This window comes from Python bivittatus, unplaced genomic scaffold, assembly GCF_059951505.1.
Source record: "Python bivittatus isolate LINGU-HERP-01145 unplaced genomic scaffold, Pbiv_v1 ctg000410_np1212, whole genome shotgun sequence".
Classification (NCBI taxonomy): domain Eukaryota; kingdom Metazoa; phylum Chordata; class Lepidosauria; order Squamata; family Pythonidae; genus Python; species Python bivittatus.
In genome coordinates, this window is record NW_028277067.1 from 977,667 (window position 1) to 1,099,562 (window position 121,896).

General features: G+C 41.3%; 3 protein-coding genes and 1 non-coding gene across 8 annotated transcripts; 2 read left to right on the forward strand and 2 right to left on the reverse strand.

The window, feature by feature from the left end:
* Positions 1-21,233: 21,233 nt before the first annotated feature.
* Positions 21,234-67,504, reverse strand: PCGF2 (polycomb group ring finger 2). Of its 4 annotated transcripts, XM_088143328.1 has the most exons (11): positions 67,256-67,504; positions 61,807-62,020; positions 44,466-44,601; positions 42,901-42,997; positions 36,873-36,928; positions 36,522-36,572; positions 36,315-36,423; positions 32,274-32,322; positions 31,199-31,297; positions 28,428-28,508; positions 21,234-25,966 (listed from the first exon to the last, which is right to left on the reverse strand). In XM_088143328.1, the coding sequence occupies exons 3-11, from the start codon at positions 44,575-44,577 to the stop codon at positions 25,607-25,609; spliced, it is 1,014 nt and encodes a 337-aa protein (XP_087999454.1). In that variant the 5' UTR covers positions 44,578-44,601; positions 61,807-62,020; positions 67,256-67,504; the 3' UTR covers positions 21,234-25,606. The 4 variants fall into 4 exon arrangements, with proteins under 4 accessions (XP_087999454.1, XP_007429907.1, XP_087999455.1 ...); XM_007429845.4 differs by lacking the exon at positions 61,807-62,020 and having other exon boundaries at positions 67,256-67,502; XM_088143329.1 differs by lacking the exon at positions 61,807-62,020 and having other exon boundaries at positions 67,385-67,442.
* A 7,998-nt stretch (positions 67,505-75,502) lies between these two features.
* TRNAN-GUU (transfer RNA asparagine (anticodon GUU)) lies at positions 75,503-75,576 on the forward strand. Its single transcript has one exon. It is a non-coding gene; the product is annotated as a tRNA-Asn (tRNA).
* A 4,331-nt stretch (positions 75,577-79,907) lies between these two features.
* Positions 79,908-86,140, forward strand: PSMB3 (proteasome 20S subunit beta 3). The gene is made up of 6 exons (XM_007429844.4): positions 79,908-80,057; positions 82,248-82,432; positions 83,510-83,617; positions 84,509-84,686; positions 85,605-85,699; positions 86,002-86,140. The coding sequence occupies exons 1-6, from the start codon at positions 80,055-80,057 to the stop codon at positions 86,048-86,050; spliced, it is 618 nt and encodes a 205-aa protein (XP_007429906.1). The 5' UTR covers positions 79,908-80,054; the 3' UTR covers positions 86,051-86,140.
* Positions 86,141-88,262: 2,122 nt separating this feature from the next.
* Positions 88,263-121,117, reverse strand: PIP4K2B (phosphatidylinositol-5-phosphate 4-kinase type 2 beta). Of its 2 annotated transcripts, XR_003084887.2 has the most exons (11): positions 120,046-121,117; positions 113,554-113,651; positions 107,099-107,195; positions 103,575-103,727; positions 102,402-102,548; positions 101,052-101,090; positions 98,235-98,348; positions 96,993-97,251; positions 96,097-96,200; positions 93,344-94,108; positions 88,263-89,836 (listed from the first exon to the last, which is right to left on the reverse strand). XR_003084887.2 is itself a non-coding variant. In XM_025167704.2 (10 exons), the coding sequence occupies exons 1-10, from the start codon at positions 120,220-120,222 to the stop codon at positions 94,028-94,030; spliced, it is 1,269 nt and encodes a 422-aa protein (XP_025023472.1). In that variant the 5' UTR covers positions 120,223-121,117; the 3' UTR covers positions 88,263-94,027. The 2 variants fall into 2 exon arrangements, 1 of the variants encoding a protein (XP_025023472.1); XM_025167704.2 differs by having other exon boundaries at positions 88,263-94,108.
* Between the last annotated feature and the right edge of the window lie 779 nt (positions 121,118-121,896).

Sequence of the window (121,896 nt, forward strand, 5' to 3'; positions counted from 1 at the left end):
AATTAGCCTTTAAACCACACATATAGTGAGCTCCAATGGAACTGCTGGCCCCTTTTGTCCTTAGCAAATCCTGCAACTTTGCATTCCTTGCCAACATTGACAGTGATTGATGGTTAGCTTTGTTTGCTGAATACATTGCTGAATAGTTTACGGTTTGCTGAATAAAATGCTGAATTGTTTATGATGAGTCTCAGTTTTGGTGTTTAATCTGTGCCTTGCATCCTCCTCGCCCTGGCAGAATAAGATGCTGTGAAAACTGTGTAAATAAGACATTTGGTCCAGGCTGAAAATACTATGAGGTTAGTTTGATGAGCCCAAGATGGCTCCCAAACGGTGGTCCCTTGTTTTTTCCTGCCCTTCAAGCAGTTTGAAACTATCAGCTCATGCTCAGATCAAGCCTTTTCCTGAATAGTTTCCATATAGCACTTTTGTGCACAGTCAGAATAGTAGTCTGTGAATATAGTCTGAATTTTTGTATATACAAATTTATAGGACAATATCTTAACACGGCTGCTATGGCTGACCTTGAAAAAACTTAATACTGTAGGGTCAGAGGTAGTTAGTACTTGAATGGGAGACTCCCTGGAAATCCTAGGGCCTTAGACTAGATGAGAAAGTTTTTAAAAAGTATCCTAGAAGATAGTAGCCCCCTTCTGTATTTTTTTCAAGAGAAGTATGTACAGTAAGTGTATCCTGGAAGTTGCAGGAGTTGAGCTCAGTTTGAGGAAATCTATCACTTCTATTAGGAAAAATCAGCTCCAGGAAGCTATGATCTGTGTCCAGTCAATTGTGCAATGAGAGGGGAACCAATGCCATGGCACCCAAGGAGTGTGTGGTGGATGTGGATCCAGCCGTTACACTTCATCAAAAAGGGTAGGAGAAACAACCAGTGGGCAGTTTATTAGGTTAGGCAAAATAAGATATGAGGAAGGAAAATATACAAAATAACAGCTGAGGGTACAAAATCTTTTAGATTTGTCTTTGGTGTGTGAAGCATAGATTATGCTCTGTGAGGACAGAAGGTTGGCTTGCTTTCTCCTTGACATTTTTTTCCTGATTCTGATTCTTTCTATTTTTTCTAATTCCCAGCCTTTCATTCACCTCCAAATCTCCTCCATCTCTCTCATCTGAATCTCCACTGCTAGTCACTCCTATGGCAGATCTCAGGGCAGTTATCAACTGTGAGTCCACATGTGCTATGCTGAGTAGCATTGCGATCTCTTATAACCAGCAAGCTGGAGCTATGAGCTGTCATTATATGGCATGAGGTACATAAAATAATCCAAGTTGTAAATAAATGTTTAATGTTGGATTGGGGTTTTTGTTTTTATTTTTTTTTTTGGTTGAAAGCCTAGTTTTAGAAGTTCTTTTAAAATGGAAGGGATGGGAAAGCATACCCAAATTCAACTATAATCATTATCTTATTTGCTGGAAAATGTGAGTTTCCTAGCTCTTAAGGAGAGGAATGTAGAAAGGGAATGTAGAAAGGGCAGTCTGCATTTTCAGAACAATAATTTAGAGGTCCATGATAGCAGAATGAGAAGCACCCTTTTAGGGAACTGTTCCTTTTGGGAGGAGAGAATGTACATATGATCAAGCCCAATGATTTAAAAATCTTTGATTTTGTTCTCTACTGATGTTTGTAGCCAACTCTCATTTCTGCTCTTGGAAACATTTTTTAAAAGCTTCTCACCATGAATCAGGAACTGAGATTCTAACTATCATTGTCTAAATGTTTCTCTTCCTCCTTATCCTGTCATTTCATTCCATTACCCTACAGAGTCGTCCCCCAGCTAGAGTTCAACATTAGGTGACATCAGTTAGTATTAAGGTAATTTGGGGAGGAAGGAGGCTAGGGCTTTTTTTTTTTTTAAGTAAGATTTGTTTTGTATCAGGGCAAGTTGTTGAGATTACCCAAGTCCTGATCTTGCACAAACATGGAGAAGTTGAATGGATATTAAAAGGGATGATAACACATCATTGGGGTGCTTGGGAACTTGATGCTCCAAAGTAGAGCTCTCCTATTCAAAGCAAACACACTCATCTCTAATTGCCAAATGCCTGGGTCTGACAATATTCCCCTCTTGCTCTGCCTGTTTCATCCTTGGCATCCAATGTTAAAAGGACCATCGAAATCAAAAGGCTCCGTAGGTACTGACAATAGTTTTAACACCACAGTGCCAATAGCAGTTTGTGATATTCTGGTGGGGCTGCTATATTGAGGGTAGAGACAGAAAGAGACATAAAGAAATCTGGCCTGATGGGAAAGTGTGTTTAAAACCACTTCCTAACTAGGGAGTCACCAAGACACAAATGTATTGGGGAGGAGGCTCAGCTCATAACAACGGATGTATGCAGCTGCCTCAGGAAATGACAGGGCTCTGTTACCTTCCCCACACCTCCCAAATGACTGGGTTTGCCATAAGACATTGCTGTGATCTCACACCCTGAATTACAATCCTGGAGCATGCCTTGAGATAAATCCTTTCTAATTAGCCACCCAATCATGCTGGAGTCAGAGGGCAAAAGACATGCCAAACTGGCCTTCCCTGGAATGGTGTGATAGTGAGGCAAGGGGTGGGGTGGGGGAGAGCCCATCCGCTTCCAGGACACATGAAAAATGCGGAAAATAATTACATATGAAAAGAATTTGGAGAGGGAGAAAAACCAGTTTCTAGCACCTTCTCCTACTTTAATCCAGATGTTACATTCTTCTCTAAGCACAGCATTTTTGGTAGTGGTGGCTGCATTAAGTTTACTGTTTGAAAAATACAAACTAACCCCCCAAAATATTATTTTGTGTGTGCGCCTGACATTTGATTTTCATTTCAGTGGGCACTACAGAGGGAGTGAGGGTGCAAATAATAAGTTGAAGGACTTCTTTTATTTGTAATCATTTAGAAATGGCTTTATAATTAAAGAGTAAGCTAATCCCTCAAAAAGACAGACAGTTTTTTTGGCAAGGAAAGATGTGTGCTAAGAACAACAGCAACAGCAAGAAGTACTAGAAGACAATGTTTCCAGCATCCAGGGCCAAGTGTTCTGTCTTCTTCTGCCTTCTTCGTCTAAACATTGTGAGAAAGAGTCAAAATAAATCTAGGCATTTTAGAGCTAAGATTTTTCTGTAAATGATTATAATGAATTCAGTCACATGTATGAAAAGCCATTTTATGTATTTCCAAGGGACTGTACAGCAGTCACTTCACTACCAGTTAGTTAGACAGGTGCCACAGAGGCAGGCCCAACCCACTGTGGCTACATGGACACAAATTCACCATCTCACCCTGTCCCTGGTGATAGTCTATCTTTCTTCCACACCCTGGTCATCTGAGATTCTGGGACGCAGTCAGTGGAGGAAGAGCATGGCTGGTGTGAAAAGAGCAGCCCAGCCCCAGTGTAGGGGCTGTGGAAAGGAAATGGTTTGAAGAGGCTCCATCTTAACTGGCTTACTGTAAGTCTACCTGGGAATTTACCCTGACAGTTTCCAAGACTGTGTTTTTACCCACGACTAGCATAAAAGATGCCTTATTGAAATCCATGTGGTTCTTGTTTCCTGGATGTGCCAGCTACCAGGTTGCTTACTGGCCATTTCAAGCTGATGTGGGCTTGCTGTTCACCTCTGGTTCCTAGGACTCTCCCTCTGCCACTTTTCTGTTTTTCCCCTGAAAGGGCCGGCAGTGGCAAAACAAGGAATGGAAGACACAGACTGCTTTTCCTTCTCTCTTATCCTCCAGGCCTGTATTTTTACACTTTGGAAGGTGCAGAAATGGCAGCAGATTCTGTTTTTCCATAGAAACATTTATTGCTTGTGAAAGACTGGTGCAGGGCAGCCCTTGTGGCAGCAGAGTTGTGCAAGAGCAGTAAAGGTAGACTCTCCTGCCTTACCGCACTCTCAACCCTGGAACTAGCATTTGGTGTTCTTTGTATTTTCATGCATTTATGTATATCTATGTACAGTTCAGCTCCTTTCATGATACTGTTTACTTCCCAGCGCTTAGTCTTGAATATTGAAATCAATACAGAAATATTAATATTGATAAATAGAAACAAGCACAGGGACTCACTATCCTCTGACCTCACCCCACTCCCATATCACTTCATGATTATTTCTCCAGCACATTGTCCATCTATCCGATTTTGAGCTGAGAAAACAAAATATTTACTGCTTTCACTTCTTCATCATCGACTGTAAATGTACTGAGCATGCCAGATGACATTATCTTTGTCTTTCTATTGTTTGAGGTTAACCCAGCTTTTTCATTTTCCATTTTTTCTCTTTCATAATTTCTTCAAAGTCATCTTTACTTTCCCAAAGCAGTATCATCTATATATTTCAAATGTTCTGACATTCCTATTTTGAATCTGTTTTTTCTTCCAATCCTGTCATTTTTATAATATATTCACTGTATAAACTAAGCAGTATGAAGATATACATATGCATCCTTGTCTCACTTTTTTCCTCTTTGACCCACACTCTTTCTCTAAATTCAGTTCTAACTGTTATTGAGCCTTCGTACTGCATCAAAGTGATATCATTAATGGCCCAAGCCAGGCTCCTTTAACTTGGTGCCTTGCATATGTGTTCAGGTTGCAGTTTCCAAAGTTCCCAGCTGGAATGGCAGGGAATTAGGGACCTGCAAGTCCAATATATCTGGCTGGGGAAATAGTGATATATCTCTTTTGACACACACACACACCACGTTTTTTTACCAGCTTGTCTAACTAAGACTTCTAGAGTGCTTGAAAATTGGCTCATCATTTTGTGACTTTTTTGGGCATAATAAAGATGTTGAACCATTGTGGCTTTTAGATTTTTTTTTTTTTTTTAGGGAACCATTGTCATCAGGATTAAGCTGAGAGTAATAAGAGAAATTTTTTTGGATTAACCCACCATGTATTTATAATGCATTTCTCGATTTACTGTTGTTGTTTTGCTCTAAATAAAAAGGAGCTTAACCTTAGCTGTAGGACAATATAAAAATGATTTAGATGGACGGATCTACAGTAATGGTGTTTAACTGCCTCACTCACAGAACAAAGAGCATATGCTCCAACCTGTCCTCCTGGTACAATTTTCCCTCAAAAACCACTATTTTTTTTTCTCCTGAAAGATTCCATGATGTTTTTCAGGCAGCTATAGCTTCTGTGGATTACTGAGTCAAATGCATTTCAAAGTTGCTGTTTAATCACTTCACCCACATTTTCTCTAACAAAAGTGTACGCTCTTGGTATAAGCAGGGAAAATAAAGTTGGGGAGTTTTCTACATGCACTGTGAAACTCACAACAAATACTAGGTTGGTTTTACCTGGGTTTGTGGAATTGATAGAGAGCAAATAGATGGATCAAACAGATGAATCAAGAAGAGAAGAGGGGACACCCTAATCTTTGTTACTCCCAAATTTAATAGGGATTTGTAGGCAGAAACCCCTATTAAAAATTATAGGCCTTTCTCCACTTAGATACTGCTGAGTTAAAGTGTTATCCACTCATACTGGAGTTAACACAAAACAGTGCTGGCAAAAAAATTGCTATCCCATTTTAATCCCGGTCCTGCCTCCATTGCATCTATTCTAAAAAATGGCCAGTGGCTCTGTTCTGATCAGTTATAACACTCATTACTGCATAGGGAAACTAACTGGTTTTCCCCTTTTGCAGGCCACCAAGAAGGGCACTGCAGCAGGAGTGGGTGGGTCTGACTTCAGGCCCCTGCCTGAGCTTCTCTCAGATGATTTGGCTGCCCTTCCTCCCACGCCCATTTAGGCATCTCCCAAGTTAATGTGAAATAAAGATATATTTTTGGAAAAATTACAGCAAGTTAGCCTCAGAATGGAGGGAGACAGACCCTGCCATAACATTGCAAGTCCATAAAGTAGGAGAATTCAAACAATCGTTTTCCTACTGTCTGCCTACCCATGGCAGTCTTGGCCAGGAAACAAGGCTTCAGGAGATAAGAGTGAGTCCTATCTATGTTTGATATGCTTAACAAGACAGATGCAAAAATAAACCACACATGTCATTTTATTAAAACTATATTGATTAATGGTGTAAAAAAACTTATACTTACACTCTGTGCAGAAAGATACATTTCTTGGTTAAAAATAGTTACTGTAAAAAACATGTAGGTAATGCACACTGAGGATGACTCCTCCAATCAGAACCAGGGGAGACAAGCCTTGATGGAGTCACAAAGAGGGGCTTACATATCCAACAATAGTCAATAGCCAACCCAACATTTATTTATTTGTTTATTCTGTGGACTATACAATATTTACAATGGGGCAAAAAAGTATTTAGTCAGCCACCAATTGTGCAAGTTCTCCCACTTAAAAAGATGAGAGAGGCCTGTAATTTTCATCATAGGTATACCTCAACTATGAGAGACAAAATGGGGGAAAAAATCCAGAAAATCACATTGTCTGATTTTTAAAGAATTTATTTGCAAATCATGGTGGAAAATAAGTATTTGGTCAATATCAAAAGTTCATCTCAATACTTTGTTATATATCCTTTGTCGGCAATGACAGAGGTCAAACGTTTTCTGTAAGTCTTCACAAGGTTTTCACACACTGTTGCTGGTATTTTGGCCCATTCCTCCATGCAGATCTCCTCTAGAGCAGTGATGTTTTGGGGCTGTCGCTGGGCAACATAGACTTTCAACTCCCTCCAAAGGTTTTCCATGGGGTTGAGATCTGGAGACTGGCTAGGCCAGGCCAGGACCTTGAAATGCTTCTTACGAAGCCACTCCTTCGTTGCCCGGGCGGTGTGTTTGGGATCATTGTCATGCTGAAAGACCCAGCTACGTTTCATCTTCAATGCCCTTGCTGATGGAAGGAGATGTTGACTCAAAATCTCACGATACATGGCCCCATTCATTCTTTCCTTTACACGGATCAGTCGTCCTGGTCCCTTTGCAGAAAAACAGCCCCAAAGCATGATGTTTCCACCCCCATGTTTCACAGTAGGTATGGTGTTCTTTGGATGCAACTCAGCATTCTCTCTCCTCCAAACACAACGAGTTGAGTTTAGACCAAAACATTCTACTTTGGTTTCATCTGACATTCTCCCAATCCTCTTCTGGATCATCCAAATGCTCTCTAGCAAACTTCAGACGGGCCCGGACATGTACTGGCTTAAGCAGGGGGACACGTCTGGCACTGCAGGATTTGAGTCCCTGGCGGCGTAGTGTGTTACTGATGGTAGCCTTTGTTACTTTGGTCCCAGCTCTCTGCAGGTCATTCACTAGGTCCCCCCGTGTGGTTCTGGGATTTTTGCTCACCGTTCTTGTGATCATTTTGACCCCACAGGGTGAGATCTTGCGTGGAGCCCCAGATCGAGGGAGATTATCAGTGGCCTTGTATGTCTTCCATTTTCTAATTATTGCTCCCACAGTTGATTTCTTCACACCAAGCTGCTTGCCTATTGCAGATTCAGTCTTCCCAGCCTGGTGCAGGTCTACAATTTTGTCTCTGGTGTCCTTCGACAGCTCTTTGGTCTTGGCCATAGTGGAGTTTGGAGTGTGACTGTTTGAGGTTGTGGACAGGTGTCTTTTATACTGATAACAAGGGCAAACAGGTGCCATTACTACAGGTAACGAGTGGAGGACAGAGGAGCCTCTTAAAGAAGTAGTTACAGGTCTGTGAGAGCCAGACATCTTGCTTGTTTGTAGGTGACCAAATACTTATTTTCCACCATGATTTGCAAATAAATTCTTTAAAAGTCAGACAATGTGATTTTCTGGATTTTTTTCCCCATTTTGTCTCTCATAGTTGAGGTATACCTATGATGAAAATTACAGGCCTCTCTCATCTTTTTAAGTGGGAGAACTTGCACAATTGGTGGCTGACTAAATACTTTTTTGCCCCACTGTATAATCCACTCCAAGCCAAAAGGATTCTGGGTGACTAACAAAAAGACATAATTAACCATATATATATAACAAAAAGCAAAAAATCAACAATACAATAAGCAATGCCTATGATCTTCCATGGTCAGCCAGGACTGAAGGCACATTGGAATATTAGTGATTGCACTAGTTTTTGAAAAGCAAGCAGGTAGAGCCGCATCAACCTTTTGTGGCCTGGTCCAAGCCTATGAGCCTAGATAAACTGACTGGATGGGCAGATTCAATTCTGGAAAGGTGTTGCCTAAATATCCTGGCATTATGCTGTGCAGGACATCAAAGATCAGTACTTTGAATTGGTCCAAGAAGCCTACCGGTAATCAGTGCATCAACTTTAAGATCAAAGTTACTTTATACTGGCCAGGTTGCCCCACCAACAAATTAGCTATCATATTTTGTACTAGCTGCAGCTTTCAGGTCATCTCCAAAAGCAGCCCCATATAAAATACATTATATTAGTCCCCAGCAGTACATGTCTATATAAAAGTGTACTGATCAGGGCATATTGAATTATAGCCCCCCCAACCTTCGGTTACATATGATTATGAAGTGACAATGTACAAGATAGGTCATGGTTAATAATGATTATTATTAGCCTGATACAAACATAGGAAAATCAGTTCCTCTTTGCATATAAACAGGACTCATTGACCCAAACCTTTTCCTACCTAGGAAACTACCAGTAGGTTGGAAGAAAAAAGGAAACACAGAAGTTCAGGTATATTTTTAGGTTCAAGTTACTATAAATACTACCAAAGCATGTATTAAAGTAAAATGAGAAATAAAATTTTGCTGGGTAAAATGTAGGTTAATGCGCATTATGATAAAATCTATATAAAGCTAGAAGCCTAATTTCATTCTAACCTAAAGTGGAGCATAGAAAGCGACTGGAAGGAATGAAGTGATGCACCTGGTTCCCACGGACAGCTGGAATGTGCTCAGGATGTGAGCCATTACCACAAGGCCACATAGGCATTGGTCACGAAGCTTGTGAGCTTTCCCTCTTAGGCCTTTAGATTGTCAACAGCAAGAACAATGGAAAGCAAAACTTTTACAGATCTCTAAATTCCAATCAAAATAGCCCAAAGGGAACAAAAATGGATGTATGCCAGATCTCAAAGAACAAAAGTTATGATCACACAGGAGCCAGAGGTGGGGAATCAAGAATCAACAGCATGGAGCGCATAGAAGAAGCAAAAATTAACAGCTTTAAGGTGAACTGGAAAACCAAACACAAAGCAAGGACACGCAGCTATTACCAAACAGACCAGGAGCAGGGTGACTTCAAGACTGTGTCTTGTCTCATAAGGAGAGGCCAAAGCTGACGCAAATAAGCACACAGTCATGTTCATCAGAAGGTGGATCCTAACTGACTTTTCTGAAGCCCAGGAGTTTTGAACTTTCGCCGCCAGGAAGCTACTGCTCTTGCTTCAGATAGAGGGTGGAAGAAAGCAATTGTAACTGACAAATCCAGGGAAAGTGACAAATAAGCAAAACACACCTCCTCTCTTTCCCTCATGAAATAATGGAGATCTGCTCTCCTCCCCTCTATCACAGTGGAAGGCTGGAGGGAAGCCGGTGTTAAAAATGCACTGGGTTGGGGAGGTGGAAGCTAGAAAAGGAACTTCGGAAACAAAATCTGGGGGATAAATGGGGCAGGTGGCTAGTGCCAAGAGGGGAGGAAGGGTGTGCACGACCGCCTTTTGCACAACTTCCTTGCCTCCATTTTTCCCTCCTTTGTGCTAGGTTAAAATCTATCAAATTAGAGAAATCATAAGAATTACCAGTGCTTTTGATTTGGAGAATAACCCTGACATGGGTATCGAGATTTAAAGGGTCATTGCTGTTTTAATCAATGATAAAAATCCACGCTGTCTCAACTTTATTAGGCAGCTTTGTATATGTTGTAATAAAGGTTTAATCAAATGTTGCAAGGATAATTTCCTTTGCAATTTGTTCACATGAGTGATATTGTAATGCAAAAATACATACTACAACCCATAAACAGTTTGAACTTTTGTAAAGGTCTAGAATCTTCACTGTTTATTTTAAATCAATAAAACATTTCTATCTGCAAATGTTTGGGCATAAAATCTACCTATTTACATTTGTAAAATGGTAAAAAGCTAAAACTACCTCTACTATCGGCCATCTTATCTTTTATATCTAGCACATTTTGTCACTTTGGGGGAGATTCATCCTAACTTACTTATTCTTTCTTCACCCTTCTGAGGCTGATCTGATATGTGGCAGCTTGGAGCCACAGTTGAAGGACACAGAGTGGGCAGAACTGAGTTGGCCATGTGACCTGCCTTTCTGTCCCAAGAGGGCTGCTCTCTCACATCAGGAGGCAGCAACTTTTTCAGACCAAGGGCCACATTTGGCCTTTGAGTAGCACCTTGAAGGTAATACCTTCCAAAGCATGCAGGGCCAGAACTAATCTTTACATTAATTTAGGTGCATTAAATTAAATTACATGAATTCAATATGGTTAATAGGATTCCTTTCAGTGTATATGTCATACTTCAAAGTTGCAATTTGCCAGGAAGTTTGGGGTAATTCTAGGGTGCATCCAAGACTTTAGAGGGGATGCAGTTTGAACATCTCTACAGCATATAGTATTTGTGTAAAATTCACTTAGCAGCCAAGTTGCCTTTTGTAGTGGGGGGAATTCTATCTTGTCTTTCATTCAAGTAGCAAAATAATTGGGCTCAGCTCTGCATCCTTCAGAGATACGATCCAGAAAGAAAAAAAAAAGTGACAAATGTTTATTTCTCTAAAATACTTTCAGGATTTGCTTGCTTTTTTTCACATTGAGCTCTGGCACTTGTTTTAGAGCCATCTTTAGAAGAATTAGATAAATGAATCTAATTCATTCACTAGATTCTATTACATAACTGCATAGGCTGAGTCTTTTTAACAGAGCTGGGGGATAAGCAGGAAGGATCAAAATAAATCTGCCTTACTTTCTGTGCAGGCAACAACTTTATGGCCTCACTGCAGAGGTGTGGTCAAAGGACTGTTATCAGGGCAGTGCTTTAGAAAGCAGCATACTTTCCTCCTGCCTTTTTTTAAAAAAAACATATTTTTACTGAACTATGATGAACAAACATTATCAAGTAAGAGTAACATAAATCTGTGGTGCACAGAGAGTGAAAAAAATCCACCGAACAGTAAGTAGAGAGACAGATAACATACATATTGATATTTACCATATATCAAAATTATTGCTGATAGTAGGTCTGTTGCAATTCAGATAAAATATAAAGTCCACCCAAGTTGAACAGAATTGGGATTGCCTCTGATGTTTCATTATTTTAACCTTATCTGTAATTGTTCCTAACATTTATTTATCTATATTTCAAATGTCGAATGAAGAGGCCTTGTTAATCCACATCTCAACTGTTAAATTGTCTAAGGTTTTCCAGTGTTGAACAATCATTTTAGCTGCTAAGATTAAATAGATAATAAGTTCCTTGTTTTAAGCTTAAGAACTGATCCCATAAATAAATGTAGTAACCCCAACTCTGGGTAGCATTCCAGTCTTTATTTAGTAATACTGTAACACTTATTGCTCCAAAATTTTATGCCAAAAGGATACAGGTAGTCCTCGGGTTACGATGGCAATTGGGACTGAAATTGCCGTCGCTAAGTGATGCAGTTGTAAAATGAGATGTCACATGACCACATCACTTAGCGATGACAACCCCAGCAGTCCTGGTTGCTGTTGTAACCCCAAGATAGGCAGGTCATTAAGCAGGAAGTGGTGGGAGTCCCAAATAAGGAGCATGGGGCTGCTGCGTGGGGCGTGGGAGAGGCCAGGTGAGGCCCTGGGAGGCCCAGTGCAGACCACACACGAATTGGGGGGCCCAGGGAATGGGGTGCTGCGGCACCACACAAGTGCAAGAAGGCCATGGAGTGAAGTGCGTGGAGGAAAGCCAGTGGGACTTACCGGAACAACTTGCAACCTTCCCTGCCAGCTTCCCCATTGACTTTGCTTGTGGGAAGCAGCCCAGATAAGACCTGACCATTGCTATCCTTCTTGTAAATAGGGAGAGTTTTCAGTACAGGTAGTCCCCAGTTTAAGAATGAGTTCCGTTCCTGAGATTTGTTCTTAAGTTGAATTTGCATGTAAGCCGGAATGATATTATTGTATAAAACTGTATAAGTAGTATTGTGTAATGAACTTGAACCATTGTGTATTTAGCTCAAAGCATTGTGTATTTATCTCAAATTTTGCTACAATAGGCTCCGTTCTTAACTATAGGTTGTCTGTTAAACCAGGGACCACCTGTACCAACTGTTTGTTGAGTTAGGGCTTGGGGTGGGTCTTAAGTCACACAATAATAGTGATATTGTGAGAAAGATTTATTTATTTGCCATCTCAGTCACCAAAGTAACTTCAGGCAGCTTACATACTTGGATTAAAACAAAGCAGTAGAAATTACAAAACAAATAATAATACATAGCCATGCATTAGGGAGGATAACCAACTCAAAAGGATTAAACCATCAGAATAAGCTACCACGAAGTAAATCATTACATCTAAAAGTCAGGTTTTCATAGCATTATAAAAGCTGACTAGGATTGGGGCCATTCACACTCAGAGGGGATGGTGGTCCACTTGGCAAGTGCAGCTACAAAGAAGGTGAGCCCCCACAAAGTGACCGTACTTTACAGATGGGACCTGGAGTGCATTAACTCTACCAGATCTTACTAGTTGGGAACAAACAGCAGGAGAATGACCATCCCGAAGGTAATCAGGATCTAAACCATGTTGGGCTATATACTGTAGGTGATAACCAGCACCTTGAACTGTACCCAGAATCTCACTGGTAATCAGTGCAGCTCATAGAGCAGAGATGTTATGGAGGCAAAGCAAAGAACACCCATAACTGCTCAGATGGCCACATTTTGGACCAATTGTAGCTTCTAAGTGGTTTTTAAGGGTTGCCCATATAGAGCATATTGCTGTAGTCCAAGCAAGAGGTGACCAGGGCATGAGTGACTGTGAGAAGAGTTTCCAATCCAAGAAACGATGTAATTGCCACACAAGATGGATTTATGCAAAGGCCCTCTTGGCCATGGTTGCCACCTGCACATTGAACAGGAATCAAGAGTCCATGAAGAGCCTCAAATTATGTATATGTTCTACCTTGGGAAGTGTGCCCCTCTTGTAAATCCTTGAAAGGAAGATCCTAGTAAGTCAATGGTGCAATTATTAGTATATCTATTTTTTTTTCCCGTGCACAGGAAAATGCATCAGCTAATCAACGATCCCCCAGCTTCCAATAGCTGAGGAGCCTTACAGCCTGCCCGCAGGGCCTGACCTTCCTCCCCGGGGATTGGATTATGGATGAGCACAAATCTCTTCATTCCTTCCTCCACACAAAAAATCTCAAAAATATCTTCCTAATATTTCTCTCTCCACAGTCCATGTTTTTCTATATACATTTATCTATCTTTGTGACTTGATTTGCAATAATAATTGCTTCTGAAAGGTCGACTCTCTGAAACTGGCAACAGGTAAACCAACATTCAAGAACTTTGCTGAGAGTGACTGTGATCGTGATGACATGACAGTAAACCTGCATTCAAAAGCCTTTCAGAATATAGTGGCGGCAGCAGAAAATCTGTTTAGAAATGCATAAATAAACTGAAGAACACTGCAGTTCACTTCCTTTCTGGGATGCTAAATCTCAGGGGACAGGGAGAGAGAGAGACAGATCAAAGAGATTGAAGATGCAGTTGTTGTTGTTTAGTCGTTAAGTCGTGTCCGACTCTTCGTGACCCCATGAACCATATTGCGCCAGGCCTTCCTGTCCTTCACTGCCTCCCTGAGTTTGCTCAGCCTCATGCTCATTGCTTCAGTGATGCTATCTAACCATCTCATCCTCTGCCGTCCTCTTCTCCTTTTGCCTTCAATCTTTCCCAGCATCAGGGTCTTCTCCAAAGAGATCTCTCTTCGCATTAGGTGACCAAAATATCTGAGCTTGAGCTTCATTATCGATCCTTCCAATGAGCAATCAGGGTTGATCTCCCTTAAGATTGACTGGTTTGACCTCCTAGCAGTCCAGGGGACTCTCAAGAGTCTTCTCCAGCACCACAGTTCAAAGGCATCAATTTTTCGGCGCTCGGCCTTTTTATGGTCCAGCTCTCACAGCCATACATTACTACTGGAAAAACCATAGCTTTGACTATGCGGATCTTTGTCGGCAAGGTGACGTCTCTGCTTTTTAATATGCTATCTAGGCTTGCCATAGCTTTCCTCCCAAGGAGCAAGCGTCTTTTAATTTCATGGCTGCAGTCTCCGTCTGCGGTGATCTTGGAGCCCAAATAAATGAAGTCTGTTACTGCTTCCATTTCTACCCCTTCTATTTGCCAGGAATTGATGGGTCCAGATGCCATGATCTTAGTTTTTATGTTGAGTTTCAAGCCAGCTTTCGCACTCTCCTCTTTCACCCTCATCAAGAGGCTCTTTAGTTCTTCTTCACTTTCTGCCATTAGGGTGGTATCGTCTGCATATCTGAGGTTGTTGATGATTCTCCCTGCAATCTTGATTCCGGCTTGTGATTCTTCCAGCCTGGCATTTCTCATGATGTACTCTGCATATAGGTTAAATAAGCAGGGTGACAGTATACAGCCTTGTCGTACACCTTTCCCTATTTTGAACCAATCGGTTGTTCCATGACCGGTTCTAACTGTTGCTTCTTGGCCCGCATACAGATTTCTCAGGAGACAGGTAAGGTGGTCTGGTACTCCCATCTCTTTAAGAATTTGCCACAGTTTGTTGTGATCCACACAATCAAAGGCTTTTGCATAGTCAATGAAGCAGAAGTAGATATTTTTCTGGAACTCTCGTGCTTTCTCCATGATCCAGCGAATGTTGGCGATTTGATCTCTAGTTCCTCTGCCTCTTCGAAACCCAGCTTGTACATCCGGTAGTTCTCGGTTCATGTATTGCTGAAGCCTAGCTTGTAGGATTTTGAGCATAACCTTGCTAGCATGTGAAATGAGTGCAATTGTGCGATAGTTTGAGCATTCTTTGGCGTTGCCCTTCTTTGGGATTGGAACGTAAACTGACCTTTTCCAATCCCGTGGCCACTGTTGCGTTTTCCAAACTTGCTGGCATATTGAGTGCAGCACTTTAACACCATCATCTTTTAGTATTTTAAATAACTCAGCTGGAATACTGTCATCTCCACTAGCTTTGTTGTTAGCAATGCTTCCTAAGGCCCACTTGACTTCACTCTCTAGGATGTCTGGCTCAAGGTCAGTGATCACACCAGCGTGGACATCAGGGACATTAAGATCTTTCTTGTATAGTTCTTCTGTGTATTCTTGCCACCTCTTCTTAATCTCTTCTGCTTCTGTTAGGTCCCTGCCTTTTTTGTCCTTTATCATGCCCATCTTTGCACTAAACGTTCCTTTCATATCTCCAATTTTCTTGTAGAGATCTCTAGTCTTCCCCATTCTATTGTTTTCCTCAATTTCTTTGCATTGTTCATTTAAGAAAGCCTTCTTATCTCTCCTTGCTATTCTCTGGAAATCTGCATTCAGTTGCTTATATCTTTCCCTTTCACCCTTGCTTTTCGCATTCCTTCTTTCCACAGCTATTTGTAAAGCCTCATCAGACAGCCATTTTGCTTTCTTGCATTTCTTTTTCTTTGGGATGGTTTTAGTTGCTGCCTCCTGTACAATGTTACGGACCTCCGTCCATAGTTCTTCAGGCACTCTGTCTACTAAATCTAATCCTCTAAATCTATTCATCACCTTCACTGTGTACTCACAAGGAATATGATCTAAGTCATACCTGAGTGGTCTAGTGGTTTTCCCTACATTCTTCAATTTAAGCCTAAATTTTGCAGTAAGAAGCTCATGATCTGAGCCACAGTCAGCTCCTGGTCTTGTTTTTGCTGTCTGTATAGAGCTTCTCCATCTTTGGCTGCAAAGTATATAATCAATCTGGTTTCGGTATTGACCATCTGGTGATGTCCATGTGTAGAGTCGTCTCTTGTGTTGTTGGAAAAGAGTGTTTGCTATGACTAGCTTGTTCTCTTGACAGAACTCTATTAGCCTTTGCCCTGCTTCATTTTGTACTCCAAGGCCAAACTTGCCTGATATTCCGATTACTCCTTGACTTCCTACTTTAGCATTCCAATCCCCTATGATGAAAAGGACATCTTTTTGGTGCTAGTTCTAGAAGGTGTTGTAGGTCTTCATAGAAGCGGTCAACTTCAGCTTCTTCAGCATCAGTGGTTGGGGCATAGACTTGGATGACTGTGATATTGAATGGTTTGCCTTGGATACGCACTGAGATCATTCTGTCGTTTTTGAGGTTGTACCCCATTACTGCCTTTCCCACTCTCTTATTGACTATGAGTGCAACTCCATTTCTTCTAAGGGTTTCTTGCCCACAGTAGTAGATATAATGGTCACCCGAATTAAATTCACCCATTCCCGTCCATTTCAGTTCGCTGATTCCCAAGATGTCGACGTTCAATCTTGTCATCTCATGTTTGACCACATCCAGCTTGCCTTGGTTCATAGATCTTACATTCCAGGTACCTATACAATATTGTTCTTTACAGCATCGGACCTTCTTTTCGCTTCCAGATACATCCACAGCTGAACGTCCTTTCGGCTTTGGCCCAGCCGCTTCACTCTTTCTGGAGCTACTTGGAAATGCCCTCCGCTCTTCCCCAGTAGCATATTGGACACCTTCCGACCTGAGGGGCTCATCTTCCGGCATCATATCTTTTAGCCTTTTAACATTGTCCATGGGGTTTTCTTGGCAAGGATACTGGAGTGGGTTGCCATTTCCTTCTCCAGTGGACCACATTTTGTCAGAACTCTCTGTCATGACCTGTCCGTCTTGGGTGGCCCTGCACGGTATAGCTCATGGCTTCACTGAGTTACGCAAGCCCCTTCGCCACGACAAGGCAGTGATCCATGAAGGGGGAAGATGCAGTATCTTCCCTGATTTCAGACAGAAACACTGTGCAGTGCTAATGTTGTGTGCATGGTTTGGAAGGCAGAGGGTAGTAGTGGTGGGAAATCCTTGCCCAGGAAAATGGTCCCCTTCGTGGGCTGCAGAAGTAGCAAGTAGAAGAATGGCAGCAGTGTGTATTTCAAAGGAAAAAAACAGCTAATCTCTGGTAGGCAGTCCAACAAGGGAAGGCTAAAGAGGTTAGAAACAGGATAATTTTGAAACAGTTAAATCAGCCAGTAAGCAGAGGATTTCAGCTAGTGCATTGCAAAAGATGCTGGGATGAGAGCTTTCCTTTTGGATTCTGGAGAAGACAGCCTTGGGAGGCAGGAAATATTAGCATGTGGATTATAGCTGTAAGCACTTGATCAAATCAAATAATATTTTTGGATGGTCCACTTGGGGAAAAGTATGTGTGAAATATATTGGAAACTATTGTATTGAACCAATATTTATTTCTGCCAGTATAGTCCTTATTTTGAATGACAGGGAGATGGAGGATGAAAAGCTAGTTTTGCTAGCTTTGCTATCCAAGATTTAATGGGGGAAAGGGGAGCAGAATTTTAATTGTGGCTCAGTTTTATTACCCTTTTTATTAAAAGGGAGCAATGTTGACAGATTTGGCAACTACTTAAAAAAAAGTATAAAAAGACTTTGTGATGCACACCCAGTCCCTACATCCATCTCATTGCTTACATCAGTGTCTGAAACTCCTGTACTAGCGGGAATGTCTGGATCTGCAGATGTTGCATAGCTGGAGGTTACCAGGACATGGAACCTGGTTTATTACCCTCAGTGTGCAGAACCACTGAGATGGCTTGAAGCCCTGAGGTTTAGATGTTCCTATGCAATCATTTCAAGCATATCTGAAAAGCAGAGGGCAGTATTCAGTTTAATTGACATCTGGAACTAAGAACAAACAAAAAAACTCTTCAAGAGTGGGTCCCTTGCCTAAATTAAGCCCTGCTGCTCCCAAGAAAAGACATTTACAATAGGTATGGGGACTGTGTGACCCTTCAGATGTGTCTGGAGGCCAGTTCCCAGCATCTCTGACCCTTCTTCAGGCTGGCTAGGATCGCTGGAACCTTTATATTAGCAACATCTGGAAGGATCAGGTTCTCCACCTCCTGTTGTTTCAAACCTCAGGAATGCTTTGAAGCATGGGGGTTTGTTGCCATCATGTGGCCACAACCTGATATAAACGATTGCAGCTCTTTGTACTGATATTCCAAAAGCCTACTGTACATAGGCTTGGTCAGCTTTCTGTGTTGAAATTCTTTTGAAAATGGCCTAAACCTAAATCCTAAAATTTAGAATGCAGACAGTATGTTTCTCATTGCCATGATCTTCTGAAAGCAGTTAGTGTGATAGTCAATTTAGCCTTGATAAGGCTACAATATATCAAATCAGAAGGCTTGTTTATATCCAATTTATGTTTAAGAAAAATGTATTATTCAGTCCCTGACAGAAACCAAAAGGTCATCCCCGTTCACTGCATAATTTCATGAGGCTACTGATCACCAACCCTTTAACATGGCAAGCAACTGAAACTTAAGTAAGATGAATGGTTTAGTGAGCAGGAAGTAGAGAAAGCAAATGGCATTGCATGTAGAAAAGGGGTGGAACTCTGATCACGCAGTCACAACTGTCATCTTGACTCCCTCCCTCCATCCGCAGACACCGCTACTTTTGTGGGGTCCTTTATCTTTTTTCCATGGCTTAGCAGATATAATGATCTGGCAGGGCGGGTGCTTGGTGAAGCAGAGTCACTGGTGGGACCTCAGAAGCTTGCCTTCTCTGTCATGGTGCCTGTCTTATGGAACAGCCTCCCCCCAGAGATATGGATGTCCCTGACCCTGTTGGCCTTCAGAAATCAGTGAAGACTTGGCTTTTCCCCAGGCACTGGGGCCCAGGTGTTGATAGAGCTGGCACAGGTTGTTGGTGGGTGGATGTGAATTTTATTTAGGTCCCAACATTGCTTATTGTTTTAAATAGTCATTTTAATGTACTGTGTTTTTATTTTGTTAGCTGCCCAAACTTCCTTCTGGTAGATGGGTGGCTATATAAATTTGTTTAATAAATAAATAAACAAATCCTACATCTTTCTGCATTTTAATACTTTTGCTACAATAACTCTCTTAACTATCTTCTCTTCAGGGTTAGGCAAGAGCAGTCTTGCTACACTCGTTAGGAAATCCTGCTCCCAGAATGTGTCACGTTGATCCATTGCTGTTTTCCTTGCCATCTAGCCCCATAGTAAACTCAGTTCAGTCCCACACACTCAACAGGACAGATGTTGGATCTGGCTTTCCAGGTTGACTGGGATAAACAGGGAAGAACTTGCTATATCCCTCTGTCTGCTGGGATTTAGACTTACTGGAGAAGGAACAAGGGCTGATAAATATGTTTTTCCCAAGAGAGTGATGGATCTGAATGTTTTCTCACAGTTGTTGGTGGGTCTTCTATAATCTTGACAGGTGGTTTTGTCTGAGCTGACTTTTGGAATGAAGAAGTATCCTAAATAGGTAATATGACTGATGCAGAGCACCTTCTCTTCCAGTATTGTGACAAATTAGCTCCCTGCTCTTCCCAAAAGCTGCTGGCAAGAAACGATCTGGACAGTAATTAGAGCAACATTGGTGGAAAACTTGAAACAGACCTTGACTAAAGCCTGTGCTATGTCAGCAATGGTGAAAAAGAAATTACATTATGCAATCACTGTGTTGCCACAATCATCCAATGGAGCTTTTTGGTCACAAGAAAATATAGACCACTTGAAATTGGCATTGTGTCACCAGTTTTCATGTTACAATATTTTGCAGAGATAATTGCTTATATCAGTACTAACCTGCATCTCCTGGTGGATACAACGTTGACCTTTGCTTACAGTATCATAATGGCTGTTTTTCTATCTGTACAACCTGAGGATGCAGACAGAACCTTGGACAAATGAGACAGGCCTCATATGTGCTTGACCCTTGTCTTTCTGAAGGAAAGGAGTGAGCAGCCGCTTAGTGGCTAAAGGAGGGGAATGTTTCTTGAGGCCAAAGTGTGAATCTCTTATGCCTCAGAGAGAGAACAGTGAGAACTTGCTTAAAGAACCCTTTCCTGAATTCCTCATTTTGGGATGATTTCTAGCTGATCTCCCATTATCCCATTCCTGGGTAAGGTGCTGGAGCAGGTGGCAACATCTCAGTTCCAGGTTATCCAGCTCTCCTGGTCATGAGGATGGCCTTTAAATTATATGGACAGTGCTGACTGAAATTTCAGAAGCCAAAACCAGCAAAGCTGCTGAATTTGACACCTCCACCACTCACACATTAAGTTTTGCAAAAGGAGAAATTCTATCAGCTTGCAGATGTTCAACTGTCCTTGACAGAGGATTTCAATTTTGTTAGAAGTACTAGTTACAGACAGCCTTACATTCTCATTAATCAAGGGCTATAACTGAAAAAGTTCCTAGGGTAAACAGGGCTTGGAAAGTATACCCAAGACCACAGTAGACCTTTAGGTAGGAGGCTGTTATATTTTTACAGTCACCTTTTAAAAAATACATATAGCAGATACTAGAGGATATGACCGATGTTTTAATCTGCATCCCTTTAGTTAGGAAGCAGGGGATTTAAAGCTGCCTTCTGTGCTTGGAGGAAGAACCCTGGTGCTGCCACATGTGTGTGTTCCTATTCAAAGGGTTGGGCTTCCCACCCCTGCCTGCCTGCAATCCTGAGAGGGTCCACCATCCTCCATAGCAGCCACATGCATTATTTTTAAAATGTGCATCTGATTATTAGGAAGGAGTGCGAACGTTAAACAGAGGATATCGGAACATGGCAATGCTAAGTAGCCAAATCACGGTATAAATTGCTGCTTTCTACATCACCTTCCCCAACCTAGTGCCCTTCAGACTCAATGGGATTGGAACTTCTGTGCTGGCAAGGAATTCTGGGAATTGCAGCTTCACCACAACAGAAGAGCACCAAATTGGAGGGCCGTGCATGATACATGGTGAGTATTTAGATTCTACCACCACTCCTGGAATAATACCATCCATCACCATATTGGCTTTAATGAGCTAACAGGGTCCTTTTCTCTCTCTCTCTCTCTCTCTCTCTCTCTCTCTGTGCAGCAATTTATGTTCCTTTTGCACAATTTGGAATCGGGGGAAGGCAGACACAAGCCCATCAGAATATTCCAAGCAACAGACTGAAGGACAAAATTGTAGCATTTATTACCATTTACAAACTGCATTATTGATACAAATGTTTTAACCAATAACAATATATGAATATCAGAATATATTACAGCACATTAAAACATCATACAGGTTTGCAAACATACAGAGCAATTTGGTTTGTACCATATTAAAAAAAAATATACAAAAAAGGGGGAGGGGTAAAGGAGAAGAAAAACATTAGGCTCCTTAGTTGCCTTGGTCAGGTTATTCAGTATATACAAAGATAATGAACAGACAGAAAGACTTTCCTAATTTCCAAGTCCAGCAATTTTTTAGCATGGCCTAATGCCATTGGCAGGATCAAACTCAGTCTCAGCCAACAGGATAAGAAGAAAAGATCACTAGAATGAGCACAATGTTGGCTGGGGACAGTGGGTGATATAATCCAATTCACTGGGTTCAGGAAAACTGCTGTAGTATCATCTTACCCCTTCTAGGTCTTTGGTACCCTTCTAGATCTTCAGTACCTCTGTGTGACAAAACACTAATGAATGTATAGGACAGCAACTGGAGGCCCCAGGGCCAAATCCAGCCCAATGAGAGACACTGCCTTTTCCAGCTTACCAACTCAGAGGCAAGAGATGCAAACACAATTTGCCAGCAAGTTGTGTTAGGGTAATAGAATGTGGTTCTCTTCTTTTTTTAAAAAAGGACTGGACTGGCGAGCAGAATCATATTAGAATAGTGCAGGCAGTCCTGCACTAAAATCACTTCCCTAAATACCACATGGGAATTGCAACTTCCACAGTAACAGAGTACTTATGCCTGGCGTTTTATCAGGTTTCCCTCTGCATACACTTACACCCTTGACATTATGGCACTACCACAAATGATGCTGAAAGCACAAAACTTCAAGCCCCCCCCCTTTCTTTAGACATAAGATTGTTTTTAAAAAAAATCAGGGAGATTAATTCAGGAACAGCTACTGCTCAGCCTTACTTGGAAGACAGAACAAGCAACAAGGAGAACAATTAAGAGGAGCAGGTTTGGAAAGAGTCTTTTTAAATTTTACAGCCGTTCAGCAGAGAAACAGTCTACCTTTGGGAGGGCAGGGTTTTCTGGAACGGCTGCTCTAAATGTAGTCTGTGGAAGGGTGTAGTAGCTTTGGTAGCCGAACTATTCAAAGGCAGCATCTCTCCGGATACTGATGCTGCAGACGACAGAGTTAGCCCTCCAAAGAAGCATGGACTAGTTTTCACGTGGTTTTCCTACAGAAGCCTTCCATGCAGGATGGCCAAGTGCTTTTGAATCCAAGGGGAAAACTCCAAAGTCATTAGTGAATAGGAAGACGGGAATAGAGGTGCTGGCTGTTTAGAACAAAAATAGCCCAAAGTCCCATTCCTCTAGTGTAAGGAGCTCTTTGGATCTCAGTCAAAGTGCTAGGTGAGGCAGCTTGACTTTGGCCTGATCCAGCAAGGCAATCCTATGGTCTTACCTCTGGAAGGGTCGGGCGTAAAAGAGAGAATTTGGGAGGATCTTCTCAGGGCAGTGATTCTTTCTCCTCATTCTGTGAGCACACATAAGAAGGTAGACGCAAGGGAAAGAATACACTATTCTTCAAACATCACGTTGTGTGAGGTCCACCAGACCCCAAGAATAGACAGCAGCTGGAGAACAGGAGCAGGCTTAATACTCCTCTTATTGTGCTGGCAGTTGATCTGGCTCACAAGTGTAGGGTGGGTGAGGGAAGGTCTGACAGGAGAGCACCGCAGGTTGCTAACACACACTTTCTCCCCCTACCCATTGCACCTCTTTGCCCCCATGTCCAGCTGGTTACTGCGGACATCTGAGTCAATTGTGAAAATTTATTTCCAAGCATGGATTGCACTTGTGAGAACGACTGCCTTCCAGAGAATCAGCCAGAGGAAAAACAAACAAAATCCCTGGGATTTGATTTCCAGGAATCCAAAATGTGCTTGTGTCTAGTTAGCCCTTCCTACCCTACAGAAAGCGGGGGGGGGGGACTGGGAGGAGTTATTCTAGATACCATTTTCTTCTCTAAGGGGAAAGGATTGAAAGTGATGGAAAAAAACTCTTCCCTTTGGAAGTTGTGCATTTCCATCTGGCAGTCTTGAAGCACAAATTAGCAAAAGAAAAGATCTCCCCACCCCCAGCAATTTAAATCACAAACCCCTGCTCACCACCTCCGCACATTAATAAAGTTTCCTTTGCAAAGGCACTGTATTTATTTTTCTAAACCAAATTTACAAGAAGATTAAACAAACAAGGTCTTTTTTTAAAAAATGCAGAATAGGGTTTTATAAAGGCTACAAAAATATTTCTCATTCCAAGGACTTGGGATAAGGTGACTCTGGCTTTTCCCAAACACATCTGCTTGCTGAATCAAGGGTTCTGAAACTGTGACCCCCAAGGGGTTCATAAGTGAATTAGAAGGGGGGGTCACACATTTTTGGGTAGCCAGAAAGGTGGAAAAGTCGGAGGGTTGGGAATCCAGAGACTGCAGAGCTCCAATCCTAGGGAAAGCAGGAGGGAAGGAACCACACCATGCCCAGCGTGTGGCTGATGAGGAGACATGCAGGCCCAGGGCCCCTCTTCAAGCCCAGAAGAGAGTGCAGCACTAAGCTTACCATTTTAGGTAGCTGCTTATAGAAATGACATACTTCTTCAGCTGCTTCCACCGCCATCAATATTATTGTGGGGCAGGGGAAATCACATGAATTAATTTATTATTTTAGGCAGTCACAGCACCACGGATTTTGAGAACCCTGGTGGAAATCCCTATACTATGAATCGAATGCCTGAGAATCGCAGTTTAAATTCCATGAATTCAAGATGGTGGAAATTACGACTGTGGTTCTTCTTGTTAGAATCACTCTCAAAAGCACAAATCTACACTACAGATTTAAACCACTATCAAGCATCAGAGCAAGAATTGTAAGAAATATAAAGCTGCTTTTCTAATAACGGTCAAAGATTTGTATAGGTGAATCATCTGCCTCTGATAAGTCAGCCAAGGGTGCTTGGGAAGGTCACATGCAGGTGGTTGCCTTTCTCTAGTTGTCCCCAGCCTATTTCTGGCCAGGTCTTGGGAACTGTTATGTCTGCAAACAGCCAAGAAATCTCTGAGAAAGAATTGTTAGTATGCAAACTATTCCCACATCCATTGGTAGGGAAACATATGGCTGAAGTTATTTAAAACCAGAGCAAAGATGTGCTCTGAAGACAGACATCATGTATAAGAAAGGAAATGCTGTATAAATAAAAGGGGAAGCTTCAAGACATATTATTCCAACAACTAAGTGCTTAGTACAAGGCGCCAAGGCCACCATACTGTGGTTAATGGTGTAAACTGCTCCACCCATAGGGCTGGTGACGTTATGCCAGTGAAAGGCACTGTCATTCACCTTCCAGCTGCAGCTCTGCATTTTCTGAACAGAGAAATAAGTGGAACATAAGAATTAATTAATTACTAGCCCAAGGCCTTTTGAGACATTGATAGGATCCCCTCTTGCCACTTATTGTGTCTTCCAGCATCATCCCACCATTGCTGTGGAGATGTAAAACTTGTCCTCAATACTGTTATTTCGGCACAGGATCAGTGGGTGATTCTAGAAGACATTGTTTTAAATCATTAGTGGGGAACCTGCCGCCACCAAAGAGGCAGTTTTAGAATCTATTTCTAGGCTCTCATACAGGAAAATAACAATTACTATCATTACAGGAACAAGACTTAAGGCAGATCCACGTCCTCATCCACATCCCAACTAACCTCTGGCCTTATGAGCCTCTGTTTCCTGCCTTGACTCCTTTCTCTGCTGCTTATAGTAGCTGTTAACCCTCTTCTCCAGGGGCCATGTTATTCTTCTGGCACTGTGCGTATCTACAGTGGCTAGCAACCTTCACATCACGGAGAATAAGCACATTGTCACCCCTTTCCATGCACAAAAATGTCTACTCCTCCCTTCTGACCCTTTAACAGCAGCTTGGCTTGACAAGTGGTTGGACCCAAGGTCCTTCAGGGAGAGAGAGGTACAAATATAGGACTAAAAGCTGCACAAATGGAATGGGGTTGTATAAAAGGGACTGGGGTGGGGGGGCAGGGGAGGAAGTGAGCTACAGTCATTTGACAAAAAGGACCCAGGAAAGCCATATGTGCTTCTACGAAAGCCTGGTTGATTTGGGGCTGTGCGTTTTTTTCTCTCCAAGACTGTGCATCAAATCTCACTACAAATCAAGGACACAAATAATAATAAAAAAGAATCATCATCATCGAGAAAGGGCTGCAGTTTTTACACAGATGCCACCATGCAGTTACATGAGCACATTTTTGCTTTTCAAAAATTAAAAAAGTGACACATTGGATTTTTTTTTTTTACTTTTTGCATTTTTCTTAAATTAAATCAGGTCAGTTGATAGAAAATAAGTATGTATAATTTCCCCACCCCATCCACCACCATTGCCCTTATCTACACATAATATACTTATTTATAAAACTCAGATCGAACAAAAACAGTGCTCCTTTTAAGTCAAGGCTGACATGGCTGGGCTACCATTGACCATTGTCTTGCGCCCCCTACTGGCCAAGGGCTGCATCTGGTGGCAGTTCGAGGTGCCATTGAGCATGGCACCAGATACGGAGTTGGCTGGAATGCTTACAGTGGTGGTGTTGGAACTTGGGGAGCCATGGGAAGGTGTGGCAGGACTCGGCAATGAGGAGGAGGTGGTGGCTGGCAAGGTGGCTGGGCTATGAGCTTTGTCACTGACAGATTCACACTCTGAAGCCCCACTGGTGTTGGTGCACTCTGAGTTGGGAGGCTGAGAGGAGAGTTTTAACCTCTTGCAGGCTGGTTGGACACGATACTTCAATGGGAGAGGGCCATTCTATGGAAGGAAAGAAAGAGGATGAATTAATAACTTGCATATTGCTCTTCCTTCGAAAGAAAACAACAGCAAAGAATCACAGTAAAACATCAGACATAATTTAAAAACTATAAAAACAAATAGGCCATACAAGTGCAGCTGTAACCATTTGTCAATATTGAAACCATTGTCAATATTGAAAACCATTTGTCAATATTGAAACTGACCTAATAGTATGGTCCTCAGGCAGTTATTATCCTGTAAATAAGCACATATCAGGGACCACCTTACTAAATATGATTCTGCTTGCCTGTCCAGACATAGAGAGGGCCTATTTAAGATCCCACCCCATGGGAGATAACAGATCCAAAAGGCAGGCTTTCTCTGTAGTGGTCCCTCACGTAATGTACTGTCCGCAAAAGGTACACCTGGACCCTTCTCTGTTGACTTCTGGAAGACACTGAAAACAATTTTGTGTCAAGCGGGCCTTTGGCCCCCTAGGAGGAATTGTAAGTGAACATCTAGCTTTATGTTTACATTTTTGAGGTGTTTTTAATAAAATATCATGATTTTATACACTGCCCAGTGCATAGACTGGATTGGGGCAGTACATATATGAATGTTGGTTAGTTGGTTGTTTGGTTGACAGACAAATAGACAGATAGATAAACATCTTAAGCTTTTGTTTAAAGCCAGGCAGTCTTTGTCCTGGGAGACAGTCCCATAATTAGGTCATCACCACTAAGAAGACACATCTCCAAGGAGGTTATTTAGCCAGTTCGGTCCAATACATGCAACCAGGTTGTAATTTTTTTTTCTAAGAAGCAAGGTGAAGAATACTAAGCAATCTAGCATCTTTCACAACCCACAAGCAGGCTCCCCACAAAGGACAGGATGCCTTTGGCAAGACATGGCAGGCAGTACACCTTATAGGGCAAAGGGGCAGCAGTACAGCTCCACAAAAGATGCCTGGCAATGCCAGCCAAGAAGCGGCTGGGACTAAGTATGTGGCATTTGCCTCCCCTTCATTCCCCAGAAAGCCAAGCAGAGAACAGGTCACCCCAGTGAGAATCTGTCTCTGAGTCTATGGGTCCCACCTCGTGCTATGTGGCTTGCTCTACCTCTTACCTGTTCAGGAAGCAGTTGTTGCCTAATTTGAATGATGCTCCCACATCTACTCAGAGTCACCACATACTAGGCCAACCTTACTAATGTGGTCATACACAGGCCTTCCCCAGCTAATCTTAGTATATGGTTCGAGAGGATTATAACTATGTCAAGGTAGGGGGTGTTGTTGTTGTTGTTGTTGTTATTCAGGAGGCTAGAAACTGGGAGACTGAGTTTGACTCCTGCCTGAGGCACGAACCTGGTGAATTTGGCCCAGTCCCCCTCACTCAGCCCTAGGAAGGAGGCAATGGCAAATCATTTCTGAAATCTTGCCAAGAAAACTGCAAAGGCTTGTCTAGGCAGTCACCAGGAGTCATGACTGACTTGAAGGCACCAAAAAAATAAAATAAAATAAAAAATAAAATTAGTTGAACCTTAATTTCCTTTCGTTTTTCAGGTATGTATTAAATCAGCTTCTTGACCCTGGCATCTTCAAACCTTCAATTCCCAGAATTCCTAGTTTCTTTCCAAATAAAGCTAGGACTTGAGGGGGTTTTTTAATTTGGCTTTTTTAAAAAAATCAATTTCCTACACTTTATTTTTCTCTTCTGAGTAAAGATGAGCCAAACTTATGGATTGGCTTTGTTTTGTTTTGTTTTGTTTTAAAAAAAAGCTGTGGGTTATGTTTTTCACAGACAAATATCACTCTAAAAACAATTTACTGAAATATTATTGTATTTTACTATAGTTGTGATGGAATCTCTAACAGATCCTGGAGACACAGAGAATGGAGTAGGTCCGTTACAGAAAAGATTCCTCAGTCCAGAGGAAGGGCAAAATATGAAAAAGAAACTTGGAGTAACTCCAGCTTGATTAAGTTGGGTGCAAGTTGATCTGGAGAATTGCTTTAGCAGACTTCCAAGATTCTGTTACCCTACTAGCAATAAAAGTCATTCCAGAAATCCAAGTGGTTCTTGTTTCCTGAGTTTGCCAGCCTCAGAGGGCTTGATATTAGTATATATTATTGCAAAACTTAATCTTATGGAGTTGTTCAAAACGTTTCTCAGCCCTATGTTACATTATGTGTATAGCAAGCTAACCAAAATCATGGGTACAATAGAGGGATATAATTGCCAACTTTCAAGAGGGTCACTAAGCTGTTACTTCTTTTACCTTTCCTTCTCCTCCATTGCATGAACATGTTCTAATATAATCCCAGATGTTGTTAAAAAGTGTAAAGTTTCTAGTTCTCATGTTGATAGGCTGAAATTTGGAAATCCGTCCAAATCTGCTCATTAGTGTGAAAATTAAATCTCATTAAGATGAGGCAGGCTATCTCTTTCAAATACAGTAGAGGATTTCTTTCCTTACTCACCCTTCGCCAAGGATAGATATAGGTTATGTCCATGAGTGTGTAATATTCCTTTAGAGGTTCATCTTCATAGAGAACTTCCACCTAATAAAGTTTAAAGACATGCTGAATTATATGAAACAGGCATAGATATAAGTACTGGGCACAGATTTCAATAACCTGGATCTCTCTCTCTCTTTTTTTGGTAGTATTAAAAATTACAATTACAATAATATAAACTAATACAAACTAGAAAAAGAAAAAGAAAAAATAGGAGGTGCAGAAAATAAAAAAGAAAAAGAAAAAGAAAAAATAAGAATATAGTAAAGAAAAAGAAATATATAAAGAAGTGACTTCCCACCTTCATCACAAGTACAAACAATTTTAATAACTTATCACCTTCCCTTAAAATACAACAAATGATCTTTTCTTCCCACATCTCATGTCTTATCTATAAACAAATCCATAAAACCTTGGCATTTCAGTCCTGATGTCAGCAAAAGTCCATTAAGGGTTACCAGAGATAACAACATATCTATTTTAACCTTGATCAAATAAACCAACGGTATGTTCCTTCCTTTTAACAATCTTAATCTTTAGTCCCTTCAAATAATGTCCTAGAGCTTGATTTCTTTTCATTTTTTCTTTGTCCCTTCTCACAAAATTCTTCAAAGTTTTAACAAGCCTCTTTTCTAAATCCAATATAGAAAAATTATCCAGGTCACTCTCTTGGTTTGTTATTTGTATATCCCTTTTAATTATTAAGACATCAGCCAGTTTCTTTTGTATGTCCCATGTAACGTCTTTTTCCATGTCATTCTTGTAGCCGTTCTTTAAAATCCACTTTCAAGTCAGTCTCAATCTTGTCAGGTAACACTTGTTCCTCTTCCATAACATCTTTTAAACACAGTCTATCTATAGAAGCAGACCCTCTTAAAATAAACTTCTGGGTCCATTGTTCAAAAATATCCTTCAATATGTCCAATGTTAAAATATTTTGCTTCATTCTGTATTTGTAAGTCAAGCTTGGGTGTTCTTCTCCTTTAACTGTAACCTTTGGTTCCTTCTAGTTCCCTTTAGTGTCCAATTTTTAAAGTCTTATCTTATTACGCTTTTTTTTAAAAAATAATTCAGAACAAAAGCATTTTCCCATGGGAAGGATTCTTTATTAATTCCAAAATCTTATTTCAAAATTATCAGGACCTTTAGTCTATTTGTAACTTTCTAAAATTGAAGTTTAATAGCCCTTTTGCTGTTTATTTCCCTCCCCTCCACCCCCAATTCTTAAGCACTTAAACTTGTATTTAAAACTTTTTTCACTAAGGATTGAAGGAAACTCACCCAGTTTCCTAATAAAGTTTCCTAATAACTGAACAGCAGTTAACAAGCAATTTCTGAAAGTGATTAGAAAAGGAAGTATGTGAACTTAGTGTCCTTTCAAAAGCACACCACGGTATGAGCAAGATGGCTGTTCCCTCATCTCCCAGAGCTGTAAATCCACCAGTGACCACTCTCTTATAGTCTCCTTGCAAGGAGCAACTGTCTGGAGCACTTGTGGGTGATCTCAAGTCCTCTCCTTGTCCAGAGAGAAATGATTGAAGAGCTGGTCTACTCGCCAGCAATTCATTTTACTGCAGTCATCAGCTCTGCTTCTCGTGGAGCCGTTTTCAGTCTGCCATTTCTTCTCCAGAAGTCCACTAACCTGGATATCTTAATGTCTCTCCTCCCCAGTGGTTGTCAAGTGGCAAAGCTAAGGAAGGAAATCTGTAAGCCATGTAGCTCTCAGTCTAATTTCATATGTGGGGATATAAAGAAAGAAACGCAGGATGAGTTTGAAAAAAATTAAATGCAGATGCATCTGCATACTTTGTTGTCTGTATGTTTTATTCCAAATGTTGCATAAGAGATTCTTTTGAAGAACTTTCATGAATAATGAGGAAAAAGGTTAAGATTGAGGCTTACTGTATCCTGCAGAGCATAGTTTCTGCTTAGCTGGGTTAACTTTATATTTGAGTAGGCGAAAGGGAAGGACAAGAGCAATACTGTAGCTGATTTGGAGTAGGATAAGAATATAACTGGGTCAAGATTTTTACATCAACACATATCAAAACTGGACTAAAGAGGGAACTAAATATCCTCTAATATGGGAAAGATAGGTGATTTTTCTCTTTTAGGTAATATCATGCACATGGAACATGCAGTACCACATATTAAGGAAATTCCCCTTTATTTGATGTGTCTAATGTGTGACTCTCAGCATACAGTCTTTCTTTAATATCAGTCCTAAATAAAGGGAAAAAAGAAATAATATACATATATTGTCCATGCTATAATAATCGAGACAATGGGCCTAGTTTATGGTGGCACAAAATTTTATGTATATAAGTAACTTTTCAGAGGGAATGGGATTCAATAATATTGTTCCATCTGGTCAACACATAAATTCTGGTTGATTCCATGTGCATGGAAATATTCAACTGCATTATTTTAACAAATAATTAGGAAGATGAGTATGCTCTTGTATTAATTTTTTTGTTAAAAATAAATCCTTAAAATAACAAATTTTACTCTGCCTTCTCCATTTTGGACAAGAGTAGAGGTATTGAACATACAAAGTACTACTCTGGTATCCTGGATTTTTGGGTTTAGCCAACTCGGTATTCAGAGAAGCTAGTAGGAAGAGCTGCAGATTTTTTTTTCACACTCATCTATGAAGAATTCTGAATATACAAAAGGCCAGTAGCAACCTTGGCCCTTGGGCCAGGAGAATGGAGGGGTGCTTGCCTGAAACTCACTTTGTATTTGCTGGGAACATCCATCTTGTTCCGGAGGAACTTGGCCAGGTGCATGATAGTCATAGCAGCAGGACAGCGGAGGAATCTCATGCTGTTCTTCTACAGAGGAATGAGAGAGAGGAGAGAGATGGTTTTAACTGGAAAGGGCTGGGCTGCACAGCAGGAGGTTGAAGTTGAAATATGTATGGAAGCAACTGTAAATCTGCCAACAGGCTAGGAAGTCAGGGGGTGGGGGAGGAGTACAAGAGGTTCTCAAGTCACAGGCAAAAGCCACTGATGCAGTGTAGATGCCATTGTGGTGATGAGCAAAGGGAAAAGATGTAGCCTGAGCTTGGAAGAGGGGGAGAAAGAGTCAAGGGAAGGGAAGGGAAGGGAAGGGAAGGGAAGGGAAGGGAAGGGAAGGGAAGGGAAGGGAAGGGAAGGGAAGGGAAGGGAAGGGAAGGGAAGGGAAGGGAAGGGAAGGGCAAAACAAAGTGTAAAGGAAGTAAAATAGGAAAAAAAAGGAAATATGAAAGTCATGTTGATGGAAAAGAAGATAGTGGAAGCAAAAGCAAACAATACTGACATCTGTATGCCTAGGACCTCATTCAAGCCCAGATTCAGAATTCTTTTTAATAACGTGATTCAAGCTTAGGTTGCATATAAATATTAGCATTCCCTTTGGCATCTACTCCATATTTTACAACCTGCTTCCAAGTCATAAAACACTAAGGCTACCCAATCTGAGGGTGCAAAAATACAAATTGTCACTAGATGGTAACAAATATACACAGCTGCCATAGTGTTTGTCACCTTTTTTTCAGGCAAGATATGGTAGCCTTTACAAATATTAAGAGACAAGGCCTTTGTAGTCAGAAGATAGCCACCTTGAATCTTTACATAAAACAACCTCTACGGCACACAAGTAGGATTCCAGCTCAGAGGAGTTTTAGACAAGTCCCCCAAATTAAAAATTATTGCTGTCATAATACATGAACAATTGGAGAAGATTTATATACTTCCTCCCTATCCAAACCACTTTAGAACACGTAGCTATTGAAATTTAATACAGAAACCACAGTATAATGTAACTCACCTTATCTTTTTCCATGTTTCCATTTTCAACAGTCCCTTTATTTTCTTCTCTGAGAGGGAAGAAGTAAGAAGAGAAATCAATCAAATATGCATACACATACAGCCAGAGATAAAGGGATATCTAGGAAGTTATTTCATTCACTGCATGAAACATACCCAGGCCACCCTGAAACCAGAAATGTAATTACTTCTGCATGCATTTTAGCTATATGAGTTACGGAGTACATACTTCTTCTTTCTAGTGGTATGTGAAAATCTTCCCTATAATAAAGTACTATTAGGCAGAACAAACTAACTATTTGGGGGAACTGGACCTGAATGCTACAAAGGGCTGTAAATGCCATGATGATGATGATGATGATGACGATGACGACAATGTATTTTCACTTCCAGGATGAAGTAATTGTGGAACCAGTGTTAACAGGACTAAATACTATGTACCTTGATTTGGAGGGGAGCACCATTTGCTATTCTGCCTTATGCAGCAAAATAAGCCTCAAATGGCATAGTGTTTTACAAGAAGCATTCTTAGAAAATAGGGACCTGTCCTTAGAAAAAGGAACTACTAGAACATATGCTAATCATGGCCATTCCATCAATATTGTTCTTCCAACCCAGTTAGTACCTCTGTTTTTCATTAAGAGCCAGCCAAAGTTATACATGTACAAATCACTGATTGCCAGACTGCAGTCTAAGAGAGAAGCTATGTAATCTTCTGTTAGATTAATTTGAAGGGGATATAAATTAGCCAGTACAGATTAAAAATAGGGAACAGGACAAAATAAGAATTAGGAAGGGAGCCAGAACAGCACTGAGAAAGGATTTTAAGCTTTCTACAGTGGTGCTTAAAAGTTTGTGAATTCTTTTGAATTTTCAGTATTTCTGCATAAAAATAGCCTAAAATATTATCTGTTCTCCACACAAGTTCTAAAACTAGATAAAGAGAACCCAATTAAACAAATGAGTCAAAAACATTATCCTTGTTCATTTATTTATTGAGGAAAATGATCCAAAGCTACGTATCTGTGTGGCGAAAGTATGGGAACCTCTAGAATTATCAGTTCATTTGAAGGGTAAATTAGAGTCAGGTGTTTCAACCAATGGGATGAGAATCAAGTGTGAGTGTGGGAGGTCCTGCCTTATTTAAAGAACAGAATTCTGGGGATTCACTCTCAAAGTCTGATGTTCACAACACAGGTATGTCATGGCTTGAACAAAGGAAACTTCTGAGGACCTCCAAAAACAGGTGTTGATGCTCACCAGGCTGGAAAAGATCACAAAACTATTTGTAAAATGTTTGGACTCCATCAGTCTACTGTCAGGCAGACTGTACAAATGGAGGCAATTCAACACCATTGTTACCCTCCCCAGGAATGGTCAACCAACCAAGATCACACCAAGAGCAAGGCATGTAATACTCCAGGAGGCTTCAAAGAACCCCAGGGTAATGTCTAAGGAACTAAAGGCCTCTCTTGCATGTGTTCATGAGACTACCATCAGGAGAACACTGAACAACAATGGTGTGCATGGCAGCGTTGCAAGGAGAAAGCGGCTACTCTGTAAAACAAACATTGCTGCCCCTCTACAGTTTGCAAAAGGCCGCATGGATAAGCCAGAAGCTTTGGAAGGATGTTCTGTGGACGGATGAGACCAAAATAGAACTTTTGGCTTGAATGAAAAGTGTTATCTGGCGAAAGGCAAACACTGCATTCCAGCATTAGAACCTTACCCCATCTGTGAAACGTGGTGGTGGCAGCATCATGGTTTGGGCCTGCTTTGCTGCCTCTGGACCAGGATGGCTTGCCATCATTGATGAAACTATGAGTTCTGAATTTTACCAGGAAATTCTACAGTAAAATGTCAGGCTATCTGTCCATGAACTGAAGCTCAAGAGAAAGTGGGCCATGCATCAAGACAATAACTGAAAACACACAAGCTGTACGACCAAAGAATAGTTAAAGCAGAAGAAAGTTAATGTTTTGGAATGGCCAAGTCAAAGTCCTGACCTTAATTCTGTAGAAATGTTGTAGAAGGATCTGAAGTGGTCAGCTCACATGAGGAAGTCTACCAACATCCCTGAGTTGAAGCTGTTTTCTAAGAAGGAATGGGCTAAAATTCCTCCAATGTGCAGGACAGATCTACAGTTATCAGAAACATTTAGTTGCAGTTATTGCTGCCCAACGGGGCTGCACCAGTTACTGAAAGCAAAGGTTCAGATACTTTGCCACCGACAAATATGTAGTTTTGGATCATTTTCCTCAATAAATAAATGAAGTAATATAATGTTTTTGACTCATTTGTTTAATTGGGTTCTCTTATCTAGTTTGGGACTTCTGTGAAAAACAGATCATGTTTTATGTCATATTTATGCAGAAATATTGAAAATTCAAAAGAGTTCACAAATTTTTAAGGATCACTGTATCTGGTAAATATAAATGTGACTTGATTGCAGATTTTGGGCAGAATTAGCTCATTTTCCTAAATCACTTCCCCAGTATTTGCACACTGGATGCCCACATACAAAAGAATTAGACACAAAAAAGTAAAAAAGGATAAAAACAAATGCAGAAAAATCCTGCTTTAAAACAGAAATAAAGATTGCTAATTGTAGAAAATGGATAGCTTGTATATGCCATTAGAAGAGCCTCTACTTATATACAGAAGATACTTGGTTCTGTCACCAAAGTCTCCAGAAAGAAATGGAAATTCTCCTCCCTGAAACCCCAGAGAGCTGTTGCCAGTCAGCATTGACAATACTGAGCTAAATGGACTAATGGTCTGAGGTGGGACATGAGAGCATCCTCTGCTGTACAGGAGCAAACCTCAGCAATCTGAAACCTGGTTTGTCCTTTGCTTCCAATGATCCTGTGTCCTAAAAGGATGCGGGAAGGGAATGAAACTTTACCCTTAGGAACATATTCTCTGAGCTCCATTTTCCCCTCTTTAAAAATTATCCCAACTGTGACACTGCTGTCTTATCATTAGAAATTTGGGAGTGGAAAAGGAAAGTGCAGCATATATTCTTCAAGCCTGCCTTCCCCCAAAATTGTAGTGGAGAAACAGATCTGTGGATGTGGATATGGATTTGGCTCAGCTAGGTGGCAGCACCTAACTGACCTTGGCTGATCTTGAAAAGCTAAGGTCAGAGCTCCTAAATATTGGATGGAAAACCAAGGAGATGCCAAAACTGAAGTCGAGAAGTCAAACAAGTTTCTTAAAACAAAACCAAGGCAAACTATTTCTATACTTTTGCCAAGAAAACTACATGGATGTGTACCTGTCAAGTTGAGTCCAGCTTCAAGGAGACTTTGGCTTTACTTTTTTGTGTGCTATTTATATTTTTAAAAATGTTATATTGCAATATAGAACAGAGAAGGTGGCATCTACCTTGGGAGCCATACTGAGACATACATCTATCTCAGGCTGTGATTCCTGATTGGAAAAGAAGATGTGGCTGCAGAAAACTGTCCCGTTTGTTTGAGGATCTGCTTAGCTGGCCTTTATACAGGGGTATAAAGTATAAATCCAGGGGGTTCCTCAGCAGGAAGAGTGGGGAAATTGGCAAGGCTGGCATTACTACCTAAAGAGCCCTCTCCTCCTCTTCCTACATCCAGTATCTCCATTAACTCCAGAGTCTGACATTTGCTAATTGCATTATTGGCTGGGGAAAGGGGTAGGGAGAAGTTATGAAAAATATAAAAAGAAGTGTATTCCTCTTGCTTTGGCACTTTCTTTTTGTTGAAACTAACTGATTCTATAATTTGTTGAAACTTCCAGCAAAAGTAAGAATTCAATGTACAAATTAATCTCTCCTCTGGGTCTGCCTTTGTTTAGGTCTAAGTTGTAGATAGTTGTCATATTCTGAAATGAATACACACAAAGATAATATACCAAAAATGATTTGGGCAGTTAAATGATACTAAACCATTTTTCAAGTAACAGAGAAAAAGATAAAACCATTAAAACTATAATGATTTAAAGTCAGAACAGCAGAAGAAATATCAGCAAAATATTATCCCTTTTATATTCCCTAAATTGTTACCTAATTCCTTCATAGAATTCTATGGATAAGCTGACAATTTCATCATCAGTTAGGTTCCCTTTTTCCTGTTCTGAAACTTCTCCCCGGTCTTCATTGGATCCATTAGGAACTAGACAAATAAAGAAAGTGAATGAAAATCACACCTGTTCTTTAAAACATGTATCACTGTTGACATACAGCAAAAGAAAGATCAGGCAGACATCATACCATCTGCCAGAGGATAAGCTGCATAGAAATCACGTCGCCTCTTCATTTCATCTGCAAATGAAAGCAAAGTTAATTCATTTAGCAGCATTCTTCTCTTCCAGTCATACTACAAATACATTTATTACTATTGAGAAACAATTGTGCACAGATTAAAAAAAGAATTAGAATCTCTCTTGCATTAAATCCTGAGATATTTTTCAAAATTCTTTTATACCACCTAATAATTATGTAATATTATTTATCAGCCCAACATCAGAATCAAACAATCAGCTTGCTGCATTTTACTATGTCAGCTAGGAAGCTCTGTCCCAAATTCTATTCTCAAAACCCTCAGCAGCCACATACTCATACCTTTGAAGAGTCCTGGTACCAGCTTATACACTATATCCTGTAGAGTTTTATCTGATCTGAAATAAGACAAGCAGACTGTTAACAGAAATGTTAACTTAGAGTAAATAGAAATACAGAACTATTTAAATTCCTCCAAAAGGCAAAGGAGCCTGGAGATTTAAGAACTGCTTTACTCTTGTACAAGCAGAAAAATGCATTTTCCCCTCTTCTGAGTAACCACAACCATTCACTCCATCTAACTTTAGAAAGCAAGCCTGTGTTCCTCCTGTTTGGCAAATTAGCATTCATATATCATTTTAAGTTGTTAAGAAAGATCCTCAACTAAAACTATTTATGCAAGGCTATGCAGCTTAACATGCTAAAAACTTTAAATCTCACTTTAAAAACCCACTTTTTTATTTCTTTAAAAAGATTTGGATTTTGGGGATCATCTAGATTTCTGGTGGACAGAAACAGTGCTGAGGTACAATCTCACAGATCCCAGCACAATAATCCCTTCCCAATCATTTGCCAGCTTGTAAAATTGATAAACATCTGGAGGATCGAATATATTTAAGCCCCTTTATATCAGCTCCTTACATTTCTGACCGCGCAATTTATATTTGTAGCAGGACTCAGCAGAAAAGTGAATTATAAAGGTTTATAATTATAATTATAACTGGATTTAGTTTCCAGTAAGTTTAACATTCCCATTTAAAATATTTTTCACTTTAAAAAAATCCTACCAAAAAAGTGTCACAAACTGAAGTCTGGCCCACTCAGTAATATCACCACATCATCTCCCATATTTCTTTGATCCTTCAGAGTCTAACTTTCTTTATTCCAAATGTTTTCCCTACTATAGCTTTTTGTTTGTTTCAAATGCTTCTATGTTCTTCAATCAGTATGAATCTAAGCAGCTTACAGAAGAAGTATAATTAACAATAAACCTCCTAGTGTTACCAATGGTGGCCCTCACTGTCTTAGTGTTCCAGATATATGTTCCTTGTTCCTCCCTCCTGTTCCCATTGGCCTCTCCTGTTAGGCTGCAGGAAATTACTTCAAACTTACCTAAGTGGACCCATTTCCTTGCTTTCTTTCTTAAGAGTTTCCTCTAAAAACTAACAGTGACTACTGCTATCTCTACTGTTTTAAAATGGGACAAGTTAAGGAAAGTGACTGGGATTTTCCTGGCTTCCTTTCCCCTGCCTACCTGCATCATCTGCTGGGCTCTTAAAAAATACTGAACCTGGGTTTAATAAATGAGTCTAGCATTCTTTCAAAAGAACGCTATATCCCTGCTTATAAGAAGCCTTTAGGAAACTCTGGTCAGGCATTTATGTGGACAGATGCCTCTATACGAAACCAGGTGTCTGCTGTAGTCCGATCCAAATAGTTTCCAGTGAGCGGAAGGGAAGTGTGAGTGCAAATAGCCTAAAGTAGTCAATAGGACAGGGCAGATTCCTCCCATGACCACTCCATCAACCACATTCTTGATTAAGCATCCTAAACTGAGTCCATGACAAAAATTGTATCAGGAGAAGAGCAAAAACGCTACTTAAATTGGAAAGACTAAAAATGACTTTAAGCTGCCTCAGCAATGGACTGGGGATGAAACAAAGGCAACATCACTGAGGACATTGCATAAGAAACTATTACCAGAGCATGTTCATACTGTGGTTAGAAGGATCCAAGGTTGAGCCCTAAGTTTCCATTGCTTCTTGCTGTGAAACTAAGACTGCATAGAGAAAGGATGGAAGGCCATGCTTGTTGGTTTTGCCCTTAGGAGCCCAGCATTATGTATGCATACAATCCTGGAAGATTTAGAATTATTATCATGTAGGGGTCTAAATCACACGAAGGCTTCTGCATGTAGATTTAGAGAGGGGCTGAAAGCAAACAAAAATTATTTCTGTTGAACAGCATTGAATATTTGATTTAATAGGCACTTTTTATTTAGGCCAGCAGTATTCCTACTCCCTCATAATGCCATCATATTAGCACCATTTGGCAATCCCATCCACCTCATCTAATTTTATAATGCTATTTACTGCATGTATATATTGACTTTGTTTTATAATTTATGGCACACTAATGAAAATAAGTTTGGTCAAAGGACTGCATGACTGGCAACTGGGTTATAAGGAGAGCCATTACATTTGCTTGAGTCAATAACTCACTTAATGTGCTTTAAGCAGAGTGTCTAGGATGCACAATTATTCCTAAGGTGTAGCAAAGTGCAATGAATCATTGGCTTGGGACTCAGTCTTCAGCAGCTTCTTAACCTGGTTCACGTGTCACACTAAGTCATCATTTTGTTTATTTGGTTTTGCCCAGCACACTCTGTGAACTCAGCCACTAGTGGTTTATAACCAAGTATATGATTGTGTGCTCAATGTATTGAAAACAGGAAAGAACACTTTCCCATCATTTTAGCAGCAGTTCCCAGCAGCCTCCATTAGTGGGAAATGCAAAGCCACCAATTACAGCTCAGAATTATGTACAAATCAGGACATCATGACATATTCTGCAAATCAGAGTATGGAAAAATATTGGATCAGTTTAATATATGGGAACAGCTATAGTGCCTTTCACTAGCATATTTCTTTAAAAAGAGGTAGAGGACTAAAATGTGCCTGCAGAAGGCTTACCTGCAAGCCTGTATCCCTAATCTCAAATTTATTCATCATGCAAAAAAAGATATGGCCGTATTGAATAATGTTTCTTGATAGCCAATTCCCAATTTGTTACTTCTTAAAAAAAACCTTATGAGTTAAAACCAATGCTCTATTTAACTTCTAATCTATAGAGCAAATGGGAGTGAAGAGAAAAGACAAGAGTTTGCACATAAGCAGTACAAAAAAGTAGTTTCTCTGCACTTCACGAATTATGGTTATTCCAGTTCAATGCCATCACATACTTCTCTAGCAAGTGCAGGGGAAGGCTGGCTCATAGCACTCCATGACTAGCCCAGGGCTCTGACGCAGATTCATAAGACAGTGTGCAATTCCACATTTCTGTTTATCTGTCCAACTAGTTTTTTGCTCTTAGCATTGCAGTAAAGCAAGGAAGTACACATGTATTCTTGTCAGATTTCTATAAAAGTAAAAATTGTTATGTTCTCCAGCAACAAGGTTGCCTTCACCCAGAGGAGGGAGGGAGGGCAGGCAGGCTGCTCCCTCCATCTAAAGAAAATGCTTAGAGATGGAGGGCATGCTGAAGCTGAAGGAGAAATTTTGGAATAGCAGTTGGAAGGGGTGATTTAGGCCCCAGAATCCAAGCCCCTACTCAGGACAGAAATCTAAATTAAAGCATCTATGACAAGTGTATGCCCAGTCTCTGCTTCAGTACATTCAATGAGCAGGATCACACTATCTCTCTGATAACTGATTCCTCTGGTGAACTGCCAGCTAGAATTTGTCTTCCTATAATGTAAATGACAACCAATGACAAATTTTTGCCTCCATGATCACAAATAGAGTTGAAAATTTGGTGGTAACTTTTTAAAATGTAGTGATCAAAGAAACCAGAGGAAAGAATTTTTTTTTTAATGCCATTTTTATATCTGTGCTACCGTATGAGAAAACAATGGGTACAGAATTAAAAGTATGATTCAGATAGGACACAGCTTGAAACTGGTAATCACATATGTAAACTGCAGGAAAGCTGCAATGCAACCATCAATCTACTTCCTTGCATGCACATTTAAAAGTGTGTTTTTTTCTTTCACATATGCTTTGAGAAAAGGGTTTAACAGTTCTTCAGTGCATCTTTACTGGCTGGAAATTCTGAGAGTTGTGATCTCAAGATTGCAAGGGATACTAGAGGAAAGAAGGCTGCTCTAGTGACATGTATAAAATTAATCAGAGACTGCACTCTTTCCTTGGGTATTATTTTCCTTCTTGATCACTAAATCCCAGTGACATTTTGCTGCAGTTTTAACCTGATGGTTGATTTTTTCCCCTGAATTGTTTCTAATATTGGTAATTCATATCTGTTTGGAGTTTAAGTCTGGACATGCAAATATTTGGGGCATCTCTGATGAAAGACCAGTCAGAGTGAGGCTAGTAAATATTTGTCAGAGACGCTCAAGTGTTACTAGATAAATTAATTTACACAGACCATGAGCTAAAAATACACCCAGAGAGATGTATCTGTGGCAGGCTGCCTGCTTGGTTTCTATGCCAACCATCAGTAGAGTTCATTAAGGTGCATCTGGCTTCCCCTAAAACCAACCTAAGAGGGAAGCAGTAAGATTGCCATTCAAAGCCACAAGAGGAAGAAGTGTTGGCTTGATTTGACTGTTGTGTGCATTTTAATAGAGATAGTTTACTAAGAAACAAAAAAGGTTGATGCTACAAAGAAAAAATTTACAATCATCCCCAAAATCTAGAGTTAAAAACTGATTATTACTACTACTACTATCATCATCACTTGCATTCAGCAAGTTTCTAGCCATGCTATAAAGATTAAAACACTAGAGGAATATTTAGTCTAATCTAGGAACAGGGAGGAGAGCCAGTGTGGTGTAGTGGTTAAGGCACCAGGCTAGAAACCAGGAGACTGTGAGTTCTAGTCCCATCTTAGGCACAAAGCCAGTTGGGTGACCTTGGGCAGTCACTCTCTCTCAGCCATAGGAAGGGGGCAATGGCAAACCACTTCTGAAATCTTGCCAAGAAAACTGCAGGGACTTGCCCAGGCACTCAAAGGCACCCCCAAAAAAAAAAAAAAAAAGCAGCAGGGAATTGGGGAGGTGGGGCCTCTCTGCTCTGTACAGTCTTCTGTATTCCCTCCATAAGACTGACAAAAGAAAATAAATTATCATAAATGGATACAGCTTTACAAATATTTGGTATTTGAATAATTTATTCAGACTTCAGTCCTGGGATTTTTATTTCTTAGGAAAGAGAATACAAAGCTGTAAGCATGCCTCTGGCAGGAGGTTAATGTAAAAGTTCCAAGTCAAATAGATCGATATACCATAAACCACAATTGTACTCAGGTTAAATAGTTATTGTAGCTTCTTCAGGTATGTTGCTCATGTGAGAGCTAAAGACTGCTTTAAGAGCCCTGTCTGGACTATAATTTACAGAGCTCTTTAATTAGTATTCCAGCTTTACCTTATCATAGAGAGGCTGCCAGCTACAGAAAAACACAGCAAGGTTATACAAATGCCTCCTCTGTCAATATCCCTGCCCATTTCTACCTGAAGGATCTGATCTGCATGGATTTTACAGTAGAAACATTGTCTTTTGAATACAGGATATTTATACAGTTGCAGCAAATCAGCTTAAGAGGGGGAAATATCCCACAATATAATTGTCCTCTGCCTGCATTAAGCCCCTTTGAGAAACTGGACAGCTGGAATGCACAGGAGCTTTTGGACTGATGAGGGAAGATGTAGCCAGAGCCAGAGCAGGGGCAATATCTATCACTTCCAAATAACAAACATCCTACATGTTAGAGGTGTCATAGCATGTCATGCTCAGAAGATTTTTCTGAAGGAAAATACAGGGCAAAGTGGAGCCCCTTTCATATATGCCTGATCACATGAAGGCTTGAAACTAGACAGAAATGGAGCTGCATAAAGTCCCCAACCTTTACGTACTGAACTGGGAATCTAGAATGGGAACAGTATTCACGTTGGTTTGTACGCAAGGAAAACTCTCTGCCACAAAATAATGTTCAAGATTGCATAGAGAGCTGAAGTTGTCTTCAAACAAATGTAGTAACAAGTCTCCTTCAGACCTTTTCACCAAATATGAGGATGCCTGAAGGGAGCTTGGGTCTTAAGCTTGGACCAGGGGAGGTAGAAAGAAACAGCATGTAGTTCAACCCTGAGTTATCTCCCAACTCCAAACACAGAAATGCAGGAATGTGAAGAATTGGTACTATTGGACTCCTGCATGGTAACTGTAGACAGCAATTTCCCCACAGTTGTGGATACCATACTGCAAATTTTTCAGCTGCTATTAAATGGCTCCATCTGACACCATCCTTGGTAAATACAAGTAGCCTTAAATTGAAGTATAAAACAGTGTATAAATACCTGATACTGAGAAGAGGCCTTGTTTTATGAACTTGAACATCACACATTGGACAGTATTTGTTGGTCTCCAGGTAGCGGACAATGCAGGTTTTACAAACTAAAAAAGAAAGAAAACAATGGGTAGAAAAGGGGAGCCACACAGGAAAAGGTGTCTGAATTTATGAAATGAAGAGATACCCCAAACTTGGTTCAAATCTGGCCTTACTATGAAACAAAGCAGTGGTCACTCAAGCTAGCTAGAAAACCGTCTGGAGTCAAAATTCTTCCAGGACTGCTGGTTCAGCTTTGTCAGTAGTAGACATGAATAGTGATGGGGAAAAAAAAATAGTCACAAAGATAGGAACTTGCCATGCACTGTAAGGTAGGAATGAAAAATTTCTGCTGTCTATCAAATGCTCAGGATGCAGACTCAGTTATGAAAAGAAAGAAGTAAAAAGGAGAGACACATTAAAAATAAAGTTGAGAAAATAACATCCTGGTAAAATCTTAATCATTTCATATGCTCAGCTCCTGGACGTTCCCAGGTATTGACTGGAAATTTGGGGAATTGCAGCCTCAGCACATCTGAAAGTGCCAAATTACAGATGGCTGAGTTATCCTGATCAACATAAAAAACAGGACAGAAAAGTTCAGGGCTGCAGGTAGCCTTGGGCCAAGCTGAATGGCAGATGGTGAGATGCCATGACAACAGAACTGTCAGTGATTTAATGATGTATAGAGCATTAGTGTGGAGAAGGTATGATTTTCCTTCTGAGATGCCAGTGAATTAGCCCCAGGCTCCACTATCTTCTTGCCAATAATTGCAACATTTCTCACCTCTGAAGCTATGATTTTACCAGCCTTCCCAAAATCACACAGTCCCTTTTGCTAAGATAATAAGACACATTTGCTATAAATCTGAATGAGAAATTGTACTCTAATGGGTGAGTGTGTAATAGTAGTAGTAGTAGCCTCACATCTCAAGAGTTTTGACTACTTGCTCTTCATAAAATAGAGATTTCTTTATAACTGATGTTTAACTGTATTCAGACATACCTCATCTATATTGTCAAATATGTAAAGAATTAAATAACAGTAAAGAAACCAGGGTCTCTGAGATTGTGCTAAGTGATACCCTTTTTTTCCTTTTTTCATTCACTGGTGATTAACTGGCAAGTAGTGCTAAATGGGTAAGATGAGAACTCAAGCTCAGCTAAATCTTGCCTCTTTATTTTAAGTATGAGCATATTCTCAGTAGGAATCTTTAACTCATCCTTCATTGTATCAACATACAGTAATATCTTGCTCAGATATGCTGTTTTAACTCTCACTGTTGTCCAGACTCATTAACAAAATTATCTTCATTGGGCAGTAGAGAGGAAGAATATTTTGAAAATCAGGGAAATCAAGTTTGCCAGGACAATTTGAAGAATGGGAGATTACATACCCAGCAGTGAAGGAAATGCATGTTCTGAAGGGACAACATAATTATCCTGCATATTTTGAAATGGACCAACATTAACCAGAGAGTCCAGGGATTCTCTCAAGTTCAAATTGGTAGCTTCCAAGTTTTGTTTGAAACTTACATGAATGTAAGCATTCCACAATAGTTGTGGCATCTATAAAGTAGCCTCCGCATAAGGCGCACATTAAGTGAGGGTTCAGCTCTGTGATTTTTATCCTGGTAGTTCTGTGCATCCTGATGAACTCAGCAAATTGTCTCTGGAAAAAAAGGAAGAACAACACAACAGTAAGTCAAACAGCCTCACTCATCCTGAGAGGAAAATGCCTTGGCAGAAGCCTCACTTTTCAAGCTGACGGCCAATAGCAGGCTGCAATATTGAAGATGACAACTGTATACCTTGGAATCCCATAGAAGGTGATTATCTGCTATGACAAGATTATCTCAAAGGCAAGGATTATCTGATACTGCACTAAGAAAAGGTTTTCATCTTTTCCACGTAATTTTTGACTGGTGCTATCAGTTAAAAGGTGGAACGGACACCATCATTCCCAGGATCCAGAGGGCCTCAGATATCACTCTTCTGTCACACTATTCCCATAAGACAAGTACAGAAGTTCTGTCAGCTATCCTCAAGATCAAATTCTTTTTCAATTAATAATATCCCACTTCTCTTCACAAAAAGGAAATCCAAGGTGGCTAACAAAATTCATAAAGCTGTTCGCAGACACAGCATTTATAAACATTTATAACATTGGTGATTATTTTGAAACTCTAGCATAACAGACTGAACTTATTTACTTATTTTATTAACTACCTGTATCATTTATTACTTATTTTATTTAGCTATATGTACCTTGTCATTTAATAAAATAGACCCAGGCTACCTACACTAAACATTTCAATAAAATGTTTAAATAAAAGCAGCAATGGAAACAATTCAATACCAGATAACACTCAGACAAAAGTGCATAAATATAGCTGTCATTTATTTATAATAATTTTGTTATTGTTTTATTAGCTATCTTAAATACCCACATGAGTAGAACAGCAGGATATAAACTGAACAAAATTTAAAAATACATAATTATATAAACTGCATGAAAATAATCACTTAAAATATCAATAAAAGTGAAAAGACAGTGCCATGGAGAAGACAAATCAGTTCAAAGGCATAAAGGCGTGTTTAAATAAGACCCGTTTACTTGCAGGCCAAAAATCAACAATGGGTGCAGGGCTAGGCAAGTCTCTCTCAATACTGTATTCCCAAATTTGGACAGAACCACTGTTCAAAGGTTTATTTCATTTCATTCCCAACAAATTCAGGAAAGAGAAAAAAAATGTCTCTGCAGAAGATCACAACACCTTCACAGGGCCAGATGGGATAAGGTGATCTTTTAGGAAAATTTGCCTGAAGCAAATTAAGACTTTATAGGTAATAATGATGTTGCAAATTGTCTCTAGAAACACATATCAAGTAGTCCTCGACTTACAACCACAATAGGGATCGAAAATTCATTGTTAAGCGGCGTGATTGTTAAGCGAGGCGTCACATGACCGCACCCAATTTTACAACATTTTTTTGTGGCAGTTGTTAAGTGAATCATTGTGTTCATTAAGTGAATCACATGGTTCCCCATTGATTTTGCTTGTCGGAAGCCAGCTGGGAAGGTCGCAAATGGTGATCATGTGATCCTGGGATGTTGCAACCATTGCAAATACACGCTGGTTGCCAAGCACCTGAATTTTGATACTGTGACCACAGGGACACTGTGATGGTCATAAGTGCAAAAACTGGTCGTAACTCACTTTTTTCAGTGCCACCATAACTTTGAACGGTCGCTAAACAAATGGTTGTAAGTCAAGGACTACCTGTACTAGCAACCAGTGTAGATCTTACAGCCTATAAGTCAGATGCTGTCAAATCATTAACCCCAGTCTACAGCCTGCCAGCAACACTTTGAGCTGGCTTCAAAAGGTAGCCTGCCATAGCTATCTGTAGTCATTCAAGCAACCAACACATGTGACTATCACCCAGCTACCATATCACAGTCCTCAAGGGACAGGGAGAATTGTTAGTGCACCAACCTGAACTGAGGAAAAACACCTAGGCAGCTACACACTTGCTTCAACTAATTAATGATTCTTCCCTGAAAAAGGGAACTTGCCAGACCTGCTGCTTTGCCAGGGACCAGGTAAAAACTAAGGTTTGTCCACTTTTGCAAAACTTAATCATCACAAAGTATTTTGATTTTCAATTCCTTTTTTAAAATAATGAGTTTTTTTTTTCTTAGCTAATTTATCAGAAGTCAAACTGAATGGGGTGAAAATTCAGTCCTTGACATCAAATTTGGATCATCAGTTCTTCAGCAGGAATGGGAGTGGGGGCACATTCCTACCTCCTGCTTCTGATTTTCCTGAACCTACCTCCTTTTCCACCTTAAAATGTCAAACAACATCACTTAAATTGGCTGCAAGGAGAGGCTTTTGCTATTCATGGATCAGTGGCACTTTCAAGACAGCTTAGTGTGCAACTTCCAGGTTACAGCCCTGCACTAAACCTGCTAATGTAACAGAGCCCTTCTCTCTCTTTAAGGTCAGAAGAGAGAATGGAAGAGCTGTCTGATACAAGAACAAATGCACATTAGGCAGGTGCTAATTACATGCTTGAGAAAGATTTTGGGTATCAAAATAGTAGCACTGAGGATGCTCAAATTTCTTTCTTATCTTATGCTTCACCTTTTCCAGCTACCAGTTAACATCCCATTTTCACCACCCTACAATCCAGGAAAACAGTGGTGTGACAGAAATTAAATAATACCATAACTCAGAATTTGTATAGAGGTTATTTAAAGAAGATTAGAGGGAGAAAAAGATAGCTGGGGGCAGGGAGTCTGGAGATGTAGACCTTCTGGTGGGAAAATATATAACCCATTACCTGAGCAGAAATTTCTAAACTAGTACGTAGAATAGGCATAAGCAATTTGTCTGTGAAGAACTGCCCAGTTCTGTAGATCACAACCACTGTTTAGGTTCTGGGTCAATTGCATCTGGGTAACAGCTCCATCTATCAAGATTACTGTACATTTGGTTCTCCAACGTAAGTGATTCTAGAAATCTAAAATTATTTGGCTTTATCTAGCTAGACCAGGCTTTCCCAACCCTAATAGCACTCAGATATATTGGATACAATTTACATCAAGTTCCCTGTGTTCAAATCCATATACATAATTAAAACCCCTGCCTTTGGCACTTACACATGGCCTCTATTTTTTTTAAAAAAAAAGCATTGTTCCTCTTCTCTGCTGCAAAAATAATTCACTCCTCCAAATTTTAAGAGAAATAGGGGAGGGGAAAGTGAGTTTTTTGTTTTTCTCAAGGCCTTCTTTTTTGCCTTGTTCAAGTTCTCCTTGTCTCTTTCCCATTTCACTTGTCATTTAATTTGTGCCAAAGCTTCATCAGAACTCAGCTTAAGAGTCTGTTTGCAAGGACAGGGCAAAATTCTTGTAAGCATGTGCAAAGTGTTTTCCCCTCACTATTAAGTAATGACACCTTCACTCCTGTCTACCCCATAGAATTGCTTCTGAGTAAATGCTTGAGCAAGATTTTTAATATAAGAACTAAAGTATAAGTTAGTATACAACCTCTTCCAAAAGTTGTTGTTAAATCATCATTTTTAATGTGACAGAAGGAGAAATATATTAAATGGACAAGAAATAATCATACAAATTTAGTTTTTCCTCTGGTTGTACCTATTTCTTTAACTTGGCCTGCCTACTTTTTGGGGTGGGGGATGCAGCCTCTGATTCGTCAGGAGGCAACAATTCCTTCCTTTTATAACTGTCTCTTCACTGTCACATGAATCCTGACATGAAAGTAGGAGTCTACCACTATCTTATTGGTAAAAGGTATAAATGGCCAAAGTTACACTGCTTGGAGATACAAGCATCCCTTCCAAATGGATGAAGCAACGCAAGAGTAACAATTCATATGTATGTGGTGTAAGCAATAACTTTGAAAGATAGATCATTTACACTTGCTACAGAGGCCATGGTAGAATAATCTGCTTGCAGCAGAAGCTGATTGGAAAGAAGCAAACAGAGATGAGCCCTCATAGCAGCTTTTAGTATTGTATTTACTTCTCATTGCACGAGAACATATTAATCTGCTCTTGCCCCAGTACACTAGTTGTTTAGCAATTACTAGTCTAGCACATCCAGAAGTATTAATAACCAACAGCACCATTGGAAAACCAATCAGTCCTTACATTTACCTGAATTCCTGTGTGCAACATTTTTGCTATCATGCACAGGGGGGGGAAAGCAGTATCAGAATCTGAACATGTATGCCTCTAACTCTTCTGCCTCTGAGATACAAACACACCAACAGAATGTGCCCACATTCCCCTCTAATTATATGTACACCCATGCAATGCATACAGATGTAACAGTCTTTGTGAACACCTGCCTGGCTATTCTCAATTTCTATACAGCATTAACAGACCATATATTAATGCTCCACTGGGTATACACAAACTAAATTTTTGTCCAAACATACATAGCCAACCACAACAATCTGTGCAGTCCCTTCTTTCACAACCCATCTATCATTTGTACAAAGGCACACATATATTCCAGAATATATGCACATTGTCTCAATAGGCCCAGACATATACAATTTGTAGGCATCATGTTCTATTCTGATGTTCTTGTTTAAGCTTTTGAAATTTCAATGGAAAAACAAACAGAACATCCATATGCACATATGTAACAAAGTTATGAGTACATTTCTGCAAACATCTATTCCATGTTTACATGCATGCGTATACTTCTTTCACATTAACCATCACAACAAAGCTGAACAAGGGATTAAGTTTCTCCTACATGAAAATATTTCAGGTTGCAATGGAAGGTAGCATGTCTTTTGTGATTTACTCCCAAGGAGTTACTCCAGCTGAATAAAAAACAGTGAGACATACTTCTAAATGAACATGGAGACAATTTATTGCACATGCTATTGCTCCAATACTTAGGTAAAAGAAAAGAAAAAGAAACCTAACAAATACCCTGAGAATTAAAAATAGCAATGTTAAAGAAAAATATAGAGTGAACTCTTTTCCATTACATGTAGGCTTCCTTCTGTTATGTCTTCCCATGCAGAAAACACAGAAAACATGCAAACTCCCCCTTTGTCACTTGAAGTAGTAAAATCCATAAAAAAGCTTTATCACTTTATTTTGATATGCTGGCCATTGAAGTAGGATTTTTTCCACCTGATCTATACACTCCATTTTCAGAAGTGTAAAGTGTGAAGTTTCATCACACAAAGTTTATGTCCAGAAAAGACTCTTCCCCACTGACATTCCACAGCTGAGCACAAGGATAATTGTGTACAATATACCATATTTTCACACCAAGGATAGATGTCACACTCAAGGTAGCCTGAGTAACCTGAATCTACTGAAGATTTTTCTTAATAATAGTTCCACAATGAATGTAGCTGTGCCTGTTACAACACCACACAACCAATTCAGCAATTATTTTAAAAATTATTATTTAAATTATCTTTAAAAAAACAATTAAGCAATTATTTACTGTGTAACATTTGAGGGAAGCAATATACTGGCTTTGTTTCCATGACTCTCTATTTTTAAAAGTTCATTTATTAATGCTGTACTGAGATATGTTTTCTAAAGATCTAGGTAAAATAGGGATCATATTTTACCAAAAACACACAAAAAAAGGGCAATCAGTGCATAGAAATTAACTGGCCATGCTACATTAGTAATACATAATAAGCACATTATATATAAAACCTTACACATTGGACCTCCCCCCATCCCCACCAAATATATAACCATAAATACAGTACACCAAACATGAACTAGGTGTCATAATTCTTGATTAAGAAAAGCTGACTTCTGTGACCTAGAGAAACTGCAGATTTCCATAGACTGCTATCAGTTTACATAGTTTAATCTTCAGCTGCTAGTTCTGAGGAGAGGCAAAGTGCCAATCAAATCATTCAAGCCTGATTGTTGCACTGCTGAAAATGCTGTTAAGCACCCACATTTAAGCACACTTTCATTATTATGCCAGGTGTGCCTCTGTATCCATAAGGACAAAGAAGTTCTCCAGTTAACCTTTGCCATTTTGTAGGGACATCTCAGGTTTCTGTGCAGTCTTCAATTCCCTTATCCACATAAGGATAGCAATATAATGCCCACCCCTTTAAAACATGCAGTCTTAGGCAGCCATTTGCACATTAATATGTCAAGCACAGAAACAATCACGCAACCTTCCACTGTTCATGAGTCTCTCTGGATTCAGAACAATTCATATTTTCCTCTTAAGAACTGTTGGGAGGAACTGCTTCAGTTCTTCCTGTATTTTTCATCCATTTATTTATTCTGCTTGTGAGGATGATAATAAGGATTTGTGAGGTAAAACATCACTTTTCATATAAAAAGAGAGAAAGAAAGATTCCACTGTAAGGATTTTCAAAATTCAGGCTAGCAAAAACTGAATCTAAATGCAACCTGTGTTATTTGTATGGAAACACATTTCTCTATCCTGGGGTGGGAATTCTGGAAGCTATACTCTCTGTGTATCTGAAAAGTATCAAATTAGGAAGGGTTTTAGTAAAGGACAAGGTCTGGCTTATGGTAGAAAGGAGGGGACCTCTAAGGCTTGTATAGCCCAAGAGTGACAGGCTGCCATTACTTTTTTGTGGCCACTGGCAACTGTAGCCACCTTAATGAAAATTGTCTCATAGATTGCCCCCACAACACAGGGGACCTTGCAACTAGGTGCTACTTCTGCACAAACGCATGGAAGAAAAGCAGCAATTCCTTGGATCTAGACCATTGGTTTACAAAGCCCCAGGACAAAGTACATGTGATGGGAGATTGTTCCAAAAGCTTTTCCTCTCATAACAGAAAGAAGGAGAAGGAAGTTACTTCCCTTTCAGAGTTGATAAAGAAATTTAGTTGGATGTTGGGTGTTTTCAAGGAGATGTGGTGGGAGACTGGGGTGTGTTTTTCCTTCCCCTCCTTCCTCTCTTTCTTGTGAGAAATGCACCCTTCATCTCATAAAATTAAATGCAGGATGGTATAAATTCTATAACTGCATATGCATGCGTGTGTGTCTGTCTGTCTATCTCACACACGCTTGAATACATACAAGAGGAGACATTAGAAGTCACAACCCTTTCTGGCTCACTCAGGCAGCTTTACTGTTTCCATAGTAACTTCTATACTTGGCAAGGAGCCAGAATATTATTACAACTTGCCAAGGTGGAAAAAAAGAAAAAGGGGAGGGAGGAAAGAGTGAGGGAAAATAGCTAAAAATTCGCAGTATCTTTAGTATTAGCAAACTGATTTGAGATCTGTACATTTTCTAAGGGTGGATGATTCCAACTTAACACTGTCAAAGAGAAACAAAGGAAGGGCCCTATTTAAGAACACGTACTGTGTGGGTTCCCCATCGCTGCCTTCCAAGAAACACCCCTGAAGGTTGATTTATTATCTTTGTTGATGCAAAAAAGCTATGGGAAAAAGTAATGATGGAGAGCATGTTCTCTCTATAGGGAGGGAGCAAATCTCAAAGGCAGGATTATTAGAAAGGAAAACAAATTCAGAGAGACATAACCCTATTAAGATAGGGAGGAAGTATTTAGATTTGTTTTGACAGGAAAATCTCCACATACAAGCTGTCTCCCAGTTCTTCAGTGAGAAAGCTTTTGCTTTAAAAAAAACAACATTAAAAAAACAACATTCCCCCAGTATCTCCTATGAGGTCAAATTATTGGTTTCTTTCAACTGTCAGTGTAGGCATCAGTCTATATGCACATCTTCTTTGGAAGAACTCATTTCACCACTAGCAACTTATCTTCTAGAGTAGTCCAACTACCATTGTGCCAAAATAACTATAATGAGGACAGGCTTTATATCACTTCAACAACGGCTGGCTGACACTGTAAGTCACTAGTGAGGAAATAGCCTCTGGAGAATGGGAAAAGATGAGGGAAAAGGTGACACAGATTTTGCTTCATTTCATGACTCATGTCTATATTTACTAGCCTCATCCAGCCTCAGTTTTCCCTACAATGGCCTCAGTGCCCTTGTAAGCCCAAATGCCAAGGAGATGCTCTCGTTTCTGAATGTTTGCTGCTAATTCTTTCACTCTGATGCATTTTTACTGAAGACCATAATATTGCTCCTTGCATGGCTACCTAAAGAAGTTGCAAGGAACAGAAGCAGGGAGAGAGAGTTTGCATATTCTATCTCTTCTGGGTTTGAGGATTCCCCAAGGATGCCATGGTAAACAAAAAACAAAAAACCAGAAGCCAAAAACTGACATGGATCCTTGAAAAAGCCTACCATTTTTTTTTAAAAAAAGAGGTTCTACAGCAGGGAAAAGAGAAAGGTGACATTTCCAGTGGAAAAGGCCAAAATTCTATTATGCCATTACTCCAACCCCTTTCTTTTTCAGGTTTTCTTTAGAGCAGTGTTTCTCAACCTTGACAACTTTAAGATGTGTGGACTTACTGGCTGGAGAATTCTGGGAGTTGAAGTCCACACAACTTAAAAGTTGCCAAGGTTGAGAAACACTGTTTTGGGGAATAAAGTCCAGGTTAAAAATAACTGAGTGGGGGAGAAATAAACAATTATGAATAATGGGGGGAGAGGGGGTTTAAAAGAAATATTTCTAACTTTCTCAGAACCAGCCCCCTACATTTTGCTACCTGAGACCAACATCTAACTGCAGGGCCAGAAACTTTGTTGTGGTATCTGGAGCAGAAAAGCTCAAAAGCATCTCTTCCCTGGTCTGGCAAGCAATAAGCATACATTAAATCATGTGCCACTCCTTTGTGACATCCAAAACTCAAAAGAACCTAATGCATCAACCTCACCCTCCTTAATAGGAGACTGGCCTTACATAGGATTGGTTCTCATCAAAGATGAGAACCGTTTTGGACAGGGACAGGGACAGGGGCTCCCCCCACACCTTGTAATTATCCCCCCTTCTTCCCACTTTCACTTAATGGGCACCAAAAGAGGTGAAGGCCTGGTAGGGGTCTTCCTCCCATCCCTCCTCTACAGCATCTACAAAATAGCTCTTTCGTGACTTTGCTCTCAGGTGATGTTACACTTCCTGGCTAGTGTAAGGAGGTGATCTGGTTTTTATAGTTATGTGCCTGATCCTGGTGGCACAGTGCCAACATCAAAAGAGAAGTCAGCCCTTTCTTACATCTCAGCTTTGTCCTCCTGAAACTCCGTCCTCTCCCTGGCTCTTTCTAGGTAGCCTGCTGTTTCCCCAGCTTATGGACAGCTTTTCTCCTGTTTATGTCTGGAGAGGCCTGCTTCTACAATCAACTTCACTCCCCCCACCACTCCCATCTTGGTAAGAATTTAACTCCTTCCATCTGCAAATGTTTGTGAATGTAGCAGACAAAAAAATGGGGAGGAGGATTGTTCCTAACCTTTCAATTTAAAGAACTCAAACGTATTCATTCTTGAACACTTAGCACCTCAGTGCTGAAAATAACACAAATACTCTACATTAAAAAGTGTCTCTGAACATGTACAGATTGCCTCTCACCCACCACTGAACAACCCCAGTCAATTCCCCACGCACGTCTGAGGAAGACATGCGTTGAAATATGAGCTAACCCTAACCTGAGACTATTAATGCTTATTTTTTACATCATGAGGAGGGGGGCTTTCCACAAAGTATACAGGCTGCTTGCTATACCATCAGAGGGGGAACTGAATGAACAGACTATATTTCCTCAGCCCTGACATGTTTGTAATTAGGGAATATGCTTTCAGCTCAAAGCATGTGATTTGAGCACCACTGTAACTTTCTCCTTTTTAAAATAAAAATTAAGCAGTGGAAATGAGCCAAAAAGACATCCTGTGAGCAAACTGATTTTAATAAAATCCTGATGCCAAAAACTCAGAATCTCATTAACAGCGCACACAGAATGCTTGTAAATTTCTCACTCTAGAACCAGCCAGCAAGGGATAGTGAATTGCTTTTAATCTCTTCCTGCACCCTTCCCCCACTGGCACACGCATAAACATATAGTCAGCTTTTTCCAAAACAAAATCATTCTTCTCTAACATTTCCTCCCAAAAAGTACATGTTTGTTCACACTAAAAACAAATCATGGATAAAATCTAAACTGTTTCTAACAACTTTTCCATTTGATAGGAAGCACAACCGCTCTGCTTCTTTACATATATACATTCTATATTCAGCTATGTGTATTCTTGAATTTATTACAACTGGCTCTAAACAAAAATATTTAAAAATAATATTTAAAAAAACCAAAAGTATTATAAACAGAATTTATTCCATATTATGTCGCTGAGGTACAGGTCATCCCCTCATATCCAAGATTAAAAATCTCAGAGGATATCAGATTTCTCCAGTGTTGTAAGGATCAGCACACCTCTGCAGCTTTTAACTGGTTTAACAATAAAAGTTTTAATTGCAAATTAAGCAGCAAGACCAAAGACAAATCAACATCTAAGTACCTTGACTTTTCTCTTCCTGTGCCTCATTTGATGAAAAGAAGTAGCCAGTTTGAATGCAGAAGGTAGGAAATATTTACAGTTCAGAGGGCAACCATTGTGGCTTATCTTTTACCAATAAAAGCAATAGCTTATAGGTCAAAGAAATATTATATCATTAAACTTGGATATTCCACAATATTGATTGTGTTTGTTTTGAAAAGGATGAAGCAAAAACAATTATTTTCCAAATTTCTAAGTAAGAAAATTATTAAGAATAGCAATATCATCTCTCTTCCTATCTGAAAACGATTATAAATTATATAAATTGAGCATTACATTAAAAAAATTATGAGTCACTATGTGTTATATCATTCTCAGACTACTTCAATCATCACTCTGTACTAACCCAGAAATGCTGTATGCTTTTATATGTTTAAAAAATGCATGATTGTTTCACGAGAAACTTCTGTGCTATGCTCAACCAGTTACGCACATGGGCATGCATGCAATGTAATTGCCTTTACGGATAGATTCATTCATTCATTCATTCATTCATTCATTCATTCATTCATTCATTCATTCACTGGGATAAATGCATTGCCTTTCTGGAAAAAGAAAAAAAGTACAATTTATTAACTGTGCTTCTTCAGTATTGGGAGAAATTCTACAATTTCCCCCAAGAAGGCATCTGTCAAGTTTTGGTTGGTTGGTTGGTTATACTTTTCCTTCCGAATAAAATGGGAGGAGGGGGGAATCCATAGCATGTACTGTATATTGCAAAAGTCCATCATTGCTATTTCTGAAAAATATTTAATCTTTAAAAACTCCTAAGTCAAGAAATGGGTTGAAATTTGTCCTCTTTAACATCACCTCCTCCTCTTCCTCCTTATTGTGATATTAGCAAGCAATGGCTTTACTAAAGAAGTGCTGTGAAGAATGCTGTCACTCACTTAGAAGTTTCAAATAATGCTAATAGCAGCAATTTGGAAAATAATGCAGTAACAGAAATAAATGTGGGTTTCTTCCTCCAGTCTCTGTGATGGTTGGGTATAGTAACACAGGGCGCCTCTTTTCAATTTAAATTTCAGTAGGAGTGTGGGGCGGGGGGAGGTGGAGTGAAGACAGGGGGATTTTGGAGGTGTGGGTAGAAGAATGGATATGAAAGAAGCTTAGTCCTAGCCCAAGAAAATCCTCCAACTGTCAGAGTCAAAGGATAAAAAGTTATATTTATTATTGCAAGGGAAGGGAAGGGAAGGGAAGGGAAGGGAAGGGAAGGGAAGGGGTTAACAGCCTAAGATCCTTTGTAAAGCACAAGTTACTATCTTGCTATGACAGCTAGGAGAATATTTTAAAGATATTAAACTAAAGTTTAATCTTAAAGGAACATGTTCACAACCTTTTAGTTATCAAATAAAAGTTAATTTGATTCTTCAATTTTAAAAAAATAGTAACTGTAACTTATTAAACCTTGAAGTTAATTCTGAAGAACCAATTTTTTTTAAAGGACACCCATAGCAGTCAGGATTTGCAAAAGTCTCTTATTATGCATTTAGACACTATGTTACCTCTATGGAATGTACCTTTTGATAAATTTGTATTTCCTTCAGTCAGTTCCAAGCAGCACTTATACCCCTGGGAAAGAAAGTGGAAGGTTATTGACCTAAGTCCTCCAGTGAGTTTTATGGTAAAGCAGGGATTTAAAGTTGGTTCCCTGCCCCCAGCACTGTGGTTTAACTATGGTACTTGAGACAGGAGGAGGCAATGCCTCCATTTTCCTTATCCATGGAAAGTGGAAATTCAGTTATTCTCCATGGATGCACACAGAAGGGCTGGGTCTGCAAGGCATGCTGAAATACAAGACAGGCAATCAGGAGACAATGGCAAAACCACTCCTGAAAAACCTTGCCAAGAAAACTGCAGGGACTTGTCTAGGCAATCTCCAAGAATCGGACACGATTGAATAGATAAAAAAAAAAATCTCTGTAGCCAAGGATAATACAAGAATTATATGTACATGGTGACATCCTGATGCAAAGCTCACCCTTATGTCCTGGCATCCCAACGTCTGATTTAAGTACATAAGTCACAATATTTGCATTGTGATGCCCTACAAATGGTTGTTTAGCCACACATTTTTAGCTAGCATGTTATGCAAACCTAGCTCAGATGATTAGTGGATGGTTCAGTCTGTTAAATATGCTTATATTTTAAAAAGGCCTTAGCTTATAAACTTTAAAAAATTATCCCCAAAGCTGCAACACTTGAAATTATTTAAACTGAAGTTTTCATCAGTTGATGGGAGTTGTAGTCCTAGGCAATAAGCTAAGGAAAGTTGCTATAAAGAATCTTCCTCTATCAACCAAGGAATAGCATATAGTTATTTACAGAAAGGTATACAGTAAAAAATGGAAAGATTTGACCAAGTGAAGGATAGAGGAACAATACCAGTACAGATGGACAGCTGCACAGATTAAAATAGGAAGGTATCTCACAAAAACTTTGCTGAAAATAGTAAGAATCACTTCCCCTCCTACAGTACACAAATTAGAAAATAAAGATTTCCTACCTCTTCAACCTGCCAATTTTATATGGTTTTCAGATGTGTTTCAGCCAACCCAGGCCCAACCTCCAGGCCCCAGTTGGAGAGATCAAACAGCTTTTCCATCTAGACATAGCAATGACCTGTAAAGCAATGTGCCATAGATGGGGGCATTCCCCACTTCTCCAATTCTGCTTCCCCTCCTCCCCACCCTGCTTCCTGGATTTTACTTTCCTGTCATTTAAAGCAGTAGAAGCTTACCTTACCCAACTTTTGTAGATACCAGCAAAAATATTTGCAGAGATGTGTGGCCAAACCTCCCAAATAATTACTCAACTTTCTGCACAATTCCCAAAAGTGTTTTCACTTTAAGCTTCTAACCCAATAAAACACAGTTGCCTATGTCTGAATGGCACTGCGCTTTATAAGATTACTTCTGAGTAACTTGTAGAAAGCATCCTCATAAGACTCATCCCCAAAATCACCCTCTAGAATGTGTGATAATTGCAAATGGATCCTAAAAGTCCTATTGTTTCACTGTTTGGTTTTTTTAAAGTTCTAGTAGCAATACCTGTATGGAGGAGACAAGTAACTATAGCTTCTTAAAAACCTTGGACAGCTGGGGAATCTATCACTTTTTGATTTACTATCAATCCTATATGTTACTCAGAAGTAAGATTCTGAAAACTAAGAGAGCTATGCATAGGATTGTAACTTTTCAGTTTACATTAAAAGAGACACACACACCTAACCATAACCCATTCTCCAAACTAAAATAACTTTCAGATCTTATTCTTCAATTCTACAGATCTCTGTTTACACATAAATATATATAACATTCTGTTCAACCACAAGGTTGAACAGAACTCCCTAGTAAGTGAGCATTCTTAGCATCACAAAATCTAATAATTGCTTCTTTTTTTTAGCTGCCAAGAAATTATGCTGAATGGCTTTGGAATCTCCTTCCAGCATATATAATACCCAACAGTTCTCTTTGCCCTATTTCTAGGTGACCAGTGAACTTTTTCATCATGGGTGGTGGAATCTCCAGTCTTGTTCCATGGAGTGCAGTGCTTTTCACCCACATTATTGTTGGCATGCTGGGTGAACCATGTCTGTGGCTGGCTATTACAAGGGCTGAAGCTGGAACAGCAGCTATCCATATAGGCCCTCAGAACACATCCAGTCCAGGGGAAGCAGAGCTCCCTCCAATCCTGAACAGAATTTTGCCTTGGAAAAGGACATGTTGGCCCTTACCACTTCAGGCTCCAGGTGCTTTAGGGTTTAGCTGGTTGGTTTGCTTCTTGCTGGGGGCTTGCAAAGAAGAATGTCCTCAAGACGAGGCTGGAGGAAGACAGCTTTTCGATTAATTTGGGGTAAGAGGTAGATACTACCGCCTAATCTGGACTGGCTGCTAAAACACCCTGAGGAAACATAAATCTTGATGTCTCTTGTCCCAGTCTGGGGCAACCAGAGAAGACCATGATCCCAAGGTTTTTCTTGCAAGGAAGTCCCACTCAATAGTCCCACTGACTTCTGTTTACTGGTCACTTCTGAGTAAACATGCCAAAAATTCTCCTGCCTCTAAACCTAGTGAGTGAAGGCTTTGCCTAATAAAGTGGACTGAAAAGAGTTCAGGATTGTGACCACCACTTTTAGCACTTGTCAGTCACAACATTTAGCCTTTAAAGAACAGAATCACAGCTATAGGCCACACTCCCACACAGGCAATCAAAGACAGCCAGGATGCACCACTTCCTTCCTAGTAGACCCCTAATTAGGCAGGGAAAAAAAGCCAGGCTGGGGGTTTGAGCACAATGCACACAATATTTAAGGGGCAATTCAATGCATGTATACTCAGAGGCAAGTGGCCCTTTGATCTCAAGGCAGTCTCCAAAGAAGCATGGGTGGGAAGGCAGCCTGAAACCACAGGACAGCTCTCTTTCCTGCATCTTCTAGGCAAAGTCTGAAAGTTTGCTTTGAGGATGAAATATTTTAGACCTTGTTAGATGATGAAATGGATGTGGGTAACTAATTTTCTAGATACTCTGCTATCATTTCCCCCTTGAATCTATGGTGTAGCTATGGCAGAAATCCATGGGTCCTGTAGTCAAGGGATCCCCAAAAGATACCTCTCCAGAGTGGCAGGTGGGAAAGGCAGGAGGTTCAGACAAGTTCAGTAACCGTCCCTGGCTTGGCCTAGGAAACTGCAGGCTGTTAGAGGTGCCACTCCTCACAACATGCTTGTTTTGCCAAAACATGTTATAGGCTCATCTCATTATTTTTGCTTCTAGAAGTATTTGCCAAGCATATGGCTGTGTGAAGTCCCCATATCACTAACTCCATTAGATTGGAATCTAAAATTACTTTGCTACAGCACAGCCTTATTTGATTTATATCCTGCCTTCAATCCAGGAACTCAAGGCAGCCTTCATAGACTTCCTTCTCTTATTTTACCTCACAAGAACAGCCTTGTGAGGTAGGTTGGGCTGAGAAAGAGTAACTGGCCCAAAGCCCCCTCTCTGGCTGAGGGCAGAGCAGAACGTGGGTTTCCCCATCCCAGACCAACATCTCAACCTCTTCACCACATGGGGACTCTCTCCCTGCCTTGAGTTCACTGGGGCTTACTCCCAGGTAAGGGGTGGTATAAATTTCCAGGATTAATGTAAGAGGACAGAATCAATTCAATTCTTTGTTTAACTTACACATTTTGCAAATACAGTCAGTTGATCTTAATTGGTGTTCTGGAATAAGCACTGAAATGGGATATATCTTTTTATACAAAATATATAGAAAACAAAGACTAGAAATTTAAACCTTTGGCAGAGATATATAGAAACTGAGGGAGAAACAGCCTTTCTGAAGTGTTTAAGAACACAGTGAAAGTGGGCATGACATTTGGGATAGAAATAAATGATTACACAATGAATAGTTTTCTTTTCGTTTTAATCTCAAAAGAAAGGAGGGCCCAGCTTTACCAGACTTACCCATTTTGTTTAGGAGCCATCCCAGCCCTTCATGTTGTGAAAAGGGCTTTCACAGGTGCTTAGCCCTGCTCTAGTGCTTCCTGTGCCCAATGTTGAAAACAGGGTGGGTGGGGGGTGGGGCTAGAAAGAGACAAAGTATATTGGACCAGCCAGCCAGGAGCATCATTCTGCACCTCTCAGTTTGGAATGAGACATGGCCCTCCCTCCTCTCCTGTAAAGGATTCTGACTGAGGCATTTATGTTGCTCTTTTGGTGGAGTTAGATTTCCAATAAACCGAGCCCTCCCCTTGCCAGCTAGGAAAATATCAGAAGTTGATTTGATACAGAAAATAATTTCGCCCTGCATGTTTTCGGGAGAACAGACTTTCCCATCCTCTCAGCTGCTAAAAGTCATCATCTACCTTCTACAAACTCAGATGAAGTAAAGGCTACTTTAACATCAGAAATAATAACATCCCAAGCTCCAAACAAAACAAAGGGGAGAATATTTCAGGTTTCAAGGACTGAGCAAAGGAATAATAAAGGCAGCTTTCTTTGCAAAATAACTGCACTAGAATTCATATGGAGATTCGATCCTATTCTTCATGAATTAAACCAAGATTGGAGTTTCTTATCACACCACATGTGTTAATTTGCTCAGAAACAAGAATACCCCTTCTTAATGCCTTACTACTGCTTGTTTAAAGTCACTCTGGGTAATTTTCACTCTCTTTTTCCTTTTACCATTTCCTATTCTCCTTTTCCCAACACACACACACACCACAGAGGAGTTGCCTATATATATAACACTGAGCTCTCCAGACTAGACTTCCAAGTCTGATGAAGAGGCTGTAAACCACCAAAGTTTAGAGGACAATTAATGCTAGTTTTCAGGTTGCTGCAGGATTCTCCCATACCAGTTACTAATATCCTGAGACTCTTCCCCAACCTGAGTTATCTGAAGAAGCCAGATTAGGATTACCATTACAATTGCCAGCAGGGTCAACAGGAGATTGTGGGTGATGTGCATTGTAGTCCAACCCATCTGGAGGCCTTGGATTGGGGAAGGTTTTTGCCTACACAGCCATTGCCAACTTCTCAAGGAAACAGGCAACTGAAGGAAAACCTGCTGGCAGGGCAGATCTTGTTGGTAGCAGTTTACCTTTCTTGGGTTGGAGTTATTTTCATTCGGTTCTTGTTTCAGTTTCCATCTCTCCCGCCGCACCTGCCAAACCCTTATTCTCATCTAAAAAATGCAAATGCAATTTTTTGGGTAACTGCTTCAAAAGGTCTTCTTAAATACACAGCCCGGTCCGGTGCCATTTACTTCCAAATAAATGCATGTGGTTAGAACGGAGATCAGAGGGGGCTGGTTTTTTTCTTCCCTCGGAAGAAACCAACGAAAGAAAACGAGAAAGTTGCTGTTTCTCTACCTGACCTCTTTACTCGGGAGTAAACTCCCAGGGACTGATCACGGAGTAGCCAGTGAAGAGACCACAGCGTGGTGATGGAAACAAATATTGCTTCCCCGGAGGCGGGGAGCACCTCCTTCATCTTCTCCAACCCGTGGCAAGCTTGCAGGCTTCATCTCGTCTCCAAAGTGGCTGGGGAGGATGGGCGATTGAGTCCCTTATCAAGTTAAAGAAGGCTGCCTGCAGGAAAAGAAAGGCTCCGGTGATTTATCCACGCCTTCTGATGTTACCTGCTCCTTCTACTGGATTTTATCTTCACCGAAACCGACTAGTTGGGGCCGAGGCTGCGGGATGTTCTGAGCTGAGGGATGTGATGTCACGTAGCTGCGATCACCCAGCTGAATTAGTTTTGCGTATCTCAGAAGTATGCTTCCACGTGCTCAAGCATGCACATTTGCCAACTCGGACAAAACAGTGTATGTCCTCATTCACAACCGAATGTGAGATGCAGAGTTTTTTTCTCCTTCCAGGAGAAAATGTTTTCTTTAGAACAGAGGAATTCAATCTAGAACCTTCGAAAGGCCACCGAGAATTCGCAGAGTTCCAGTTCGCACCGCCTTCGGCACTCAGAAAGCGAAAAGGTCGGTTTTCTAGTATTATTTCAAAAGGCAAAGAAGCTCCTTTCCCAATACAGTATTACTGACAAGGAAGAAAAAAGTCCCTAGAATGGGGACATTCTAGGTCCCCAGCTTCCGCAGTTTCTATCCGCTTTTTTGGAGAATTGTAAACCAGGTTCAGCACCGGATGGCGCGAAAGCATCTGCACAAAACAACGGTCCCTGCCCAGAATCGCGACTTTGAGAACAGACTTTTCGACCCAGCCAAAGTCCGAGATCTTCGGCCCAAGGTGGTGCGTGTTCTCTCTCCCGCACACACTCCCCCAAATACAGTACACATCTCCGCAAGAGGACAGGGGGCGCCATCCTTAAAGCCCGCTGAATTAAAAGGAATTCGTTGGATTTATGCCCTGGGGAACCAGCGATTGCGATTTCGGGTTTAGGTAGTATTGCCCTCTGTCCTAAACCACCTGGAGAGCTGCCGGATTGAAAGGCGAAGTGTAGCTCGTCAAAATCAGCAAACAACGACCCGCTCTCCTCCCGTGGAAGCGAAAGTTTGGCGGGGAGGGGCGAGGGGCGAGGGGGAGGGGCCGTCTGGGCTGGGTCAGGGCCAAAGGGATGCCGCAGAAGCCTTCAGCTCAGGGGCAGGAAAGTTGGCGCTCTCCAAACCCTTGGCCTCCTTCCTCTCCAGTCCCCACTAGGATGATCGGAGCTGCAGCCCAGCCTGTCCGAAGGCACCCGGGTGCCGGCCCTGCCGCCCTTACAGTGGGAGCATTGTTCAAAGCGAAGACCTCAGATCGCTGAGCCGCCTCTACTGGCAATTCCACCCGGTTGAAAAACCGCGGCAATTTCCTCCAGCGGGGAGAAGGGGGCTTGGAAAAGCGGCCGCGACGGGTTTTCTTGGGGGAAAAGGCAACCGGGAGAGCCGGAGCTCCGATTCTTGGAGCTCAGTGGGACGTCTCCCTGTGGAACTGTGTGCCCGCCCCCCCCGACACAGACACACCCGGCGCCGAGAGATGGGGGTCTGGCGCCGGAATGCCCCTCTCCAAGAGGCGGGCGGGTCTCCCTCTTTCTTGGGCAGCTGCTCCCCAGAGACGTGCGCCCGGCAGGAAACCCTTTGGGGAAGAGGGAGCAGCAATTCTTTCTCCCTGCATGGGACCCGGTGCCTGACCCCACGAGTAGCGCCTGCCTTCCGCAACCCTGGTGAGCTCCCGATGCCGCATGGGGTGATGCCCATTCTCTCCGCTATTTCTCCCAGCCATGTGGGGAAGGTAGAATCGGTCGGCCGGCGCGTCGGGAGAGGAATCGGAACCATCTAGCCTGGCCAGCGAGCCAGCTCCAGTAGAGCGCGGCTGGCTCTATTGGCGCGGGAAGACGAAGCGCCGGAGCGCGCTCAGCCTTGGCTGGTGGAGCGTCACCTTCTACTCCCATTGTTCCTCCCGTTCACCTCCGTGTGGACGACCTCTCGGTCTTGAACCCCTCGTCCCGACCATATCTCTGGCTGCCATTCTTTTCGCAACATGAGCGCTGCGCTAGCGGGGAAATCAACCACCCGCCTCAGAGCCCCGATCAGTCAGCTTATCAGTAACTCATTCATTCTCCTGGAAGAGCTCCATCCGGCCTTCCCGAATCTGCTGCCCTCCAATGGCCCCGGGAGCTGGGACTTATGGACGATGTAGTCCAACGCACCTGGAGGACACCAGGTTGGAGAAAACTGGTTTAAAAAGCAACCTGTTGTCTCCGAGAGGGCGAGCAGTCTGAGGGGGCTAGACAGAGTCACTTCCTCAGTCAAATCCTCCCCATCAAACCCTAAACACCTGCTCACCTCCTTGATCTATCGATCTCCATAGGTGTCGGTCTAGAGTTCCCACCAACTCCATCGCCCTGCTTCGCGGACGTGATGGGAGGGATAATTCAAACACCTTTAGAGGGCGCCAGATTGGGGAAGGGTTGATCGAAGTTTACCCCCACCCCAGGACACAGCACAGCAAGAAAAGATTTCTGTAGCTTTTCTGTAGGTCTGAAACGACCTCCTCTCTCCATCCCCCCCCAAACCACGATGCAAGGTAAACACTCTGCTGAGAAGTTACGAGGCTACAACTGCGGGACGAGAGCTGTAGCCCATTCATACCCACGGACTGAATGACCTTGTGGCGGAAAGGAGGGGGAAACAGATCAGGAAAGGAGGAGCCCCCATTAACAAACAAATGAATAAGCCATCTATCAATCGGGAGCACTGGCTCCTTCTACTTTTTCCCTCAATTTTCCTACAGCAGTTCAACTGTGGAATCCTATCCAAGCCGAACAGTAGGAAAGTCCTTGGAAGCTTCAAGGCACTTCACCTGAAGCTGATACTTCACCTTCAAGGCAGTACGAGGGGCTTGCATTGCTTGGCAACAAAACAGAGGGGGTGGGCTCGGCTGTTAAAAAAAAGCTGTTTTTCAAATCTGAAAAAAAATAAACTTGAGAAGATGTTGAGGGAACGGTAATGAGGACACAAGAACCTAAGGTAATAGTCGTTAAGGAGTACAGAAATTTGGGCTGTGATTTATTCATGGGAGCTGGAATTTCGGATTATTTTTTTTTTAATTTCTGGAGAAACGGCTCCTTCTAACAGAGGAGGATTTCTAAAAAGGCTTTCTAAAAATACTTGCTTTGAAATCTAGGGCAAAAGACATGAAAATTAACCAAAACGTTTTCCCTCGAAAGTTTAGAAAGGAGCCGATTTGTTCTTTCCAGGCACCCCAGACCCAAGGAAACTCACTCCAAGCATATCCCCTCCTCCAGGTTAAGGGCGAATAATTAGTTATGTTGCGGGCACGTAATCCTTGTTTAATTCTAAAGGGCACTTAAAAATACCCCCTCCACCCCGTCCTACCTTTTCAAAGGAAATATAAAAAATGGTAACCATTATTCCATTCAATGGATATGAAATATGGGCGCCTATGCCCTCTTTCAATGCAAGAAATATGACTTCTGTCTTGAATTCTAGAAAACAAGATATATTTCTACTCCTTTTTAGTACCGAAAGTTAACTTGTTGCAACAAACAAAATCTCTATTTTCCTTGATAAATCAGAAATTACCACTTTAGAAAAAAATAGGATTGGAATGCGAGGCAGGGAGGCGAATTTTGTGAGGAGGAATGGACAACCGACATTCCCCGAGAAAAGACAAATTATTTCTGTTCCCACATCTCTGGTGATGTTATTTGTTTCTCCATCCGGCGTTTCCCAGAGGTGGGACTGACCAGGACTCACATCCACATCTGGCCATAAGGGCCAGGGCGATCGCAGCTGTAGCCCAAACAACGTCTGGAGGGAGCCAGGTTGTGGGGGGGACAGCAGCGCACAGCGATCGGACCCAGATTAAACAGCCAGTGCCCTTGAAAAGTCCCCCTTAAAACCCTACTTGAACCGCGTCTGCTCCATTCCTTCCCGCCGGTCTTCCAGGCAGGGATGCGGCGGGGCTTCCCACTCCCGGCCCCTACTTTCCATCCTACCTTCATCCGACAAACCTCGCGACAGCAAAGCCCAACTCCTGCTCTGCCCGCTCCCGCTTCTTTCAAGCCTCCTCCTCATAAAATCCCCAGGAAGTTTCCTTCATCCCCCACCGCAACCCGGCCGGGCCCCCGGCTACTTTACCACCCCCTGCCGAAAAACGTATCCCCACGTGATTTGGGAATGACAGACACACACCCCTTTCTCGCTCCAGTCTAGATTTTCCAGATCAGACTTTTAACCCGCTGCGGCCTGAGGCGACAGACAGACAGACAGACAGACAGACAGACACGCATACACACAAAATCATTCTGCTTCAGCACGAAGCGAAATATTATATTCTTCCTTCTTTCCCCCCCTTCCCCAGTTTTCTCGACATAATGCGCCATATTGTGGCTGTAGCCCCCCTCTCGCTTATCCAATCCAGCCCACCAAAACCTGGCACTTCCAAGCGCGCTGGACTACACGCCCCCCCAGACATGGAGGTGCCCTAGGATGATGGGGGTTGTAGTCCGACTGGCCTGGAAGGCCCGAGTTTTGGAAACCCGTCTTTTTAAAAGACTTGATTACATTTCCCCCCTTATTCCCCCTCCCCGCACACACGCGCGCGCGCGCGCGCGCACACACACACACACACACACGTACGTCACTCGGGCCTAGAGAAACTGCGCGCATACTTGCTCACCGAGCGCCTGACGTTTGGATCTCGCAAGCCGCCCCTCTCCTCTTGCGGGAGAGGAGAGATCCCCGGCCGAGCCTTTGATTCCAGCTCGCCGACTACAGGCTGCTGGCTGTCAAAGCTTAGTCCCCGTCCAATGGGCTTTATAGCCCCCACAGCACGTTCGGCTCTGTAGCAAGCGAGCTCGGTTCCCGCCGCTCCGGCCTCGGCGAAAAGGCCTCTCGAGTTCAAAGGCGCTGCAAGCCCCGGCTGCCGCCGAAAGGCACCGGCGGAAAAGAACCGGAGCTGCCGCCGGGCGCCCTAGCTGCAAAGCCGGGCGGGGGAGGGCGGCGAGGGGCCGGGGGCCCTAAGATCCCGAGATCGGGAAATCCACAGAGGCCAGTTTGGAAATCCTCCGCAGCCTCCCTCCCAGCAGCGAATAAACCCCCCGCCGACAACCACCACCACAACAAAGAAAGCCGAGAAGGGCTAACAAATTTCGAGCGAGAGATCGGCCATCTTGAAAGGAAGATCGAGAAGTGAGGAGGGGGAAAGAGGAAGAAAACGGCGAACAGCAGCGGCGGAGTGACAAAGGGAGAGGGGAAGGGGAAGGGGAAGAGGGAAGGCGCCGCCGGGGGCCAGCGAATGCTCTCCCGGGCGAAAGGGGGATTGGTTGGGGAGCGGAAAGTGTTCAAGCCCTACCTGATCCCGGATCCTTTCTAGGGGCGCACCGAGGCAGCAAAATATGGGACGGAAGAAAGGAGAAAGAGAGGGAAAAAAGGACGCCCCCCGCCCCGTTTATACTGCTCAATCTCCAATTTAAATATATACATATGTATATAATAGATCCAAGCAGAGCTCCTCGGAGCAGCCGCCCCTCCTCTTGCGGCTGGGCTACGGGAGGGAGGGCAGTGAAATCGACAAAAGGGCCCTCCCCCCCGTCCTCCGGACAGAAAGCCCCGCCCCCTTTGGGGCCCACGTGATTCCATTCCTTTAGGGTGTTTGCCGAAGAGCCAAGTCCCTTTAAAAAAATAATAAATAGAAGCAGCGGCGGCAGGAGAGGAATCGGTGGGTCTCGCTCTCCGCCGCCGACAGACAGAGACTTCGCAGCCAGGCAAGACAAAAAGCAACCCACCCGTCCAAGCTCCCCAAGCTACAGCCGGACTGCAGGGGCGTGAAGACCCTCTGCCCAACCGAAATAAAACCGAACCGGAACGAGCAGCCGTAGCTCAGCTGTACGGGGATGAAGCCAAGAGAAACAAAAGCCGCGGCGTTGGTGCGCTCTCCCCTCCTCCCCTCCCCTGCCCTCCCCTCCCCCGGTCAAACCCTCGCGTCGGCTGGAGAAAAGAGGTGCTGGAGAAGGGGAGGAAGAAAGGAGACGGCGACAAGCCGTGTAGGAAAATCTGCTAAATTGCAATAAAAGCCGTGTAGTGTTTGGATGCTGAATACACAAACACGCGCGCCTCCTGTCCTACAGCCTCCGGTCAATTTATCGACAGTGAGGTCTCTCTGGTTCCAGCTGTACTGAATTCCAGGACCTTTACTTGAAATCTGAACAATTGCCGCGTGAATAAAACCGGCAAAAAATTCTAAATAACATTTCGCGACAATTTCGCTCCATAGGTCGAAGCAGTTGCCAAAACTGACGCGTTACGAATGTAAGAAAAACAATGCGAGGGAGGGAATAGTAACTGAATGACCACGTAGCAGTCTACTGTATTATTTTCCCAGGTGTCTGTATTCTTGGACTCAGGACATGTTTAGACATCATACTCTTTACCTATAGTAAATAGTTTTCTAAAAATCTAAATCCCCAAGATCCAGTTTTTGTACACTTGGTGGCTTAAGGATCCATGATCATGAAAGAAATAACAAAAATAAAATAAAATACAAAATGGAAATGGAGCAGGGGAATGTTGCGGATTATCTTTCTTGGCAGTGAGAAATGATCCAGCTGAAAATTAGCGACAGCGGGGTACCATTCTAGATGGCTGTTGTAAACAGACGACTTTAAAACGCAAACTGCCAAGTGCCTAGCGAGGATACTGAAGGTAGTTTCCTTTTCAATCCGGAGTACAGGACTTTGTATTCTGGAAGCCTGCTGGGGGACTCCCAAATAATCATTTTTCGAAGTAAGGGCAGTGGTAAATGTTTCACGAGCGAAAGTTAAATTTAAAATACATTTGTTTAAATGTTTTTCTTGTGGGTTGCAGAATGTCAGCTCTTTCGAAGGGGTGGCTGGATTTTGCCTTTTGGGGACCTTCGATCCCAGCTCCGCTTTTGAACTTCCTTCCGAGAGGGGAGGAGAGGAGAGGAGAGTTCAGCTGCAGTTGCGCTCAGGATGGCCTGGTCTGGTTAAAACCAGCCATCCTGAACGGCTCCGGTTTCGCAACTCCAGAGATGCCCCCGTCCCGTTAGCCTGTAGTGGTAACGACTGTGAAGAGTATGGTGATACCCTAAAATCTACCCGATGTATTGTGGCACGGTCCGATTCCTCAGCCCCATTTAGTTCCGTGGAAATCTCCTGATGTCAGGATCAAATCCTTTCCTCGTGGATCTGCACGTGGTCGGTGCGGGCGACCTGGACTTCACAGCTGCCTGCCTGGGCAGTGAAATTCCGCGGCTGTTGGCGGGAGCCTTTTCCGCGCTACCAAGCCGGCTCCTGAGCAGGGAGGCGGATCGCTTCCTCGCCGGCTTTGTTTCGGAGCGCCACGGCGGCGACCCAAGAACGATGGCGTGGTTGGGAAGAGCGATCCGCAGCCTCCAGTCGGTGCGAGCGATTCGGATTTCAGGTCCAACCAGTGGCAGTGGTTGGAGAATGAGTCACAAATCCTGATTAAAGGGGGACAAGAATCGGGCTAACGAGTGCCGCTCCAGAACTTCGGAACTTTATACCGGCCTAATTAAACCAGATTCACGTTTTTCTTCTCAGCTACACACGAACTACTGACTGACTGGAGCTGCCGTTTCCTTTCCCTTCCTCCGCAATGTAGGCACTTGGCCTCGACTGGCAGCCTTGCGCCCGGGCGAGACGGCCGGACCCTTAAGCGACCTTTGGTAGCTCTAAAGCCACCGGGGGAAGCCAGATCCACGTGCCGCCGCCGCCGCCGCCGCCGCCTCTGGACGAACTGTCGCGTCAGCCAGACGTCACTCCTCCTCGCAGGCGTTTTGGAATGGGGAAAGCTGCTCTTTTCCCTGGCGCGCGGACGTTTCAATGGAGAGCGCCAGAAAGGAGCGTCAAAGGGCGGCCCCGAGCGCTTTCGGAGAGATCAGTGGCCCAAAACCGCTTCTTTCGAGGAGTAACAGGCTTCCCCAGCGATGGCGGAGGACACCCAGCTAGTTGCTGGGGGCGCTCCGCTCGCCCTTCTAGCCCACCCCACTTCCTCGCCAGAAAACCAGGCCAGCGAGCCTATCTGCCTGCTCGCCGGTCTGTCGCGGTTACGATCTCGGGGAGCAGGAAACCGCCCCCCCGACTCTTTTCATCCCAAACCGAGATGTATCCCTGGTTCCATCAACCCCACCTCGGACACACCTTTTCGATCTCCAGTTGAAGCGAAGGCAGTGCATCGGGGAGAAGCACTTCTTCCTTTCGAAGTGCCGGATTTTCCCCCAGCCAGTGCCCTCTGGAGGGTTTAGCCTATCAGTCCCATCGTTCCGGCGAGGAGGGGAATGATCGTGCAACAGGCAGGTGCCCTGGTGACCGAACAGTCGTTTGCGTCCCCTCCCCCGATTCTTTCTTTGCGGTTTATGTCGAAGCCAGGCTTTCTCTGTTTCCCCTCCTTCATTAAAGGCAATGGCCCAATATAAAGAGAAAATCTCAGACCTTGACATTTCTCTTGGTCCTACTGCCTAATTTGGTCCTACTACTTTGAATGGGATGAACCGATTCACGGGATTTCTTCAAATATTGAGCCACTATTTGAGATGAGGCCCCGCCCTATCCGTGGTACTGAGCAACAGCCCAACCAGCTGGACCGCGGGGCGGGGAGTAGTTTCCCGATCCCTTCGCAGACCTTCTTCTCCAACAGGCACCTCGTCGTCTTCTGACCAGAGTGACTTTGCCACAGCCTCGCCAAGGGACCCTCTGAAGTCTCGACCTCCCTGTGCCTGGATCGAGGGGAGGGGGCGAAATCCTTCGGGGGAGGACCTGGGCCCCAAGAATCCAGAGCCTCGGGCTTCCTCACCCTTTCTCGTTTGCTCTGGCTAGTGTTCAAAGGCACAGGACTCCTACCTGCTGTGTGTGCGGGGTGTATTTGGTAGGGAGGGAAGGTAGATGGCAAGTCCGGAGTTCTCCCTTTGGGCCAGGGACCAGAGAGCTGATTTCGCTCTCACAATCGTGGAGGGAACGCATACTTGCCACAAAGCGCCGCTGGTCGTGTGATACAAAGATAGGCGTCTGTCTCTAAGTTCTCCCCGGCGAATCGGTGATTCTGCTCCGGAGTAGATACCGATTTTAGCCTTCGGTATAACGTTTCGAACCCTGCACTTTCTTAGGTCTGCGCACTAATCTGAATTAAGAGCGCAATCCAAGAGAAACCTACTCAGAGCTTAGTCAAGTTGAGATAACCAGAGTTTTGCTGCTGGTTAAGTAGACAGAACCTCCCTAGAAAGCAAAGGGAATATTGTAATAATCAGTTTAGCCCTCCCTGCTCCTAGCATACACATTGTTTGCTCTCTTTCACAGGGATACAAGGAGAAAACATAGGAAGAATTTAGACAGACATTATATAATAAAGTAAAAATACATTTGAATGTATTTATGCTAAGTAGAATGGGGAAAGGAAAAACATCTGTGTAATTTGAGATTGCTCACATGCTACAGGCATCCCTAATGAAGGTTGTTGTGCAATGTCAAACTTTGCTTATTTGCAAGAGATCATGAAACACGATCCTATTCAATTGTACATGTCCACTGGATTTAAGAGAGTTTACTCCCAAGTAAGTGAGCCTATGAAATCAACTTTGCGAATGTCTTGCAGAAATTTGTTGTATTTCCAATTGTTGTTATTTTAAAGGATAGTATATATTAAGCTGAATTAAGTGGTAAATCTTTTTTTTTAGTCAGTGCTTTTTCAAGTTTCAATATAGACAAAATTTCCAGCAGAATTTTAGTCTGCTTTTGTCCCTGATATGCTGATTTTCTGCATAAAGAACTTTTCTTTTCCCACAGAGGTAAAATATAGAGATGGAAATACAATAACAGATGAAAATACTGAAAACTTAAGTCCAAATAATATTGTCTAAGTTTTTAAAACAAACCATAACCAGCAGTACTCCCGTTCTTCCTTTCCCACTTAACCCCACATTAACATGAAGAATACTGTAGCTGATCTTTCTCCTCTTATCTTTATATAAAATCTGAAATGCAGGTCAGCTCCTCCAGATAAGAGATGGGCTGAGGTTCCTCACTAGTGATTCATAGTGTTATCTAACTGTAGCTGTCTTGATATAGCAGCACTGCTTTTATTTTTATTTTTCTGCCTTCGAGTCAGTTTTGACTCCTAGTGACTGCCTGAACAAGTCCCAGCAGTTTTCTTGGCAAGATTTCAGAAGTGGTTTGCCATTGCCTGCTTCCTAGGGCTGAGAAAGGGAGTGGCCCAAGGTTATCCATCTGGCTTCGTGTCTAAGGTAGGACTAGAATTCTCTGTCTCCTGGTTTCTAGCCTGGTGCCTTAACCACTACACCAGGTTGCCTTTATATCACCATAATAATGGTTGGGTGACACTCTAAATCAGTATTTCTCAACCTCTGCAACTTTAAGATGCATGCACTTCAACATGCTGGCTGGGGAATTCTGGAAGTTGAAGTCCGGACATCTTAAATTTGCTGAGGTTGAGAAACACCGCTCTAAATCAGTAGTGAGAAAATGGCCTGAAAGTTGTTTGTACTGATTACACACATGAGGGCATGACAGTTATAAAGCTTCACTGAGAAAGTCTGAGGAAAAGGACACATTAATGGCAACATAAAAGAGGTAGCCCTTAATGTTATGGACATTTCCAGGATATTATAATAACAACAGTCCTATTCAGAAAATAATTTAGCTTGCCTGAAGATATTCAGTTCTTTTGAAAAATAGGTCTGATACTTCTAATGCTGCTTCCTCTTTCTCCAAGTGGTGGGGGAAAAACTGAGATTAAAACTGTTGGGTGCACCTTATGAAGAATGCTGTATAATTCCCAAGTCTTTTTATTTGCCCAGAAACATGTAGCCCAACCCTGAGCAAGTTTGCTCAGAGCAGAAGTAAGTTCCACTGAGTTGAAAGGAAGGTTATTTTCAATGAAGTGCACCCAGAATTTTGGCCAAACAAAGGTTTCCCCTAAGAGAACAACAGCCACAAGCTATTTTTCCGATCTCTCAGTTCTTCCACCCTCTTGTAAAATCCTTGATTTGTCAACTATTGGCTGAGCCTCCGGATTGGATCTTTTATTTTAACGGACAAAGGTGTATTTGGGGTAACCCACTTTTGAGGTAACTTGCCTGGCAGCTAGGCTGGGCTTGGCTAGTGTGTAGATCAGGCTGATGTTTTAAAAGGAGTTCGGTCCTACCTCTCTAACAAGCCTAAAAGAATGTATACAGCATTATTTGCTAATCCCATTTTAAGATACACCCTTAAGATACATCTAAAATCCTCTCACCCAAGACAGATCACCTCTTCAGCTTAATTCCCCCGATGAATCAGAGCCCGCGTATACTTTCAGCAGAGTCACAGAGAAAAATTTTCTCTGGATCTCTTTGGGCTACAACAGAGAGGATCTCCTCAACGCTCCTCAGAAAAGGAGAACATTACAGAGAGATCTAAGTTTTTCCTTTGGAATGCCTTTTTCCCCGCCTAAGTGCGGAAGTCTTCATTTAATTTACTTGGCGATCTCACTCCGAAGCCTGAGATAGTGCAGTCTAGGGGAAACGGTTTAATCCGTGAAAGTCTAAATTACCTTCCATTTTCTCTCCTCTCTCCCCTCGCCTTGCCAATAGATAAATACCCCCAACAGGTCTGTACATGAATTTTGAAAGCAGCTGGCCGGGGGATCTGCTCAACGAAAGGGGAGATTTTGCAGGAAAGAGTCAGGGAAGCTGGGCGCCGCCTTCTATTACTCTCCAGGGCAGACTCGCTTGGGGACGACGGAGAAAGCTTCCAAGGGTTGGCCGAAAGGCGACGGCGGGGAAAAAGTCCTCGGGGCGAAAAATGGATGCTAACTTGAGAGACTGAAATGGGTGACCCACACTTTTCATCGGGCGCCTCTGCAGGAAAGGTCGGATTTGAGAGGGCACAGGAGACTATAGATCGGGCAGCCGATTCACTTTCGAGATTCATAGTTATACTGTAACAGGAATTGCCGTAATTATGTAGCCCTGCTTATTTCCCCCCTCTTTTCTTTCGGTGGGACAGGCGCCCCTTCCTCTTGCCCCTCGTCCGAAAGAGCTACAGCCCTTGGCTGTGTTCACACGACGGCTCGGGGAAACACCTAGCGGCTGCATTGGCACAACACACGAAACCTGGCTTGTTTGAACCTGGGTTAGGCTTGTGTTTTGGCGGAGTGATGGCTTAGAAGGTTGTCGGAACCCAGCCCGTTTGGTTAGTTTTCGTCCGGTCCCAGCCGAGGGGTCAATTCGCTAAGCATGTTAAGCGTGCTGGGCAGAGAAGGAGCCTGACGTTTTCCACCCAGAACCTTAGCACATTGGCAACTGCTGGTTCTCGTTAAGGTCCCTCGGCAACGGCAGCGTGGCTTTCCCGCGGCCCCCTCTCATCTCATCTCGCGTCCGTGGAGGCCAAGGCCGAATTCCTCCGGGCCAGACCCTTCTCTCGGCCGCCCTCACCGCCTTGCTTCTTCCGAGCCAGATTGCTGCCTAATGCCGAGCATCCTGACACCGCTCCGAGGGTCGTCTCCCCAAAGACGGGCCGCGCCGAAAGCCAGCGGGAGAGACCCGGAGCTCCGAGCCCCCTAATCCGAGGCTCCCGGGAGTCCCTGAGCTGAGCGTGCCTAAACCTGGACCCAGCCCGCCCGGCTCTCGGGAAGAGGAAGGCGCATGGAAGGGGAGAAGAAACGCCCCGGGGCTCCGGAGGGACACAGCCAGGTCTGGGGGCGCTTGGTTTGGCCCCGCAGCCGCGTCGCGCAGGGCGCTTCGGCCGCTCTCGCGAAGGGCCTCCCGGCTTAGGGGCCTCCGCCAGCCGCCCTCCCCAGCCAGGGTGAGGAGGGGGCGGTGCAGCCCGCCCGGCGCTCGCTGGTGCCGGACGGGAGCGGAGAAAGCGAGGCGGGGCGCGCGAGGCCCCTTTCCCCACCGGCGGAGCCGCGCTCACGTTGCGGGGCGAAACGGCCTTTCCCAGGCATTGGCCCCCATTCAGGGCATCGTCTTTACAGAAGGGAAAGGACGAGCGTCCTCTCCGGCCCATGCAAGTTCAGAAACGCAAAACAAAGACGCCGGTTTGTTTCATGAAACGATCGCCGTCCAGCGCTGGAGAGTTCGTCGGCTCTTCATGCGGGACAATCGACCGGAGCCGACAGAGCGGGCAAGCCGTCGACTTCCGCAGAGCTCTTCGCCGGACGGATGGGGAAAGCCGCCTCCTCTCTATAGCCTGAAGAAATCTTTCCCCAAACGGAGAACTTGCAGAGAGCGAGCAAAAACATGTATTTCAGTGAAGGGGGAGGAGACGGCTGGGCAGGGGCACCTTCGAAGCACTTAAGCTCCGGAGCGGGCTCTGAACCGTGTCCCTGACACGGAATCGTCTCTTCAGGGTCCGGGGCGCGGGGATCTGGAAGAGGACTCGAAATCAGACGAAATGTTTTGCTTGTGCTGTTCCGCGCTCCCCCGCAGCCTCTCCCTTTCCCTTTCCCTTTCCCTCTCCCTCTCCCTTCGCTACGGTCTACTGTGCCTCCAATGGCCAGATGTAGAAAGCATTTTCAAGTAAGCGTTGGCTATCTGTAGCAAATAGAAGACACTTTTAAGGCGGTCTCTGTGGCGCAATCGGTTAGCGCGTTCGGCTGTTAACCGAAAGGTTGGTGGTTCGAGCCCACCCAGGGACGGTGCCTGTTTTGCTCCTTATTTCGGTTTGGGTGGGCATAATTCCAGTCCCTTCTTTCAAAAAAAAAAAGAAAAAGATTCAGAAGTGAAAGAGAAGAGGGACTTCAAAATGCTTCATTTTTCCAGGCCATGTCAATCAACCTACCAGTTCCTGCTTGTTCCACTGGAAGTGCATTCTAGTGGTCATTCTTATAGTAATTTTATTAAAGATTACAATTTACAACAATAAAACCTAATACAAACTAAAAAATGAAAGAATAAAAAGAAAAAAGTAGAAAAGAAAGAAAAAATAAGAATGTAGTAAAGAAAAAGAAAAGAAATATATAAAGAAGTGACTTCCTACCTTCAGCACAAGTATAAACATTCTTTTTTTGAACTATTACCATCTGGCAGATGGTACAGGATAATGAAAACAAGGACCAATAGGCTGAAGAATAGCTTCTATCTTAGAGCTGCAACTATACTGAATTCTATCGTATAGTGCAGTATTAATGCAGCATCAGGGGTTGTGCAATATGGAATGTGAAGGTTGTGTTATATGTGTTTTATGTGTTTTATGGTTTTTATATTTTTAAAGCTGCACTGGGGTGGCATTAATTTCGTTGTACAAGTTGTACAATGACAATAAAGATTTCTATTCTATTCTATTCTATTCTATTCTATTCTATTCTATTCTATTCTATTCTATTCTATTCTATTCTATTCTAAACAATTTTAGCTTATCACCTTCTCTTAAATTACAACAAATGATATTTTCTTCCCACATCTCATGTCTTATCCATAAACAGATCCATAAAACCTCGTCATTTCAGTCCTGATGTCAACAAAAGTTCATTAAGTGTTACCAGAGATAACTTATCTACTTTAACCTTGATCAAATAAACCAACTATATATTCCTTCAAGATTATTAGAAGTAAAAAGGAATAGTCCCTTTCTTTTTCTTTAGTCCCTTCAAATAATGTCCTAGAACTTGATTTCTTTTCATTTTTTTCTTTGTCCCTTCTCACAAAATTCTCCAAACCTCTCTTCTAAATCCAATATAGGAAAATTATCCAGGTTATTTTCTTGGTTTGTTATTTGTATATCCCTCTTAATTATTAAGACATCAGCCAGTTTCTTTTGTATGTCCTGTGTAATATATTTTTCCATGTCATTCTTGTAGCCTGTTAATTTTAAATCTACTTTCAAATCAATCTCAATCTTGTCAGGTAACACTTGTTCCTCTTCCATAGCATCTTTTAAACACAGTCTATCTACAGAGGCAGACACTCTTAAAATTAATTTCTGGGTCCATTGTTCAAAAATACCCTTCAATATGTCCAAAGTTAAAATATTTTGCTTCATTCTGTATTAGTAAGCCGAATTTGAGCGTTCTTCTCCTTTAATTGTAAACTGTAGTTCCTTCTAGTTTCCTCTATGTCCAATTTTTAAAGTCTTATTTTTTTTTTAAGGAATTCAAAACAAAAGCATTTTCCCATGGGAAGGAGTCTTTATAATTAATTCTAAAACCTTATTTCAAATTTATCTGGACCCCTAGTCCATTTGTAACTTTCTAAAATCAAAGTTTTAATCACCCTTTTGCTGTTTATTCCAGAAAAAAATTAAGTCCTTAAACTTGTATTTAAAATTTCTTTTGCTAAGGACTAAAGGAAACTCACCTAGTGCTGTATAACTTGTTGATCCAAAGGTTCCTAATAGCTGAAAAGCAGTTAACAAGCAATTTCTGAAAGTGATTAGAAAAGGAAGTATGAGCACCCAGTGACCTTTTTGAAGGCGCTGACCACGGTTTTAGCAAGATAACTATTCCCTCATCTCCCAGAGCTCTAAACCCGCTGGAGACCACTGTCTTGCACTCTCCTTGTGAGGAGCAACTGTCTGGAGCACTTGTGGGCAAACTCAAATCCTCTCCTTGTCCAGAGAGGAATTACAGAGCCAGTCTGCTCACCAGCTCTTCATTCCACGGCAGTCGTCAGCTCTGCTTTTTGCAGACCTGTCTTCAGTTTGCCATTTCTTTCCCAGAAATCCTGCATGCTAGTGGTCATTCTGACAGTTGTTGATTTCAGATTTTTTAGCCACTTATGAACATGCCAGGCAGCGATTAAGGAAACAAGTTCAGGGCCTCACTCGGCACAGTGCAACAGAGCTGACTTGCACAGAAATTAAAAAGTGCCCTGCTAGGCTTACATATTGCACTAAGCCATAATGTACTTTGCTTGGTTCAAGAGTAACATATTGTGTGAACCAGCCATTGTGGTTTACATATTCACATTTACCCATTACATTAGTTCCTTTCTTGGTAAGTAATGTTTTTGGAAAGCACAGAAAAGAAGTAAGAAACCCAAATAAATTAAAGGTGTAAAATAAGAAGAAAAGATATAGCTCTGTTTATACAACCATTCCCTATGCATTGCTCTATCTTTGCAAATGGTCCTTGCAGCCACAGGTGTCCACAGGGGGGAGGCCAGTGCACTGTGATTTTATAATGCAACCCTGTGATTTATATACTTGCAGCTGATGTTGGAACACATGTACAAATGGCCAGCAGTTGTGTTGTGAGATTGTTACTCATCTTCTGCATTTACATGTCACCATGGTTTATACAGTCCTGGATGCTTGCTTTCACCACCTCCATACATGGCATCCGGCATTACCTTTTTTCTTTCACCTTCTCACCTCTCTCTTTTTCAGGATCTCATCCACTCTGCCTATACAGTAACTAACCATTCCTTCAATATTTGTTGACAGTGGAAAAAGGCAATATCCATCTTAGAGATTATTAGCAAGACACTGGCAATAAGATGACCAGTATTGTAATTACTGAGTCAATGTTATGATTACTTTTGAAAATGGTAACTAATTCTGGCTATCTTGCTCAAAAGTGGTATTGTATTAAAACCTTCTCCAATTTGATGCTTTCCATCTGTGTGGGACTATAGTCCTCATAAATTCCAGCATACTTGATGCCAAAGACAGACCTATGCAAAGGCCCTACCTGCTCTTGAAGCAGGAATTGCGATGGAGACACCAAAGAACAATTGTTGCAACCTGAAAGCCATTATTTATGGAAGAGTTCAATAGAATCTCATGCAGCCTCCTAAAAATTTAAATATTAAAATTGTTCTGCAGTATCTGGGTGCTGTGTTCAGAGTTTAAAATATCTGCCTGCCTGCAATATGAATAGTAGATTATACTGCATTTATCTTGTAAATAGCCTCTCATGCTCAGCCTGACTCAAAATTTGAAATATTAAGAGTGGATTTTAGAGCACAGTTTTGTAAGTCCTAGCTTGATCTACAACTTGCCATGTTAACATATCTATAAAGTATTCTTAAATTTCAGTCTGATCTTCAATTCTCCTCTCTCTCTCAGCTTTATCAGCCGATAAAACGGAGGGAATGGACTACACTGACAGTGTGATTGTCATAGATAGTATTTATAAATGTTTACAAATTAAATAAAAACTAACATTTTCAGACCAAATATCAACTGAATAGCAAAGAAGAGAACTGCTCTATTTAGCGCTCGCTTTAATTAAGGCTTTCCGATCTGGGCTGCAACACTGCAAAGAATGAGAGATTTCCGGACACAGCGATACAAAAAACTAACACTTAGCTGCCATCTGTGTAATGTTTGCAACACGTATTTGGCTTAATATAGCAATCAGTATGAAAGACTTTAAAAAAGCAATAAACCCACAAGGATATCTTGGTGCAACTTTCCCCTTCTACAATAATTATCTTCTAATTACAATCTCCTACTGAGCCCATAAGTTCCTCTCTCCCATTTTTTCCTATTTGTGCATCCCCAGGTCTGAAAAATGTTCTATTCCGTTCGGAGTCGAGGAGCAGCATCAGAGAAAATGTAGATGCATGCAAGCCGCCCGACTTCTTCGCATGATTGTTAGTGTTAACAATGTTACCTAACTTCTTCTCACAAAGTTCTTCGTAGAGGGAAGTGAGAGCTGCCTATTAAATATAGAGAAAAACATTTTGAACAAATTGATCATTACCTTATTTCCAAAGTATCAGAAAATGAGACTTTAAATAATAAAGCAGAATGACTAATACATCATCTCGTTTTATTTTTCTGTGACGTATTCTGTAGTTTACATTTTTCAAGAAAAGATATTTATTTTGGAGCTCGATTGTTCCTTTAAGGGGCAACTCTAATTTCTCCATTGGAAAAGTAGGGAGTATCTAAAAAATGGCGCTTGAAATTCAAGCTACAAATCCCGGGTTCATCGAGTGCAGCACATTACTCTTCTATTTTATCTCTATGGCAAACAGGCATGACTCTTCACTTCCTGTACGGAGAGCCCCTCTCCGGCCCTAGATTGGCAGGGGCAGGCTGTCCAATCGCAGGAGTTTGTGTTGAGGCACGACGTCTCGGTAGAGGCGGAGCTTAGTAGCAGCCGCGGAAGGAAGCGGGTCCTGAGGCGGCGAAGTTGTGCGTGAGAAAGGACTTTTTCGAGGCTTCATCATGGTGGGTTTTGATAATGGAAGGAAGGGGGGAATAGAGCTAAAAGGAGAAAGAGGAAGGGAAATGGCTAAAACTGGAGGTGGGGGGGCCCGCTAGCTACTAGCCTCAATGGCTGTGTGCCATTTTCAGGATCAGAGATGATTTGCTTATGAGAAAAAAAATATCGGGTCGGGTCTGTGGCCCCAACTTTGCTTATGGACTTCTCAGCGACGTCTGTCGTAGACGGTAATTGCAAACTAGGGGGGCTTTTACTTTCTGGTCTGAACCTCTATGGAGGCGATAGTGAAAGCGGTTTACATGCATTACCTTGTGATAATTACGTAACTGGAACTTGTATTTTTAAATCTATGTTGGGGTTGAAGCGAGGGTCATAAATTTTCCATCATGCTTTAAAGCAGAGGTCCCCAAACTCTTTAGCTCATCAACCCCTTCATGAAGTTTCAGATTGTTCATCGACCCCCAAACATTTATTATAATAAAATAATTTAACTACTACTTAAACTAATAGTATTATGAATAATAACAACAGCAGCAACAACGGATAGACCCATCGACCCTTGGGGTCGATATTAATCACTTTGGAAAACACTGCTTGAAAGTATAATGTTGTTATAAAAAGTGTGTTCTGGGCTTGATAATAGTGATTTGGATAATAGTGGCTCACCCTAGCGAATTCGTATCAGGGGAGATTTAAACCAGGGACTGCTTGATCAATAGCTTATAGCTTAGCCTTACAGCACTTAGAATGCTCTCCTTCCATCTGTGAGCCAGCAAGAAACTAAACTGGCATAGATTCTGCGGTCTCCATTGCCAATCCAAATTGCCTCTGTTCTGCCCTGCAGCCTAAGAATGATGCTCTCATTTGCTCTGCAAGGAGATCTGACCTCTTCCCACCTTCTTAATGTCACCAGCTGGAGGGAAAACCATCTACCAATCACTGTACTACTGCAATTTTATTTATTTATTTTTCAAATTTAGGCACCAACTTAATCCAGTTGGACTCTAACAGGTGATATCTAATGGTTTTGACAAATGGCTATATCCACAACATTAGTCATTTATTAGAGCTTGCCCATGCTTCACCTGTTACCTTTCCCAGCCTGAGTATTGGCTGCCTGAGCTAGAAGTGGCAAGCATAGGGAGAGAAGCTTTTTATCCATCAGGTCTCCAAAATTATCCCTAGCTCAGAGACCTGGATTAGCCCAAATTGCTGACGGCCCAAACAACAGTTTACTGATAGGGTGGGGAGTTGACTAAGTTGGCTGAATTTGTGCCACTTCAAAGCATAATTCCACCACAGCTGTCAGTTGTTGTTCAAGCTGTTTTTGAAGACAGGTTCAGTGTTGTTCTAGAAGAGCATTAAGATTATGTGCACAAAAGTATTCTCAACAACAGCTGATAGGTAAGGTGGAGAGTTATGGCATGAAGCAGCGGAGAGAGAATGTCTCCTTCTATCTCTGCTTCACTGCACAGCCTTCACACACACACACACATCCCGCAGTTAAGAACCAGACTGTCCCATTATCTAAAACAATCATTCTGGAAAACGATATCCAAGGACTAGAGGAGAGAAGTGTGCCCACACCAGCCTAAACTGGCCAATATACACCAGGCTGATCCCACCTTCATGGGATGATTTTACAGTGCCACCAGCAAAATAGTTCGTGAAATTTGTCAGATTATATTCATAGTAAAATGGCTGCAAATTATTGGCTACTTACGGGTGAAAACATTATTTTTTAAAATGGGAAAACTAAGGACAGCTTAATGCTGTGTAGAACATGGGTTGGGCATCAGATGAAGGCAACATCATGGGGACACTGCAGAAAATGGCGGTTACCAGTGCTTGTTTGTACTGCAATTACAATCAAGTGGGGAAAAGCCCTTAGTCTCCTTGTGAACCAAAATAGAACATTTTATTTCAGCCCATTCTATCTGTGTCCAGAAGGATAGGATTCTACTTTTTGTCGTCCTCCTGTCTTTCCTCCACATGAGATGATTGGGGAAGATAAAAGCAGTATGTTGTTATGTTTTGGAATATTTTGCACTGTGGCCCTAATGTGCTTATTCCAGAGTTCTTCCTATTCATAAGGACAGATCTTGATGTGGGCAAATTAATAGCCTTCCTAGCAAAAAAAGTGCTGCATCTGACATACTATTTCAATTAAACTTTTTTTTTCTTTTCTTTCCTAGTCTATTATGTCCTATAATGGGGGGGCTGTTATGGCCATGAAAGGGAAAAACTGTGTGGCTATTGCTGCTGATCGCAGGTTTGGCATTCAAGCTCAAATGGTGACCACAGACTTCCAGAAAATTTTCCCAATGGGAGAGAGATTATTTATTGGTTTGGCTGGACTTGCCACAGATGTACAGACAGTGTAAGTATTTTGCATTAAGTATGTATAAGCAAGAAAACTGAAACAGTCATCTGACAGAGAACTGTCAGGGTGCTGCCACTAATGTATGGCTAGTTTCTTAGATCAGATTCCCAACACTGGAAAACACAGAATATGTCATGATTGGCCAAGTTACTGAAAAGTTGAAGCTGATCCCAATTGTTCTTATTATCTCTATTGATGAGCAGGGAGGGTAAAGGAGATGATAGTCCTTGAGTTACTGGGATCAATCAAGAATGTGCTAAAATTTGGCTCTTGGAAGGGCAGCTTCTAAATATTGGGAGTTTGCAGAAGGGGGCTAACTTCCAATACATTGTTTAAAAGTATCAGCAATATAATTACTCTTTTCACCTAAAGTAAGTAGCTGAAAATCTGGCAACAGCTAGGAGTAGACATTTATGTGAAAGGACTACAAACTCATTTCTGTTCTGATACTGAAAATAAATTTGTAGTCTCAGTATATGCTCAGGGACATCCTTTAAATTAAAGCATCTGAAGAGTGTTCATCCCTGATCATTCCTGCATATGGCGCGAGATAGGGATTAAACTATTCAGAAATGTAGGTTTCATTTTCTAAATTCCAAATTCCTTTCAAAATTAAGCTATAGTTGCTTGCCTTTAGAACAATTTAAATGATGATACATTTTTTTAAAAAAGCCCCTAAGCAGCCATCCTTGGATTGCTTACATGAATTTCAAATTCTGCAATGAATAGTTAGGTGTACCATTGACAAGTGTGACTGCTAACCAGACAGAAGGATAGTAAGTCAAGTTCCCATAACACTCCAGAATCATAAACTGTGGTTTGCTCTTGGTTTATGGTTTTTGCCTTGATCGGAGTGGAGTATGCTAAGCATCTAGTAATGTGTTAATCACACTAATGGGAAAGAACAAATTTGAAGCAATTAGTCTGCATCCATCAGATTTCTACTTTATAATTGCTTGCAGGCAAAACTAGTAGGTTTTAAACAATGAATCTGTGCCACTTGGATGTTAAATAGAAGGGAATGGTGGTTTTGCCTTAAAATAGATTTAAAATTGTTTGTTTTTCTTCTTACAGTGCCCAAAGGCTCAAATTCCGACTAAATCTCTATGAACTGAAGGAAGGGAGGCAAATTAAACCACATACCCTGATGAGCATGGTGTCTAATCTCCTATATGAAAGACGGTAAAGAATCAAGCATTCATGATGCCTGGGTATAGTTAGTGTCCTTAAAAAAATCAACTTCATCTAATAGGTTTAAGGAGATAAGGTAGTGATTCTTGGACTGAGGATCAGGGACTCCTGGGAAGGTATCAGGAGCAACTTAGTGGATGGGCATTATTATTTTTAAACCTGATCAGGCTCTCACAGGCAAAGTGTCAAAATGCACTCTAGGTTTTGCTCCTCACTTTGCCTGCACAAACCATAGTAGGTGGTTGCAGTATTGCAAAGTTTAAGAACCTTTGTGATACATTGATTAAAATGTAAATATTAAAAGAAGGTGTATTTCTTGCCCAGCACTAACTTTAACAAAATCATTGGCTTTGATCATGGGTGTGTAGAGCCACACATATTCATTGATCGTTTTACGAGACTTTTTATGTTTTCCACCCCAGGATGTATCTCCTGAATAATTGCTTTGCTACAACACAACACATCAGGATTATTGCTACATTAGTATTGCTACATTAGTTTGCTCCTTCAGATATAGCTGAATTCTGGTTCCTATCAGCGTTAGTCAACATGGCTAAGATTGAGGGAGGATGGGAGTTGCAATCCAACAGCCAAATCGTCTATTTCTCTGCTCTAGATGATATAATCTTCAGAACCAATGGGAAATTTTTTCCATCTTCTTAGTATTGGAGATTAGACAAATTGTGGGCATACCCTAAACCTACCTATATAGTAATCCCAAGGAAAATTTGATTGGTTGTATGTTCTGACACTGACCATCCAGCCATCCACTTTTCAAAATTGGTTTATAATTTTAAAAATTTAGTTCATTGTAATGATATGCATTTTATTATTTGGGAAAAATGAATTTGATTGATACCTATCTTTTCTTGCTGCTTCCAGGTTTGGACCTTATTATACAGAACCAGTGATAGCTGGCTTGGACCCAGTCACTTATGAACCCTTTATCTGCTCCTTAGACTTGATTGGTTGTCCGATGATAACGGATGACTTTGTGGTCAGTGGGACCTGTACAGAGCAGATGTATGGCATGTGTGAGTCCCTCTGGGAGCCAGACATGGTAAGAAAAATACAGAGCTAGTCATAAGAACTGTGGTAGGGTAACTAATGGAGAACTCTCTCAATAGAAGCCAGCCTCTGGGCTTCAAAAAGCAGGTGTGAATCGGGCTTTAAAAAACTGTCTTCAGCACAAAAATTCTATTTCAGTTTGAAATAGCTTTTTTATGTGCTACTTTGCTTAGAATTCTGCTTTATACCTACATGCTGAATGCATGAATATGTCGATATGGCCCAGGGAGAATTTGTATGTGAAGCTTCACAACCTTATTCGTGCATTCTCTGTGAATACCTGAATAGAGATAGAATACAGTGGTACCTCGGGTTACGAATGCCTCTGTTAACGAACTTTTCGGGTTACGACCAGCTCCAGCCGCAAAAATTTACCTCGGTTTGCGAACTCCGCCTCGGGGTACGAACAGGATATGTGGCCATTTTCCCTCCCGTGACACGGTCCGCGGCCATTTTTCCGCCCCGACACGTGGTCCGCGGCCATTTTTCTGCCCCTGACACGTGGTCCGCGGCCATTTTTCCGCCCAACACGTGACCCGTGGCCATTTTCCGCCCCTGACACGTGGTCGTAGGGAGGGGGACTCTCCCTCCAAGCAATAGCCGCCTCCCTGTCCTCCACGCCAGAACGGATTAACGTTAATTACATTGAACCTTATGGGGAAATTTGCTTCGGGTTGCGACCAATTCGGGGTGCGACCAGAGTCACGGAACGAATTAAGTTCGTAAACTGAGGTTCCACTGTATGTAGTTTCTCACCTCTCCATCATTATCAAACTGTTGAGACAATATGTCTATATTCCTTCAGTCTACATTCTTTTTATACTCAACACATTCATCCAAGTTTGAACAGACACTTAAAAAGAACTCAACTCTTTATAACTAAAATTAACTCTTTTTCTTTTGGATGCAGGAACCTGATCACCTCTTTGAAACGATAGGACAATCCATGCTCAATGCTGTGGACAGAGATGCTGTGTCGGGTATGGGTGTGATAGTCCATGTGATGTAAGTAGAACCTGAGTGATTGTGGATCAGTTCTAAAAAAATTATGTGTGACAATATCTCTCTGGTTGATTTTCGTGACTTGCCTGGAAGGAGGGTAGCTGTCACTGAAACTATTTGCACAATTAATCTGTCTTTCCCTCTGGATGGGTATAGTGTTATTATGGGCAACACAGGAGAAACGATTGATAGTTGTAGTTGTAGATTTCTCTTTTGTCTGCTGAGTGGATAAAATTGAGATTTACACTGTTAGATAATAGTATGGTTATTCATCTGTGATTCTCCTCCTTTTCTCTTTTCACCAGTGAGAAAGACAAGATAACTACCAGGACACTGAAAGCTCGCATGGACTAAATTAAATTCCTACTAAGGAAACAGTGATTTTTTTCAAGAAAGGAAATAGTGTACTGTTAGTGGAATAAACTTTTTATTCTAAGAGCACTACTTTTTTCATTTTTATGTAGATGTACATATTCTGATCTGTTCAAAATCAAAGTTAAAGTGTGGGTGTGATGAAGATAATCTTCAAATAATGACATAATAATGTAACCTGTCCGTCATATCTAATTGATCTGTAAATGATAAACCTTAAAAAAAAGAATAATATCCGCCAAAATTAGCATTCAAATCTAAGGTTTTTTACACTAAATACTGCTACTGATGCTATTTGAGAAAAGTTCTGTTGAATTCAGTGAGACCTATTACTATGTGGACTTGAGTAGGACTGTAGTAGAGATAGCCAAAGTGAGCAAAAGTATCTCACTTTGGTCTGACCTGGTCATCCTCTCCATGCCAGCTGGAGGAGAGCCACGCCATTTCCTGGGGTCACAGAGTAAACTTGCAGGTGTAGGAAAATATACATTTGAGTTTAGGTAGTGGTGGCAAGGCAGTCACCAAGGAGCTGCCCAACAGTACAGTGAAGGTGGTGGAGCCAAAGTCCTTTTCCTGCTTTGGCCCCAAATACTGTATGTATATAGACTGCACTGTTAATGTGCACTTAAAACAAGATGGTGACAAGATCAAGGTGATGTTTGTTGAGTTGAATGTCTGTGCAGGAAACCTTAATTTCAAAGGTGAATTCATAACTGGAAAAAAAAAATTGGATATGCCCAAGACCTGTTTGCCTTCACATTAAACATTATGTGTTTAAAACTTCAGTAAAAATGTAATTTTGAACATCTCTCAGGCCTACCATAAAACAGCTCATATTTAGCTTTCCAAACTCACTTCTTAGTTAAGTGGAAAATCTCATACTCCTTAGTGCACTAGAATATATGGCTTTAAAAACCCCAAATACTGTACTATAAAATAACCAGAAATAGATGATGCCCTTAAACATCTCACATTCATTTCAGGACTTCCTTCTAGACTAAGCCGTTGATTTCAGTGTGCTGTTGAAGTTCTCTTGAAAGTAAAAAAATGGCGGTAGCTTTTAAGTGGTGGGGGATACATCAAGTCCTTTTTTCTCAACTTGCTGTGAAGCAAGAGGCCAGCATTTGGAGGGAGGGCTGTCAATAGGATGAATGAGCAGACTGGATCAATGGACACAGCAAACCTAAATTCTCTTTGGAATGTTCCAGGAAATGCGACACCCTATCTGCTGACTTGAAAGCTGTAGGATAGGAAGAGCAAGAAAGTACTGTACAGTCTCGTGGATAAGCCCATCTGCGGTTAAACTGAACACAATTTTGGGGGTGTATTTTAGCACCTGAAATTCTTGGCTAATCTGTGAGTACACAGGTAGTCCTCGGTTAATGACCATTTGTTCATTGACAACTCTCCTTGAAGTTGTGGCCATCGCAGCATCCCTGAGGTCACGATCACAATTCGGGTGCTTGGCAACCAGATCATAATTACAACAGTTGCAACATCCCATGGTCACATGGGATGATTGCCATTTGCAACCTTCACTGCTGGCATCCAACACTGGGGAAGTCAACGGGGAAGCTAGCAGGAGGTCGCAAATGGTGAACACATGACACTGCACCTAATGACCACAACTGGAACTACTGTCGGTGCAGTCATGTGACACTGCACTGTATGACTACGTCACTTAACAACGGAGTTCCCGGTCCCAATTACCATAGTTAACCAAGGACTGACTACCTTGGCAATATGGTAATACTGATTTACATTTTCAGCTGATTAGGGGGAATGGCAGAGACCCTTTGGCAGGAGCTAGTTTCTCCCACCATCCCTGGTCCTTGCCATGCCTGTTAGCACATTCTGAAGCTGCGAGTTTCCTGACCTTCAAACATAGCCACTGAAACTGGGAGGAGAGACTGCATAACTCTTTTACCTCTAACTTCACAAAGGAAACCCATCAATCCAGTGGCTTCTTGGATGCTCCTGCAAGTTCACACAACTGCAGCCTAGAGCTTTAGTAAATAGTTACAAAATGTATGTCTTGCATAACAGTTGTGGCCTCTATTCCCAAAATGGTGATTCTTGAAACCTAAATAAAAATAATTTCTTTATATATTTTCAGCACATATTGAGCCAGATGTGTCCAGTTATTACTCCTATAACTGCCCATTTTGTGAGGAAAAAAAACCCCTGAAAACAGTTTTACACAAAAGTTTCATTTTTATTTTGTTCAACCCACCTGGGAGACTTCACCTTGTAACATGCATGCATTTCAAAACACTAAGTGTCTCATACTTTATAAGCACATTGGACTTTAAATTTCTATTTTTAAAAAGGTATGAAAACCTAATTTTTTTTCTTAGTTTGAGATTCAAATTTGTCATTGCCAGGTATGTACCTGCTTGAACTTTTATGATACATTTAAACGCCATATGAATATATATATTCATATGTTGAATATATTCCATATGCTATTCAAGCATACAGTTATGAAGAGGTTGATAAAAACAGTAGCTTAAACCGAAGTGCCTTGTTTCCTTTATCTTGTTTAGTAATATATGGACTGGTTTCACAATACAATTTTAAAAGATTGCCTGGGATGGCACTGCACACACTCATATCAGGCTCTCACACTTAGACTTAGGTGATGAAGAAGTGCAAACTTTATTTGACCATGTGGCTTATAGCCAACCATCAATATTTATGTGTATTTATAATAAGAGGGTTCCATTTTCATCTGAGTACTTTCCAATGATCACATGATACCCTCTCTAGCCCCTCCTCTACACATGAACAGAATAGACATGGTTAAAGATGATTGTCACCATCTACTGCAGTTTAGCCCTTAGAAATCCCACATTCATCTTTTTTCCAGTGCAGGAAATTCCAGCCTAACTGCCTGGATGTAACCACCTGTAGTAACAAGACTGTGGGGATACATCAATAATTGCAGTGAAAGTCACTATACACTGAACAAAGTTGAGATTTTCTTCCTCAAACTTGGTAGCCTAAGCTGAAACTATTAGTATATTATTCCCTCTGAAGATGGATGAACTTTTTAGATGACTATAAAAATTGTTTTAGGATTATAATTTCCATCCCACCTTAGAACAGGCATGTTAACAATACTGGGAACTATAGTACAATATATTTGGAGGGCATTGAGTTGGGGAAGGCTACCATGGAATACATTCCATAAGATAGGAGATGAAGAAAGCTAAGACTACCATCAACAACACACATTCTTTGGCTAGACGTGATCCAACTGAGAATGTACATGTGTAAGTCTGTACTCGGGAAAAGACTAACACATATGCACAAAAATCCTCCAAACTGGTCACTAACTTTCATAAGTCACAATTCTGCTCCATCTTCAAATATATATTTTTAAAATGACAAAATCATAGATGTAATGAGAAAGTACTTCCTTTCTGTAATGTGTTAGCTATACTTTGGGGTCACTGCAGCTGCAACAAAAGATGCATACTGAGAAGAAAAAGAGTAGCTTTTTGACAGTCCCTTGCATGAATTGATGACCAAGGATGTAGCTTTCCAAACAAGGTAGTTGGCCCAGAAAAAACAAAATTACAGTTCTATGCACCAAATGGCCATAAATTACTGCCAAATCTCCAGATAGCAGTTTAGTATTCATCTGCTTCTGATCCAGCATGGGCTCTTCTGCAACAAAACAAAGAGCGGGGACAATTTCCGGAATAATAAGCTGATGGATAAATCGTGCCAATTTGCATGCCCTTTACAGGAATGACAAGAAACCTGGGACAGAAGAGCACATGAATGAGTTTAAAAAGGACTCTTAGACATGCTGAACTGAAAATAAAATTGCATTGCCAATGCTATCCTTAGGGCTACAGAGGAAAAAATTGCACTAGCTGTAACTGTAGGGTGATGTATTTAAGGATACCAGTGAGGGAGGAATCTGGGGTGTCTAATGACAAACAAGGATTTCTTTTTTTTTTTTTAGCAGACAGGAACAATTCCAAAGGAAGAACAAAAGACTGATCAGCAGCTCTAGATCCAAACACAGCTGTCCTTGCCAACACTAGCAACAATACTTTGAAGAGATGGAATGTGTCCCTCTTCCCCCATCTCTCTTGTAGCATTACAGGCAATGCCTTGATCAAAATTCACCTTGTACATCATTCTTATGCATTGCCAGATTTATTTATACATTCATAAGGAGGGAAAAATCCTAATGCTGTCTCCTGGAAGCAAAACATTTCCATTGACAATATCATGCAATTCTAAAAGCAACTCTGTCCATTTATGCTTATTCCACATAATATACTTTTCAGTTTAACATTTTGGAAGTGAATGGCAAGAAACAGGCATGATAAAGTTGTAGAAATTCCCAGTGAGTAGATTTCACGTGCCTGTGTGGGGGTAAGTAACAAGTTTCCCCAACAGGTACCTTCCAGATGTATGTCTATAAATCCCATTCTTTGTGGAGTTGTAGACCAAAGCATCTCAAGGGGAAACCTGCCGTAGAAAGGTTGATGACATACTTCTTGGCCTCCCCACCTAGCTTCTTCTGTACCTTTTGAAGATTTCAAGTCATTGAACAACTTCTCCATTAAGCAAATGGTTGAGGGAATATAACCCCACATCCGTTAATAGATCCAAATGTACTACAGGAAAGGTTGTAAAGAAAATTGTAGTTGACACTGTGAACATCAGATAAAAAAAGGACACACTCGTCCCCCGCAGCTCAAGAACCAGCCAGAAAGCAAACCAATCTGAAAGGCTCCATAGCAGTTCCAATGCACAACAGCTGGTGCACAGAAGTGTTGCAAAACATGACTACATGATCATATGCAAGCACCACCTGAGGGCAGAGCTCAGAGGCTGAATATTAAGACAGCAGAGTAGAGAAAGGATGGAATCAGGCTAGAGGCAAAAGCCAGTCACGCCTTTGCTGAGACAGGATTTTGAGACAGGTTCAGAGGGGAGTCATGCAGTTCCTGATAGAGGCCAGCATAGCAAAAGGCACAAATGTGGGAGTGGGAGATGGCAAAGAGGAGATGTAATAATAAATGGCAAAATTTTAGCAGTGAGGACTAACAGCTCAATGGCACGTATGATAGAAAGCAAAAATCAAGCAGGGATCTAAAGGTGAGTTCAGGGATATATTCTGAATCACCTTGAGAGATAGTTGAGTAAAAGACAAATTCATTATCTAAGCACAAAGTGTGCAAAGCAAACACAAGGACTTTAAACAATGAGCACAGAATAGAGGAACCTGAATGAACCAGTAGCAGCTTTGAGGGGTTGGGTTGCTTTTGTCTGGACACCATTGTGCATGAAGTCAAAAAACAATTTACCCTTCTTTCATTTGTAGAAAATAATGCTCACAGGCAGCAGAGTTGCAATCCTGTGGAATAGTTTACATGGCTAAATGTGCTTCGTGGAATAACTAGTGATTTCCTATAGCCTATACTACAGTAATTTCATATACTAACACTCATGGCTTTACCACACACAAAAAAATAAATGGCAGGCTTCTGCCCTCCAGGCATATTGATCAAGAAAGAAAGGAACACCAAGACTCAGATGGAAAGGAAACCAATGCAGTCATATGGACCTGGGTTTTAGGGTGGCTGGGGGCAAGACAAAACATTCGTGCAAGTCATAGGATTGGGAGAAAAAGACTGGGGCATTACCGACGTGCTCAGGAGGGAAGCTGAAGACAAAAAGAACAAAACTTCAGATGCAAGTGGACTGAAGAACTGGAGAAAGGACAGATATAGATGAGAGAGGCAAAGGCCTGGGAGATAGGGAACAGAAAATAAGGATAGGCAAAGGTTCAGAGTTTGCTCTTTCTGTTTGAGTGCCCATTATGGCTGTTTCTCATGTCTTCTTCTGTAAATGAATCAACCAGGAAACATGTCTTTTCATGGTCTTTTAAACTGTGCAGTGACTAACTCCTAAATAAGGTTGGTAAATATTTGCCAACAATGTTAAAAACAGATAATTTTATGCTAATGCTTACCAATTTTAATCAAAATTTACTTTGTAAAATTAAAATAAAAGGAGCTGAAAATGAAATTCTTAGTCTAAGACAGGGTACATCAAATGTTCTATTTCACATTGGACTTCAAGTGCACAATTATCCTTTGACTTTCAAAAACTTTACAGCATATCAACATACCCATGCCTGCCTTTTGAAATAAGTTCCTATAGTCACACTAACTTTATGATATAATCAGTTGGGACAGCTAAACATTGTGGACAGTGGCTTCTAACAAAAGAGAAATCTGCCTTGAAGTCATAGGTGAAAAGAAAAAGGACTTTCAAATCCCATTCCTAATTTATAGCTTCATTTATGCCTTAACAAAATCTTATGCTATATACAGCATATTCCATGATTTTTTAAGCTTTATAAACCATTCTATGACTTTGGAATTGCAGAGTAACTGTGGGATTTTTTTGTTTGTTTATAAATGGGAAAAATCCCATCTGAAAGAGAGCACATAGTTGAGGGGAACAAAGAAAGAAAGAAAAAAACATTTACCATACTCCCAAAAAGACAGAACCCACAAAGCAGAAGGCACAGGACATAAACATCCCAACAGTCACGTTCAAAAGAAAGGCATGTGTGAGATACACTTTCAGGAAGAGCAAGCAAGGTGTCTTGATCGCAAGTTGATGGTTCATAATCTGCCAAATCCCGTTTTTTTAAAAAAGAAAACTACAAACAACCCCTCCTCATAGCAAGAATATTGAAAACATGGAATCAATGAGTAGAATTCAAAACCTTCAGCAGTTTTGACAAGTGTAGCTGTGATATCCAACATTAGTCTGTAGATTATACAAAAACATTGTAATTCAAGTGGGGCAAGAACAGTTTGAATTCTTTTAAGAAAACTGAGCTAGTGCAAGTTATTCCAACAATCTGGATTAGCAGGACAATCTGTCCTAGTGGTTAAGAGCAGTCAGTTTCAGCAATTTATTTATTACATTTTCCCCATATTCTGAGAATGGATTCTTCCCAACATGGAATGATCAAAAGCTGCAGGGAAACATATTTCTAACACAGTGGTTCACAGCATAAGATGTTGCAAAGAAGTGGTACCTTTTTTAACAGGAAAATATCATCTTATAGCATATACAACCAGATCAAGGTATAAAAGATTGAACCATGAATAATTTAACACTGGTAGATCATTACATTACAGAGATAACTTAATCCAGGTTGTAATCCAACTTTACAAGACAAATGTATTTGCAACTCATCAAGAGATTATTTTCATGTAGTTATCTCACCTTCTCTTCATGATCTCCACCAAGAAACTGTTATCACATCCCATTAGAAATGTGGATTCTTCTGAAACTGCTTTTTTCCTCCCTTGATTTGCATAAAATTTTAAGCAGCCATCTTATTCCCTCATATTCCTCAACTTTTTTTGAAACGACAATCAATGCAGAAAAGAAACTGGGATATCAAAAGACCATAAGGAAAAAGTCTTCGTTTAACTGACTTAAAATGGCTTTCCTGCATCATTGTAACAGTTCTTGTCCTTGAAATGGCAGGCCATTTCTTGTTCAATCCTTAGAGAAAGCAACAATTTGCTCAGTAAAGAGCCATAGTTCAATCGAAGGAAACCATCATTTATAACTTCTGTTATGTATTCACATTAACATCTGACCATCTGGAGACTGTGATTCTTTTCAAAGGAAAAGAAGTGCAGATCTTAACACTACTTTATTCCTCAGGTTTATGTTTGGATATTTATTGTAGCAACCAAAATAGAAGAGAGAAAAAGTCCCATTTTCCACCAGGTTTGGAGGCCCACAGCTAGAGGTTAGTATTCTGCTAGGTCACACTGTCATCACACAACTCTCAGAACATCATACCCAGCAGACTGGGCTGCATTTCTGTAGCACTGGAAATAATACCCCCCTTCTACTTTTCTTCTCCCTCCTTTTCTGCCAACAATGGGAAGACAACTATGTCAGGATATTGGACATAAATTCATTGAAGCGTTTCGAATACTGCTCAGGATTGACAGTGGAAATTTCTGCTCCAGCCTGGAAGATAAAATAAAGAACTTAAAGCACATGTGATTTCATTCAAGCACAAGAACTGACATCAGTTAAAGAGGTTGCCCCAAGTTTTCCAAACTCAGAGAAGTAGCAAATGGTCCTATACTGCTTTGTCCTCTACAGAATCTGGAGGAAATGATGGCTTATCTTGAGGGAAACCAACAATGGAAACTGCATCTTATCCACGCACATATATTAAGAAAAATTGCTCATCTGTAACTGAGGTTTGAGTTGTCATCTGTAAGGCCACATATATAGAAAAATCTGCATCAAACATCTGACCATCCTAGCCTTTTTTGGCAGCAGAGAACACTCTCCAGACCCAGTCCAGTTTGCATGTCCCAAGGGGCAAAGCCCTCTTCCTGAGTTTCTGCTCAGTCCAGAGAGAGCCAAATAATCACCTGCAGCAGAGAGGCAGGACAGCTGGACAGCTGCTTATATAGCCACCAGAAAAATGTGGTTACAAGTCAGTTACCCATCCTCTCTCTCGTGCTTTTTGTGCAGGCACTTGCTTGAAAGAAGATGCAGCCTGCCTTAGGATAATGAAAAGAGAAGGACCACCTCCCCAACGGTGACTTCAGCACTGGCTCAAACGTTCAAAGTATATTGTTATACTGCTAGATTAGAATGAAGGGCTGAGGCCAGAGAACAGCCCAGCAAAAAACTGGGATTACCACTTAATTGGAAAAAGCTCTCAGGAGACCAAGAGTCCTGTTAAAATGACTGCTGAGGCAGGTGAAAAGAAAAAAGAAAAACTGAGCAGAAAGGCACTGAATCTTGCCCAGTTGAACAGGTACACTGTACTGGAAGGAGGAGACATTGTCTGCTATCCTACCAGCCTCAGTTCTAGCTCCAGAATGTTCCAAAGATTCTTTTGCACCGATTGTGCACAGAATGTTCAACTGCACAGGGTCCATGACGGGAGGAGGGGTGGAGTGGTGAATCCCATCAGCTAGACAAGTCCAGTCCCCCTTGACTGACTCCAATCATAAGAAGAGGCAGGATTAGAAGGAAAAACTATCCCAACAGGTCCCCCAAAGGATCTGGTATTCTAGATACAGGGAAAAGATAATAGTAACTGTTTTCAACTTAGAATGGCTGACAGAATTCACAGACAGTTCTGTGACTTCAAGGCAGATTTAACTCTGTATTTTCAGTGATTTCATTTGAAAAATCCTAATTTTCACACTGGCCCTCATTTAGCATTCTCTAACCTATGGCTATGGATGATGAGGCTCTGATGGGTAGAGCTGAATTGGACAAGGTTATTTAAGAAGGAAGGCATGCATAGTGGCAAAAAATTCATTGAAAGGGCATATCTTAAGTGGGGAAAAAAGACACAGGAATAGACATTAGAAACAGAAGACAGAGCAACAGAAAAATCAAATCGAAATGTATTTGTGGTGTGGTCACACTGAAATATTCCTGATGTGTACAGTTGGAAGCTGTAGAATGGTCAGAAAATGACAACCGAAATGATTAGAAAATGGAAGACTGTGATGGATTTTACTTAAATGAGAATCAAAATGGTGATCCACATATACTTGAACCACTGGAACCTAACATCTGATGTAGAAGTGGACAACCTGAGGTGTTCTGGTGGTATATGGCTTTTATTCACAAAATTTCTATCCCAACTTTTCATTATTTTTTGCAAATTCCAGAACCTTCTGCAACCAGAACTCCTGAAAAACTGCTATCATTCTGAGTGAGAAACAAGTAAAAACTGTAGTGTAACCCCAAACAATATATTGAAAGAAAACATTCTTAAAAACCCAATGGAAATGTCAGCCCCACTAATGCATGTAGGAAACGGTTCTGTTCCTCCCTTCTGCAATTTTGCATCATTGCTCAGCCAACTGTGGCTTCAGTTGTCCTGAAACGTATTAACTGCTGCTTCTCACCACCATAAGTTCATGGAATTGCTTGGCTAAGCACGCTGAGGATAAAGAAAAGAAATAACTCCTTCTTACCCCATGTTTCACAGTTTTGGCAGCATGCGCTGCTTTTTTCTTTGCGTCGTATGGTGTAAGGATATCTATAATGGCCATGAAATATACTTCCTTCTTAGGGGCACCTGATTAAAACAAGACAGAAATTTCTCAGTGCTGGAGGACACAGAATTGTTTTTAGGGTTTGCTATTCTTACTAAACTGCAAGTACAATTAAAGCACTCCAGAAATTTCCAGGCTAGGTAAATGAGCCAAGAACTATGTTTTCACTCAGCAGATACTTCAGACAGTACCCATAACATACTAGTGAAAATATTAATTGAGGAAGCAGGTGAAGAAGTAAGTGGCTCATTTGAGTATATGCAGAGCACTTTTCTCATCAACTATGTTGCACATGACAGGAAATCAGTTTGTTTCAAACTTTGTGGAACAGGACTATTTAAAATAAATAGGCACAGTGTCACAACTGGACAATGCTGCTAAAGGGCATGAGGATCTTCTGGGTATTTGTGTATTAGGGAAGACATTCAAGTCATCTTCTCCATCACAAACCCTTCTGTGTTTCAAATTATTCTTGATCGTGCTTTAAATTTCTTCAGGATATAAGTGAGCTCTGTCTGAACTCTGACCTGGCTCTCAAACAGACATTCCTACCCTCTACCGTGGCTGCACACTACAGGGGAGGATTAGAACTCGAAGTCATGTCTGTAACTAAGGCAGTTTTAGTGGATATATTGTAGTTCAGGGAGTCAAACAGTCTTAAGATTTCCAAGAAAGTGGGGCGAGCAATGTTGATTCAAATAGCCACTACATATCAGTAAATGCTTGCAGTCAGAGGATAACGCTCTGGCTTTTACCAGACAATTTTACATTTTGTCTTCCACTCCCACTCCCAGCATCCAGATCCCAGCACTTACTTTCATGGCTTTTCATAGCATAGACATCCACTGATGGATCAAACTCCCCAGGCCCGAAAAAACGTGGGAAGTTGAGAAGGTTACCGGGACTGTCAGGTGGAGTCCCATAGGAACCAATTGGATTCCCACCTATGCCATCATTCTCACATTCTTCATCTTCTGCCCGGTCCTCAACTTCCATTTCCTCTTGCTCAGCCCGATCAACATCATGAATCCCTACCAGCAAACTGTAATCCATGATCTTCAGCTGTGCAAGAAACTGGAAGCCAACAGAAAGACATTCCTTCTCATTTTCAAGGACTCTATATCACCTTCAAGATTTGAGTTAAACTATCTTTCTTTACTTGGTACCAGCTCCATGTATTGGGACTCAAAATCCCACAAATCTCAAGGCTTTTTTCCATGATTGTTTGGAATCCTTGGGGTTTCAGGATTATAGGGGGAGAATCTTTTTAGTCTATGGTGGCAAAAAAATTAGGAGTCTGGTAGCACCTTTTCTAACAAATTTTATTAAAAGGCTTTTAATAAACTTTTGTGAGTTTGATCATCAAATGCGTGGAGTGGCTAGACTGATGTAGGATTTAAAATGAGATGAGGTAGAAGAAGACTAGTTGCGCAAGTACAAGTTACACGTGAGACAGATTGCAAGTACCTAATCAATTAACAATTGTAATGTGTTAAAGAAAACACTGTATTCGTTGAAACATTTTGAGATTGCCTGAAACTTTTTGATGTATATGAGTTCAGCACTCTTACTCAGTGGTGCTGTTAAAAGTCTCAATTTTCCAAAATGGTCACTTTGAGGTTTGTTGCACTTTGAGGTCTGCATTCTGTTTAAATTTAAATTAATTAAAAAATCTAATAAAGCTTGTTAGTCAGAGATGATGCTACCAGACTCCTTCTGGGAGTTGTAGGAGTAACACTCATTTCTGTAGGTCCCAAGTTACGGAAGTTACGGAAAACTGAACTACAATGTCACTCTTGAGCTGGAAGGAGGAGGAAATCTCCAAAGTGAAGCTGAATGCAAGACACAGTAGCAGGCAAATAAAATTCTTCTCTGCTTGCTTTTTTTTAACTGATTCATTTTAGATTATGAGGTTGTGAGACAGAGTCGACTAGATACCTCTACCCTATCTAGCTTTTTAAACAGCTTGAAAATTGTTGTAACAATGGAGACTCTCTGGTGATCCCACTTCTTAGTCATGCCCCCATTCCCAAAAACCAACAGCTTAGCTACCCTACCTCAACATCTCGCTTCAATTTCTCCAGGAAATTTTTTTTACATTCCTCTCCAACATGGAGCTTTTGGCCTTCATTTAGAAAGTCGTTGTCTTTAAAGGTTGGTAGATCCTTAGCCTAGAGAGAAGGATTGAACTGAAATAAGTGCAAAATGTGGCTTTCATATTATGTGATCCAAAGCAGCTCAATACACTGCTTGCTGAGATTGGGGCAAAGGCAATTCCATCAACTTTGAGGAAAGGATTAAAAAAATACTAAAATATTGATGAGGAGCTGCTGGGCTAAAAGTAAAAGCTCATGAGAGACTATGGGAAGGAAGTAGAGAAGGACTGCAATTTAGGTGAGAAGACGCAACACAGTCCATATGTGAGAGCCATAGGAAGAAAGCATTTCAGAGATTCCTCCTAGGAATTGGTCTTTCCATTTTGTTGTCAAGCCCCACATAGCTGGCAAACCAAGGAAGCAAAGCCACACAGATTTCAGAAAGGTATATTTCATGGTATTCCAGGGTAAAAACCAGAATCTTTTAAACTTTTAAGAGTAAATTCCCAGCCAGACTTATATTAAATTAACTCTTTGAAACAGAGCTCCATCTTCCTGATCTATGTTCTTCTGATCCACCTCTTGGGGCTACACAGCAAGGACATATTTGGGATTCCAAGATGACATAATCCATTCTAAACCCCCCCTGGTTTCCCATAACTAGGAGGGTTGTTAAACTCCTAGTTCTGGACAAGTCAGTCTTGTCCTTGTTTTCACCATTTTTTCCCCTTTGAATCAGTTTTGGCTTCTGGACAAATCAATGCAGTTTTCTTGGCAAGATTTTTTTGGAAGTGGTTTGCCACTGCATCCTTCCTAGGGCTGAGAGGAAGTGACTGGCCCAAGGTCACCCAGCTTTGTGCCTAAGGCAGGATTAGAACTCACGGTCTCCCGGTTTCTAGCCTAGTGCCTTAACCACTACACCAAGCTGGTTCTCTTTCACCAGATTAGGAAACATATTTCTTGCTCTTGAAAGGGCTGTCCTTCTGCTTATAGGATTAACTTCAGGTTCGGACTTCAATGACATCTTCATCCTATCCTATTGGCTGTCTAGGTTGCTTATGGTCCAGCAATGCAATACTATTCCAGTGCTTTTATTCTGTAAAGTTTAGAACACTTTTTGCCCCACCTCAGAACGATACTGCAGAAAGGCAACAAAACAACAATAAGTGAAGCACTTTCCTTATTAAAAAGAAAGACTGGATTCACACAACATAGTTAACTGGGTCAGTTAAGGGCCTACTGTGCTGCAGGATCACACTAATAGTTAATAACTGGGGCAAGAGAGGGACAAGTTTTAATCTATATTCTATGTTCCTTAACTACCCAAGTGGGCTGGCACAATACACTAAGCTGCCAAAAAACTAGGTTAACACTAATAAACACTATAATACTATTATAATAATAACAAAGCTTAGAGTGCTATGCAGAGGGCTGATACATCTAGTAATAGTTCCAATACAAATAATACATTAAAGGATATGGAGGCAATAATAACATAATTAGAAGTTCAAAGTAGCAGGGGAAGGAATAAATGCTTTTGCTCTTTACATCTACGGTCATGGATGCTCACAGATGGCTCCTTCAGCCAACATGTGGCCTTCAATGGTTCCTCAAGGTGCACCCCAGACCATCTCCCCCACTTTTGTCATTTTCTGCCTTATTCCCTCCAACTGTGCTTTCCCTCACTGCTAGTATCTGCTGTTTCCACTTTCTGTCTCAACTGCAGTCCAGAGTGCCTTCTAGAGCTGCTCTGATAGCGGCATTCGTAGTGATGTATAGAGTGAAATGCAAATAATTTTGAGTGCCCATCTAATTCATAATAAGGGAGAAGAGCCAAAGGGAAAAATGCTCTTTAAACGGCCTTTGGTTCATGGTTGCTGTGACTGCGCTGTACTCAATTCCAACAGGAGAAATTTCTGAGTAAATGTACGCTAAGGACTCTCAGAGGGAGGCAAACCTGCTAGCAAGTTTTTGTGTATAACTGGAGAGCCACAATCAATCCTTGCATGTTTAAATGTATGCCTGTGCATACATGTTTGTGTATGTATGAGAAATGGAAGGATAGAGAATATCCACTTTTGACTGAGTCTCCTTTTCTGAAAATTTTTGATATGCATTTCCCCAACCCTTAAACACTAAAAGACTATTCTACCTTGGCTTAGAACAAACACGCTTCTCCCAAATGAGAGCTTAAGCCATACAGCAGAATAGAAACAAATGTTTATTTTGATAAGCGCTAATTGTTTTAAGCACTAATTAATACTTTTATTTTAATATGATGCCAAGCTGCTAATGTTATGTATTATTGCCGGATTTTGTTAAACTTTAATGTTTTCATATACGATTTTGATTATCAAATGCGGCCTATTTTTATAAAATGCAGCTTCCTTTTAAAAACTGAAAATAAACGCTTGATTGAAAAAAAATGCAAATATATCATATGAAACATAGGAACACAATCATTACATGCTGTTTCCTAATTCTACCCCATATATGTTGCAAGGTAGCTACCCAAATAGTTTATTGCACCTTCCCAGTCCCTCGACATGCACTTTCATCTGTTATATACCACAGGACAACCTTTCCTAATCTATCACTTTCCAAAAATGTGCTATCACTCTCTCCAGGAGCATATTGGGTTGGGGACTTGTATTATACAGGACTGAGCTTCCTTTTGCCTAATCCTATTACAAGTTCTGATACAGAAGGAACATTTTATAGGTTTATTCAAAACACCAAGATTTTCATTTTAAAACTTTCTCTAACTGCTGCCTTTACCTTTTCTTTGTCACTGGCTTCTCTTGCTACTGTTGAACCCTGGAAGGGAAAGAAAAGAATTCGAAGTGATTACCTATTTAAAGCCAAAAGTAAAACAAAAACAAAAAAACCCTGACATTACACATGTACGCATGCATAAATTAAGGGCAAAGTCAGTGCATCTTTCTTTGTTCTTATTCCCCCTCATTCCATTTTCCAAACACTTAAACTACAAAATGTTCTATCTGGGAAAACATTACACTTCCCAGAATTGAATACACTAAGTAAGCTTTACTGTGTCAGGTTTAGCTGATGCTGCACAGAGCAAGGGGATCTATGACCTCTGAGATCCCTTCCAACTCTAAGATTTTATGAGTAAGAAATGAAATATCAAAGATCAACAGTCAGGAAAGGACTTTCTTGGTGTGATCCTATCTAATGCAGTAGTTCTCCATGGCTGAAAGCAGAATGCTTCCATAGACAGACCAGCAGGGTTCAAAGAACATGCTGAATCTAAACCAGAAAAACAAAACACAACTGCTATGTTCATAACATGCCCAAATAAATGGACACATTATGGCTTTATGGGATAGCCTGGTTCATACAACATACTAAAACAACACCTGGATTCTCATGTCTCAGTGAACCATAAACTAACTGCCTTAAAGCTTGACTACCACCGTGTTTGATCTAGGAAATCAAGTGCATCTATGCACTACTGTATAAAATTCTTTGCAGCACAAGAATTTATCCAAAAATATTTCACTTCTGACTGGCAGCTGCTCTTTGCATTACATGCAAATAGAAATTTGCCAAACAGTCGTGAGATTCCCTGACACCCAAATGGTTCCAAATGATTAGTCTGAAAATTCCTGAGAAAGTCACAAATATTCAAAACAAATATTTAATTCACCCTCCAGTGTCTCTTACCAATCCCAATTTGGGGTGGCAGTGGGGAATACCAAATTTGATTTCTATACTGTCAAGGAACACTATGATACAATTAGTGAACACCACAACCTCTCATTTCATACAGCAAACCTGGAAATAATCTTTCTCATTTTAACTCTGTGGTGACAGCTTTCCTCCTCCAGCGTAAAACTCCTACAGAACGCAAAATCAACACCAGGCCAAAACTGTACCCATGCTTTAGTGTACTGGACTCAACCCTTAGAGAAAACAAACATTCTCATAAAAGGAAACTGAACCATATGAACATAGTGAATTACACAGAAATGATAGTATTTTTCAAACGCTGCCCTACTTGCTTCACAACCTCAAGACTCTAGTCTCTGCTTATGATCCTAAACTTACAGGCAAGCACTTTTTTTGAGGCCAGAATGGGACGTTGCCAAACTTAGAGATCCTCACCTTGAGATCATATTTCCGATGCACTGTCAACCGGTGACTAAACACGTTCCTGGTGACTACCATGTAGGTTTCCACACCATCAACAGTAAGCCTGTACATGCCAAGAAACTGGGGTAAAAGTGTATTCCCATGACATTCCACAATGAACTAAAGGGGATGAGGAAAAGAAGGAGAGAATATACAATCAATCAGTGTTAGTCTAAAAGCTGGCAATACAGTCTATATGGAAGGGTATTTTGGGGTTGCCATAGAAAGAAAGTTTAGAAGAGCATTTGAGATACTTTTTAAATTATCAACATTTCAAAATAGAACCTGGTATCCTAAATTGTTTCTAATAAATGAAACCAAAAGGACAAAAACTTATCTGCAGGATGGTGGAGATGTTGGTAAAACATAACTGTTTTGCTACAAAGGTTAATCTTGGAAATAAGGAACACAGTCCTGAGCCTCATTTTGCCAGAACAAAATGTGATTATGACAAGAAAGTAATTATTCTAACCACATTCTTCTAAGCTCAGATCTCTTCAGTTACCATGGAGAGACCCATTTTCTGCAATCAGGTGACCTTCTGATTATTGCTCTAAAGCTTCCATTGTCCCCAGTGGACCAATCTCCTTCCATTCAACTCAACTAGATCCTGAGAGTTGCGCATAAGAGACTATCCATCTGGAGCTCTTGGATAATGCAACCAGAACTTCCTGAATGGAGAAAATAAATGAAGGATGAGGAAAAATAAATATCCCCATGATGCAAACCAATACATCTGTATCCTTGGGGAGCAAAAGGGCTTGATGGACCCTTTTCTTTTGAGATCTCCTTTCCACCATTTGGAAAGTTGCTTCTTTGTCACAAGATATAAGTAAATTATGGCAACTGTTTCCAGTAATTGGAAAGTGAAAAAGAAATTAAGGAAAAAATAACTCTGGGCTCAGCTGCATCTGATGTTTTTTCTAAATAAAAATGATGCAGTGTAATTCATAGATCATGCACACAACAGTCTCATAAACTGGAAGGAAAGCATCTCTTTTCAGCCTCTTCTTTCTCTGTGGCTGGGAGAATAGGAAAATTCCTGTAGAAGTGTTCCCCAAAATATGAGATCTACTAAAACAGCTTATGTCCACCATGTTACTCTGAAACACCTGGGATCGTACTTTCTTCCTATATGTAACTCACCTGATGATATTTTTTTAGAATGTTGTGCATCTCTGCAACATCTTCACTTGACACTGCCTTGATGACAAACCGCCTGTCATAGGTAGTAAGGAAGCGAACTCCACACCGGCCATGGCTATCACTGTATACTGGAGCACTCCGTGTCACAGAATTCTATGCGGAGATAAGAGAAGAACAAATAGGACATTTGGGTACCCCCAATGCGTCTTCAAACTAGGCCTGCAATTTAGGCCAATTTTCATTGAATGAGAAGCACATTGCTTAGTGTTTCAGAAGTACTTTATGCCAACTGTGCACCACATGGTATATTTGCATTTCAGTCCAGAGTATGTATGTTCTGTGTTTGGTTTTAAAAAAGAAAGAAAAACATATGGTATTTAAGAATTATGATTTTTAAAAAATCAATACACATTTCTAAACTTGGCGGGGGTGGTTTCGTAAGCATGAAGCTCAAAGCATAATGAGATTTTCTTTAAAAGAGGTAAAATCATGGATACAAACACTCTGAATGTATAAACAAGGCCGTTCCTAATAAAACTCTTCTATTGTTGGCTAGAATGTTTATGAAGAACTGCTAAGCATGGAAATTCCGTGTTAAGAAGAACATTAGTAATAAAATAATGAAGTAGCTACCTATTTGGTAGCAACTGTTTAGTTTTGACATTTAAAGGCATTTCCTTCTAATACTTGAAAGACAAAGGAGGATAAAGCATGCAGGGGGAAGGAATGGGGACACATGGACATTTGCCAATTGCAAACATTCTCTTCTTATGTGCTTTCAGCTTAATAATCATGCATACAAAGTCTCTTTCTAGGCTTCTAAACTTGCTTCTAAAACTGGACAGCTACCAGGATTAGAATCTTTCTAGTTTTCAATGCATAAAAGCCAGTTATAGCCAATTATATACCAGGATTATTTTCACATTAGATGATTTCACAACCAGAATCTTTCCCCCACATAAGCATGCTTACAAATATACTAGAAATGGGAGGTTTGGTGGTCCATGCCAGGACTAAAGCCTAACTGTTTTGTCTGGGCAGAAGTAGAATATGTGCTTGGTCTAGGCATGGTCACAATATTCTGGGCATAGATGTTCCAAGGTGGGACACCATGTGGTAGCAGTTAACAGGAAGGTGCTAGGAAATGGTAGGGAAGAGAGGGGCAGGCCAACTGGGTATGCCACACTTGTATAAAACCACGACAACTGAGAGGAGGAAGAAAGGTGCTGGGAAGACTGATGGGTAAGTAGCATATAGACCATGTGGAGAAGGAGAGCAAAGAGGGGTGAGGCTCATTGGCCTCTCTCTACTCACACTGCAGGCCAGAGTTTGTTTTGGTTGAAACCCAAAACAAGACATTCCAGACTTCAGTTGGATGAACTCCAAACCACTCAAAATGGTTCTGCCAAATCTCTGAGCCGCCACAGTGGGTTTGTTCTGTGCATAGAACAAAACACTTTTTCTTTACATACAGTGGGGCAAAAAAGTATTTAGTCAGCCACCAATTGTGCAAGTTCTCCCACTTAAAAAGATGAGAGAGGTCTGTAATTTTCATCATAGGTATACCTCAACTATGAGAGACAAAATGAGAAAAAAAATCCAGAAAATCACATTGTCTGATTTTTAAAGAATTTATTTGCAAATCATGGTGGAAAATAAGTATTTGGTCACCTACAAACAAGCAAGATGTCTGCCTCTCACAGACCTGTAACTACTTCTTTAAGAGGCTCCTCTGTCCTCCACTCGTTACCTGTAGTAATGGCACCTGTTTGCCCTTGTTATCAGTATAAAAGACACCTGTCCACAACCTCAAACAGTCACACTTCAAAGTCCACTATGGCCAAGACCAAAGAGCTGTCGAAGGACACCAGAAACAAAATTGTAGACCTGGGAATTTTTCAAAATTTTCAAAAAAAAAAATTGTAGAAGGCTGGGAAGACTGGATCTGCAATAGGCAAGCAGCTTGGTGTGAAGAAATCAACTGTGGGAGCAATAATTAGAAAATGGAAGATATACAAGACCACTGATAATCTCCCTTGATCTGGGGCTCCACGCAAGATCTCACCCTGTGGGGTCAAAATGATCACAAGAACGGTGAGCAAAAATCCCAGAACCACACGGGGGGACCTAGTGAATGACCTGCAGAGAGCTGGGACCAAAGTAACAAAGGCTACCATCAGTAACACACTATGCCGCCAGGGACTCAAATCCTGCAGTGCCAGACGTGTCCCCCTGCTGAAGCCAGTACATGTCCGGGCCCGTCTGAAGTTTGCTAGAGAGCATTTGGATGATCCAGAAGAGGACTGGGAGAATGTCATATGGTCAGATGAAACCAAAGTAGAATGTTTTGGTCTAAACTCAACTCGTTGTGTTTGGAGGAGAGAGAATGCTGAGTTGCATCCAAAGAACACCATACCTACTGTGAAGCATGGGGGTGGAAACATCATGCTTTGGGGCTGTTTTTCTGCAAAGGGACCAGGACGACCGATCCGTGTAAAGGAAAGAATGAATGGGGCCATGTATCGTGAGATTTTGAGTGAACACCTCCTTCCATCAGCAAGGGCATTGAAGATGAAACGTGGCTGGGTCTTTCAGCATGACAATGATCCCAAACACACCACCTGGGCAACGAAGGAGTGGCTTCGTGAGAAGCATTTCAAGGTCCTGGAGTGGCCTAGCCAGTCTCCAGATCTCAACCCCATGGAAAACCTTTGGAGGGAGTTGAAAGTCCGTGTTGCCCAGCGACAGCCCCAAAACATCACTGCTCTAGAGGAGATCTGCATGGAGGAATGGGCCAAAATACCAGCAACAGTGTGTGAAAACCTTGTGAAGACTTACAGAAAACGTTTGACCTCTGTCATTGCCGACAAAGGATATATAACAAAGTATTGAGATGAACTTTTGATATTGACCAAATACTTATTTTCCACCATGATTTGCAAATAAATTCTTTAAAAATCAGACAATGTGATTTTCTGGATTTTTCCCCCCATTTTGTCTCTCATAGTTGAGGTATACCTATGATGAAAATTACAGGCCTCTCTCATCTTTTTAAGTGGGAGAACTTGCACAATTGGTGGCTGACTAAATACTTTTTTGCCCCACTGTACATACATCTAATCTCTATTAAAGATTTGTGCTATCTCCCTCTTTTTTTTAGACTTCTCCACATTTTTGTATCTTTCTTTACGTATCCACTCATCTTTACTGTCCCTTCCCCAAACCTACTTTTTTTTTCCTATCTCACTGAGATAGGAACATTACTTCCCATCTTTTCAGCCTAGTATATTTCAAATAATTGCTGTGAGGAGAAACCACGCATACAACCTTGAGCTCTTTGAAGGAAAATACAAATGTAATCAATACAATAAATAATTCAATCTGATTCACTGATACCTGCTCCTCATACTGGTCCCATTCTTGCACAAAGTCAATTCCCAATTCTCACAGAGCCAGAAATAGTTTTTGTCATACCTCAATTATTTTGACATACCTCAATGAAAAGCTATCAACTTGTTCCCTACCTGATAGTCCTGATCATCAATCCCAAACCTTTCCCGGAGATTTCGGAATACCAGTGGACAGTACTCCTTAAATTTGAAGCGGCTTGGGAGGTTCTCTCTGAAAGCAGCCACAAAGAATTGCTGATTCAGTATTAGGATGTAAATGTTAAATATACATAATATATTGAGAGTGCATCTCAACATTGTACATCTAGTATAACATTTTTTGTATACAACTATGTTTTTTTTTTAAAAGCATATCTAAATTATGTGACAACGATTTCAGACTTCCCTAGCACAATGTTCTCCCAGATTGCTGCAAATCTGATCATATTGTCTGGAAATTCTGGAACTGTAATGCCAACATACCAATTCAAAGACACTTGATAAAAACCAGGTTGGATATGTGGATATTGGCTGTTTAATCAAACCACTGGGATTGACTGCTGCTAACTGTTTATCCCATAATGAAGTTAGATTTGTTAATGCTGGCTAACACTGCTGATGTTGTATAAATGTTAGCAGTACAGGCACCAATCTACAGGCCCAAAGAATAAAAACAACACATATCTAAAAGAGCAAAAAGAAAGGCAGAATGACACATCTTCTACTACAGCATCAGAGAAAAATTAATTAGGTTCAATTGTAGCAAATGACTTGGTTAGCGGCACTTGTAGAATTTCTGTCCCCATATACTGACTGAAAAAGCTAGAAAAAAACCAAGGCAAAATTTGTGGGCAAGGAGACTAATTTCTAAGTGAACATATAGGGGCAAAATTGTTCAAAGTCTTCAGTATTCATGTAGCATGAAAGTAAGATTTTGTCCCTTTACTTGCTTTCCTTTTGGAGCACAAGTAAATTGTAGTTGTATTCCACCTTAAATCAAAGGTTGTTTTTCTTTCAAATTACATTTGTCTCTTCATGATCAGCTCTGAAATTTCCCCTTCATAAAATGAACCTTTGGCAATCTCTTCTGGGGGCTGGATCCAATCCTACTAGTAGAAGAATTAGAGTAAGTCTATGTAGTAAGTAATCATGCCTCTTTTGGAACTGTTGTGCCTTATTCAGAAGATTGTCACAAATGAGTTCTAAGAGGTGGATTTTCTGGAGTCAAGGAAGAAGAGGTCTGTACAGTTAACTCTAGCATGTGATGACCTGAACAGTTTTCCTTAGAACCATATTTCATGTGATACCTATTATATAGTTCATTTTTATTTCACTTAAAATTGCCAGAGATTTATCAATATAATTGCTTGCCACACCTTGCAATAGCCGTGGCATTATACAAAGAACTGCACCTTTGTTCATATTCAATCTTTCCATTGCTAGTTCTCTACTCAAAGTCATCTTTATCACTATAATCTTTATTTCATCAATGAAATCAGTAGGATGTGGAAGTATAATGGAGGTCCACCTCACAGGTCAGCCTAGAGCAAAAAGCTCTGGAGAAATTAGTAAATCTTATAGCAACTCCAGGTTTAATCAAATTTTAAAAATTCTTTTCGCTATTGTATTTTTTTCTAGTTGAAAGTTCATTGACATCTTTAGGCTAAAGCTTTGTTTCCTCTTCCCCCAAACCCAGGTCACTTCTGCATCATGTATTTCCTTTTCCTTGGCAGATTTTCTCCAAGGATTACATTTATTAGGGAACCAGAGAGCTTTTCCGCAGGACCAATGGGATCAACAGATACTATTCAATCTCTCCCTAAATTTTCCCTCTATTGACTGAATCTGGTTGAATCACAAGGGGGCAACTGCCTCACTGTGTGTGTTGAGACGTACTTATTAGGACCAGGACTTCATCTGTTTGAGGAAGTTGTTGAATTTGTAAAGGTTCAGCCCCTGGGTCTTCAGAACATCCCATTTTAAGGTGATATATGAATAACCTACTATGTCTATGGTGTCTTGTTCTTCCACCTATTCTTTACATATATGCATATGGACCAGCTGGAAAATTGGAAAAGTTAGCATTTCATAGGAGCTATGTCTCTCCTTAGCTTCATCTGCCACACTAACCAAATATGATCTATTAATCTGGTATACTTTACATATTCCCCTTGTATGAACTTTGCTCATTCACAAGAACATATGTATAAGAAGAGACCTGCTGGATTAGCCATCTGGATGCATTTGGGAAGCTCACAAGCCTGGATTGACAAGCAATAGACCCTTTTACAGACCCTTTTCAGAAACCACTATTTAAAGCACACTGCCTATGATGTAGGAGGTAATAAATAATCATCAGTATTAGTAGCCCCTGATCCTCTGTGTATTTGTCCAGTCTTTTTTTTAAATCCAGTTTGGCTGACATTACCACAAGTGCTGTTAGCAAATTCCAAACTTTAATTATGTCCTGTGTGAAAACACATTTCCCTCTCTTGGTTCTGAAACTCCAGTATTTAATTTCAGTGGATGAAACTGTGAGAAAAGAATTTGTCCTTTTTCACATTATCAAGGCAGTATATTACAGTGGTGCTTAAAAGTTTGTGAACCCTTTTGAATTTTCAATATTTCTGCATAAATATGACATAAAACGTGATCTGTTCTCCACACAAGTCCCAAAACTAGATAAAGAGAACCTAATAAAACAAATATGTCAAAAACTTTATACTTGTTTACTGATTTTTTGAGGAAAATGATCGAAAGCTACATACTTGTGTGTGGCAAAAGTATGTGAACCTTTGCTTTCAACAACTGGTGCACCCCCCTTGGGCAGCAATGACTGCAACTAAATGTTTCTGATAACTATTGATCAGTCTTGCACATTGGCTTGGAGGAATTTTAGCCCACTCCTCCTTATAGAACAGATTCAACTCAGGGATATTGGTGGGCTTCCTTGCATGAACTGCCCACTTGGGTCCTTCCACAAAATTTCTATAGGATTAAGGTCAGGACTTTGACTTGGCCATTCCAAAACATTAACTTTCTTCTGCATCAACCATTACTTGATTGCACGACTTGAACGTTTTGAGTTGCTGTCTTGCTGCATGACCCACTTTCTCTTGAGCTTCAGTTCACAGACAAAAGCCCTAGCATTTTCCTGTAGAATTTGCTGGTACAATTCAGAATTCATAGATTCATCAATGATGGCAAGCCATCCTGGTCCAGAGGCAGCAAAGCAGGCCCAAACCATGATGCTGCCACCACGTTTCACAGATGGGATAAGGTTCTTATGCTGGAATGCAGTGTTTGCCTTTCGCCAAACATAACACTTTTCATTCAAGCCAAAAAGCTCTATCTCATCTGTCCACAGAACATTCTTCTAAAGCCTTCTGGTTTATCTACGTGATCTTTCCCAAACTGTAGATGGGCAGCAACATTCTTTTTGGAGAGTAGAGGCTTTTTCCTTGCAACTCTGCCATGCACATCATTGTTGTTCAGTGTTCTCCTGATGGTGGTCTTATCAACACTGACATTCATCAATGCAAGAGAGGCCTTTAGTTCCTTGCACGTTATCCTGGGGTTCTTTGACACCTCCCGGAGTATTACACACCTTGCTTTTTGTGTGATCTTGGTTAGTCAACCACTCCTGGGGAGGGTAACAATGGTGTTGAATTGACTCCACTGTACACAATCTGCCTGACAGTGGACTGGTGGAGTCCAAACTCTTTGGAAATAGTTTTGTAACCTTTTCCATCAACAACTGTTTTTCAGAAGTCCTCAGAAATCTCCTTTGTTCAAGCCATGACACAATTCCACATACCTGTGTTGTGAAGATCAGACTTTGATAGTGAATCCCCACAATTCTGTTCTTTAAATAAGGCAGGACCTCCCACATTGACACCTGATTATCATCCCATTAATTGAAACACCTGACTCTAATTTCCCCTTCAAATGAACTGATAATCCTAGAGATTCACATACTTTTGCCACACACAAATATGTAGCTTTGGATCATTTTCCTCAATAAATTAATGTTTTTTACTAATTTGTTTAATTGGGTTCCCTTTATCTAGTTTTAGGACTTGTGTAGAGAACAGATCGTGTTTTAGCTCATATTTATGCTGAATATTGAAAATTCAGAAAGGTTCCCAAACTTTTAAGCACCACTGTAATATATATTTCTATCAGGTTTCCCCTTACCTTTCTTCATTCCAAGTTAAAGTGTTCTAACTGCTGTAGTTTTTTCTCACAAGGGTGTTGCTCCAGCCCCCTAATAATTTTGCCTGCCCTTTTTTGTACCTTGTTTAGCTCTAAAATATTCTTAAGGTGTGGTACACAAAGATCTAACTATGGTCCCACTGAAACCCTGCATTATTATAGCATATTAACAGTTCTATTTTCAACTCTCTGCCTAATGATTCCAAGCATGGAATTTGCCTTGAGGGGTCCTCTGGCAAGTGCTTATCTAATATACAGTAGTACCTCTGTCCACGTGCAAAAGAGCAAAGATTCATCTCTGTAACATTTCTTTGACAGAAAATATCCTTCCCTATCTGCTGCCACAAAACATACTGTCAAAATCTGTAAAATATTTCATTTCTGCAAGATAAACATAACAAAAAAGTAACATCCTACATAAATATTAAAAAAGAGGATCTGCTTTTCCCAGGGTAAGTTCCTATTCATGTTAGGAGGCTCCTACACCTAAAATTTCTATTCAGACTGATTATTTTTTTTCCTATTTCACTAGATAAGGTCGGTATCAGTTGGAATACATCAGTCTTTGAAAGGAGGACAAATGACATCAATCAACTGAATGAACATGTTAGTGTGGTGTAGTAATTAAGATGTTAGACTAGGATTGGGAGGGGCTCAGGATCAAATCATCTTCAGCCATACAATCTTGCTGGGTGACTTTGGGCCAGTTACTCTTTCTCAGACCAACCTACTTCACATAGATGCTGCAGGGAAAAACTGGCAGAGGAAATACTATATATATCATCTTGAACACCTAGAGGAAAGTTGGGATTTATCTAATAAATAAAGAAATGTACTTGTTTAAAAACTTCATGAAAAGCATTATGCATGAAACAGTACAGCCAACATCTGGGTTGGCTGCTGGATTGAATGAATACTGTAGCCACAGTTGTATAATTAAGTTTTTAAAATTAAAATACTGTTGTTATTGTTTAAAAGGCACAAGCTACAGAAAGTAATTTAGTGATTTCACAACAGTTGTCCAGAGGTCAAGAAAGATAACCTATTTGCAGCTAATCGTGAAAGAAAGAATAAAATGCTGCTTCTACTTTGCAACTATATCCACTCAGTTACATCAAAATGTCAGAGGAAATCTAAAACACATTCTGAGTAGCTCCCCAGATTTCAATATCCAAATCTTAATTGCAGGAGGCATGTTCTATGCAATTTTAACGGAGAACATAGACTAAATAAAGGAAGTTCTCTTCATATCTACAAAACATTCTTAATCCACAAAAAAAAATGTTGTCCAACCTATACATATTATCATTCATCGTATACTAATGGCACAAATGAAAAAATAAGAATTAATAATCTTCTAATCATTAAAAGCTGATCCAGTTTGCCTGGCAATTGTAATCTCACTACAGGTTAACATGTGTATATTTGTGATTAAATCTCCTTCAAAGCATATTAGGGATGAGTCAATGATGCCCCCTTCACCCCCAGTGTGTGTACTTCAGTCCTTCTCTAAATTCAAGCCTGCTGTCAGTGACCAGCATGGTTGAGTATCTATCCAGGCTCAGACCTCTCAATCTAACACCTTTAGTTTGGAGTCAGTTTGCCTTCTCTTCTACCTTTAAATTCCCAGGTTTGTCCAGATGTAAAATCTCATTTAATATTTCCATACTGCTTCTCTAATAAGCACTTTAAAATGAAAAAGTGTATTAGGATGTAGAAATACAATTTAAAAAGAATTCAAAATCCAAAAGGCATAATAAAAACAGCAGTAGAAAAAAAAAGTCCTCCAAATTATCAGCCAGTTTTAAAAGCCCTCCTGAATAGTCAATATTTCTACATACACCAAAATGCCCAGAGAGGTGCTTCTGAAACAACACTGATGCCTTTCTCCCACTGCAAAGCATTGTAACCCTACTACTTCTTTGATTTCTATTGTATCTAACCTTGCACACAGAACATTATTTCTCATAGAGATTTAAAGAATAGGGAGGCACATATGGAAAGAGATACTCCTTAAATATATTGGCCCATCAAAATATAATGATACTTGAAATTGTGCCAAAAAGGTATATGAGCAGTCAACACATTTGGTACAGAAAGGATATTATCCTCTATCGCCTGGCACTATCCGAAAATGAACTGCAGCTCCCAATCATATCCACACATGGCGGGACACAGAGCACACTCAGACACATGAATAGTGCTGGGTTCAAGATGCTCTTTTATAATACTTGCTTTTCTTTCGTGTCACACTGTCTTCTGCAAAATTATGATTCATGTCATTATATATTCATAACAAGCTAGTTATTCAGATACTGAAGTTAAATGGGGAATGTGGGGGGGGATATTTTAAACAAAAAATGTTTATTACTCACTTGTTGAAAAGGTGATTGTCCACTTTAATCTTGCTGTAGGCTTTAAAGTCATCTGGCATTAACATAACAGGGACAGGGACATTACTCAACTCATTAATCTGCAAAAGAAATGCAACATCTAAACAGGATGTGAGGGAAAAGAGAAAGGAAGCCGCCTACATTGCTGGTATGTATGATCATAGAACCAATAAACCCCACTAACCTTTACTGGCAGTTTCAGCATTAAATGAATAACCTGAAGTTTCATAGTCAAGAAAACAGTTATATTCTACAAAGGGGTGATAGTTTATTCTGTATTTGTTCAGAGAAGGAAATCATAGGGAACTGAGTGCTCTAGGCTACATAATCTACATCATCATCATCATCATCATCATCATCATCATCATCATCATCAGTTGTTGTCTCCAGGCTTTGAGTCTGCATAATTCATATAACAATGTAATGCTTCTCTCTTTCTCTCTCAATTTTCAGACAGATAATTATATCTATATAAACAATTCTAGGTCTGTCCTAATCACTCAAACTTTTAGTTAATCATCTAATTGCATTTTGATGCAAAGATATGTTTGAAAGTGTGGTAAGTACCTGCTAAAATGTTCTTATTTTTCTTATTTTTAAAAGAAAACTTTCTCAATCTGTAACTAACAAAACATTTTATATGGTCTCAGAATTCCTCTGAGGATTAATCATTCTAATAATACTTACAAAACACAATTTTTGACAAAAGGCTTGCCATAGGGGAGAAAAAAACATTTACTGTTGCTTTTTAGAATCTCATATTCATATTTGCTATATATCTCAAATTTTAGATTCTGGGGATTAGGGAAGGAAACACATTTTTCTGAATTAAAAATGAAAGCATGCTTCATAGCATAGAAACTAAGTGCAAAGCAGATCAAAACATTCCACCTTTAACTTCCACCTTTGTACTTAAAGGTGGAATGTTGGGTATTGCAACATGTGGATGATGCTATACAGGTAGTCCTTGAGTTATGACTGCAGTTGGGACCTGGATTGCCGATGCTAAGTGATGCAATCGTAAAGCGCAATGTCACGTGACTGCATCGCTCAGTAACAGCAATCCAGGCAGTCCCGGTTGTCATGGTAACCTATGATGTGGAGGTCCTTAAGCGGGAAGTGGAGGGAGTCCCAAGTAAGGAGAGCGGGGGTGCCACAGGGGGGTGAGGGAGGCCCTGGTAGGCCCGGTGAGGCCGCATGAGAGTCAGGGGAGGGGGCACTCAGTGTGGCGCGAACTCATAAAGCCCGGGGAATGAGGGTGGGGGGTGCTTGTGATTGCAGGGAGGCTGGGGAAAGAGGGCACAGAGTGCATGTGCAAGCACAGGGAGGCTGAGGAAAAAAGGCCCAGGGTACATACGATAGCAGAGGCCATGGAAAGAGGGTGCGGGTATGTTCATGCATGTGTGCAATCGCAGGGAGGCCAGGGAAAGAGGGCAGGGGTATGTGCATGCATGTGTGCAATTGCAGGGAGGCCATGGAAAGAGGATGTGGGGTGCATGTGTATGTGTGTACAAGTGTAGGGAGGTTGGGGAAGGAGGGTTCAGTGTGTGCGAGCAAAGAAAGGCTGGGGAGGGATTTACCCCAGCAACTTGCAACTTTCCTTGCCAGCTTCCCATTGACTTTGCTTGGGGGAAGCCAGCAGGGAAGGGTGCAAATGGCAATCACATGATTGTGGGATACTGCAACTGGTTGTAAGTGCGAGCTGGTTGCCCAGCACCCAAATTTTGTCCACATGACCCTGGAGGTGCTACAATGGCTGGAACTTCAAGGACCAGTTGTAAGTCCCTTCGTTCAGCACCGTTGTAACTTTGAACAGTTGCTGAACAAACGGTCATAACTTGAGGACTACCTGTATTGGCTGTCATTTATAGTAGATCCAGGAATCATTATGAATATACACATGACATACTTGTTCCTCTTAACATAATCCCACAATTAGTGGCTTTCTATTAAGCAACAATGGGATAAAAATATGAGGCATATTATTTCATATGAGCTATCCTTATGAGAAAATGAATTGCAGCTCTCAAATCTTATCTGTCAGGACTTAAGAGGACATTTAGACTCACATGGAAACCTGCCATGTATAGAGCACTAGCAGCAATTCGTTTCACTTTATACTCTGGTTCTACCCATGAACTGCTTCAGCTCTACTCACTATTGGGTCCCCAAGAGAAAACTCTAAAGGAAAGCAGCCCTCGTCATGAAAAGCTGAGTTTGGTCTAGTGGTTAAAGCATCAAGCTAGAAAGCAGGAGACTCTGAGTTCTAGTTCCGCCTTAGGCATGAAAGTTGGCTGGGTGACTTTGGGCCAGTCACTCTCTCTCAGCCCAACTCACCTCACAGGGTTGTAGTGGTGAGGAAAATAGGAGGAGGAAGGAGTATTAAGTATGTTCGCCACCCCGAGTTATTTATAAAAATAAGAAAGGCAGGATAAAAAAAATCTAAAAAAAAAAAATTGGCATAACATGGGACTGTCCACCTTAAAACTTCAGCTACTTCAGAGCTTAGCAGCTTGACCAATTCTTAAATTCTTTGTTGGAGATTCTTCTCTGGATAATCCAGAGAAATCCGTGCTTAACTAGTTTCAAAGTAACTTCTGAAAATATAAAGAAAAAAATTGCACTGTTTTCTAATATTTAGTTTCTAAAGTTATTAGATCTGCAAAACACAACTGAGCCTGAGTTTTTTCTTCTCAACTTCATATGCCACTACATGTATGTTTGTATTTGGCTCAATAAGCACTTTTTCTCTGGTCTCTTTCCATACAGCAAAGTTGGAAGTAGATGAAAGAAGAGCACCGTTCAGAGGCCTTTTGAGGATAAAGTTGTCTGAGAAACTATATGTAAATGTGAAAGGATTTCCAGAGTAAGATGAACACAATATACGGTAAAACAATCCCATGAGCATTAGACTACCATCTAGCCTATGTGGCAAATATTATTTGGGACAGGTATTATATGAGAGCCAGTTTGGTGTACAGTAATCATTAAGGCACAAAGCTAGAAACCGGGAGATGAGTTCTAGTCCTGCTTAGGTATGAAGCCTGCTGGGTGACTTTGGGCCAGTCACTCTCTCTCAGCCATAGGAAAAAGGCAACGGCAAACCACTTCTGAAAATCTTGCCAAGAAAACTGCAGGGACTAGTCCAAGCAATAAGGAAGATGACCTTGATGGAAATATGCAAGAACTGTTACATGGCCAAAGGGAACTGAAACATTTTTGAAGCCCCAAGAAAGGAAATAATATTCAGAAGTGGATCAGGCAGAGGCCTCCCAGATTCACTGGAGAATATGGGGAGGGGAGAGAGATAGAGCACAAATACTTAGAACTCTTCTGTACTTTCCAGAAATCATGATCCAGAGGTGGGAAGGCTTCTAAGACTCTGAAGATGTTTGAACTGCAACAGTTATAATGCTGCTAGGGGGATTATGGGGATTTAAGGCCAATCCTTCAGGGGCAACCAGGTTGGGAAAAACAAAGGCATAGCTAACTTGGGGTCATGCTGAAGGAACACCTGGAATGGTATTCTGCCTGCTACCTTATTTCAGGGATTGAACAAAAAGCAGAACTTCTAGAAAGTTTAGAAAATAATTAGATTTCATCAATTTCAAGGAGCACTGCAGTATCTCTTCACATATAGGGTAATATTGTCATGTTTACCTCACAGAATGGAGATGACTCTGGCACCAATATTGGTTATTTTTACCATGAGGAGGAAAACAAACGTTTTCCATCAGATGAAATGATCTAGTATTAAAACAAGATGATGGATGGTAATGTATTTAATTGCCAGGCATTTTTACTCAATGGTATCCACTGCTACTGCAATCAACCCTAATGGGGATTTCTTTTCACAATGAAGGATAGTATATAAGCAAACAACTAAATAAAGTGACTTGAAGAGAAAGAAGACATTTCGTTCATATAAATCACACATCCTGCAAGTATTCACCAATGACTTGTGAATAATTAAACTTACTGCAAGTTGCATGAGCCATGTTTAAGTATCTACAGGTAGTCCTCACTTAACTTCCATTCATTCAGTGACCATTCAAAGTTATGATGGTGCTGAATGAAGGGATTTATGACCAGTCCCTAAGGCCGTTGCAGCGCCCCTGCGGCCACACAAACAAAATTTGGGCCAACTTGGGCCCACCGCATTTACGACCACCTTTTGGCCGCCCACCTACCCACTGTCGCTGGCCCTGCCCACCCCTGCGCCTGCTGCCACACCACTAGTGTACCATCCAGGGCCTCCTTTTGTGCCAATGCAGCCAGAGCTTCTCTCGCACCCTATCCAGAGCCTCTGTTCGTGGCCCACCCAGGGCCTCCATTTGCATGCCAGCCAGGGACTCCATGCATCCCCCGCTTGGGGCCTTTTGCAAAAGAAACTGGCATGTGAAAGGAATGGGTCCTTCTTTTGCATTTGTGCAGCCATGTCCTTCTTTCACACACCAGGCTTCTTTCATGAAAGAAGGCCCTGGCTGGCACGCAAATGGAAGTCCTGGGCAGGGCATGAGAGAAGCCTTGCCTACTCCGGCACGAAAAGAAGGTGGTGTGAAAGAAGGCCCTGACTGGTACAGTAGTGGTGCATGGTGTGGTGGGTGGTGTGGCAGGCAAAGCTGGGCAGCAGGGGCAGCTGGCAGCAGTTGGTAGGTGGGCAGCCAAAAGGGCAGAGATGGGGGGGAGACAGGCAGGTGGGGGGAGTTCAAGAGGAGGCAGAAAAGGCAGTCCCTTATCTTACCAAGGCACGGGGCTGGGAGGGACCAAGCTGGGAATGGCTTGGATCGGGGTGGGTCCTCACCTAACAACTAATGGGATTCAGTTAACAACGGCAATGGGATTGCTGTTGCTAAGCAATGCGTTCATGGGATATTGCGCTTTATGACTGCATCGCTTAGTGATGGAAATTCTGGTCCCAGTTACTGTTGTTAACCGAGGACTACCTGTATTGTTTTCCAGATGTTGCTGAATTAAAATTCTCAGCAAGGTCAGGAAGCACGATCAATTATAAGAAGTACTGGGAGTTGTAGTCCAGCAGCAGCTTAAGTAATCTCCCATTCAGATATGTGCACACAATACACAACTGGGCTTTTAAGACTGATATAAAGAAAACAATGCCTCCACTCTACTTGTCAGGATTGCTACTATTCAAAGAAACATTCTCTTCCATTTCTTTAGGGCCATCTTACTAACTAGAGCTTGTGAAATTTGTAGAAGTTTGCTTGTGAATGTTTTGCAGTAACCTTCCTCCAAACTGCCACCTTTCAGATATGGTGGTACTACAACTCCTAGTTGACCACGCTGACTAGGAATTCTAGGAGGCACATAGTTCTGTCCCTGGGCTCTGGGATGGCAAGAGCCTTTTATTGCTTTGTACAAGTGAGATGATAATCTCAGATAGACTGCAACAAAATGATTATTTATCATAATATTTATAGATATTTAAGAATTATATAGTATTCTGCTGGATACTGAAAAAGATTATCATCTTTTATCCCTTATTAGCTCAGTGAAGTTACATTCCTGCTTTATGAAGATCAGTTATCCAGGCAAGCAATAATTTAAAATATAGAAAATTGAAACCTCCTTGGTAAAGAATATGCAAGAATGGATTAACTGAACCCAGATGACACACACAGGTTATAAGAACCAGAATTTGCTGCTGAGGATTTGAAGCCACAATCCTATATACAGAGCAATCTTCCTGAACTCAAAACAGCTGATTTCTGAATAAACATATAGTTGTCCGATTCATTCTGAAAACTAAGATTGGATAGCACTCCTGATGTGAAGGGAAAAGGTGATTCATCAGGAAGCACACTGCTCCTGTCAGCACCTCCTTAAATCAAGTCCAAGCTTCTTTAAGGAATTGCCAGTAGGTACAACATGCACCCCCACATGCTCCAAATTACCTTGTCCCTTTCAAATTTGGATCACTGCACTGCCCAACTGAAAACCATTTGTTCCTTTCTCCCATTGGAGCAGGTGAGAAAGGTCAGCAGGAAAACATACACCTTGCCAAGATAAACTAGGAGGCAGGGTTATTGCTGTTTATCTTCAAGTTCCTACCCACTTGTGTGAGAAGCAAGATTATATGAAAGAACCTCCTCCTTCTGTAGATGAACACTTGAAATTCATTTAACACAGAATTGTTACCCCTTTGTAATTATTTTAGAAATCTTTACATACTCTCCCTTTATTTAAAAAAGATGCATTACTCTACTGTTTTCCAACATGTGTTTTCATGCAAAATATGGATACTAATATGTTATCAAAATAAGGATGCATTACCCTGGATCTAATGTTCAACACAAGAGATGCTACATAATTGCTGTAAGAAGAGACAAATATTCAATGGCAGAATGTACCTCTCTAGTTGAGAGGGCTGGGTAACATATTTGATGCCTCTTGCCATGCACACATAAGTTCAAAGAGGTGGGAGTTGCCTACTACTGTGCATTTCTTGCTCACCGTGTGGTTGACTCCCCACATAAGGACACTCAGGAGCGGTTCAGAGGCTCGAAAGAGTTTCACTTTCTGGCAGACGAAATGCTTCTTCTTTGTCTTGGTCTTGGAAGCACTGAGTGCAGCACCCACAGCTGAGCCAGCGCTTGCAGCCGCTGTGCCTCCAGTACAGTTTGAGGCCATGGCAGAGAGAGGGTCCTTGGGGCTGTCTGAACAAATATCAGTCTCCTAACAGCAGGGTTTTTTCATGGTTCTCCTTGGGCCCCTCCAACCTGGGCAACTGCTGCCCCTCAGACAGTCATGTCAAAATGCTCTGCAGGAAAAGGCCCAGCCTTCTGCTCCTTCAGCAGTCAGCCACCCTCCCTCCACACTCCTGAAGATGGGACCTGTACCAGCTCAAAATGGCACCACTTGCTTCATGGGCTGGTTTGATTTGGCACCTCCACGCATGATACCACTAGAACCAGCCTCTCATTGATGCCACCACAGGTTCATCCCTTCCTAAACCTGAAGTGGCGCTTCCTATCTTCCTCCGACCTTCGGAATACAGTGGGCCGCTAAAGGCACCGCTTCTATTCTTCTCTGCTCAACCGCAATGGGTTGCCATTCGAATCTGTGATACTTCTTTAATTCTCCCTATAGGTCCCCCCAAATGGTACCACCCAGCCCTCCCTTTTCCACCTAGACCGGTCCCATCGCAATTAAGTCAGCCGTATCCCCCCCTTAAAAAGCGTTCACAATGGTACCATCTTCACTCCACCCGTCGCTCTTCTGTTCCCTCTCTCCTCCCCACCTAGCTCAGCGGAATTATCTAAATACCGAGATACATACAGGTACACATGCACAGGCACCAATCACAACAGTACCACCCACAGGCACACACCCTTCCCCTCCGTACAGGCAAGAGTTCCGTTCAGAAAACCGGGCACCGCACCATCACTCCCCTTTCACAAATAGTTAGATCCGAGCCCCACCCCCTGTCAGTTACCAAATAATAACGTCCACCTCCCTCCCCAAGTGAGTCTAGCCTCACCCCCCCTTTATAACAACATTCGGTTAGTTTCGTCTGCTATGAATACATTGCCCCACCCCGCCTACCCCCCATGCTTCCCTCTCCGTGGTTTGCTCCACCGCGGAACAAGCTGTGCAATCGACTCCTGCGCAAAGGAGGCGCCAAGATGGCGACGAGCAGAGGGAGGGGCGGAGCGGGATGTTCCATTTCTGTTTGAGAAATTGAAGGAGAAAAGTACTATAGTAATCGTTAATTTCAAAAGGGTCAAGGAATTATGTTGTGAGAAAACAATGTGGTTTGGTTAATTTAAAGGAAGACGCAGCTAGCAAGTCCAGTAACTTAAAAAAAAAATTATTGCCTTTCTTGGAAGAATAGTTCGTTCCGAAGAGAAAGTGTCGTATCAGATAGGTCCGTATTTCTCCGTTTTATGGACCCAATAACCAATCAGCATCGGAGCACCTGGAGTTATGAATGGGAAATTATGACTGTACGTCACAGAGGCGTTCTATTTCTGCAGACAGCGCTGCCTCTGGTGGGAGTAGCGGCCGCTACAAGAATAAGTCAAAAATCACCTTTGGGTTTGTGACCAGCTAATAGTTTATTTGCTGGTCGCTTTCTTCCGCACTTTGCCGGCTTAGAGAGCACAGCCGAACGAAATAATATGTCTGTTGGGTACATACATTTATGGTCTTTTATTTTAGATGGAAAGCATGTCTCTCTCTCTTTCGCTCTATTCTGACTTCCGGTCCAGATAAGCGAAAAAATATAAGAAATGTTACTGCACAGTAAGACCAACTTGATTACTTTGCCCTGCCAACTATAACTCTTTCCTACGATTTACATAT

Bases quoted from the DNA above. Each gene is read 5' to 3' on its own strand.
- PSMB3 (XM_007429844.4), top strand. The intron at 82,433-83,509 runs GTAAGTATTTTG...TTCTTCTTACAG, and splicing joins GCCACAGATGTACAGACAGT to TGCCCAAAGGCTCAAATTCC. The intron at 83,618-84,508 runs GTAAAGAATCAA...TGCTGCTTCCAG, and splicing joins AATCTCCTATATGAAAGACG to GTTTGGACCTTATTATACAG.
- PIP4K2B (XM_025167704.2), bottom strand. From the start codon at position 120,222: ATGGCCTCAAACTGTACTGGAGGCACAGCGGCTGCAAGCGCTGGCTCA. The intron at 103,728-107,098 runs GTAGGGAACAAG...ATCTCCGCATAG, and splicing joins TTGATGATCAGGACTATCAG to AATTCTGTGACACGGAGTGC. The intron at 94,109-96,096 runs GTAAGAAGGAGT...TTTATCTTCCAG, and splicing joins CCAAAACTGTGAAACATGGG to GCTGGAGCAGAAATTTCCAC.
- PCGF2 (XM_088143328.1), bottom strand. From the start codon at position 44,577: ATGCACAGAACTACCAGGATAAAAATCACAGAGCTGAACCCTCACTTA. The intron at 36,424-36,521 runs GTATGATGTCTG...TTATTTGTCTAG, and splicing joins AGCTTATCCTCTGGCAGATG to TTCCTAATGGATCCAATGAA. The intron at 32,323-36,314 runs GTAACAATTTAG...CTTCCCTCTCAG, and splicing joins GAATTCTATGAAGGAATTAG to AGAAGAAAATAAAGGGACTG.